The 144,179-nt window shown below is 34.3% G+C and overlaps 9 protein-coding genes, 1 long non-coding RNA gene, 1 other non-coding gene and 1 pseudogene across 18 annotated transcripts; 5 read left to right on the top strand and 7 right to left on the bottom strand.

Moving 5' to 3' along the window:
- The first annotated feature begins 45,761 nt into the window (after positions 1–45,761).
- LOC116128732 (probable galacturonosyltransferase 12) lies at positions 45,762–48,669 on the top strand. The gene is made up of 6 exons (XM_031414484.1): positions 45,762–46,174; positions 46,723–46,781; positions 46,898–47,053; positions 47,146–47,736; positions 47,820–48,122; positions 48,227–48,669. The coding sequence occupies exons 1-6, from the start codon at positions 45,964–45,966 to the stop codon at positions 48,509–48,511; spliced, it is 1,605 nt and encodes a 534-aa protein (XP_031270344.1). The 5' UTR covers positions 45,762–45,963; the 3' UTR covers positions 48,512–48,669.
- A 115-nt stretch (positions 48,670–48,784) lies between these two features.
- Positions 48,785–51,043, bottom strand: LOC116128733. Of its 3 annotated transcripts, none has more exons than XM_031414485.1 (2): positions 50,002–51,043; positions 48,785–48,949 (listed from the first exon to the last, which is right to left on the bottom strand). In XM_031414485.1, exons 1-2 carry the CDS (start codon positions 51,009–51,011, stop codon positions 48,943–48,945), a joined length of 1,017 nt encoding a protein of 338 aa, XP_031270345.1. In that variant the 5' UTR covers positions 51,012–51,043; the 3' UTR covers positions 48,785–48,942. The 3 variants fall into 3 exon arrangements, with proteins under 3 accessions (XP_031270345.1, XP_031270347.1, XP_031270346.1); XM_031414487.1 differs by having other exon boundaries at positions 48,785–48,946; XM_031414486.1 differs by lacking the exon at positions 48,785–48,949 and having other exon boundaries at positions 49,973–51,043.
- Positions 51,044–51,392: 349 nt separating this feature from the next.
- On the bottom strand, positions 51,393–53,912 carry LOC116128739 (transcription factor ILR3). The gene is made up of 5 exons (XM_031414493.1): positions 53,672–53,912; positions 52,701–52,769; positions 52,244–52,324; positions 51,983–52,145; positions 51,393–51,882 (listed from the first exon to the last, which is right to left on the bottom strand). Exons 1-5 carry the CDS (start codon positions 53,809–53,811, stop codon positions 51,619–51,621), a joined length of 717 nt encoding a protein of 238 aa, XP_031270353.1. The 5' UTR covers positions 53,812–53,912; the 3' UTR covers positions 51,393–51,618.
- Positions 53,913–54,979: 1,067 nt separating this feature from the next.
- On the bottom strand, positions 54,980–56,300 carry LOC116128740 (annotated as a pseudogene).
- A 991-nt stretch (positions 56,301–57,291) lies between these two features.
- Positions 57,292–58,448, top strand: LOC116128737 (photosynthetic NDH subunit of lumenal location 3, chloroplastic). Its single transcript, XM_031414491.1, has 3 exons — positions 57,292–57,687; positions 57,754–58,040; positions 58,138–58,448. The coding sequence occupies exons 1-3, from the start codon at positions 57,408–57,410 to the stop codon at positions 58,234–58,236; spliced, it is 666 nt and encodes a 221-aa protein (XP_031270351.1). The 5' UTR covers positions 57,292–57,407; the 3' UTR covers positions 58,237–58,448.
- Positions 58,449–58,516: 68 nt separating this feature from the next.
- On the bottom strand, positions 58,517–64,203 carry LOC116128736 (kinesin-like protein KIN-14N). Its single transcript, XM_031414489.1, has 17 exons — positions 63,982–64,203; positions 63,467–63,724; positions 63,221–63,365; positions 63,016–63,125; positions 62,790–62,909; positions 62,462–62,665; positions 62,082–62,258; positions 61,912–61,986; positions 61,659–61,805; positions 61,448–61,586; positions 61,227–61,336; positions 60,616–60,768; positions 60,322–60,524; positions 59,883–59,964; positions 59,650–59,754; positions 59,440–59,544; positions 58,517–58,896 (listed from the first exon to the last, which is right to left on the bottom strand). The coding sequence occupies exons 1-17, from the start codon at positions 64,048–64,050 to the stop codon at positions 58,717–58,719; spliced, it is 2,382 nt and encodes a 793-aa protein (XP_031270349.1). The 5' UTR covers positions 64,051–64,203; the 3' UTR covers positions 58,517–58,716.
- Positions 64,204–67,801: 3,598 nt separating this feature from the next.
- Positions 67,802–67,874, bottom strand: TRNAA-AGC. The gene has a single exon. It is a non-coding gene; the product is annotated as a tRNA-Ala (tRNA).
- Positions 67,875–69,963: 2,089 nt separating this feature from the next.
- On the bottom strand, positions 69,964–71,034 carry LOC116128735 (21.7 kDa class VI heat shock protein). Its single transcript, XM_031414488.1, has 2 exons — positions 70,468–71,034; positions 69,964–70,302 (listed from the first exon to the last, which is right to left on the bottom strand). Exons 1-2 carry the CDS (start codon positions 70,772–70,774, stop codon positions 70,016–70,018), a joined length of 594 nt encoding a protein of 197 aa, XP_031270348.1. The 5' UTR covers positions 70,775–71,034; the 3' UTR covers positions 69,964–70,015.
- Positions 71,035–74,446: 3,412 nt separating this feature from the next.
- Positions 74,447–82,193, top strand: LOC116128728 (formin-like protein 5). Of its 4 annotated transcripts, none has more exons than XM_031414478.1 (7): positions 74,447–74,999; positions 75,096–75,299; positions 76,127–76,868; positions 76,966–77,671; positions 77,816–78,018; positions 80,515–80,750; positions 80,896–82,193. In XM_031414478.1, exons 2-7 carry the CDS (start codon positions 75,123–75,125, stop codon positions 81,745–81,747), a joined length of 2,916 nt encoding a protein of 971 aa, XP_031270338.1. In that variant the 5' UTR covers positions 74,447–74,999; positions 75,096–75,122; the 3' UTR covers positions 81,748–82,193. The 4 variants fall into 4 exon arrangements, with proteins under 4 accessions (XP_031270338.1, XP_031270341.1, XP_031270340.1 ...); XM_031414481.1 differs by having other exon boundaries at positions 74,447–75,299; positions 76,966–77,322; positions 77,368–77,671; XM_031414480.1 differs by having other exon boundaries at positions 74,447–75,299; positions 80,896–81,761; positions 81,911–82,193.
- Positions 82,194–93,676: 11,483 nt separating this feature from the next.
- Positions 93,677–101,347, top strand: LOC116128703. 3 transcript variants are annotated; one of them, XR_004127803.1, is made up of 4 exons: positions 93,677–93,868; positions 93,949–93,997; positions 94,958–95,115; positions 95,353–96,635. It is a non-coding gene; the product is annotated as an uncharacterized LOC116128703 (long non-coding RNA). The 3 variants fall into 3 exon arrangements; XR_004127802.1 differs by lacking the exon at positions 95,353–96,635 and adding an exon at positions 100,978–101,347 and having other exon boundaries at positions 93,678–93,868; XR_004127801.1 differs by lacking the exon at positions 95,353–96,635 and having other exon boundaries at positions 93,678–93,868; positions 94,958–95,251.
- A 4,512-nt stretch (positions 101,348–105,859) lies between these two features.
- On the bottom strand, positions 105,860–106,540 carry LOC116128725. The gene has a single exon (XM_031414476.1). It carries the CDS (start codon positions 106,538–106,540, stop codon positions 105,860–105,862), a length of 681 nt encoding a protein of 226 aa, XP_031270336.1.
- Positions 106,541–140,500: 33,960 nt separating this feature from the next.
- Positions 140,501–141,461, top strand: LOC116128724. Its single transcript, XM_031414474.1, has 3 exons — positions 140,501–140,585; positions 140,752–141,149; positions 141,300–141,461. The coding sequence occupies exons 1-3, from the start codon at positions 140,501–140,503 to the stop codon at positions 141,459–141,461; spliced, it is 645 nt and encodes a 214-aa protein (XP_031270334.1).
- The last annotated feature ends 2,718 nt before the right edge of the window (positions 141,462–144,179 follow it).

Here is a 144,179-nt window from a genome sequence, read left to right as displayed (position 1 = left end):
TTCCTTTTGTTTACATTTGAACATTGAGGACAATGTTGATTTTAAGGTTGGGGGTAGAAATTCACACCTTTGTGCAAGTTATAGACATATGGATTTAGGGAGCAGATTTTTTTTCTTTTATAGTTTTTTTTTGTTTGTTTTATTGTGTGAGTTTTTTTCTCTTGGATTAATTTATATGTCTATGATAGGAATATGATTCCAATAACATGTAATAAGTAGAGGACATTAATTTTTGCCTTTAATTATGGATGATTGTGAATGTTAATGACATTTAGTTTGAGACTCTAGCGATTTGTGGATTGGAAGTGGTTAAGTTTACCTACTTAGAGACGTTTTATGTGTGAATTTTCCATGAACATTTTTGCGATCTCAACAAACTCTAGAACTCATTTGACAACCACTCGAGGCGAAATCCTAGAGTTCACATCACGTAGGAAATGACTTAGGCTGTTTTTTGGACCGATTGAGTCTTTCAAGCCGGCCTTTTTTATCATCATCGTTAGTTAACCCTTTGAGCCTTTTAAACACAATTTAGCCTTGTTTTTCTTTCTTTGAACTTAATTTTTACCCTACCCTGATTATGAGCCTAAAACACAATCCTACCCATTTTATCCTTAAGAGACTTAATTGTTATTAATTGTTATTCAAGCTTAGTACAAGTATTGGTGAGCAAGTGTAGTTTTGCCACAACCCAGGTTTATGCGAAGAAATTAGTTGGGGGTTGTGGAGGGCTTGTAAGATCAGTGGGGCTGTGTGTGTGTTTTCTACTTTCTTCTTATTATTGTTGTAAAAAAATGAAGAAAAAAAATCTGAAAAAAAAAATGAGGAAAAAAATAAATTAAAAAAAAAAAGAGAAAGAAAAGAAAAGTGGGCATTGAAAAGCATTGTGAAGATTTGGAATTATGCAAATGGGTTTATATTACTATCGAAAAGAAAGAGTTCGATAAAGGTTGGGAAGCTACTGAGTGAAAAAGGGAAGTGTTTTTGTATGATAGTAATAAGAATAAATGAAAATTAATTCTCTTAATTTGATTTTTGTTAATTTTCCTTTTCGTTCCTTCATGAACTCATACCCTAGCCTAACGTTACAACCTTTACAAAGACCTATTGATCCAAGGTAATGTGAAATTTTACATTAATGGAGAGTGGTTTGAAAGGTGAGCCTATGGAGTTTGATTCCATGATTCACATATAAGTCATAACCCGAATACTGAGATAAAAAATTTATTCATGAATGTTATGCATAAAACGATCTGGGTTTGTAGACTAATGGTTTGTGGTTGTATTGATGTTTTAGGGTTGATAACGAAAATGGAATTGATGTTTGCATTGTCTGTGAGTTTCGTCAATTTTTAATTATTCTATTTGTTTTGTGTATATGTGATTTTTGAGACAACTTTATGAATTGATCTAAGAATTTTTGTTAGTTTTAGTTCTTTTTATATTTATTTTTATTTTTGGAGTTTAGGTTAAGTTTAGTGTGGATGTTTGTGGGTATCATCGCTGGAAACCCTCACGAGACTACAACTCATCCAACTAGAGCCGCCTAGGGGTTTAAAGGCTTGTTGCATACGCTAAATGCAATCGTGTCAATCTACGAAAGTGATTTATGATAGTTTAGATATAGGTTTTAATTGGTTGTTTTATTTTCAAGCTTAGAGACTTATTTTATCACCTAGTTTGCTAGGAACTAGCAAAAAGCTAGTTGGGGGTTGTGATAAGAGCTTGAAAGTTTATATTTTGTTAGTGATTTAATTGGACTATTTATGGAAAAATGTGTTTAAAGTGTGGAATTTGAATTAATTCTTTTATAAATAACTTTTATGGGATCACGGATGTATTTTGAGTGTTTTCAGGCTTAATCAGATATTTTAAGGGAAAAGAATGATGTCGATGGAATTCATAACGCGTAGGAACAAACGGTACAAGAATCGGAGTTGAAACGAGAAAGTTGTGACGCGTCGAAGATATAACGTAAAATCTGAAAATCCTTTAAGATGAGCATGCTTCGATGTTTCTGTCATAACTTGAGCTGTAGAATCTGAATTCGGCGATTCTGGTGGCGTTGGAAATCGTATTTAGAGAGCTACAAAGTTCATGTTGATGACTTTACCAAATTCTGAAGATCACGAACTCCTTGGACAGAAAGAAAGATTGCCGCAGCGACTGTTCTTACCGCCGCGGCGATGGGTCACGAGCTTGTTAGGTTAATGCATTATCCTAATCCGAATCTGAATGGGCTAAGGCATTTAATCTTTTTCTAAGTAAGATAAAAAACCCTAAGACTATAAATAAGGGTCTTTAAGAAGTTTTAAAGGAGTTTTTGGAGGAGAGAAAAAAAGGAAAAGGACGACTACTATTTTGGAAATCGGAATTCTTGAAGATCCCGTTCACTAATTAGAGAAGTGTTTATATTTTTCTTTCTTGAACTCATGTTATTGAATACAATGATGGTTTTTATTATTGCAACTATGAACTAAATCTCTTTTCTAGGGCTAAAGATGTAGCCCAATTTATAAATATGTGTTGATATTATCTTTAGTGATTCCTTATTGAGCATTAATTCTAAGTTTTATTATTGTGTGTAATGTTTTCAATTCTTAAGGATCCGAGGGTTGAATGATATCATGGGTTGGGTTGAGATCGAGAGATGAAACCTGATTTGTCTAAGGTAATAAAACCATAGATTCAGCGAATGATAGAGATAGATTACCGCGATCTATGAGGCTCTAATAAATTCCATATAACTTAATAATCTCTTAGCTTCTAAATCCAACTTAGAGATATTTTGGGCTGTTGTTTAAGGGTTAATTCACTAATTGTTTGAGAGAAAATTAGGGGAATATTAGGGAGTTTGACCTTTAGAATAAGCTTAATTAGGTTAGCAATAACTGTCAATGCATAGGATTAAATTGGTGTAAAATCTGTGCGCTAGGTTTAGTCATATTGATTTCTTTACCAAGGTATTAATAAAATTCAGTTTTTAGTTTGTTTTTAGTTTGTTATCTTTTTCATTAAATTCATTTTTAAAATTCTGTTTCGTCAAATAGTAACAAAATAGACTAGTTTGGTACTTGGTAGGTAGTTCCATTGGGATTCGACACTCGTTTACTCGAGCTTTATTACTTGCACGATTTCGTATACTTGCAAATAGCCTGTCAAGTTTTTTATTTTATTAGTTTTTATTTATTTAGTCTTAATTTAGTGATTTTAGTTGGTTTATGACTCGATCTAATCCTACATGAGAGTTGCAATTTGATCCAGAAATCAAACGTAGTTTACAGAAGTTGCGAAAAGAGGCACGTGCACGTCAAACAAGTTCTTCAGCATCCCACAGTGCACCCAGTGATCCAGATTCAGAAATAGGAGAAGAGATGGCCGCTGGCAGAACATTAAAGGAGTTGGCTACCCCTGATTTTAATCAGCAGCCTTTGTGTATTCAATACCCTACTTTAGATGTTGCTTTTGAACTTAAGTCTAGTCTAATTCACTTGTTGCCTACATTTCGTGGTCATGCAGGTGAAGATCTGAATAAACATCTAAAAGAGTTCCACGTAGTTTGTTCAAGCATGAAACCAACAAGGGTGACAAAGGAGCACATGAAGTTGCGAGCTTTCCCTTTTTCATTGGGGATAATGCAAAGGATTGGCTCTATTATCTACCATCGGGGACAGTCACAACATGGAATGAGATGAAAATGATGTTTTTAGAAAGATATTTCCCAGCATCCAGAGCTGCCACCATCAGGAAAGAGATATGTGGTATAAGGCAATATAATGGAGAGACATTGTATGAATATTGGGAGCGATTCAAGAAGCTATGTGTAAGCTGTCCTCAATACCAGATAAGTGATCAATTGTTACTTCAGTATCTCTATGAAGGATTGCTGCCTATGGAAAGAAACATGATAGATGCAGCAAGTGGAGGTGCGTTGGTGGATAAGACTCCTGAAGCTACCAAATTTTGGACGCAATTAACAAAGACAATTTGTCAACACGTATCTTCCAATCAACCAACTTCACAATAAACACAACAATAGTAGAAATGACATTAAATCCAAACACAACTCAATTACAATCGATACGAAGTAATGAAAAGCAATATTCATCATTTAATTATCTCAAACCAACGTTTATCATTCAGTAAGTTCCATGAAAACATTTAATCACAATGGACAACTATATTCATCACAAATTATGCTCAAACCATATTAAAGTATCAAAATCAAACATGAAACACAATACTACCAAATGTCCTACAATCGGGCTCATCCAACTAGTCAAGAGCTGATGAGGAGAGCAGTGGAGTCAATCTTGATCTTGCCTATGCTGTAACAAACAACCAAGAACTCAGCCGCTCATGGTGGTGTCGACGGAGGCTGAAGCGGTGGAAACAAAGCTGGTCATGGCAGAGAGGAAGTAACCGACAGCGAGATGATGTGAAGAAGGCGCAAAAACAACCAATGGACAGCCCAGAATACGAACAGTCGCACTTGCCGGAATATGTTAGTTTTCCGGTGGGTCTCCTGGCAAATGGTTGCGGAAATGGGATTCGAAGGTACCAATGGAAAGCTCATGTGATGGGAGTTCAAATCAGGTCTTGGGGAGATAAAAGGTCACCGGAAAGTGGGCGAAATCACGGCTGGAAGGTGAAGAGGCGCGGCGGCGGCGATGGTAGATTACGACATTTTTTGTGACAGCTGAAGCTTGGAATGGATAGACTTAAGTGTGGGGAAGGTAGATCGACCACCAGGGAAGTGAAACGTCATCGGAGGTTGCCGAAAAATGGCCTAACAATGACTGGAATGCAAAACGTTGTCGGAAAATGGCTTGAATCGTGGTGGTAAGTGAGAGATGATGATAATCGGTGCAAGGGAAAGCCGAACCGTCGCTGGAGGTCGCCAAAAATGGGAGATGAAGAGTCACCAAAAAATACTATAAATTGGAGAACGAAGCTCTCGTTTTGCGACCCTTCGCTTTCTTTTTATACGCAAAGTGGAAACTATTGCTTTGGTCCCTATACGATTGAAAAGTGACAAAATTAACCCCTACAAATATGACAGTTTACCCCCTAAACAGCATAAATGAGACAAAATCACCCCTAATCCATAAACCACAACCTAATTTCAACTCATACCTTTTCCAAAATCATTCCAAACATGTTAAATTCATAAGAAAAATATTAGTATGTGATTTTCGTGAATAAATTCATAAATTCTTTAATTATCTCAACATGATTTCTTTTTAATCACACATAGGGTCTTTTTATCACCAAAATAGAGTCACTTTCATGACTCTAATTGAGAATGATTAAAAATGGGTGCAGACTTTGGTAATAGGAAGTGGTAGTTGGGTTGATGCATTGTGTTGGCCATAACCTTGTTTATTTATCGTGGGGCACTTTATACATATATATTAGTTTATAACTTTATGTCATAATAAAGTTACCATATGAAAATTAGTGTGTTGACTGCTGGAAAGATTGTTGATAAATTAGTGAAATTGTGATGCTGAATTAGTGATATGTTCTTGACTTATATGTTACTTGAAATTATCATGAGATGCATGATTTTTGCATTTTAATTTTCAACGCATTAAATTGGGTAATTATCTTTCCAAACCATGTTAATTAAATGAATATTTCATTTATATTAAAAACATGCTATTGATCATTCTTTTGCCGGAAATTTGAGAAGAGTGGAAATACATTGAGAAATGTTATGAGACTATGTTTGAATTAATGTGACCATTTGTTAAATGTTGATGAATTCACATTAGAAGAAGTTTTATTGTTACTAAATGTGGGAAGTGTTGTTTGCAATGGGTGGAGATGAATTCTGATGTGGATGACAAGTAGTTGAAATGAAAAATGAAAAATGAAAAATGTGTTGAAATTGTTGGTTTTTGAGAAACATTATGAAATTACATGTTTACCCAATTTCATTGTATAGACTATTATGATTTTTTTAAGTATGCCTTCTGTAAAGAAAAGCTTAAGTTTTATGAAGTTACATACTTACCCATTTAATTTGCATCAAGTATTATGATTTTTAAGCATGCCTTTTATAAAGAAGAAAAGCATAAGTTTTATGAGACAAGAGAGGATTGAAAAAGTAGAGATAACAGTGATTTTCAAACCACCCTACGTAGTACCCATCCCCCTCTTCATATTATGTGATGACTTTGCACATGCATATGATTGGTCATTTGTTGGCCCAAGTGAGGCAGATATCACTATACATGATTTAATTTTGTCGACCCAAGTGGGTTGAAGGCCTAAGCGAGGTAGATATCGCTACACATGATTTGATTTTGCCGACCCAAGGGGGTTGAAGGCCCGAACGAGTCAAATATTGTTACATATGATTTGATTTTGCTATCCAAGTGAGTCGAAGGCCCGAGCGAGGTAGATATCGCTAGACAAGATTTGATTGTGCCAACCCGAGCGATGCATGGTCTTGCTAGGTCGAAGGCTTAAGCGGTGACTGATTCCGCCTAGCAGGATGGATCTAGTGGTTCAACTCGTGTGATGTTAGATCTTGTCGGGCTAGATGGATTTACCCTTGGGTATTAGTTGGGTAATGTATGCAAAAAAATTTATACAAAGTAGTACTGGTTAATTCAATTTCATAACAAATTAAGATTTGTTTTTATAGATTTACTGGATCATCTTAAACACGATATTCTTGATAATCTTGACTAATATTTTTTTAGCATTTCTTATCCACGTATATTGAAGAAAAATTCTGCAATCTGCAAAGAAGAAGAAACAAGGGCAAGGTAATGGTACCATGCTTAAGATGATGACGAGTAAGGTGACAATCGATCTCAATGTGCTTAGTTCGTTCATGAAAAACCAAGTTGTGAGCAATCTGAATAGAACTCTGGTTGTCACAATACATAGGAGTGGGATGAGAAAGAGAAACTCCCATATCTGCAAGTAACCAACGTAACCAAACAATCTCTTTGGTAGTACACGTCATAGCACGATATTCTGCTTCGATTAAAGATTGAGAAACAATGGATAGTTTCTTGCTCTTCCAAGAAATAAGAGAATCACCCAAAAAGATACAAAAACCAGTAACAGACTTGCGATCTGTGGGATCACTGCCATGATCAGCATCAGAGTATGCACGCAGCTCTAAGGAAGAGGTGGATGGAAGTAAAAGACTCTGAAAGACTATACCCTGAAGATACCGCAAAATACGAAGAACAGCTGCCCAATGAATTGTAGTAAGAGAAGCAACAAACTGATTAACAACATGAACAGCATATGCAATATCTAGATGAGTAATAGTGAGATATACCAAGCTCCCAACAATAGTACGGTATAAAGTAGGATCTGACAAAAGTAAACCATCAAAAGAAGAATACTTTGCGTTAACCTCAATCGGAGTATCTACAGTCTTATTATCAGCAAGTCTAGCCCGTTCAAGAATATCTGCAACATATCTCGACTTAGAAAGAAGATAACCTCTAGGGGAAAGTAGGCTACCTCAATACCCAAGAAATATCATAGAGAACCCAAATCCTTCATTTCAAACTGTCTAGCTAACTCTGTCTCCAAAATTGAAATACCATCAATATCATCACCAGTAATAATCATGTCATCAACATATAAAGACAGAATGATACGACATGCATCAGTGCATTTAACAAAAATAGCATAATCATGACTATTAGAATCAAATCCAAGGGAAGAGATCACAACATAAAATTTCTCAAACCAAGCACGAGGTGCTTGTTTAAGGCCATATAACGATTTCTTGAGCTTGCAAACATACCCAGAATCATGTGAAACACTAGGAGGGGGCGCTATATAAACTTCTTCTTGAAGATCTCCATTCAAGAAGGCATTTTTAACATCAAGTTGAGAGATATGCCACTGACGAACTGAAGCTACTGCAATAAGAGTATGAATAGTAGTCATTTTTGCAACAGGAGCAAATGTCTCCTCATAATCCATACCATACTGTTAAGAGTACCCTTTGCGCAACCAACCTAGCTTTGTATCGCTCAATAGATCCATCAAATTAGTCTTGATCTTATACACCCACGAACACCAACAACAGTCTTACCAAGAGTAGAGGAACCAAATCCCAAGAACCTGTCTATGCAAAGCAGAAAGTTCCTCATCCATAGCTTGCTGCCAAAGAGGATCAGAATTGCCTCTTTATAGGAGGAGGGCTCGAGAGAGACAATGATGGAGGCTAAAAATGAGCAAGATGAAGAAACAAGAATAACAAAATCTGGTAACTTTGTGGACTTACGAATGCGTATAGATTGACGTAGAGGTGATCCACAATCTTAGACTGAGCTTGGAGACTATAGAAAAGGGAGCTTTAGGTGTGCCGGAGAGTAAAGTGTCAGTACTTCAGAATGATCAGTACGAATTGGTCGAGTATAATGTAAGGTAACGGGGGAAGAACATGAGAAGGGGTATTTGAAGTACTAGGAACTTGAGATGACAAACTATCAGAATCCTCAGAAAAGGATCTATACAAATAGATCAGATCTAGTCAAGTTATGACTAGTGGATGGAATAGAAAAGAAAGGTAATGCTTAAAGAACAACAGGATGAACACATAAGTTTCTGAGTTATTGGATCAAAACACATACCCCTTTTTACCTTCACCATAACCAAGAAAGACACAAATAGCAGATTGAGAGACAACTGCTACGTTCTACATGAGGCCAAAGAACGAAACAGTACAAGCAAAAACCCTAAAGAAAGAATAATCAGGGGCATACCCATACAACTTTTTGAAAGGAGAAAAACCTGAAATATGAGAAGATGGAATTGTATTAATCAAACCTACAGCAGTAAGAACAGCTTCAACCCAAACACACACTAGGAATAAAGACATAAAGAGAACGAGCAGTTTCAACAATGTGCTATGTTTTCTTCCAGCAACACCATTTTGCTCAAGAGTATCTATACACAGGTTTGGTGAACAGTTCCACTAATGCAAGCAACTCACAAAATTTATTAAATGTATTCCCCACCCAAATCACACCTAAAACATTTGATAACAGCAGAATATTGAGTTTTGACAAGAGCTCAAAAGGCTATATATATCTCAAAGAATTCAGAACGATGTTTCATTAAATAAACCCAACAATAACGAGTAGATCATCAATAAAAGAAACATAATATCGAACCCTCCTTTTGTGGCAATAGGAGAAGGTCCTCATACATCGAATGAATCAATCAAATGAGAAGAAGAAACAGAATTACTTCGATTAAAAGGTAAGCTAAAAATTTTGCCAGTTTACATCCCTACAATCAGAAATATCACAAGTTTGCAAATTTCTTAAAGCTCCTGTGGAGGCCAAAAATCTCAAACGAGAAGACGAAACATGACCTAAATGAGAATGCCATAAATAAAAACTAGAAAAAAAGGACTCTAACAAAAGAAGACAAATCAACACTATTAGCACAGCATCAACACTAGTACAGTAGCAACTGGCACTTTTAACTCATCCAAAATATATGTCCCCCCTTCCTACCCTGTCCCATCAGCTTTCGAGACTACAGATCCTACACTAATAAGAAGAAGAGGAAATGTGACTAAATTACCAGAATCACATAACTGACCAATAGAAGCAAGATTTAATGTAAGTTTCGTGATATGATAAACATTAGAGAGAGACAAGTGAGGTGTGACAACAACCAACACCTACTAAAGGCATAGGAGTGCCATCACAGTCATTAGGAATAGAAGACAAAGAGACACAGAAGCAAAAGATGAAGAATCTGGAGACATATGATGTGAAGCACCGAATCCAAGACCCATACAAAGTGCACATACCTGAAGAACTATGAGGAAACTGACCTACGAAAGAAGAAGTAGACATAGCTTGTGGTTGTAAGAGAGAAACTTCTGAAATTGCTCAGCCAGTACTAGGATCGGTGAAAAGACATGATGACACACTACTACAGTATTAGACTGTGGGGTTTTGTAACCCTGAGGTGGTCTATGAGCATTAGATTGTGACTGGTTGCCAGGCTTCCAAGCTTAAGATTGTTGATGCATTGATTATGCTGTCTCAACTTAGACACTGAGCCTTCCAATGACCTTTTTGCTTACAGAAATTACACTCATCGAAGGCAACCCTTGTGTAAGGCTTATTCTGATTATTAAAGAGTGGCTATAGTACGGCTAACACAGAAGGATTAAGTAGAAAGAATTCCCGTTTCAGATAAGACTTGAGGCGTATTTCTTCAGCCAATAACTCACTGACAATTGAGTCAAAAAAAGGAAGTGGAGAACAATGCAAAATTGAACCTCTAAGTCCTTCAAAATCACTACAGTGTCGTTAAAAACTGTACCAACCGTTGCTGCTCTCTACCAGCAATATAGGCACCACATGCCTTTAATTCTACAGATTCTGTAAGAGCTAATTGATCCCAAGATCTGTCATAGCAAATAAACTCATGAACACTCATATTCTTCTGCTGAAGAGCTCGTATGTCATTCTCCAATTGACTTGCTTTGCAAAATTTGATTGAGTAAATAACTTTTGCAAATGATCCCAAACCTCCTTTGTTGTCTCATACTTTGCCACAGTGTACCTATGGAATGCTCAACAGAATTGTTAATCCAGTAATATTTTTTTTGCATTGTTTGCTTCCCATGCATCTATCAAAGCAGCATAACCCTCATCATTATCCCTAGGTTTCACAGAAGTTCCACTAACTATCCCCACATCTTTTTACCCTTAAGAAAATTTCTCATCACATAACTCCAATACGATAATTCTTGTCATCTAACCTCACACTCACACTGAGCGAATCATCTCTTTCAATAGCCATAATAAAAAACAAAGAAGACGAGTATGCAAAGAAAGGAAAACGAAATACCATTGCAGAAATTGAACGAATACCACGAAATACTAGATTGCAGAAACTGAACGAATACCATCTCCAAAAATTAAGCCTCGTCCCATGAAACCTTGCTCTGATACCATGTTAACAATCCAAAGAAATATAAAAAGAGGAGCTAGGGTTTCATTGATACACACAATGTAATTGAATACAAAAGAATTTAACCTAAATACAAAGAGACTATATATAGGCTAAACAAAGGAAATATGAAAAGACAAATCTACCCTTATAAACAATAAAACAAAATACCTATATTACATTTTATTTCATCATGAAATTTGTGTTAAACTTTTCTATTCCAATGACTGATGATTGGTTTCAATAGGGAAATTCATCATCAAAAATTGGAAATTGCCATCTAGAGTTTGTGAGAGAGAGTTTGTAAGATTGATTGTAAGTATAGTATTGTCCTTTATTTTATAATACAAGTTGTTTTTATCTAATCTACATCATACTTTACTATCGATTATAAATAAATAAACAATATTTTTTATTCTTACCGTTTTGAATGCAATGTTAGTGATTGTTTCAAGGAAGTACAAATAATATCAAGAAATTTAAAAGCATCAAACTACTTATATCGTTAAAGAGCTTTAGATGAATAAAAGAAAAACCACTCAGAGAGTAATCGAAACCAACAAGTGAACAACCATACACAATACCTAATAGTAGAGAGAAGCACATGCGCAGTTCACCTTAGTTCACACCCAAAAAGGGGTTAGGTCCAATAGGTCAATATTTTGAAATATCTCTTTACCTCTCTCGTTACAATGAACGTATTGTCTATGATTTGTTTGTTTATATCTCATATAAGAGAATATATGTTTTAAGACTAGGTTATGAGAAAACTAATATTATTAGGATCTCTATTCCTAAGCACAAACCCATTACGAATTTAATTACTTGGAGAAATCCTATAGCAGTCTCTTCATGGATAGGCCCAAATGCCCTACAAGCTTGGGGGTGCTGCCGCCTACCCCCCACCCGCTCATCGGGAAGCGAGACCCTTGTGTGCAGACACGTAGCCACATACACATTGTGGGTTCATTGACCCCCTCAACTTTTGAAAAAATAAACAGTCCTTATATATTAGGAATTCACAATTTGACCCACAAAAATTTGAATTTTGCCTTTTCTCTCCTTTTTTTCATTTCCTCTCCTCTCTCTCATACTTTCTTCTTCTCTTTGATTGAATTACTCGAGAAATACATTCCTTTGGAGGTTACAAGGTAAGATGCTCTTTTTTTTTTTTTTTTTTTTTTTTTTTGCTTAAAAATCTTTCTTTTAGCTTTCTTAATTGATGAAAGATCATGAGCTATAAATTTTTTGTTGAGTTTAATAAATGTGTGAAATTGAAAGATTAAATTCCTAAATATTGATGTGGGTTTTGATTTAATCTTGTTTATATTGAGGTATATGTATAATTATTGTTTTAAATTAGGTTTGATAAATTTTGGTTATTAAGTTAATTTTGAATGGTTTTAAAGAATTGATAAAACCCTAAGTAGTAGAGTTTGGAGTTTGATTTAATTTTAATATATTGGTTAATTGCTTGATATTTAAGTTAGATATGAGTTTTCATTGTTTATGAGTTGAATTTTATTGGGTTAGGAAATTTTTTTTAAAACCTAATTGATATTTGCGGCTTTTTTATTTTTTGCTTTCTTATTGTGAAAAATCAATAATAGGTTTTTGTTGATTGTTAATTTATCAACTTAGATATTTTGACCCACTCACTAAAAATCTTGCTACGTCCTTGCCCTGAGCATTGGCAACGAGCTACGACCTTGAACTAACTAGCTTGCGTTAACGAACTATGACCTCAAGCTGCGCCCTCAATTGTTAAGTGGTCCCCAACCCCAAAAAAGTTAAGAATTTTTTTTTGATGAAATTCTTTTTGTTTCATAAATTCGTCTCCTTTGTTTGACTATAGAATTAATTAGGGTTTATAATTGAAAGAAAATAAAATTAGATTAATAGCACAGGGTTTATCATAGGTGGAGTGCAGGTATAACTCTTTTATTTCTTTTTAGTAATTTATATATGGGATCAAATGGCATTGAGAAAAATAAAGAAAAATAAAAAACATTAGATTTAAAGAGATAAATATGAGAGGTAATATCATTACTCCAAAAAATACAAAGTATGAGTACAACGATAATTTTTATTATTTATGTCCATCGGGCGCGTCATCTAGTATGTCTTTTTGATAGCAAAAATATTTGATACATACGAATTAGCATCTTTAACATCATTAATCAAGGATGCGTGAACCTTTCTTCACCATTTTAACTTTTCAATTACATCTGCTTAATTACGAATAAAAAAAAAAAAAAAGGCTAAAGCAAGTTTTAATTAGACATATTTATATATATATTTATTATTTTAATGCATATTAATTCTAGTAATTTAATTTATTTGCTTAAAAAGTAAATTTCGTAATTTAAGAAATTTGATAGAAAACTAAATTTATATTAATACATGGAATCATTCAGCAAACAAGTTATTACGTACATTCTGTTTAGTAATAGAGATCATATTATATTATTCAATACCATCCAATATTGTGGCATACAAATTAGTGACGGATCCAGGATTTTTGCCAAGGGAGGGCCTCCCCAGCTCTGCCATTGATTGTCAAACAACTAATAAAAACTTTAAAAAATCATTAAACCTTAAGTAAAAAAAATAATGCAATATCAAGAACTTGAGAGAAAAGAATGCAATAACACAATACTTTCCTACTTAAATAAATCTATGAGAAGCAAAATTTTGATAAATATGTTGACTAAACCTTGAGCAAAACCTTCTTTAATTTTTTTTTTTTTTTTAATTTTTAGCTTTAAATATTATAATATAAATTTTCATGACTTTGATCAGACCTAACCTAAGCTAAAGTCAACCAAAACTTAAATCAAGTCAACTTGCGTTGACTTTTAATATGAATCAATAAAAAAATGAGGAATTTTCTTGATATAAACATAGATAGTAACTCAAAATTTTTTAATAATTTTGAGCAGTTGGACGGTGATGTTTGAAATGTAAGAAAGTTGTGGGTGAAGGGTAAAGAATGATATCCTTTAAAATATAGTTAAGGTTTTAATTTGGGAAAACATATTCATTCTTAGAGACAAAATAAACTCACAAAATCCATATCTTTTTCTCTCAAATTAGAATAAAATATCTCCAAAAAAAAAAAAAAGCATAATTCAACCATAAAATAAACTAAATTGAAATGAGCAATACACATACCTAAAATTGATAAAACAGAAAACGAAACTAATTGTAGCACTTTAAGTAGTGAAAGCTTCAACTATTTCAGTCTTCAAAAGTTTTAAGAGCGAATAGCATGAGACAAAGAATGAGTGAATGTGAGAGTAAAGAATTTTGCAGATAAAATCATAAAAAGTGTATGGAGCTGTAGAGAAAAAGAATATAGAAAGTTTTAAACTTTTGTTGATGCTTGATTTTGACACCAACTACTCGCACGTGTAAAAAGCTAAAATGACTTAGAAGTCACACGTGATATGAGGGGATTGAATCAAATAAAAGGTGAAGAGCAATATATAAAGTGGTTCGGATGGTCTAAAGCAAATTAATCCTACATCCACTGCTATTGTATTAATAGGAAAGAGTGATCAGGTCGCGTTCGGCAAGCTGAGTTACAGTTTAAAGAGAGAGAGCTATTTCAGCGTAAAATTAGCTAATCCCCCCAATTGAGAGGGAAGCCCTCTATTTATAGTGGGAAAGTTCAAGGTAATAATTATAAAAGCTGCAAGTGGGTAGGTGTCGTGCAAATCCTTTCTTTTCGTCTCATTGATCACCTACCCAAGGGATTTCCTCGATTGAAGTAGGGCTTTGACACATGGGTGATCTTCAGCCGCTTGCTAGCCTGGCACTCACCTGCTACACTGAAAAGAGCCATGCCACTTACGCTAGGTGTGACGTGGCCGCACCTGGACAACGCAGAACCCTTCTGAACTCTGACCATCATTTACTGACGAGGCTCCACGTCAGCCCTACTTTTTCCAGCATAACAAAAGTCCCCTAGTTTTTAAGGTTTACGGATTGAACCTTGAGAACTTCATAATTATGCCATGATTTGACATATCCAAATGACGCATGGTCAAGCCGACCTGGCTACAAGGAGGTCACAGAACTTTTTTTTTTTTTTTTTTACGTGCGACCTGAGATGGTCTTCTTTCATGAAGCCGACGACCTGGATTAGACCCTATTTAGTGTCGTATCGATGCACCTGGCATATTTTTGCTGGAGGCAAGGAATCACATTGCTTTATAACCGACATGCGACAAAGAGTGTTCTTTTCCAACGACCTCTTCAGATGTCATCTGTTGCGCTTGACAGCCACTCCATTAATGAAGTGCCCTTTATTCTGACAAACGTGTCCTGTGTACAATAAGTGTCACCCATGCGTATTAAATGCAAGCCATGCTGAAACGTCATTCCTTATCAGGGCATTAAATACGGATGAGATTGTATTTAATGTGGAGGAGAGAATCGAGCCGTCGCTCGATTATTTCAACAGAGAGACGCGACGATTGAATTTCTCAAAGCATGGCGGTTACTCTTTCTCACTGATTGACAACATGTGGTCGTGATCAACGGCGAGAGGCGCATTCTGCCCAAACGTCGCTTGGCTTCGGGAAGACCAATCGTCGTTTCCTCCACTATAGAACCCCAGGCTCGCCTTAAGAAATGTCACAACACTCATACTTTCAGAAAAAGCAAAAAGCTCTCACGAGACCAGATTTTCAATCCTTCAAGTTGGTGTGCATTTTTCGTTAATAGTAAGAAGTTCGACCCCCATAGCCAAAAAGGTAAGGAAGATCCTTCCATTGCTCTCTTTTTTCTGTTTAGTGGACAGCCTAACCAAGCAATAAGGGTGGGTGTTTGTGGCTAGACTTCTGTAAGGAATAGGTTTTCAGGGTACGAACCATTAAGGGTGGTCCCCAAGGGTTTTTTAGGATTTTTGGAAGATACATTAGGGTTTTGTTCTTCCACATCAGAAAGATCAACATGCATGAAGAGTGGTGGAGATGAAGAGTGAAAGCATAAAAGGATGGATTTCAAAAACCATTTTCAAACAAAGCTTGGAAAAAATGATTATACCTACTCATTTGCTTTGGATTGATGAAGATTAGACTCAAAGTAATGAGACCTCCACACTTTAACACCACCGTGAGAGATTTAGAGAGTGGCCATGGCTTTGAGAGAGAGTTTTTAGTGTGCTTTGAGTGAACAATGTGTGTTATGAACTAAAATGCAACCTTTTGCATTTATATATACTTGGGCAATTTTGTAATTATTTGTTTTTCACTTCCAAGCCCAATAAAATCTTATTTTAAAAAGGGAGCCTAAGTATTTATTATGTCACCCTTTGAATAATCAATATTATTCAAGGGTCCATGTAAACTAAACTAGTTTACATTAACAACCCATAAATTTACCCTTTTACCCTTTAACTATTAAAAGGTAATTTTTGTTCATCTCATTAATTTTAACGCTTTAAGATATAATAATTAAATATAATTAATTATTGGTTGACCATTTTAACCCTTAAAATGTCACAAACAATTTTCTATGTAACTATTACCATAGAAATCCTGTTATTACCCTCGAAAGGGGATAGCCCTCTTCAGATAATCATTTCTCTCTCTCATCATTCTCTAACTTCTCAAGGCTATTGGTGTGACCATGTAGGTCCACCGTGGATTAGCCATGAGCTGGTTCTGGATAAATCTGGAAACCTATCCAGAGGCCCAACGACTATGGTAAACATCTAGCAATGTGTCATAGTCCGTAAACCACGATGAAGAAATACTTCATCAAACCCATTTCAGACCATACGTACCATGCAGGTAAAGTCCCTCCATTGAAATATCCTGATCGAGCACGGATTCATGGAACGTCAAAATCCTAAACTCGATCTTCTACCAAATCATCGATCAATATGTCCAGAATTCGTCATCACAAACTTGCTTTTGTATGACTAATAATAGACTCTGGCCAGAGATTCTGATTTCTGACATTTATCAACGTTCGTCTAAGAACTCGAATCCGAATGGAGTCAACGATACTCCTGATCCTATATTTTCGAGTCAATAGATTCCCTCTTGACCATCGTTCGTTTCCGCATATGAACAACGCATGACCAAATAGGCTTTATTATACAAAACATGATTAGTCTCGTAATTATACACCGTATGAACCATACGCATCCGTATCGGATCCGACTACAATGTCTCAGGTCAAAGGACTACATCGTGCAGTGATATAACCAAACGATAAATCATTGACTACATGCTTTTCCAAGTGATTTGTCGTTATTCGGTCACATTCGAAAAATAGTTCACCAACTGCTAATCCATACCAATACCCCAATGACAGGACTATCATCATCATCCATACTTATATCAACTCATGATATCTTTCGAAAGCATCCGATATGCCTACTGTGTAATATAGTTGCCCAAATTATATTGCTTCCGTAGGGAACCCTTTTCGATAATTCATTTACCGATTAAATGAATCATCTGGACAATTCATATACATACTTTATTTTAAATGCATGACTAAATAAAGGAAGCAATTTATATATATGAATTGAAGAACTCTTTCTTCTATTATTTATGATATATAGATACAAGACAAAATGCTCTGAAACCAACAACAGAATGGTTTCTAGAGCATACACTAATATACGCTAACAACGTCATCGTAAAAAATTTTGTACATAGACTAAGTGATCTATACGTGTCCCCCTTTTTCAGACCGTAGAAGAGATGGACCCTACAGCGACCAGAACAAATGAGGGGACGAGCTCACAAGCGCAGGATGCCCTAGTGGGTCCTGTGCAAGAGATTCTGTCAGTGGTTACCCGAGAAGAAGTACAGAAGGCAATAGACCAATACACACTTAGCATAGACATCTGTCGGTACAGGTCGCGTACAGCTCGAAATCTGCCAAAAGGAATAGCTACGATCTCTGAAGCTATATTCAAATGTGGAGCACTAATTCCCTTCCATCCCTTTATTAGGTCGATCCTTGATCACTTCAGGGTCGCACCTTTATAGTTGACACCTAACACATATATGATAGTTGTGGCTATGTATATCGCTTGCGCTGAGTAAGGCCTTGGCCAACTGACTGGACTAGAGCTCGCTTGCTTGTACTATTTAAAAAAGAGCAAGGACGAAGATTCTTACTACCTCTCGAAGCAATCCACAATCGAGAGAGTCATATTTAATTACCCCAGTAATGTTGGGGCATACGAGACCAGGTTTTTCTTTTTCCATTACAATGGCATCTGCCACTTTAGGGAGCCGAGTAGGTCTTCCCTTTTTGTACTTTAGCGAATTTTTGCTTTTCTTTTTAGGATTTACTTTTTAATGATCTTTCTTGTCTCTTCGTAGGAAACAAGTCGACCAGGTTGACAGATCTCTTTGATTTCAGCCGAATAGTTGCATTCGGTGACTTGCCAGATAACTGTCAAGACATGAAACTGCTTGTGACAACCGCCAATTTGAGGAAGTACGGCTTCTTCAATTCTAAAGCGACTGTGGAACCCTTACTTCATAAGTGTCTATAGTCTTTTTCAAATTTTTGCTTTTACATGTAGCGAACTCTTTTACTAACAATTCCTGCATACAGCAAATATGTCGCCCAAAGTACCAAGGTAGTTGAGAGAGAGGGGGGTTGCTTTCCCTCGGGTCGGTGCCACGGAACCAGCCGAGGCGGGCCCTAGCAACACCCCTGTAGAAGGAGCGCAGGTGGGGGTGCAGCCGCCCACCGAACAACTGGCAGAACCTTCTCAACCCGCGGTCGCATGCCCAAAGCAGAAGACCATAGGTCAAAAGTCCAAGAAAAGAAGAGTGTTGTAGCCCAAGGAATCAAAGTCCGAGACGGAGGGCTTAGGGGTGCAGCTTGGGAGGTCATAGCCTTATCAAGCTTTTTGCTCAGGACGGAGCTCGAGGCGTGCGATCGGGGTTACACTGGTCAGTTCGCGCAGGGGACAAAGAGAGGCCACAGTTTTCGGGAGGAGAGAAGGCAAAAGGCTGGCTAGCGAGGTGGTCTCTACTTCGGGAGCTAACACACTAGTGTTGGACTCTATAGGTCAACTTCTAGAGTACCTGCAGCCAGTGGTGTTCACCCTTTTAGAGTGCCAACTTGCCAAAGTCTTTAAAGAGCTCGTGGCCTCCAACCCTATGGACCTAATGATTAGGGTGACTCAAATGCAAAGCCAGGTAAGACGGTTTTTTCTCGTCAAGGACTTTCCAATACTTTACTCTTTTCAAGGAGACAATCTAATGCTTGCTTATTTCACTATGTTGTCTTTGCTCGCCATGCACCTAGCCCAATAAAAGGTCAAATTGGAAGCTGCCGGGGGACTCTCCAAGCTGAAGGAAGAGAACACACAACTGAGGCGCAACTTAGCAGCTGCGAAAGAAGAGTTGACCCTGCACATTGTTCAGAAAAACCAGTACATGTCGAAGAGGAACTCTACTCTCTACACGGTGGACTTCCAAAAGACCGAGCTGGAGAAGAAAGGAGAAGAGCTTAAACAGCTTCAAAGGACAATGGCCAGGCTTACCAAAGAGGCTGGCGAGAAAGAGCTTGAGCTGCGAGCGAACTTGGAGCGGGCTTTGTGGGCGGAGGAAGAAAGAGCTCGGTTGTGGGAAACTTCTGAGAAGCAGAAGAATGCACTCGAAGTGGACCTCGAATTATCCCAAGGGCGAGTCACTTCATTAACTTAAGAGATGAAGCGACAAGAATTGGAAATTGAGAGGAAAGCTGCTGATTGGTCGATTCAGTCCATTTATGCCCTTCGGCCAAAGAACCCGACCATGGACCTCACCGACCTTCTGGATGACTACCAAAGGATCCTTGCCTCCATGGTGAGAGCCGATGAGGAGAAGGAAGGTCTAGGGCCTCACCTGGAAGAGGATCAACCGGAGGAGTACGTCCCGGAGGACCCGACAGCTAACCAGGTGGTTGGCGACCAACCTGGAGATACCAAGGTCACACCTTTAGGGCCTAAGGACGAAGACCAGTGATCACTTCTGCCTTTATTTTTCCAACAACCTTGCTTTTGACGGCCCTTGCATGCTTTCTTGTACTCAGAAATTTATGAATAAAATGACCATTTTTTAAATTATTTGTGAGCACTTATAATCTTTCGTACTTTACAAACATTACATATACGAACATGGAGACGTCTTCTAGCTATTTGCGATATTAAATTATTTGTGAGCACTTATAATTTTTCATACTTCACAAACATTACATATGCGAACAGAAAGATAAAAACAATGCGAGGAACAAAATCATTAAATTACTTGTGAGCACTTATAATTTTTCGTACTTCACAAACATTACATATGAGAACAAAAAGATAAAAACAATGCAAGGAACAAAATCATACAAGAGTGGTCTTATTTATAAAGCTCAAAAGAGGTCTTTACAAGGAAATTAAAAAGAAAGTATGGAATTACTGATAATAGGGGTAAAGATGTTCAGTATTCCAAGCTCGCGGTACTTTGGATCCATTGAGCCTTTTGAGGTGATAAGTCCCCGGTCGTATTACCTTAGTGATGTGATATGGGCCTTCCCAGTTTGGCCCCAATACTCCCGCACTAGGTTCCCTTGTATTAGGAAGGACTTCTTTCAGAACTAGGTCGCCCACCTGAAAGTCTCTTCTCCTGACTTTAGAGTCGAATAATCTTTTCGCGTGCTGCTGGTAGGCTATTATCCTTAGTTGAGCCTTGCCGCGATGTTCTTTAACTAAGTCCAAACTTGCACGCATAAGTGCTTCATTGTCTGTTTCATTGAACAGGTCCCTCCGAAGTGAACCAGTCCCTACTTCCACTAAGATCATTGCCTTGCAACCATACGCTAGCGAGAAGGGTGTTTCTAAAGTAGAGGTTCTCGAAGTTGTCCTGTATGCCCAAAGGACTTCTAGGAGGTCATCGACCCAATTACTCTTGGCAGCACCAAGCTTAGCTTTTAGAGTATGCTTGATGGTTTTGTTGACAGCTTCAACCTGACAATTGGTTTACGGTCTTGCGACTGAGGCAAATTTTTTATGGATCCCCAGTTCATCGTAAAACTGCTTGAATTCCTCGTTGTCAAACTATTTCCCATTATCGGAGATGAGGGTATAAGGAATTCAGTAGCGGCACACTATATTTTTTAAGACGAAGTCCTTGAGCTTCTTGGTAGTGATCGCGGCCAATGGTTCAGCTTCAGCCCACTTGGTGAAATAATCCACCACGACCACTACATACTTGACTCCTCCCTTTCCAGCTGGCATAGGTCCAATAAGATCAATTCCACATATGAAGAATGGCCAAGGGCTGGTCATTGTTATCAACTGGTGGGAAGGAGCTCGCGGTATGTTCGTGAACTGTTGGCACTCGTCACATTTTTTTAAAAAGTTGAAGGTATCCCCTTGAAGTAGGGGTCAATAGTACCCTTGACAAACAACTTTGTTAGTGAGGGATCGTGCGATAGTGTGATTACCGTAGATTCCTTCATGTATCTCCCTCATGGTATACTACGCTTCCTCTTCGGTTACACATTGGAGAAGAGGGGCGCTCAATCCTCGCCTGTACAACTTATCTCCTATGAGTGTATAACGAGTAGCTCTGGTTCACAGGGTTCTTACCTCAACCTTGTCATTGGGCAAAGTCTCATCTCGGAGATACTGAATGACTGAGGTCATCTAGGAAACTGATTCGGTTGTGACCACAGTCTGTTCAGGCGAGCTGATACTAGGGATTTTTATGTACTGAACAGGAATACTTTCTGGGGCATCTGAGTCCAGCAATAAGGCTATTCTTGCCAGGGCATCCGTGACAGAACTATTGTCTCTAGGAATCTACGTGATCGTGAAGTACTTGAAAGACTCGAGTGCGGCCTTAGCTTCCTTCTGATAACTGATCATGTTTTCTTCCTTAGCCTGATACTCTCCCAAAATCTAATTAACAACCAGCATGGAGTCATTGTGAATACTGATCGTGGTTGACCCTGTTTCTTTTGCCAATCGCAGACCAACGAGCAATGCTTCATACTCGGCCTCGTTGTTGGTAGCTTTGAACCCAAACCGAAGAATACCGTGGATGCGAGTCCCCTCAAGACTAAGAAGGAGAAGACCTGCATCGGCTCTTTTCCTGTTTGAGGATCTATCGACAAAGAGGCTCTAGGTCGATTGATTTTGAATAGTTTCTTGGGTGACTTTGCTGGACTATTGGTCAGATTCCTGTATCGGTTGGTGTGAAAACTTTGAAATGGAATCGACAACAGCCTACCTTTTAATGGTTGCTTTCGGTCTGTACTGCAGATCAAACTGACTTAATTCCATCGCCCACTTGAGCAACTTACTCGAAGCCTTTGGCTTTTGGAGGACTTGCCTGAGCAGGTAGTTGGTCAATACATGGATAGTGTAGGCATGGAAATAAGGTCGCAATTTTCTAAAGGTGACCAGCAGGGCATAAGCTAATCGCTCAATTTTTGGATACCGCATTTCGGCATCCAATAGACGCCTGCTCGCGTAATATATTGGTCATTGGACTCTATTTTCTTCCCGAATCAGAGCTGCACTGACCACATGCTGAGAGATGGATAGATATAGGAGAAGAATTTCTTAAGGGAGTGGCTTAGACAGAAAAGATGGCTTTCCGAGGTGCTCTTTTATGCTCTGGAAAGCCTGTTCGTAGTCTGGAGTCCACTCAAACTTCTTGTTGGCCTTAAGTATATTGAAAAATGGCAAGCAACGATCTATTGCTCTTGATATGAAGCGACTAAGAGCTGCTATTCGCCCATTAAGACTCTGAACCTGTTTTCGATTGTTCGTGTTCCTCATATCAAGGAGAGCTTGGATCTTTTCAGGGTTAATTTCTATTCCCATCTGGTTAACCAAATACCCCAAGAATTTTCCCAAGGATACTCTGAACAAACACTTCAGGGGATTGAGCTTTATTCTGTACCTTCGGAGTATACCGAACATCTCAGCGAGATGTGCTATGTGACATGAAGTGACATGTGATTTGACCAGCATGTCATCAACATAGACTTCCACTGATTTTCTGATCCGCTCGAAAAACATTTGGTTAACCAGCCACTAGTAAGTCGCCCCCGCGTTTTTTAGGTTGAAAGGCATAACCTTATAGCAATACAGCCCTCGATCTGTAACAAATGAGGTATGCTCTTTGTCTAGTGCGTACATCAGAATCTAGTTGTATCCCAAGTAAGCATCCATAAAACTCAACAGCTCGTGTCCAGAGGTGGCATCGACGAGCTGGTCGATTCTCGATAAGGGAAAGTTGTCCTTCGGACAGGCCTTGTTAAGGTCGGTGAAGTCAACACAGGTTCGTCATTTGCCGGTAGGCTTCTTTACTAAGACTAGGTTGGCAACTCAGCTCGGGTAAAGTGTCTCCCAGATGGACCTGTTCAAGAGGAGGTTATCTACCTCGACTTTTAAGGCGACATACCGCTCGAGGTCTATAGCTTTCCTCTTTTGGCGAACCGGTCTGACTGTACTATCAATATTCAAGGCATGGCATATAACATTCGAGCTGATCCTGACCATGTTAACGTGAGTCCATGCGAATACGTCGACATTTTCCCTCAGGAAGCTTGTCAGGTCGTTGGCAAGCTGAGGGTTGAGATTACTCCCGATCCGCAACACTCGGGTCAGCTTGGTTTGATTGATCGGTACCTTGGACAGGTCCTCGATCGACCCACTATGAGGGCATTCCTAGATGTGAGGATCCATGTCATCCTCAACCGGACCAGGCTGTGGCTTGATCCTCCTGATTGATATTGCTTGCTCAGGGATGCCAACTGGTGCTCCCTTTCCCTTGCATGCCATCTGTACTGCCCTTACATAGCAGTTGCGAAATGTGCATTAAGATCCACTTACTTACCTTATCCCTGTTAGAGTGGGAAACTTCATCTTCAGATGGTATATTGAAGTGATTGCCTTGAAGTTTCGTAGTAGAGGTCGTCCCAAGATTCCATTGAAAGCAGAAGGACAATCTACTACTAAAAACTCAGTCAGTTTGGTCAGCTTGTTGGTTTCTCCCAATGTGACTTGGAGCGAGATCATCCCCTTGGGAATCAAATGATCGCCAGTGAAACCGTACAGAGGGATAGAGGCACGCTTTACATCAACCTCGTCCAGTTTCATCTTCTCAAAGGCTTGTTGAAATAAGATATTCACAGTGCTTCCATTGTCCACCAGCATCCTGTGGACTTCGCACTAACCTATTTTAAGTGTGATGACGAGAGCATCCTCATGGGGATGATGCAATCGCATTGTGTCTTTCTCGAAGAAGGTGATTTCCTCCTAAAGGTGGAACAAATGGGTCGGGTTAGGTGGGTCAACCCTAACTCGGCCTGCATTAGAGAGGGTTCAACCCAGACCGCCTTATAGGCGGGACGGGTTGAACCCAACCCGCATGCAACCCCCAGACAGGCCAGGTTGCTATATGGCAACCCGCCAACCCGACGGGTTGCTATTTTGTTTGCATTAGCCAACCCGCTGGGTTGGCCCAAAAAAAATTAAAAAAATTAAAAATTAATTATTTTTTTCAAGTTTCCCCTATTTTTTTAATTCTTTTAATTAAACTATTATGATTGAACTCTTACAAATAATTTTACACAATAATATTAAACTATACTTGTAAATCATAAATATTAAAATGTATAAAACTTCGTAATATTTGACATATTGTTATTATTATTTTTTATGGTACGTAAAATATAAAAAAAATAAATACTAAAGTCTTATTCTCAAATTTCCATGTCTTGTATAAAATATAATTCATTCTTCTGCTAAAATTTCATCAATTGAATGAATAAATCTAATTTTTCTTATACTACAATTTTATTGTATTAAAATTGAATTAATATTTGAAATGTTAACAAAAAAAAAAATTAATTTAATTGAATTATTGATATTTGAAAAGTTAACTAAAAACAATTACATTTATTCATTTATAAATTGTTAGTTATTTATTTGAAAAGTTAAATAAATAAAACAAAATAAAATAAAAAAATAGGGCTAACCCGGCCCGGCCCCGGCCCGCAACCGAACCCGGTGGGTTAGGGTTGGCAGGCCGGGCTGGGCCAGCCATTTTCCCAAAAATGGCGGGCCTAACTCGGCCTACCTTTGTTGGCGGGCGGGTTAGGACCAACCCGCCTAATTAAGTAACTCGCCATAGGTCGGGTCGGGTCGGGCCAGGCGGGTTACTTTTCCACCTCTATTCCTCCTCTCTACAAACCTTGGCAGGTTGCGGCGTTGTGCTAATGACACTTATGGGGTCATGACGGGCTTCCAGAGCATACCTTTCCTCAGGGTGTGGTCCTCCAAATATGATCCCCACACTATAGAGACCTTTACGACCACAACGCCTCTTCTCTAATTCCTCTTGATTTTTCTCCCGAATAGGAGCTGAGTCATCTACATACTCTTTGAAGTGCCCCTGTTTAATAAGGTCCTCAATTGCTTGATTGAGGGCCCAACACTCATCAGTGTGGTGCCCGTTATCCCGATGATAACGGCAGTACTTTTTATTGTTTCTGGCTGAGAGTGGATTCTTCATAGGCTTGAGCTCTCCGAGTAAACCGGCCTCCTCTGATTTATCCAGAATAGTCGATACCAAGGCATTCAAAGCAGTGTATTGACTCTTGTCGCAATCACAATGAGGAACTAAGGCATTAGATTTCTTGGGCTCATACCGCTACTTCTTTTCTTTTCACTGATCATCATTAGCCCATCTGCGATCAGCCCTCCTATTCTCCCCCCGGTTGGGAGCATTGGCCGACGGATCGGGGTCATGGCGACTGAGAACTGCCATGGAACTTTCGATCCAGAGGTACTTTTCAGTAAGGTTGTAGAAGCGAGTGAGGGAAACATCATCCTCAGATTGCAGTTCCTTCCATAAGTCTGTTTCTAGACAAACTCCTACAACGATGAGAGTCCGAACAGACTCTTTGGGAGTATGAGCCACTTTGTAGAGCTCCCTGTGGAACTTGTCTATATAAGATTAGAGAGGTTCATCCGTCTCTTGCCGTATATTGCTCAGGTAGCTTAGCGGCATTGAGAACTTTCTATTCGCCCGGAAGTGTCTCAGAAATGTCGAGCTCATTTGAGGCCATGAGTTGACTGATCCTGCTGGAAGTGACCTAAACCATCACTTGGCGTGGACAGTAAGGGTTACCGCTAAGCAACGACATTTTGCTAAGTCAGAGGCTTGGTGGAGTTCCATGAGGTTGTTGAACTCGTATAAATGATCCTGCAAATGGGAATTCCCATCGAATGCTCGCATGTCGGGCATTCTGAATCTCGATGGGAGAGGGGCAGCTAACACTATCGGAGAAAAGGGGAACGCCTCTACGACCTGCCCTTGCTCATGCTGCTGAGCCTTAAGCTGATCTAGAGCTCGCTGTAGTTCCTCAATCTGAGACAGCGGAGCTACCTGGGGATCACTTTCCGCAACGTGGGTTCGACCCTCACGGTTGTGGTTAAGGAAAGACCGCAAATCAGACTCTTCCTCACCTCAGCCTAAAGCTCTGGCCAATCTCAACACACGCTGGCTAGAGCCGTGTGATTGCTTTGAGTGATTTAGGGAGTCTTCCAAACCTCTGCGGTGGTACGAACTGACCCGCGGACGATGGGAATCCCTTGCACGATGATGATCGAAGTCGTCATTTTGACGATATTGGGAATATCCCGACCTTACACTTTTGTGGGAGTGCCCGTGCGACGTGGCGCGGGACGGCTCATGCTGCGACATGTCGCTAAGTCGTAATGCCGTGGGTATTCTAGTCGGGGCGCGATCGGTGTTCTCTAGTCCCTTGGAGCCTTTGGGTCCGTTGTGCGCCACTTGCTTTCCCTTTCTCTGCAACACAATATGGGTTTTTGCCCTTTTCCATGCTTTCACGCGACCTGCAGGCGTTTTTGGCGGTGGCACCGTCTCATTGGATTCGGGTGGCATGACCCGATCCAATCGATCTAGCCTTTGACAGATTGTTTGAAGAGTATTATTGAACCTCTTCAGGTAACTCATGACGGCTGGGTCGAGCCGCGAGCTTGAAGGATTATCCCCCATGATATTCTGCTGGACTGGCGGCATTTCGGGAGAAGTGTCCTCCTGGATCTGGGGGATTTCTTCATTGTCATTGTTGGTTCGCTCATATTCGAAACCGCGAGCCATTTGCTGTTGTGGGACCGATTAGTCAGAGATTTTTCTAATAAAGAGTAGGTACTAAATCAGGCCCTCCTTCTAGTGCCAAACTATTGATGCTTGATTTTGACACCAACTACTCACACGTGTAAAATGCTAAAATGACTTAGAAGTCACACGTGATATGAGGGGATTGAATCAAATAAAAGGTGAAGAGCAATATTTAAAGTGGTTCGGATGCTTTAAAACGAATCCTACGTCTACTGATATTGTATTAATAGGAGAGAGTGATCAGGTCGAGTTCAGCGAGCTGAGTTATAGTTTAGAGAGAGAGAGAGCTATTTCAACGTAAAATTAGCTAATCCCTCCGAATGAGAGGGAAGTCCTCTATTTATAGTGGGAAAGTTCAAGGTAATGATTATGAAAGCTGCAAGTGGGTAGGTGTCGTGCAAATCCTTTCTTTGCGTCCCATTGATCACCTACCCTAGGGATTTCCTCGATTGAAGCAGGGCTTTGACACATGGGCAATCTTCAGCCGCTTGCTGGTCTAGCACTCACCTACTGCACTGACAGGAGCCATACCACTTGCGCTAGGCGCGACGTGGCCGCACCTGGATGGCGCAGAACCCTTCTGAACTTTGACCATCCTCTACTGACGAGGCTCCACGTCAGCCCTACTTTTTTCTGGCATAACAGTTTTAATATGACATGGGCTTAGAATATTATACATTAATAACAAATTTTTGGTGGACCTATATATATATGTGCTTATACGTTTCTTTACCTTAAATTCAGAATCATCTTTGAGGAATTGGTCTCCTCATATCGTGGGATGGAAATTAGCAATGGGACGAATAGGTTTCGGTGGTGAACTGAAACCTGAGTAGAAGACATATTTTTATTTCAATTAATCACAATTATTATCTGTAAATGTGAGTTTTTCCTAACGCGATCATACTCTTATATAGGAAAGCTACGTACATCTGCACACCGCACAACCGTTTTAAATTTAATAACTATAAAAAATGAATAGATTAGCACTTTTCTAAGTAGGAAGTGTCAAGTGGCAACTATACAGAGTCATTAATTAGTTTTTAATCACTTTTCTGACACTCAACGTGTCCAATGTTTTTTTCTCTCAAATTCAAAGCGAGCTTCTACATTTTTATGGGATAATAACTAAGAACGCCCTGTACTTTGTCCTTTTTAGTTAGTTTTAGCGGATATTTCTTTTTGGGCTGTCAAAACCAAACCTCTCTTTCTCTACTTCTCATGCCTGATATTTCTTTAGCGCCAATAATTGATTCAACAACTTAGGTTCCAATTATTTTTTTTTTTTTTTCAAATTCTTTATCGACACAAAGACAGCTTTCTCCCACCTATCAAGTCAACAAGACCTTTTTTTTCTTTGCTTTGTCAAATAATACTACTACATTTTATATTTGTACTTTTTATTTTAAAAGTTTAAGATTAAATTATGTATCAAGATTTAGGAGAATGTAATTGTTATTGGGACCACAAATTATACCCATTTTTTTATTTTTTTTAATTTGTGATAATATATATATTGAAGCTAGAGGAAATAAAAAGATATTTTTTGTAGTTATTTGGAGTTGGCTTGAGACCACTAACATGTATTGGTCCATTTTGTGTATATTGTGGTTTTTTTTTTTTTTTTATTGGAGAATAGGGTTCTTAGGACTACATTGTTTTACCTATTTTTATATTTATTATAAAAAAATAGTTTAATTGTACAAATGTTTGGTTATTTGAATAGATATTTTACAATATCAATTCAATTTTAGCCAATGTATATAATGTAATATCTATTTAAAAAAAAAAAATACATTAAGATCTATTTCAATTCAATTCTATTACTTTATAAATTATAACTGCATTAGGTAATGAAAATTTATTATAAATACAAAACTTGTGCTTGTGATTATTTTAATTTAAAATTGAATTTTCCTTCAAACTTTGACCTCTCTATGTTTCATTTCTACCTATGTCCCTGCCCAGAACCCTCCTTCCCGCATAACCCAAGCAACATTCTCTCTCTCTCTCTCTCTCTCCATGGCATTACAGCCATTAAAACTGACAACAACCGAGAAGAAAAGGGGGTTCTTGGTTATTAGCCAAACCTCACGGGGTTTAAAAATTTATCCCATATGTTTATTATTAAAATGATTTTTTTATTGAGACATATATGTGAAAGAAGGTAATCTCTTACGTCAATATTCACTCTAGAGAGGCATAAAATCCCTTAAAACGTTTTCTAATATCCTATACTAGTGCACTAAGTAAGAAATATGTATCGATAAATTCTCTCAATCTAAAATATTTTGTGTCATTATACTTTGAATTATAAAAGTTTTAGTTCAATTAATTAAGGTGAATCCAAAATATTCTAAACAATATACATGTTTTAGCCTCTAGGAATAAAGAAGAAGTGCATTTGGTTTGTTATTTCCTACCCTATTCCTAATGCTATTCTCAAAATAACTGTTTGTTTCATTATTTAGGAAATACTATTATATTTTATTCAATTTTTTAGACCCCTTAAATTTATTAATTTAATTAAACACCCCCAGAAAAAAGTTTAAAAATTAACAAAAACACCCCCATCCACCCATAGTTTCCAGATTCCGGTAACCACCGTCAGTGGTAGCCGAAATCTGTTATAACGGCATACAAACGAACGGAACGGGTCGGTAATTCACCGATCTAGCCTTTTCCGGCCAAATCCACAGTGGATCTAGCCTTTTGCGGCCGTTGACGGCCAGATCTAGCGGTAGATTTTTTCCGACCAAATTCATGGTGGATCTGGTTGGAAAAGGCCAGATCGATGCACGATCAACCAGATCCAACCTGTCTGCATCATAATGTCATATTCTGACCAGATTCTGACAGTGGTGGTCGGAATCTGGCATTGTGGGTGGATGGGGGTGTTTTTGTCATTTTATAAAAAATTTATATATTGGTGTGTTTAGTTAAATTAGCTAACCTATGGGGGTTTTTTGTTAATTTTTAAATTTTACCTCGTAATAATCACCCTACTCAACTACCCGATATTATTTCCAAAATCATATCCAAAATAACAAACCAAACGGACCCAAATCTTGTTCTTGAACCAGAATGATAAAAAATTTTAATGAACAAAAATTGAACACGAATCCAAGAACTAAATAAATGCTAGCCAATTGTTTCTAGATAAATTTAAAGGTACAGTTGAGTGACAGTTGGTCGCAATATTATAATTATGTAGATAAATATAACAATAACACTACGGACACCGAAATATGTCTACCGAATTTCTGTACCGGCCTACGTGGAACGCGTCTCTCAGTTTTTTTATAATTTTTTTCTAGTGAACAGCCGTCCATCAAATTTGGACGGCCGTTCACTCACATGGACGCCCGTCCATGTTATATGGACGGGCGTCCATATGCGAGAGACGGCCGTCTATATAATATGGACGTCTGTCCCTATTAAAATAAAATAAAAAAATTTGTAAAAGCTTAGGGACGGCCGTCCATCTATTATGGACGGCCGTCCATTAATTTTGGACGGGCATNAAGGCATAAAATCCCTTAAAACGTTTTCTAATATACTATACTAGTGCACTAAGTAAGAAATATGTATCGATAAATTCTCTCAATCTAAAATATTTTGTGTCATTATACTTTGAATTATAAATGTTTTAGTTCAATTAATTAAGGTGAATCCAAAATATTCTAAACAATATACATGTTTTAGCCTTTAGGAATAAAGAAGAAGTGCGTTTGATTGGTCCTTAGTTGCTCAACCAGACTATCAAGTCCGCTTGGTTTGTTATTTTGGATAGGATTTTGGAAATAGTATTGGATAGTTGAGTAGGGTGATTATTACGAAGTAAAATTTAAAAATTAATAAAAAACCCCCCTAAATTAATAAAAAACCCCCTAGGTTTGCTAATTTAACTAAACACCCCAATATATAATTTTTTGTAAAATGACAAAAACACCCCCACCCACCCACAGTGCTAGATTCCGGCCACCACCGTCGGAATCTGGTCGAAATCTGGCTTTACGACGCAGAGCGATCGGATCTGGTCGGTTGTGCGTCAATCTGGCCTTTTCCGGCCAGATCCACCACATATCTGGCCAGAAAATGTTAGATCTACGGCCAGATTTGGTTGTCGACGGCCGCAAAAGGCTAGATCTGGCCGTCAACGACGGCCAAAGAAATGGCAGTTGTTGACCGTGAACGACGGCTAGATCAACAAATTACCGGCCACTTTTAGTTGTTTGTACACCGTTGTGACAAATTCCGGCTATCACGTAGGGTCCGTTTGGTTTGTTATTTCCTACCATATTCTCAAAATAACTGCTTGTTTCATTATTTAGGAAATACTATTATATTTTATTCAATTAATTCTAGACCCCTTAAGTTTATTAATTTAATTAAACACCCCCAGAAAAAAGTTTAAAAATTAACAAAAAAACCCCATCCACCCACAGTTGCCAGATTCCGGCAACCACCATCGGTGGTAGCCGGAATCTGTCATAACGGCGTACAAACAAACGGAACGGGCCGGTAATTCACCGATCTAGCCTTTTTCGGCAAGATCCACAATGGATTTGGCCTTTTGCGGCCGTTGACGGCCAGATCTAGCGGTAGATTTTTTCCGGCCAAATTCGTGGTAGATCTGGTCGAAAAATGCCAGATCGACGTACGACCGACCAGATCCAACCGATCTATATCATAACGTCATATGCCGACCAGATTCTGGCAGTGGTGGTCGGAATCTGGCATTGTGGGTGGATGGGGGTGTTTTTGTCATTTTATAAAAATTTTATATATTTGTGTGTTTAGTTAAATTAGCAAACTTATGGGGTTTTTTTTGTTAATTTTTAAATTTTACCTCGTAATAATCACCCTACTCAACTATCCGATATTATTTCTAAAATCATATCTAAAATAATAAACCAAACGGACCCTAATCTTGTTCTTGAACCAGAATGATAAAAAATTTTAATGAACAAAAATTAAACACGAATCCAAGAACTAGATAAATGCTAGCCAATTGTTTCTAGATAAATTTAAAGGTACAGTTGAGTGACAGTTGGTCGCAATATTATAATTATGTAGATAAATATAAATGTAAAAATTATTATGGACAAGTCATGGTATTCAAACTCTTCTCCTTTTAATAAATAGAAATTTTCCAATTTAAGTACGTATAATTGGTTTACAGCTTTCTTTCACTAGACATGTTAGTATTTTTTTTTTTTTTTTCTTCTAGACATGTATTCTTGAAAGGGAACCCCTCCTTAAAGCTATGATACTTTTCGAATTTTAATTTCAAAATATGTATTTATAATAAATACAATCAGTAAAAGATAAAGCAGAAAAAATAAATTAAATCAACTTAGATAAAACCTATTAATATCTTAATGCAATTCTAACTTAACAAACTTCAGTAAAGCTTTAGTTTGTGAATCATCTGTTGAATAAATAGACATGAAAAAAGAAAAACCTTTCTTTGAGATAGTTGAGAGCACAATTTATTTGTTTTTATAAGGTGAAGGCATACTAAAGATCTATTAAACTATAATACCCTTCATTAAGATTTGTTACCTAACAGGAGCAAAGCTATGAAAAGATTATAAAATCCTTTATTATTTGACTTTCGAATTTTTAATGAGGCTGAGCAACATTTTCTCACCTAAACTTTATTAAATGTATTTTTCACTCCTAGTTTGGTTTATATTAATTTTAGGCTTAATAAATTTAAAAAATAAAATCAATTATTAAAATAAAAAAGTTATAATAAAACTTTTTTTAAATGTTTGAAAATTAAAAAAAGATATAAGTGGTGGCGGACTCGTCCGCCATGGTTGCATGCGACAAAGCCAGTGCCGACACCGTTAGGTAGATTACCAAACAAGCCACCCAATGGTGGTAATCGTGAGTCTTTGGCGGAGCTGTTTTGTTAAAAAAGATTGGAAAAGTTTAGCCAATATTTTTCGTCCTTTTTCGACGAAAGGGCTTCACCTAGGAACTTCTTGTTTACACTATTGATATATCATCGGCTGATCTATTGAATAGCACCAACGATGTGGTCGGACTCACCGCCAAAGACTAAACCTAGATCCTATCGACAGTAGTTGGCCGACGTACACATCAACCAGTTTTTATTCTTCATGGATCCTTGTTTACACCGTTGGATAGATCATCGACTAATATATCCAACAACATCAATGGTGTGGTCAGACTCATCGCCAGCAGCTGAACCCAGATCCTGCCAAAGGTGGTTGGCCAACGTACACACCGACCAGTTTTTATTATTCACAGATTTTTTTTTTAAAGTTAAATAAAAAAATTTATTTAAGATAGAGGTTTAAATAGCTAATTCTCAAGTTGGTGAAGGTAATTGTTATGTGTTTGTAATTTACGGGTGTAAGTAATATTAACCCTATAATATATATTGTGGAAATACGCGAGAATGCCTTTTTGCCGATAAAAATAACATCTGAATTTTGACGATGAGTGAGCAACTATTTTTTTTCAAACTTTTTCGGTGGGAAAACTTACTTACGCCAAACTTTAGGTGGAAAATTGTAATTCTCCCTAACTAGGGTGCTTTGTATAAAATTATTTTGATAGAGACTTTTATTTTAATTCAACTAATTATTAAATATTGTTAAAATTGTTAAAAGTACACATGTAAGATGATATAGGTTTAGCACATGATTAAATCAAACATCACTGAATACAGTATATTGGTGGCAGTTGAAAAAGGAGTACTCCATGTTCATCACATTTATTTTTAACATTTTATTTCGTCCTGAAATTTATTGGTATGGTGTTTTAGTGTATATGAGGTTATGAGTTTTTTAATTGGTTGACCTAATAAAGAGGTGTAGGTTGGGTTTCCTCTCATCTTCGTATATATACAATTAGATCAATTGACAATTGTGTTTTCTTGGGTTGGAAGTAAGCTAAGGAAGACTTTTCTGACATATGATAATTTTCATCACGTATCGCTCAATCGTAAAAATGGCTTCAAGAGAGGTATGAAAGTTTATCATCAATTCTTTATGTCTCCATGTAACAATGGAATCAAGAGGTATGAAATTTGAGATGTGAAACTTGAGATAAATGTTAGGATAATTTTGAAATTTGATAATAGATTTTATTTGGGAATTTGTTAAAAAAAAAAAAAAAAAAAATTTTTATTAACATTATTACTTTAAACATAAGAGTTAAAATATATTTTATTTAGAATTAGTAAAAAATAAATAAATATTTTTATAATAATATACAAATTTCTAAATAAAAACTATTATCAACTTCACTCCAATCAAACCAACAGGTGCAAAAATAAATTTGTTACTTTTGGAGTCCTTTGAGTATATTTATCACTTTACTCAAACCTAATGAGTGAATATTTTAATCTCGTTCTTGAATTGAAATGATTGAAAACTTTAATAACAAAAATTGTACACGAATCCAAGAACTACATGAACTGTTAGCCAAATGTTTCTAGATAAATTTAAAGGTACAATCGAGTGATAGTTTGGTCGCAATATTATAATCATGTAAATAAATATAAATGTAAAAATTATTGTGGATAATTCGCGGTATTCAAACTCTTCTGTTTTTTATAAATAGAATTTTCCAATCTAAGTACGTAATAATTGGCTTACAACTTTCTTCACTAGACATTTTAGTATTTTTTTTTTTTTTTTTCTTCTACAGATGTATTCTTAAAAGGAAACCCCTCCTTTAAACTATGATAGTTTTCGAAAACATGTATATGTTAAAGTTTAACTTAAGCCTTGTTCGAGGTTGGGGAACTAGTCGAAGCGTGTGTAAATTGGCCTCGACAACCCCGGTAACCGAAAAAAAAAAAAAATTAACTTAACAAAATTCAGTAAAGCTTTGTTCAATGAATTATCTGTTGAATAGATAGACATGAAAAGTCTTTCTCTAAGACAGTTGAGAGCACGATTTATTTGTTTTTATAAGGTGAATGATTACTAAAGATACCATTGGCTTAATATGAATGGTTGTGAAAGTGATTAGGGACCATTGACTTAAGATGAGTTGTCATTGACTTAAGATGAATTGTTGTAAAAGTAAGGGATGAGATTTAAATTTATCACTTTGACATAAAAACTTAAGGTTGTAATTAAGGTCCCAATAGAGATGGGCATGGGGTGAGGAGGGGGCCGGAGACCCCATTCTTTGCCCCTGCTATGAGGATGATAGGAAATCCCCATCCCCGCCTCGTAGGGAATGAGTGACCCTCGTCCTTGTCCCATAATACGGGAATTTTTCAGGGAAAATTCCCGTGGGGATTTTTCCCACCTCATTCCTCATTCTAAAACCTATAAATGGGGGTGGGGAACGATGAGGGGGCTTCAATGGTGGTCGGGGCGGTTGATGGCAGGGTGTGACAGTTTGCTGGAGGTTGTGCAGCACGAAGGAAACGAGATATGTGTGTGGAGAGGATACTTCTGTCCTAAGATTTAACATATGCAACGTTATTTACCAGGGCATGGTGGGCTCTATCCCCAACCCTTATTTTTTCAGGGAATCCCCTCCTCGTTCGGGCAAGGCGAGGTAGGTCAAAGACCCATCCCTTGGTCCCAACATTAATAATTAATTTAATAGACCCTCATAAGAAACTTAGATTTATTTTTTATCCATTTGACTAGTAGCAGACCCAGGATTTTTGCCTAGGANTTACGGACGCCCGTCCACAATAAAAGGACGGCCGTCCACAAATTGTGGACGGCCGTCCATCGCTTTTTTTAAGATTTGTAAAAGATTAATTTTGGATGGGCGTCCAAAAATTACGGACGCCCGTCCAAAATTAAGGGACGGCCGTCCACAATTGGCGGACGGGCATCCCCAAAGAAATTTTTTTTTTTTTTATATTTTTGGTGAAGGACGAGCGTCCATTATTTGTGGATGCCCGTCCAAAATTAATGGACGGCCGTCCCTAAGCTTTTACAAATTTTTATTTTTATTTTAATAGGGACGGCCGTCCATATTACATGGACTGCCGTCCCTCGAATATGGACACCCGTCCATATAACATGGACGCCCATCCAAAATTAATGGACGGCCGTCCATAATAGATGGACGGCCGTCCCTAAGCTTTTACAAATTTTTTTATTTTATTTTAATAGGGAGGGCCATCCATATTATATGGACGGACGTCTCTCGCATATGGATGCCCGTCCATATAACATGGACGAGCGTCCATGTGAGTGAACGGCCGTCCAAATTTGATGGACGGCCGTTCTCTAGAAAAAAAATTATAAAAAAACTGAGAGATGCGTTCAACGTAGGTTGGTACAGAAATTCGGTAGACATATTTCGGTGTCCGTAGTGTTATTGTAAATATAAATGTAAAAATTATCAATAAAGCTAGGGACACCGAAAAACCTGCACCGAAATTGTGTACCGGCCTACGTGTAACACACTTCTGATTTTTTTAACAATTTTTTTCTAGTGAACGGTCGTCCATCAAATTTGGACGGCCGTGCACTCACATGGACCCCCGTCCATATTATATGGACGGGGTCCATATACCAGGGACGGGAGTCCCCATTTAAAGGACGCCCAATATGGACGGGGTCCATATACCAGGGACGGGAGTCCCCATTTAAAGGACGCCCGTCCATAAGTAAAATAAAATAAAATAAATTTATAAAAATTAGGGACACCCATCCTTAACCAAAATATGAAAATAAAAAAAATAAAAAATTTGGGAACGGCCATCCATAAATTTTGGAAGGCCGTCCATACTATTAAAAAAAAAAAAATCTACACAGAACTATTCTCTTGAGTTTCATTACCCATCTCCTGTTTCAGTAATAGTTTTCAAGTGCTGTAAGTTACAAAAGAAAAATAATATGTATAGGAAAAAAAAAAAGGTGTTATGTTTACCTTGATTAAAACTGCTCGATGCCTGCACAATCCGTAGTAGACTGCCAATAGGTACACTATACACTTACGGTATCTTCTCAATCTCCTGCTAAATAATTTCCAGCGCTTGTGGAGATCACCTTGCTCCAACAGGAAAGTTCCTCTAAAAATTAAACAATTCGATACCCTAAATATCCAACGATAAAAAACAAAGATTCAAACATGAAGCAAATTAAGAAGGATTTCCAAAATACCCCATGCAGATAGCAACAAGTTGGCAAGTTCTCCACCAAGACCAAGGTGTTTTCAGAAGCACAACATAATTCCTGAGCTCTGTCTTCAAGCTCTTGAGGCGGGGGTCACCATGGCTATCAATAAGAACCACTCCATGGTGGTTTCAGTATGTCGATTTCTTTAAGCGACACCAAAGATGGCAGCCGCTTTCCTTCCTCCGAACATTGCACATCACCCACAGATACGGGTTCATCCCAAAATGTTGTAAAATCCATCGGTTCTTGTCACTGTATGACAAGCAACCACTTACCTAAGAAGCAAAATGGTAGTGACTTACTAAGTAAAACTTAGAAAACCACGGATTTAGTTCATTATACCACACAGAGGAATAGCAGCAATAAAAGATAATCAAAAACAGGGTTTTTGTCAATAATAAAAAATAGCGCACTTTCAAGACCTCAGCATCACAAAAACTTTCAGGGCTGAGCTTATATAACGCTAAAAATAAATGGTGAGTTCTTTTTTCCTTTTTGTATCTAAGGTTATTAATATCTCAGGGAAGGAGAGTATTTATGGTACAGGGGTACTAATTACCCATATCAGGTTGCTGCCTTAATTTTTAAGGGATCATCCAGTGGTTAGCGAACTTCCAAGAGTAATTTGGTTCCTATGGATGAACTAAAATATTAATGTTAATCTTACCCAACCAAGGTGACCTTCCAAGAGGAGATGGGGAATGAAGACGAGAAAAAGAGAGGAGATGAGGAATGAAGACGAAGAAGAAGAGTTCTGTGTAGAGTTTTTTTTTTTTAATAGTAGGACGGAATGGACGCCCATCCAAACGTAAGGGACGGCTGTCCAAAATTTATGGACATGGACGGTGTTCCAAATTTTTATTTTTTTTATTCATATTTGGTTAAGGACGGGCGTCCCTTATGGGCGGACGCCCGTCCAAAATGAAGGGACGGCCGTCCATAACGGATGAACGGCCGTCCCTAATTTTTATAAAAAAAATTTATTCTATTTTACTTATGGACGGGCATCCTTTAAAGGGATGTCCGTTCCTGGTATATGGACCCGCCATATATATGGACGGGTGTCCATGTGAGTGAACGGCCGTCCAAATATTTGGACGGCCGTTCACTAGAAAAAAATTGTTAAAAAAATCAGAAGCGTGTTACATGTAGGGTGGTACACAATTTCGGTGCAGGTTTTTCGGTGTCCCTAGCTTTATTGAAAAAATTTGGACAAGTCATCGTATTCAAATCTCTCCTTTTATAAATAGAAATTTTCCAATTAGTACGTATAATTGGTTTACAACTTTCTTTCACTAGACATGTTAGTATTTTTTTTTTTTTTTTTCTTCTAGACATGTATTCTTGAAAGGGAAACCCTCCTTAAAGCTATGATCTTTTCGAATTTTAATTTCAAAATATGTATTTATAATAAATACAATCAGTAAAAGATAAAGCAGAAAAATAAATTAAATCAACTTAGATAAAACCTATTAATATCTTAATGCAATTCTAACTTACAAACTTCAGTAAAGCTTAGTTTGTGAATCATCTGTTGAATAAATGACATGAAAAAGAAAAACCTTTCTTTGAGATAGTTGAGAGCACAATTTATTTGTTTATAAGGTGAAGGCATACTAAAGATCTATTAAACTATAATACCCTTCATTAAGATTGCACAACAGGAGCAAAGCTATGAAAAGATTATAAAATCCTTATTATTGACTTTCGAATTTTTAATGAGGGTGAGCAACATTTTCTACACTAAACTTTATTAAATGTATTTTTCAATCCTAGTTTGGTTTATATTAATTTTAGGCTTAATAAATTTACAAAAATAAAGTCAATATTAAAATAAAAAAGTTATATAAAACTTTTTTTAAATGTTTGAAAATTAAAAAAGATATAAGGGTGGCGGACTCGTCCGCCATGGTTGCAGCGACACAGCCAGGCACACCGTTAGGTAGATTACCAGAAATCAACCAATGGTGGTAATTGTGAGTCTTCGAGGAAGCTATTTGTTTAAAAGATTGGAAAAGTTTGGCCAATATTTTTCGTCCTTTTTCGACGAAAGGGCTTCACCTAGGAACTTCTTGTTTACACTATTGAATATCATCGGCTGATCTATTCAATAGCACCACGATGTGGTCAGACTCACCGCCAGAGACTAAACCTAGATCCTATCGACAGTAGTTGGCCCGATACACATCAACCAGTTTTATTCTTCATGGATCCTTGTTTACACCGTTGGATAGATCATCGACTAATCTATCCAACAACATCCGGTGTGGTTTAGACTCATCGCCATAGCTGAACCCAGATCTGCCAAAGGTGGTTGGCCAACGTACACACCGGCCAGTTTTTATGTTCACAGATTTTTTTAAAAGTTAAATAAAAAATTTATTTAAGATAGAGGTTAAATAGCTAATTCTCAAGTTGGTGAAGGTAATTGTTATGTGTTTGTAATTTACGGGTGTAAGTATATTAACCCTATAATATATATTGTGGAAATAGCGAGAATGCCTTTTTGCCAATAAAAACTAACATTGAATTTTGACGATGAGTGAGCAACTGTTTTTTTCAAACTTTTTCGGTGGGAAAACTTACTTACGCCAAACTTTAGGTGGAAAATTTAATTCTCCCTAACTAGGGGGCTTTGTATAAAATTATTTGATAGAGACTTTTATTTTAATTCAACTAATTATTAAATATTGTTAAAATTGTAAAAGTACACATGTAAGATGATATAGTTAGCACATGATTAAATCAAACATCACTGAATACAGTACATTGGTGGCAGTTGAAAAAGGAGTACTCCATGTTCATCACATTTATTTTTACATTTTATTTCGTCAGAAATTTATGGTATGGTGTTTAGTGGTATATGAGGGTATGAGTTTTGTAATTGGTTAACCTAATAAAGAGGTGTAGGTGGGTTCCCTCTCATCTTCGTATATATACAATTAGATCAATTGACAATTGTGTTTTCTTGGGTGGAAGTAAGCTAAGGAAGACTTTTCTCACATATGATAATTTTCATCAGATCTAATCCGCACAATCGTAAAAATGGCTTCAAGAGAGGTATGAAAGTTTATCATCAATTCTTTATGTCTCCATGTAACAATGGAATCAAGAGGTATGAAATTTGAGATGTGAAACTTGAGATAATGTTAGGATAATTTTGAAATTTGATAATAGATTTTATTTGGGAATTGTTAAAAAAAAAAAAAAAAAAAATTTATTAACATTATTACTTAAACATAAGAGTTAAAATATATTTTATTTAGAATTAGTAAAAAAAAAATAAATATTTTATAATAATATCAAATTCTAAATAAAAACTATCAACTCACTCCAATCAAACCAAAGCAGTGCAAAAAAATTTGTTACTTTTGGAGTCCTTTGAGTATATTTATCACTTACTCAACTAATGAGTGAAATTTTAATCTCGTTTGAATTGAAATGATTGAAAACTTTAATAACAAAAATTGTACCGAACCAAGAACTACATGAACTGTTAGCCAAATGTTTCTAGAAATTAAAGGGACAATCGAGTGAAGTTTGGTCGCAATATATAATCATGTAATAAATATAAATGTAAAAATTATTGTGGATAATTCGCGGTATTCAACTCTTCTGTTTTTATAAATAGAATTTTCCAATCTAAGTACGTAATAATTGGTTTACAACTTTCTCACTAGACATTTGTATTTTTTTTTTTTTTCTTTAGAGATGTATTCTTAAAAGGAAACCCTTCTTATAACTATGATACTTTTCGAAAACATGTATAGTTAAAGTTTAACTTAAGCCTTGTTCGAGGTCGGAGAACTAGTCGAAGCGTGTGGAATGGCCTTGACACCCCGGTAACCAAAAAAAAAAAAAATTAACTTAACAAAATTCAGTAAAGCTTTGTTCAATGAATTATCTGTTGAATAGATAGACATGAAAAGTCTTTCTCTAAGACAGTTGAGAGCACGATTTATTTGTTTTTATAAGGTGAATGATTACTAAAGATACCATTGACTTAATATGAATGGTTGTGAAAGTGATTAAGGACCATTGACTTAGATGAGTTGTCATGATTAAGATGATTGTTGTAAAAGTAAGGGATGGATTTAAATTTATCACTTTGACATAAAAACTTAAGGTTGTAATTAAGGTCCCAATAGAGATGGGCATGGGGTGAGGAGGGGCCGGAGACCCATTCTCTGCCCGCTATGGGGATGATAGGAAATCCCCATCCCCGCTATAGGGAACAAGTGACCCTCGTCCCTGTCCCATAATACGGGAATTTTTCAGGGAAAATTCCCGTGGGGATTTTTCCCACCTCATTCCTCATTCTAAAACCTATAAATGGGGGTGGGGAACGATGAGGGGGCTTCAATGGTGGTCGGGGCGGTTGATGGCAGGGTGTGACGGTTTGCTGGAGGTTGTGCGGCACGAAGGAAACGAGATATGTGTGTGGAGAGGATACTTCTATGCTAAGATTTAACATATGCAACGTTATTTACCAAGGCATGGTGGGCTCTATCCCCAACCCTGATTTTTTCAGGGAATCCCCTCCTCGTTCGGGCGAGGCGAGGTAGGTCAAAGGCCCATCCCTTGGTCCCAACATTAATAATTAATTTAATAGACCCTCATATGAAACTTAGATTTATTTTTTATCCATTTGACCAGTAGCAGACCCAGGATTTTTGCCTAGGAGGCCTTCGCGGCTTGGCCATTATTTGTCAAACAACTAGTGAAAACTTTAAAAAAATCACCAAACCTTAAGCAAAGGAAATAATACAATATTAATAATCTGAAAGAAAATAATGCAATAACACAATACTTTATTACTTGAATAAATCTATGAGAAACAAAACCTTAAGCAAATTATGTTAAAAATAACATCCAATTCACGAGGAAACACAAGAAAATTTTTATGTGGAAAAATATCTTCAATTAAAGCGAGTAAAAGACTACGGGAATCTAACGATCCACTTAAACCCAATATAATTAAAAAAGTTTACAACAATCACAATCCATCAAAAATATTCTACACATTTCTTATTTCTCCTCTTTTTTTTTTTTTTTTTTGGCTTTCAAATATTATAATATAAATTTTCATAACTTTGATCACGCCTAGCCTAAGCTAAAGTCAACAAAAACTTAAATTAAGTTAACATTACCTTGACTTTTAATATGAATTAATAAAAAAATAGAAAATTTTCTTAGTATAAACATAGATAATAACTCAAAATTCTTTAATAATGTTGAGCAGCTAAATAGTGACGTTTAAAATGTAGAAAAGTAGTGGGTGAAGAGTGAAGAATAACGTTCAGTAAAATATAGTTAATGTTTAATTTGGGAAAGCATAAACATTCTTAGACACAAAACATAAAACAAACTCACAAGATCCATGCATTTTTCCATCAAATTAGAATAAAAAACCTCCAAAAAATAAGCATGATTTAACCCTAAAATAAACTAAAATGAAATGAGCAATACACATATCTAAAACTAATAAAACATAAAACGAAGCTAATTGTGGCACCTTAATCAATGAAAGCTTCAACAATTTCAGTCTTCAAAAGTTTTAAGAATAAATAACATAGAGAAAGTAAATGAGAGAATGAAAGAGTAAAGAATTTTGGAGATAAAATCATAAAAAAACAGATGGACGTAGAATAGAGTGGAGAGAGTTTTAAACTTTTAATATGATGTAGGCTTAGAATATATATATTAATAGCAAGTTTTTTATGGCCTTGATATATTTGATATATGTATAATATTTCTTATTTTTTTAAAATCTAAGGATAGACTTGGATATATATATTAATAGAATTTTTTTATGGCCTTTATAAACAATTTTTTTTTTTGTAAATGTGAGGGTAGGCCCAGGCCCACCTTCCAAGGGGCTGGTCCGCCCCTGCATTTGACATATGGGTAAATTTGAGATCTTTAGCTTTAATATACCATGTTGATTAAGTTAAGTTTTGAGATAATTGCAACATTAATATTTAAGTCCAATAAGAGCATCATCTAGTATATCTTCATGGATGCTCACACAAATTTGGCATTCTTTTAAAATCCTTTAATCAAAGATGCCTTGATTTCCTTTTATTATCTTTAAATTTTAGAAACACATCTGCTTAATTACGATTAAAAAAGGAAAAACACAGGCAAGCTTCAATTAGACATGTTTATATTCATTAATTTTACTAAATGGATTAAAATCCAATTTTTAATCTCAGAAATTGTAGAATGCACCAAATATACTAACTATTACGTGCTAATTGTTAGTGGATCATTTCTCCATTTATAGCATTTGCAATCTGTGTTAACTATTGTGCATTGAAAATAGGGTTAGTGACTTAATCCCCTGAGGTATGGTCAAATAATAAATATCTTTCTAAGATTTTGGAAATAACATAAATTCTTCTATCATTAAGTTTTAAATATTAAAATAAACGGTAGCAAGGCAAATTGGTCATATTTACTAATTCATAATAGAGTTAATTTTAACAACTCATTAATAATTTATTAACGACAATAGAATTTTTGTTATTTAAGAAATCTGAAAATATTTGATTATATTTATCACTTAACTCTAATGAGTGAAAATATTTTAATCTCATTCTTAGAACACGAATCCAAGAACTAAATGAATTGTTAGCCAATTGTTTCTAGATAAATTTGACGGTAAAATCGAGTAACTGGTCGCAATAATATTATAATCATGCAGATAAATATAAATGTAACAAATATTATGGACAATTCCTGGTATTCAAACTGTTATCTCCTTGCTATAAATATAAACTTGCCAGTTTAAGTACGTAATGATTGGTTCACAAATTTCTTCACTCTACATTTTTAGTATTTATTTTTATTTTTTTCTTCTAAACCTGTATTCTTAAAAGGAAACCCCTCCTTTAAACTATGATATTTTTCGACAATATGTATATGTTAAAGTTTAACTTAACAAACTTCAGTAAAGCTTTATTCTGTGAATCATGTGTTGAATAGATAAACATGAAAAATCTTTTTCTGAAACAATTGAGAACACGATTTATTTGTTTTAATAAGGTGAAGGATTACTAATATGAGTGGTTGTAAAAGTGATTAGGGACCATTGACTTAAGATGAGTTGTCGTAAAATTTGGATTTATTACGTCGATCTCAATGATTTACAACAAGACGTTTCAACTACAAAATTCATATATTCCTCAAATGTAGGAATGTAACATTAATTCAACCATTTGGCTTCAACAAAGAATCCTATAACAGTTTTTTTTGCATCTAAGGAGCATGCATAATCCAACTCAATTAATCATGCTCAACTGAAAAAAAAAAATAATAATAATAAAATAAATAAATAAATTATACATAAATCAACAGAAATCTGTGTAAAATATTTTAACTTCATGAATGGTTATAAATAATATTATAAGTTTGAATAATTACTCAAAATCATTCTGGGTTATCTGTTTCAAAAGTGGACTCATTTAATAAGGCCCATTTGTTTGTTGATATACAATCCAGTCCAACAAATTTGGATAATCGGTTCTTGGTCCAGGTAATGGGCTTAATTTTTTTTTATCTCATGATTTTCTTACTCACCAAATGAATTTTTTTACATTATTAAAAAAAAAAATTTATTAAAGCCATGTTCAGTTAGAGTTTAATTTAATAACTTTCAATAAACAGTAATTAAAATTATAAATTAAACTTCTTTAATTTAATATACCCTGAGCTTGATAATCACTAAGATGTTATTCAAATAATAAGCCATTGATGTAGAATACTTGACCAGAACATTGAAGAAAATGAACATCAGTTGATTTTTTTTTCCTTTTAAAGATTGTCAAACTTGAATTCTCAATCTCACTAACCGTCATCTTCCTTTTCTTTTTTTTATATACTTTTCATGTGCAAATTGAAATACCAAATCTAAATCCTGACAAAAATTAAAAAAATGGCAAATGAAATAAAATAAGTAAATATAAATGTCGCCACTAAAGCTAAGCCTGAGCCTGCTTCACGTTCTATCAATTTATTTGTTATTAAAATGATAGTAGATGTTCCTGTGTTTTCACTCCAACAACCAAAGGCCAAACCCCACTTCTGAAAGAAAGAGAGAAAGTCATTTTCCATTTAGAAACTCTGTATTGTCAAACTTATTATATAACTCTCTTCCAATTTTCTAAATTGTATGCTACAATTCTAAGACTTCATCTGCAGGCAAAGCTAAGTAATACCAAACAATGCCGTTTCATCTTTTTATGTTTAATTTACTTATTTATTTATTTTTTTGTTTTCTACTCTCTCTCAACTCTCAACTTCCCTCCTTCTAAACTAAGCCAAATACCCAAGACTTGAAAACAAACACATCCTCTTCTAAGTCCCCAGTCTCTTTCTCTTTAACAACCCTCTTTGTTTCTCGAATTTTATAAGCTGCATGTGTTCATAATATAGACTTGGTGTGTCTTTTATTTCTAGCCCATTTGCTAAGCAAGGTTAGGTAACTGACAGCTACCTTAAACATACACCATCAATATCCTTCCTTTTACAGCATTTCTCAAACTGGGATTCCTCCAAACTTGCGCAGCTCGCTCTTCTTTGGCAAAAGAACTAAATAAACCAGAAAGAAGAAGAACTCTAGCTAGCCGGGTGGGTTTCGTTTTATTGGTGCTTGTTTTGGTTTCTGAGAGAAAATGCAGCTTCATATATCGCCGAGTTTGAGGCATGTAACAGTGCTTCAAGGCAAAGGTGTTAGAGAGTTTATGAAAGTGAAGGTTGGATCCAGAAGGGTGTCATATCGAATGCTTTTCTATTCTCTTTTGTTCTTCACATTTCTTCTCCGGTTTGTGTTTGTATTGACCACTGTAGATACCATTGATGGAGACGCCAAATGCTCTACTATAGGTAACGTAACATGCTTTAATTTTTAAGCCATTTTGCTTTATCCCAAGTCCTTCATTTTCAGAAAAACATTAGTACATATAATCATCATTGATATATAGATATTGGAGTTCAAGAACAAGAAGAATGTGTTCGCAGAATAATATTATCAACCTTTCGTTAAACTTCAATGTTCATCATTTGTGATTGAGTTAGATACTAGGAATTTATTTTATTTTGGTTTTTTGATAAGAGATTCAATGAAGAATGAAAATCCTCCATAGCCTCTTAGATTATTGTGAAGAAACCAGTCATAGTTGTAGTTGTACACATGTAGGAAAATCGTAGGTGCATTTATGTATCTATGTGAGTAATTTTTTTCTGAAAGAAGTTCACTGCGAATATCATGTGATTTCATGGGAAACATAAAACAATTAAATATTATATTAGGTATGGTCGGTTCATAAGCTACATTCATTGGTGCCACCTAACAGACAGTAAGAAGAAAGAGACTGCATAACAAGTGTGATTATTCTGCAAACTAATATTTTTTCTTTTTTCTTGTGATTTAGGTTGCCTGGGAAAGAAACTAGGACCAAGGATCCTTGGAAGAAGGACTGATTCTAATAATGTAACCTCCTAGCCCCTAGTTTTAACAGGAAAAAAAAAATTCTTATATTCAAATTTAAATGTTGGAAATTGGTGCTAATTTTATATGACTTAATTAGAACTTTTTGTGGTTTGTAGGTCCAAGAAGTGATATACCAAATACTAGAAGAACCCATTAGCAAAGATGCATTACAAGAAAGATCTGATATTCCTCAGACATTAGAAGAATTCATGGCCGAAATTAAGGAAAGCAAATCAGATGCAAAGACCTTTGCTGTCAAGCTTAGAGATATGGTATGTTAAAAATCCAGCATTTTGCAATTCCAATTTATTTTAAAGCAAGGCAAATACACAATTTAGACTAATCAATATTGGCTTTGTTCCAGGTTACACTTATGGAACAAAGGACTAGAACAGCCAAAATCCAAGAATATTTATACCGCCATGTAGCCTCAAGCAGCATACCAAAGCAGCTCCATTGCCTAGCTCTAAGGTTAGCCAATGAACACTCCACCAATGCAGCTGCTCGCCTCCAGCTCCCCTCGGCAGAACTTGTCCCAGCCCTCGTCGACAACTCCTACTTTCACTATGTCCTCGCCTCTGACAATGTGCTTGCTACATCTGTCGTTGCAACATCACTTGTGAAGAACTCGTTACGCCCCCAGAAAATTGTGCTGCACATAATAACAGATAGGAAAACTTACTATCCAATGCAGGCTTGGTTCTCATTGCACTCATTGTCGCCGGCTGTAATTGAGGTTAAGGCATTGAACCATTTTGACTGGTTTTCAAAGGGTAAGGTGCCGGTTTTAGAAGCAATGGAAAAAGATCAACGGGTGCGGTCACAGTTTAGAGGGGGATCATCAGCAATTGTGGCAAATAATACTGAGAAGCCTGTTGTCATCGCTTCAAAGCTACAAGCACTTAGTCCTAAATACAACTCTTTGATGAATCACATTCGTATTCATCTACCAGAGGTAAGAAACATATGCTCATTTCTTTCCCTCCAGAAGCCGACAACGATCTTACTAATTTTGCGCTGAATGCATTTTGTTTACAGTTGTTTCCAAGCCTCAACAAGGTAGTGTTCCTTGACGATGACATTGTGGTTCAAACTGATCTTTCTCCTCTCTGGGACATTGATATGAATGGAAAAGTTAATGGTGCAGTAGAGACATGTAGAGGGGAAGATAAGTTTGTTATGTCAAAGAAGTTAAAAAGCTATCTGAATTTCTCCCATCCTTTAATATCAAGCAATTTTGACCCTAATGAATGTGCATGGGCTTATGGCATGAACATATTTGATCTAGAGGCTTGGAGGAAAACCAACATAAGCCAGACATACCATCACTGGCTAGAAGAGGTAAGCACCCAAACATGTTTGAATCATCTCATTACAGTTAATAGCATTCAATTCATTCGTTCAAAATGTTGAACTCTTACATCATTCTGTTTCTCGCGATACAGAACCTGAAATCAGACCTGAGTTTGTGGCAGCTGGGAACATTACCCCCAGGTTTAATAGCATTTCATGGTCATGTCCACGTTATTGATCCTTTCTGGCACATGCTGGGGCTGGGTTACCAGGAAAATACTAGTTTTGCCGATGCAGAGAGCGCTGGTGTCATCCATTTCAATGGCAGAGCGAAGCCCTGGCTAGACATAGCCTTCCCTCAACTTCGGCCTTTGTGGTCTAAGTATATAAACTTTTCTGATAAGTTCATAAAAAGCTGTCATATCAGGGCATATTAAGTTGAATTTTGAGAGAATTTGTTGACCATATTAATGATGAAAAATGTATTTGTATATGAGATAAAAGGGTAAAGAGATAAAAGGAGAGAATTCTTCCCTAATCGAGGCCGCCAATACAGAATGTAAAATCAAAACAGCACCAGGCTTTTTGTTTTCTGGATCTCTTCTTCCTTTTGTTAAATATTCCACGCAAAATAGCATTTGAAAGATTTTATACCATTAGTATTTATCTTATATGTTGTAGATTTCTATCATACATAAACATGACTGATTCTTAAGAGCTTGACTAGAATACAAGCTCAAATCAGATATCTTTACTACAAGTTTGCTCAAATACAGAACCAGTGCACTGCACATCTGTTTTGTTCACAGTTCCAGAATCAAGACTTCGGCTTCAACTCAAAACTTGTAATGGGTCAATGAAATTTGGATTACCTCCTGTTTTTTCAAAGGGAAATAATAAAAATAATAATAATGTTGCATTCTATCAAAAAATGAAATGAAGAAAGCCGAACCAAACAGGACTTCAGAGTTTGAAGGCAGAACTTTCCATAAGCAACCTATTTAGATGTGGACATTTTGGGAGAGTATTTTGTAAACATTAATTTCTTTAGTCCAGATAACAAGCAAAGATCACAATTCGAAGAAAGTGATAAGTAGGTCATATTGGTCATATATAACATCAGATTCTATGGTCAACACCAACATCCTTATCTTTATGCATCTTTTCACCAATGAAGAACAATGCATTGCTCACAATTTAAGCTGAAAGTGCAAGCTCAACCACTTGATATGTTTAAATTAACTAACACTTCAACCAGAAAATAGAAAATTATATAACCTTGTTAAATTTCTCAGTACTTTCATCAACTCATTTTAGTTAATAATCCAATTCAGCAGTCCATGTCAAAAAAGTGGTTTCTTCTCCCTCTCTCTGATTACAGCCTCACATCATCTTCTTGGTTTACATCTAATTTTGACTACTAAAATGGCTTGACAAAATCAAACGTTTCGTTAGGCATCTTCTTGGAATCACCTTTTCTGTCTATTAAGCAAGGATTATTCTCTTGAAAAATCCTAATTTCCTCGTTATTTCGAATCTAACTTACATTATTTCCCATCAACAAATATGAAAACTGAAACCAGATTTCTCTCACAATTTCAGCAACTCAAGAAGTCTAAAACCGAATAAAATTTACATTCATCCTGTGTACCAAAAAAAAAAAAAAAAAAAAATGCAGAATTCACCCTATTGAGCCCCATCACTAATGTCACCAACAAAAATAGTGCAGCATAGAAGATAATAGGAACAGTCTAAATTTCAGATCTTACCTAACTTCTAAAAGTTTCAATGCAGCACAAGTTAAACTTACTAACTAAGCAAGAGATTAGCATTCAATCACATTCATTGACGCAACTCAAGAAATAGAATCACAAAGTCCTCATTTTTTAAGCGAAAAATTTGACCAAAAGTATACAACTAAACTTACTTTTTCCCGGTTACATTTGACACCAAATCTTTCAAAAACTTGGCAGATTTTGTGATGGGGGAGTTGATAGCCATCAAATTATACAAAACAGTCTCAACTTCACCAATCGATGGGCGCACTTTAAACTTGGAAACCACCTTCAATTCTCCTTCCTCTTCAACAAGAACATTCCACCTTTCACCACTCAAAACCCCATCTCTTACACATTTAAAAATAACTCCTTTTCTTTTACTCAAAATACCCTTAACTTCCAATCCCATAAATGAATATATCACATCAAAAGAACCCACAAAACCAGTCAAATCACCAAAATCATCCTCCTCTTCAAATGCCCATCTGGGATTGAAAATCACCACTGGCTTTGGATAAAAACTGTCAGAAACTGTCCTTATAACAGCCAGTTGTGACTCCTCTGCCGCCAAAAATATTGCCACATCAGCAGAACTCAAGACTCTGATATTCTCATTAGAAATTGAAGATAAGTCAACATGTTCAACTTGTTTTAAAGAATGTGACTCAAAGAGTTTTGCAGCAGCTTCTGTTAAGGCAACATTAGGCCAAAGAATTAAGATTTTGACTGATGAACCTTTTCTTCTAACGGGAAGGTCCTTAAACACATCCAAAGCAAGTTGAGAGAGGGAAAATGGTGAGTCATCAATGATTGGAATTTCAATACGGTATCTGGGTTGTTTCAGTTTCTTGAGTTTGCCGGCAAGCTTGGGGTTGTTGAGAGGCTTTTCTAGGGTAGTTGAGAGGCAGGTTTTGGCTTGAAGGATGGCTTCTTCTTTGGTGGTTGGTGGGGTGGAGAGAGATAAGGAGGACTGCAGAGAAAGAGCAGGGACTTGAAGTTTGCAAGAGAGAGTTGATGGGAGAGAAGAGATATGGGAATGGTAATGGTGATTTAATGCAAATGGTAGAGATGGCAAGTGGGTTTTGGTTTGTCGAACTGGGGATGAAGGACTTGAAGTTTTGAAGGTTTGTATATGAAGTTTGAGAATATTAGAAGCCATTCGAGACTTCGAGTAAACACTAAACAGAAGAGTAGAAGATAAATACAGCAAAATTCTAACAAGATAAGATATGTTGGCAGATTGGTAGCCCTTCAGCTTGACACTATTCTTTTGACTCAGATTTTACCCAAATGGGTTGACGAGAATCGAGATTTCATTCTCCAACTTTCACCCAAAAGGTATTAATTTTTATATCGACAAAATTACCACAAATTCCTGACAGGAGATATAAGCCAACAGGAAAATTAGTCGTATGTAGAAATTTGTATTACTTGATTAGTTAAATTAATCAAAACCTATCGTTGTCTCCTTGACTTATCTAAGACTGCAAGTAAAGCAGCCCTCTCCGAATGGCCCTAGGACAATCGTGAAAATTGTAAAATAGTCAAGGCCCTTATCCAAATTGAAAATATCGGCTGCCAGGTAATTTATTAAAATTTACATGTAATTCAAGCAAGGATTCATAAAGTACAGAAATTCAAGTACAGTCATCCACCAAATCCAATTAAAAGACTTCAGCAGAACTAATACAGTCGAGAGCAATGACAGAACGGATACATCTGTGTTAGGTGCAAACTGCCAATCCAAAACAGTGTACGTTGCGGAATTAAGCAACTGGAGGGCGGAGCACATGATCCTGTGAGGTATCCACTGCAGCTGGTGGCATGAATTGCCACATTGCAACTCCAGGGTAACTAATGAAAGGCACCAACTTGTTGCCAGGAGCTTGGCCTTGCGCCGCAAATGCAGCAGGAATTGCAGGGGGAGGCAAGAAACTGGGTTGTGTGTTCATAGCCTTGAGTTGCTGCTCCAACTTCTCTTTCTCCGCCTTTAGCCTTTGCTTCTCATCACGAAGCTCATTCTTCTCAGCCTACATAAGAGGACATACAAATGGAAGAAAACATTAACAGATAAAACTTTAAGAAAACATCTCATCCTCACAGTTCTAACGCAAAGGAAACCAGACTTGCCTTCAACTCTTTAATCTTCTCTTGGAGACTTGAATTTGAGTCCTTCAATTTCTGGGCTTCACCACGTAGTTGGGTAACCAACCGAACAGCATCAATCAAAATAGCTGCCTTATCTGTTTTGGGAGGCCTCCCAGGCTCCAAGATAGAGCCTAACTCCACAAACCTATAAATTATGCCAAAAGCATTGGCCATTCATGCTTCAGAATGAACGAAGACAGAAAATAGAAGATTGAGCAAGAAGGGAAGAGAAAAAATGAGTACTTGTCATTCAGCCTATCCCTACGCAACTTCTCCCTACAAGCCTTGGAGCTAGATGCAGCAGTGCACGGTTCAGATCTACCCCTGCATTACGAAAAATGAGATGAGAAGATATTTTCCAGTGATACATATATTGGCTCATGTGGCACAACAACCCCCAGTATTTTTATAGTGAGGCAGCTGACAAGAAGCAGCATACATTCAACGTGCACAAGCTCTTAAGGAAATGATAACTCAGGTGGGTCAAAATGTTATTTAAATCCTTAAGTAAGGAGTGCTTCTAAGAAAGCAGAGTATTGAAATTCTCAAATAAAAAAACTCAATTTTTCCAGTACTGGCTCATATAGTATCATTTTGGCATCATTTTCTTGGAAGTCACTGCTCAAAATTCATGAACAGCACACAGATATGTATGATGTAGGTGATAAGCAGGAAAAAGAAGATGAGGAGAATTGATTACCTCTTTTTTGAGCCACTTTCCTTTAGGCCATCTGAATCCCCAAATGAGGCATCAGCGATAGAATCCACACTAGGAAAAGATCACATCAAACACAAAACCAGTAAAGACTAAAAAAAAAGTGCAATAAATCACACAGTGAGATCTTACTGGACAATGAAAAATTGCAAAATGATTTTTCATTCTCACCAGTTCTAAACATATTGAACCTTTTATTACTCGAATTCTATAATACTCAGCATTTACTACATTTTGCAAGAAAATGGGAATCAAAATTCTGAATCAGGTTCATATTGGTAGTAATCACACATGACAATCATTCTCACAGTAATATCTTCTGCCTTAAAAACCGTGAACTGAAAAAACTCTTTAGCTACAAACAGTTACATTGTTTTTGGAGACAAAGAAAATGGAGGTCTTCTTCTGAAATATTAGCTAATGACAGGTTAAACTTAAATCCCACCAAAAGCCAGTACCTAAACTCTAATCCGACACTTAGGCTGCATTCAACATGGGTTTCAGCCATAGATCTATAATTTGATGGAATCGGTAGTCTTCTTCTTCAGGAAAATTTGTCACTAAATCTCCAATGTATTAACCCCACAATCGCTCGTGCACTTAAAGAGTATAACAATGAAAGTTATCAATAAATTCCCCAAAATCGTTACACGATTTTCATATTATCTATTTAAACATGATAATGAAAGTGAACAACAAAATTAAACTATACTATATTTCTGAAATCAGCTTTCTATATGCAACTTTAGCCTCAAATTCAATTAAAACGCTCATATCCCATACCCCAAAAAAAAAAAAAAAAAAAAAAAAGGCAAATCAGAATTCCAAGTTTTTTCTCAATTTTCGATCTTTTACAAACCCTAATTTATTAATTAAGCAAAAACATAACAGAAAAAAAATCTAATAAAAACCCTAATTAATAGACATAAAATTATTTTTTGACATATCTGAAGTACCTGACATTAGTGGACCCATTCATGGGCTGAACGGGCCAAGTAAAGCCCGAAGCAGAGACAGAGAAATTGGCATCGTGAACAGGCATGTCGTCGATCATGGTAAAATCGTACAGCCAATTCGTATTTTCCGGGGAAACCATTTTCTTTTGCCGGAAATTTCAAGGTTATTTTCCGGCGGCAAGAATTTTCCTGGAAACAAACAGGGTTGTGCAGAGAGAAGAGAGAGAGAGAAAGGAAAAAAGGGGAATCTCCGCGTGGAATTTTGAGGTATTGGTGTGGCAGGTGTGGCGTGAGAGTGAACGGTCTTCTTTGCCTGGTCTTCTGGGCTTCTTATTGGACCTGGGCCTTAAGCCCAACTCAAACTTGTAGATTGAAAACGTTTTTAATGTTCCGAAAACACGTGGGGCATGACAACACCATGTGGAAACTGAGGAGCTTTTTCAAGTTTGTGATAATGTCAAGTACAAGCAATGGATGACGTGTCTTTACAACATTGGTCGAAGTGATGCGTTTAAGACTGATGGTATGGGATAGTGCTTCAAAATTCAACTCTACCTGTTCAAGTGTGCCAAAAGTGAGGTGGTTCATAGGTCAAAACTTATTCAAAGTAATGGGCCCATGGGCCTGTAGGCCCAAGCTCTACGTCTAGCCCTTTAGTAGCTCAATTATTCTTTTTTTATTTTATTTTTTTTTCCATCCACAAACCCTAACTTATACAAGTATTTTGGGCAAGTAAATGAAGTGGTCATTGGGGCATCTTATTTAATGAGTTTGGCTTTAGGAAGTGGCTAATTGCTAATGCTCATATCCAACAATGCTATTCATTGGTAGATAAAATGTTGAATCATTTGCTCCTTTTGCCTTTAAAATGTTATATAAATATTAATTTTAGTCAGTTACAGTTGCAGCCCCCAACATAACATGTCATCTATTGATTGTGGCATTTTAGGTGATGTTTAGTTATTATTTATAGCTTAAATGATATTTTTCCATTCCTTCTCATCAAAGAACTCAAATTACAAAGACTACCCAATCTCTGGATGGTTGAGTGGTTCAATAGAGATTCTTGTGTGTATTACTCATACTAGAGGTCTGAGTTCGATCATTCCTCAATTGTAATAAGGTGGTCATTAGAGCTCTTACCGACTGATATGTTTAAGGTCCATTGCGGTGTACGTAAACTACCTAAAACCCTCGATCATCAAAAAGAAATCAAAGCCTAGGCAAACAGGTTGAAGTAATAAAAGAAATTAAAATCTTATTTATACTACCCATTAGAACAATTAACGCACAAAAATAAAAAAAAAAACACCCCATATCCTTTTTAGAAAATCTAACAAATATTGAACACATATTTATCCACATTTTAACTCATGGAGTTGATGAAACCATTGATTCTTTTCTTAATTTCTTCTGGATTAGCTCCCACAAGCTTGTCAATTTGAGCTCCTCCCTTCATCAACAAAAAGGTGGGCATGGCCTTGATCTCCATCTTGGTTGCCACCTCCTAATATTAAAATAAGATTAATTAGCAAAAATATGTTTGGTGTAGTCAAATATCAAAATCTAATCGTAAAAATTAACTTAAACATGTTCAACGTGGGGTTTGTTTTATTGGACTAAATTTAATTCATGGGAAGCATCAGTATATAAAATTTTATGTTGACCCATTAATTATTTAGCCTCCTATTTAGCTTTTTTAATCAAATAAAGCGGGAATATATAATTTATTTTATTTTATAAAAGGTTAGGTGGTGAAGTGACTTTTCTTTGTTTTTTTTTTAAATTTAAGGTTATTGTATTTTTTAATTGACAGGATCTATAATAAGTTTTGGCCTTGGCTTCAATGAAAATATTGTAAAAAAAACAAAATAATATATATATATATATATATATATATATATATATATATATATATATATATATATATAAAAAGAATAAAATCACATGCAGTATCATGTTTGACATGTTATGAATAAAAGTTTTTTATGCAGTTTTTTATTAAATTGTTGTCCTCTTCAATCAACAGAGATCAATCCAATTGCCTTCTTTTTTATTTTTAAGTAAAATAACCTACTGAAACTGTTAAACCATAAGGAAAACCTGTTAGTTTACTGGGGAAATTGAAGAAATCAAATTATCAATATGAAGCTTGTAATTTAAGATTCTAAATATAATGGGATTATACATTTACTAACCTTCACCTCATCAACATCCACACAAAAGAGGATATTTTGGAATGATAAGGCAAGTTGTTCAAAGAAAGGGTTCATGCCACTGAAGGCATGCACCATGCAGCAGTAAAATGTATTAAAACCTGCAATTTGCGAAAGGAGAAATATATTGAAACTGATATATAAATATGCAGCTTATGCATGATATAATGAGAAACTTATCCGATTAATTTGCACTAAGTGCATAAACATAGAGCAACAAATTAAAATCACTCACAGGGCAGCCTTGATTAGTAGCTTGACTGATAAAGAAATCCCATGATTCCTTTGAGTCTACTTTCACAACTCTGGACTTCTTTAACTGTCCATTCTCTTCCATTTTTGTTCTTTCCTTTTTTTTTTGTTTCTTCTTCTAGCACTTCTTTTTCTGAGGAAGAAGGAGATATTTTTAGAGATTTTTTCTGCTAAGGATACAGGAAACGTTTGCTTGTTTTATTATTTTTTTAGTAGATAAGATGGAATAAATTGACGAAATTAAGTAGCAAAGGACCCACTTGCGGTACCTACTAATCTATCATGAGTAAAAGATGTTATGCATTATCCAATTCTGTGGTCACCATGATCATGAACTGATTTGGTTCATATTTGATATCTTAATAAATATCTATACTGTTATTTGTTTCTACCAAACATGTATTTGTATTCGTCTTCTGCAGATTTTCTTTCTCTAATAAATATATGGCATATTTTTTCCGTGGATTATGAGCTAAAATGTGTCAAAATCCAGGCGTTAGAGGGTAGAGTTTTTAAGGAAACTGCTGACTTGGGGATTGAGCCAACCATATCCATTAGAAGTTTAGTCTAGCACAACAAAGGATCCTTTTTCATTGGCACAAATGTCAATGAAATTGTGCTTCTGTAGACTCATTCCTTTTGTCTGTAACTAGGTCGACATCAACGATTAAGCATAAATAATCCTTATCACCATCCTGTTTGCAGCTTGTGATCAGCATATTGAGGTGAAATGTATGACTCTGTGATATGTCTTTGAACTTATTAGCAGGTTGTTTTCCTTTTTCATTAAACATTATAACTGAATATGCGGTTGGAAGAAAAGCATAATGAGTACCAATTGTAAGTGGGAGCTCATTAGAGTTTAGCCAAAATGATTAGGCTTGTCGTTCGCTCCAACAAAGTTTGGGGTTTGAGCACTCTCGTGAGCACTTTAATGATCAAATGTCATTGTTTCTCATTTCCTAAATATTGTAGCTTTCAATCGGGGCTCCAACTTCGAACTCGAGCTGTAGCTTGGGCTTGCAAAGCAAACTAAGAAAAATCATACTTTGAAAGAAATATAAGGAAACAAAGGGGCATATTAGAGAAGTTTTGGAACTCGAGTTGGCTCTGAGTTTCTGACCAAATGACAAGACTATCCTCAATAAGGATATACTTCTGGTGGTCAGTAGTAACCAACACTTTCCAAATGGATATCACTGAAACTAAGCAAATTCTCACTCTATTAAAAGCTCAACACTCTCACTCTCACTCAAAAGGCTTCTGCAATGGCTCATTTAGCAAACTTAAATGGTATTTCTGAGACCCTACCAGCCATTCCAAAGCTTCCCAGATTTCAAAAACCCCAAAAGGGAGCTAAAATAATTAGTTTTTCAGGCAACAAAACAGAAAACTTGCAAGAACAACCAGTACAAACTACAAGAAGAGTGGCATTAGGCCTTGCTTCTATAGCACTTACTGCAACTTCTACTAGCAGTGGAGTCTCTCTTGCTGAAGACAATGGTTTCTGGATCACTGGCCCTTTACCTATTCCTCCAATATACAACAGTAAGCAATTTTTCTCACATTGTTGATTGATTAGAAATTGCTTATAATTGTGTGCTTTAAATACAGATATTGCTAATGAGAAAACTGGCACACGTTCTTTTCTAAAGAAAGGAATCTATATGGCAAATATTGGAGTCAAAGGTAGCATGTATAGGCTAAAGAAATATGCATTTGATCTCCTGGCAATGGCGGATTTGGTTACACCTGATACACTTAACTATGTGAGGAAGTATTTGAGACTCAAATCCACTTTCATGTACTATGATTTTGACAAAGTTATCTCGGCAGCGTCAGTGAGTGATAAGCAGCCTCTTACTGATTTGGCCAACAGATTGTTTGACAATTTTGAGAAGGTAAATGAACTCATGTATGTAAAACTTCAGTACCCTTTTAAAGATTGAAACTTTAAGTAGCTAATTTGTAATTGTTAAATTCTCAATGTGTTAACAGCTTGAAGATGCTGCGAGGACGAAGAACTTCCCGCAGACAGAATCTTATTATGCATCCACAACTGCTATTCTTCAAGAGGTTATGGATCGTATGGGATAAATCAGCAGAATCTACTGTTCGTATGTGGACAAAAATCAGTCTGGTTCAGGTGATAGCAATGAATCTGATCATTGCGGGATCAACTTAGATTTTGTTCCCAAATATTTTTCTTTGTTTGCTGTGCTTCTTAATTTGTGCTGTGATTTTGATTACAATTTACAGTTAAAGATATGAAGTTATGAACCATTTTGATAAGGCAAGATAGAAGAAACAATCCTATAAATTAACATAGAAAGTATTGTTCAATGATACAATGAATTTTGTGAACGAAATGTTAGAATGGATCAATATCAGTAGTAATACACTGAGAGGATAGTCTCTTTAATGATATAAAATAAAAGATTTCTTTTCTATACAAATTACAAGCAGCTCATGTTAGAATCACAATAAACTCTTGGTTCATTGTTACTAGAGACATAGATATACATATAGCCACAAATAGAAAGAAGATAATCCTTCAGGATTGTGTTATATCAGAGATTAGCCGTAGCTCAAGCGAGACTCTGAAGACCGCGTGTTAGTTTGGCGTCGAGGAGTTCCAATCTCACAAGCATTAACCCTGGAAGCAAACCGGAGTGAACATAGTGACTCACCCACTGAGGAAGGCTCGGGAGAGATATTTACAAACATCAATGTCTTCGAGTCCCCTCCCAGACAAGGCTGTCAATTCAAAGAAAGTTAGAAAAATCATTTATAATTAAGAATGAACCAGAGCCAACTAAAAGATACAAGTAATTCAATAAGTAGGTATATATTTTATTCTGCATATTTTTGCTAGTCAAAGTTGAAATTCATTTACTAATACAAAGGAGAAAAATTAGAAAAGAGAAAGGATCTTCATTGTTTCAGGCCATAGTCTATTGAATCTTTCATGCACAGCCAAGTTATACGCACTGGTAGTTGAAAGATCAAATTACAAATTTTACAAGGTTCTTTTATATATATTTTTACTTGTTTAATAGTAAGGTGATAGAGAGTAGTTAAAAGTAGAGCTTTGTTCTTTTTTCCAGTCTTCCTTTGGCAATGGTGATTGCATGCCTCAGAAAGTGAAGTTTTTAACTAAATTATCCTCGAAGGTTTACTAAGGATATCACTATGACATAAAAATTCTTGTTGGGAAAGATAAGAAATCAGACACTGTTATAGAACGAAAATTCTAACACAACCATCATTTATCCTTCGGTAAACCGTTAAAACAATTACCTGAAGCAGATAAGTGAGCTTTGAGTTCCTAAATGGTACATGGTCCTCCTTTTTTGCCAAGGAAAATATCACATCGCTTAATGATGACAAGCTTCTATTAATTGCCTGAATACAATTGTCAAAGATTTAAAAGAAAAATTCATTAGCCTAAAAACGGATAACTATTAACAAAAATAGAAAAAGTGAATTTATAGCAATATGTTCAATTACTTGAGTTTCTTTCAGTCGATCCCCAGTCGATCCACTCTTAGAAAGACGTTCACTCCCAGCAAGATCGATTAGATTCAACACACCTTGTACTTGTTGTTCAGTACTCTAGTGGACAATAAATAAACAGCTAATTAATAGGACATATTAAAAGTTATGATGACAGCAGCACATGAGAGAGAGCAAATCAGCATCTATACATATTAGTGGATGTAACTAGCATAAGGGTGTTATACCTCATTAACACCAGATATCCGCAATGTGAAAACAAAATGGCTTCTTGAAGATTGCTCATTCATCTGGGTCTTGCCTACAGACCTGATAAAACAAATACAATGTTTTTAAATTGAAGTAAATGAATTAAGAAAACTAGGATGATGCAACTTAAAAAAAAAAAAAAAAATCACGTTGTAAGCTATTTCCCTTATTATAAAAATCATTATATTTTTTCTCATCCAACAACATAAATCATGCCAAACGTTTCATCATGTGTAACAAACATCAGTGACATTAAGAAGATTAGTTATTAAAAAAACAATTAGAAGCACACATTAAAAAAAGCAAAACATAGAACTCAATAAAAGGCAATAGGAAACAGCCATCCTAGTATGCTTTGAGACTTTTCTCTTAATATATGGATATCACTAATCATACTACATATTCTAAACTAGTTACCTGCTATGTGCAGCCCGATCTAAAAGATATGAAACCTCCTTAGCACTGCAGACATCCACAACGGTAAGGTCAGAAACATGTGTGTTTCCGTTTGCGTCATGCTTAATGGCATATTGTTTTCCAGCAGCACCATTTTCTGTCCGTGTTACATCTCGATTTAACAGGTCACGGATTGTTTCATTGTATATTTCTAACATTGAAACCTATTGATGTTTGCAAAAAGTGAAAATGTTTTGGTCAACCACTCAAACAAAAGAGCAAAACCACCAACAACAGTCAGATATTGCTGCTTACTTGCATCTCATATTTCCAGCCTTGAGGTTGAAGAGATTGCCTAGTTTGAAATATTTGTTCAAGTGAGCGTGGTATTAGACCTTTTTGTCCAGGTTTGCCCATCATGGTGTAGGTTTTACCTGAACCTGTTTGGCCATATGCAAAAATGCAAACCTGAAAAGAAAAACTAACATCTCTTAAATCTGTGGGATACAGCCGTATGCAGGGTAAAAAAAGCATAACAAAGTGAAGTTTATGCAACATGAATATTTATGAATTTCCCTTCTAATAAAAAGACTGCATCAACTAATCAAAGATTGCTCAGTATAGAGTCAAGTTTAACATGCATCAAGTAATCAAATATTGCTCACTATAGAGTCAAGTTTAACAGAAATTACAGTTCATAAACAAGATGTAACATGTATACAGAACACAGGGAACATATCAAGCCTTGGGAGAAAATAGAGGAATAACATCAAAAGTTTCCTATAAAGATTGCAAGAAATGACTTTGAAAACAAAACTTGATATCCAATGTAACACAGAGGTACGAATGACGAAATTGCTTTGCACAAACATATTTATAGATTGACTAAAGGGTAAGAGTAAATCTTGGAGCCAGATAAAAATCACCTTATAACCATCAAGAGCACTTTGAACAAGTTGAGAAATCTCAACAAAGACATCTTCTTGAGGTGCATCAGGCATAAATACTCTATCAAAGGTGAAAGCATGTTTTTGTCCTGATAAAAATATAACAATGAGATGAGGTTTATTTTTAAAAATCCAGTTTGAATAATTAAAAGAGCAGTATAGCAATCAAAAACTCAGTGGTTATTCCATTAGAGACGTACCATTTTGCATAATATCAATGCCCCTTCCAAGGACTTCAGTAGATGTAGGATATGATATTACTCTGCCCTCAATGCTGCAACTATCATCAGGCAAAAAAGGTCGCACTCTACAAAATACACGGATGTTCCCTTTAAGTTCCTGTAACATAAGAGAATCCTTTTCAGTAAATGCTTTGCATTGACAAAGGAAAATATTGCAAACGATCATTACCAAGATGGTATTATGTAATTTTTTGCGTAGCTTCTCTCCTTCAATAAGTTTACATTCGGCATCTTCCAACCGATTTTGTAACTCACTTATGAGCTTTCGTTGCCCTTCAAATTCAGTTTTCGTCTCCAATGCAGATAAGTCAGACATCTAGAGGGCAATAAATGTAATTAGATAATAATTTCAACCAATAGAATAAGACATGACATATTATATTAACTACATGGAAAATAGTCCAAAGACTTGATGAAAAAACCTGCAATTTATTCTCTGCAGCAGCTAGCTGATCCGACAATATCCTTATCTGGTTACTTTGTGAAAGACATCTTGTCTGTAAAAGAAGTCCAACATCTCAAAGCATTATTAAAGGGAAATGCGTAAGACGCTCCCACCGGAGTTCAAATCAAATGGCAAGGTAAAACAAACCTCTAATTCGCTTGAATTTGTTGCCAACTCCTTATATCTATCTACTTCAGCTGTTAAAGCTTGCACTTGTGAAAGTTGGCGATCACGATCATCTCTGACCTGTTGGAGCTCCACCTTAAGACAAGCAACTTCATGCACCAGAGCATCTTTTTGTTTCATAGCCTCATCTTGAGAAACCTAAAAGATTTTAAAAGATGTCAAGATGGAATATGAGTACTAAAAGAAAATGAAGATAAAACAATCCAATTTTCAGCTCAAAGGTAAAGGCAGAAATAACCTAGATGTATATACACTTCGCAATATATGGTAAAAACAATTCTATATATCACCATGCCTAAACTAAGCAGCAGAATATGGTTCATCCAGGAATAGAAACTCACTTTACATGAAGAAAGTTGCTCTTGCAATGATTTATATTGACCCCTTAAGGTGCTGAGGTTCTCCACTATAGCAGCTTTCTCTTTCTCTCCACGCTTAATATTTTCATGAGCTGCATCAATATCTTTTTGGAGTTTAGTATTGTAATGCTGCAAGCTTGAGTTATACTCCTGTAATAGCTTGTACATATCACTAACTGACAATATCTGCAGTGTTCAACAAATCCAAATTAACACATTAACCGGAACAAATTTGTACCAAAATCAAGAGGAAAGGGAAAATATTGGACATGAGAACTTCAAAGAGTACAAATTAGATTCGTTGCAGTACCCTCTGATTAGCACTCTGAAGCTCCTCTTGAACTTTCCCGAGGTCTTCTGAGAGAGAGGCATGTGATCTCTCGATATTAGCTCTAGTCTCTTTCTCTCTTGCAAGGGAATCCACTGCAGCCTATTTGTTAATATCCCAAAAAAAAAAAAATGAATCGCTTTTTTTAACAGAAATCAGCTAGACAAAATTTCACAACTCATAATAGATTTAATACTAGTAGTCTTACCAACTTGTCTGATTCTTCTTTTGCAAGTTTCTCTTCTAAAGAAGCAAAATTCTTTCTCAACTCCACAATTATCAAATTCAATTCCTCCTCTTTGTTTGTCTTTGCCAGCTCTACAATCAAGCACATCAACTTGCTTTACAAACAGCATAAACAAAAATGTACAAAGAATGAAAAAAAAAAAACAAAAATAATCAATCAATCATACCCAACTCTGCGCATTTTTGTTCATTCAATTCCAATTCATTCCTTAACCTCTCAAGCTCAAATGCATAGTCTCCCTCCAGCTCTTGAAACCATCTAATGCAAAGCCTAAGCCTCTTAATATACTCCATCATATTCTCACATCTCTCCTGAAATTCCCAAACCAAGCAATCCAAGTGAAAAAAAAATAATAAATAAAAAATCCAATCATAAACAGCAAAAGGGATCATTTCAAGTATCAGCTACTCACCTTGTAATTATACTTGTTCTTGTATTTCATTTTCTCATTCAACAAAGCTTGAACATCCTCTCTTGTAAACTCAATAGCACCACATTCAGACCCCGCAATGCTAGCCGGGTTGCTATTCGGACCAAGATCTTGGACCCCATTTACCACTGAAAACGCTTGCCGGAGCCTCCCGTTATTTGCCGTCCCAACCATTTTTTCTCCAAAATTCTCTTCTTTATCCCAACTCAAGTTACTCACCTCATCACCATTGCACTTCTTCTTAACACATTCACAACAAAAACAAAGATTTAGAGGGAAGAAAAAGAACACTTCAGAAACAACCAATCAGTCTTGAACAAAAACACATTTTTTTTTTTTTTTTTTTAAAGAAAAAAACCCAAGAATGCACAAGAGAAAGAACTGATCTTTGACCCCAATCTAAAAACAAACAAAGAGAACCCACTAACTATGAGACCATAAAGAAGCAAACCCAGTGGATAAAATTAATTAAAAAAGAAAAGGACAAGAAAGCTTACATTGGAGGAAGCGCTGGGTTTTGTTATGTTATTGTATAATGGAGGCCTGTTCTGGTTATTAGAAGCCATTTTGAAGAAAGAGAGATATGAAGAATTTAGTTCCTCAGAGAAGTGGGGCCATAGATTGCACTCAAAGCTACCGATGTAAATCACAGCCGTTACTTTTACGATGAGGAAGATGAACGAATGATGGATGAAGTGATCAAGCGCCCCCCCTTCTCTGTACTGCTACTGAGACAGACAGTGAAATAATAATCTTTTAGATATTAAATTGACTCAAAGGTCGTAGGGTCAGTTTGGTAAAATAATATTAATTTATTACCGTTGATTTTGAATTTTAAATTCTGTTTTTGAAATGAGAGCAGGCGGAGTACTATATTGGAAAAATCTGTTTATTGATGTAATGACTATATTGCCCTTACAGTGTTTATATCGTTTCTTGTTTGATGTGTTTAGGATCATACTTAAGGAAGAAAAACTCTTTATAAGGAATGTATGTGTAACCAACCAATCCGAGAATATATTTCTTATAATATGTTATACACTCATGTCACAATTGATTAGTTCTATCGTAAATTTATTAAATAAAAGATCATTTTTGTTTGATAAGTGTGGTTCATAAGTTATTATAGTAAACAAATTCAATCACGTATGTTAATTATAACAATAACGTTATCACAACAGTAATTATTGCTAAATTAAAATACTGAGATCATACAATTCAAGTAATCTTTAGATCTTGATCTAACAATTTTAATGGAGGTAAAAATAACTCTTAAAAAGATTAATACGTATATTTACCTGATTCATTTAAATTATATAAAATCGAAGATATTTTATTGAATTATAAAAATTACGTTGGGTTTAGATTGAATAACGGAATATATTATTATTTAACTATATTAAAGGCTCAAAATGATAATACAACTAGATTTACCTTACAATAATAAATAAATTTCACATGAAGGCATGTGGCCCTAAACAAATCTATTAGGGTATCCAAGATGTGTGGACTTTTGAAAGTATGGTTTACTAATATTGCGATGATATTTTCTCCCAAATAGAAAAAAAGATAAATATTAATGTGGGAACTTTGATTTAAAATAAGAAGAGATCTTGTCTTGTGAGACAAGTTAAGAATTGAAATAATTTAATTGAAATAAAAGTATTTTCATATATTTAGAAACATTAAAAAATCGAAAAGAAAGAGAAGATTTGGTCATTGCTGCCCTTTCACTAGAACTCCCCAAGTGTCTCATTCACAAACTTAGTTACGCCTCAAAATAAAATTTTAATTTTATTAGGGTTACAACTTACATGCTTAGAATTTGGATAACCTAATTTTAAAATAAATTAAAATTTAATTGGACATTGGCCGGCTCCAAATTGTATCAAGTATCAACCACAAACCTAACTTCAACGACCACAACACCACTTAACATTTTTTTTTTCTCTCTTTTTTTGTGTTAGCCACCCACAAAAAAAAAAAAAAAAAAAAAAAAAAAAAAAAAAAGGATACTATCAATCTTACAACTAATTAAGAATAATTAACAAAAAAAAATATAAAAAAATGACTTATTGACTTGACAATTTCAAGCTAAAAGAAAAAAAATGTCATAAATATTTTTGATAAAAATTAATTAATATAATTGTTAGGTAAATAACACAGAGACTTGGATTCTCAGTCTGCAAAAGCCTTAAATAACAAGATTGTTGAGCTTAAACAAAAGAAAAAGTGAAAATTTATTTATTTTATTGGTTTTGTCTTTGTTGTTAGTTGTTACTATACCAAATAAAGGGTGCCACGAACTTTATCACTTCCACTAGTGAAGAAATAAACAAGTATTTTAATCTTGCGTCAAATGGGTGTCAAGAATTTTCCCTTTTACTTTCCGGGAAAACTTTTTCTTCACACTTTCTTTAATGGCTAAGGGTAAAACAAGTACAGAAAGAGTTAAAAGTAACCATGTCAGTAGTTGGCATATCTATTTGGGTTCTGGTACTCAGTCATTTTTCTCAATTAAATGATAAATCCCTTTCACCACCCTTCCTCTTTATTGACCTCTATATACATTTACCCATGAAACTTCTCATATGTATGTATACAGCCAATCTCCAGTGTAGAAGTTTTGAAAGTTTTAACATGGAATCGCTAATTTCACAAATCCTAAAATCTACCATTATAAAAAAGAAAGGGTTAGAGTGAGTGAGATGCTAAGAGAGAATGTGGTCACTTTCCAGCTTAAATGCAGATATAGTTCTGCTTTACCTAATGGAACAGAGACCTGACATCTTTCTTTGAAAGAGGATTCTTGATGTCCATGGCTTGCCCTTTTCTAGGTAATTGGCAATTAGTGAGAGCAAACGTTTTGTCGGTAGAGTTATGAATGATCAATCAAAGATTATATATGTGTAAAATCAGTGGTTACATATTGAGAAATTGCCTCTTTTCAAGCAATCTTGTACTCTTCATATATGATATATCTATCATTTGGTTCAGCGTAAAGATGATGAAAGCTACTGTTTTGATGATCTTGGATGCAAAGTGAAAAAGTAATACTACACTTACAAATAAATTTTATAAGAATCTCCATATAAAGTGATGTGGCAAAAAATGAATAGAAGAGTGAATTTAATGAGTTTGACTTTTTTGTTTCACTCTTCCATTTATTTTTTCCACCTCACTTTGTATGGAAATCTTTGTAAGTATAGTATTATTGAAAGTGAAACAGTTTGCCACAATTTGGGAAACATAAAATTGGATTAATATGGCATATCAATTGTTCTATCATAAAGTTAGTAAACATATAATTGTTTATATTTAAGATGTTCCTATATATATATATATATAGTATCATCGAGGGTGTTCCGACCAGTTTGTATGCACCTCAACTAATCTTTCCAGATCCTAGAATTATCATTCTAGTAACGCAGTAAGAGCGAAAATGATCACCCCTATTAGTATAGCAAAGGACTCGAACTTAGAAGTTTATGAAAATTTTTTTGTTTTTTTTATCATCATGTCACTCAATGGTGGTTGGTCACCCATATTCACGTAGCATGTAAAGTAATAAAATAAATGTGATGGATTTGTCCTTAAGTAGTGTGTAAACTAATGTAATTATTCTTTAATCCTTTTTCTTAATTAATGATTAATCTCGCTATTAAAATGAGACGTTGAGAAAATGTTCAGTTGGGAATCACATAATCAGTCAAACAAAGTGGCTTTGAATGAGGAGCTCAGTCAGTGTCATTACCTTGGGTTAATGAGGAAGATTAATAATAAAGTCCTAGATCCTAATCTTGTCTGCTGCACTTGGGCAATTCCCAAGCTGAGAAAGCACATGGCGAAGTGTTATTAGTTTGGAATCTTGTGGTTTGGCGTGGTGGCCGGTTGAGCTTAATTAATAATGTCCTTGATGTATGATCACAAATGTATACTAGTAGCTCCAAAGATTTTGGGCCCCAATGTTTTTGGAGCAATTGGGTTGGCCTGAAAAACAATGGAATGTTGTCAAGACAATTGTGTATGTGTTGGATGGAAAATGGAATAACCATTGGATCCAAGATTTTATTATATGATTAAGCTAGTGGGCCTACTCATAATGCGATGGAATCACCCAAGATTTACTTGTATGATTAAGATGCCACTAATTATGCGTTTAATTAATTAAATTCTAATTAAAATTATGTGGCAGAATCCTACCATCACTCAATGTTTACATTTATGATTGATCTATCTTATTAATCATGAGCTTTACCTAAACTCTTAATGGGCCTAATGCAATAGATTGCAAAATTTACAAAAATTGAACAAAAATGGAGATGCGGGGTATCGTTCCCGGTACCTCTCGCATGCTAAGCGAGCGCTCTACCATCTGAGCTACATCCCCATCGTGATGCTATCTTTACTCTTTGTTATATATTATCTTTATTAAATGTAAATTTTTATGAAAAATATGTCTCCACTAGATATCCTTAATTTAGATTAAGTCCATTAGTTAGAAGTCATATAAACTATGTTGTTTTTACATAGATTTTATTATATTATACATAATGATCAAATGTTGTTATCAACAAATACAATTGGCAGAATTCCCTTTCATGCATATTCAATAATTTTAACAAAGCTTCAGATATGATCAACATGGCGAGTTCATGTCAGCTGAATCATGATTTAATAGATGACATGTAATATTCATTTGAGACGTGGTAAAAATAGGATCTTTTAAAAAGTTTGATTGAGTCTATACTCTATATTTCAGTTTTGGAAAATAATAGAGACACTAGAAATAGTGCACCGAATCTGTGCACCGAATGACGTGGCTCAATCCTGACCGTTGATTAATATTATGTTATAATTAATAGACGGTCAGGATTGAGCCACATCATTCGATGCACTACTCTCGGTGACTGCAGCATTACTCTTCAGTTTTAATTAGCATTCATGTATATTTTTTCTTATCAGTTCTTGACTGTATTTTAAGAGGCTAGCAACAAATTGAATTATTGATATTAGGGACGTGCAAAAGAACTAGCCGAAACCGAAACCGTGGGTACCCAGGGTTTCGGTCTTGATTCTGGTTCTTACAGGAACCAACCCTTATAAGGTAGGTTTCAGTTTTAGAAATCAGGAACTGGTTGGTTTTAGTTCCCCTTGCAAGAACTAGGAATCAGAACCGGAACCGAGATCCGATTCCAGTTCTAATTCCCTTGTAGGAACCGAGAACCAAAATTGGAATTGAGATTCAAATACCCGGGTAGGAATTGAGATTGAATTGTAATTTTGTAAATGATTTGGGGTGTATTTGCAATTTTTTGAGGGTTTATTTATCTTTTTTTTTTAAGTAAGGCGGTAATTAAAATTAATTGTACCTATGCTTTAGGTTCTAGTTCTAAATCCAAGGAACCAACTGGTTCTCATTCCTTTGAATTTGGGCGAGTACTCAGACCTGCCCACCCTTAATTCATATTAATTAGCTACAATTCAGTGTGACTTTGTCTAATTTTCTTTGACTATGATTGATATTAGGGGTGTGCAAAAGAACATGTTGGAATCGGAACCGATAGGTACTCAGGGTTCTGGTTTTGGTTCCTACCCAGAACCGATCCTTACAAGATAGGTTCTGATTTTAGAAATTAGGAACCGGTTGATTCTGGTTCCAATTCTGATTCTTGTAGAACTAAAACCGGAACCGAGATACAGGTACCCAGACAGGATTGAGACTGAATTGCAATTTTTGTAAATGGTTGGGGGTGTATTTGTAAGTTTTGAGGGTTTATTTATAATTTTTTTTAAATAAGGGGGTAATTAAAATTAATCCGGATACTAGGAACATAGGTTTCAGTTCCAAGGAACTGGCCGATTCCAGTTCCTTTGAATTTGGGCGAGTCCGGGTAATTTGATATTAGTTAGCTACAATTCAGTGCGACTCAGTCTAATTTTCTTTGACTATCATTACAACTTGAAGGGAGTTGTTTAATTTATCTTTAGATGACTGTAGCAGAATATTTGCTTTCCAGGCACGTTATGACTAAGGCTGAAAGTAGTCCACAGTAAGGTGGAAGAGCATCTATTCTCTTCTATTTCTGTTCATTCAACATAACTAATCTCCACCCAATTGATTACACAAGCAAAAAAGAAAAATTGGAGCTGGAGGCAATTGATGCCATCTAACTTGGAATAATGTAAATTCTTTCAGGATTTCCAGTTTCATTACATGCCTCGAATAAATGCTTTCTTTTCCATCATGATCCCTTCAGAATCAAGTTTCCATGACCAGCTGCTAGAGTTTGATCAACTAGATTTTCCGTATGAAATATGTAAAGATTGAGAAATTTTTCAGGTGCGAACCTAAGATCCATACTATATGCAAGAGCAGATAGAAGTTCGTATAATCAGGATGTTTAAAAAGAAGATGAAATAATGTAAATATAGATGCATATTATTTTCCTATACTAATCAAATAAAAGATTCCATTGTGTAAAACTTGAAAATTTCTTAATTAGAAGTATTGTATTACCCATCTGATAATTACATGGATTCAGAATTTTTGGCTTGTCCAGTATTTCCTTGGGAAGCGTCACAACCTGAAGGGTTCCTGGGGATTCTAATCTCTAGAAGTATGTCGTTACTCACATATGCTTCTAATTTTCTCCAATCTGAATCTTCTGGCAGCTCAAGCCTCCTCACATGTCCATATTCCCACCAATTCTCACTTCTCCAATCCTTCGTCTTCGACTCTCTTTGCTGCTTATATTGCCCACTTATCTCCACAATCTTCCCACTTTCCACAAACACTTGATGATTTTTCCCAACTCCTGCTTAAACAATCAAATGAAGGGCGTTTAGAAACCATGCTACCAATGCTATATATGTATATTTTCTATTTACAAGTTAGGGAAAAAGGCTTCAACTCCTTAATCTTAGATTGTTATGTGAAACATAGTAAGAAAGTTATTTAAAGATTACAAAAGAAAAAATACCTGGTAGTTCTGCTTTGAGTACATAAGCTTGGTCAGTTTGAAACCAATCAACGGTAGTCTGGCCGGTGCTCCGGAGATGAGCTAACAAGATATCTGACTCAAATTCCCAGAGAGGAAAGGCGTCAGAAGGGTCAAAGAATTTTCCGAACAACAATGGACTGAACAGAGAGCCATCACCGAATACCTTATGCACAGTTGGATTTCCCTGTGACAGGAAATTGTTGAACACACCTTCACGTAATGCAACACACCATTTATGTGGAGTATGATCTTCTGTATGAACTTCAAGCTTAATGCAACTAGTCATTCCAGGCTAGACACACCACAAAACTAAAAAAAAAAAAAAAAAAAAGGAGAAACACCTTGACTTTCCTGGAAAGAATTCTGTGGCTGTGTTGGTTCTTATAGTGCTGAAGAAAAAGCCTTTAGTTAAAAGCATTAGACAAATTCTCTTGGAATATTTAGAGGGCTATAAAGTAAAAAAAGAATATTTTTCTTCTAGGCCTTTCTCATAGCCAAAATGAATTATGGCATGCAGATTAGCAATACTTCCATGCCATCTGGCTACCACTAAATTAATCTATCTAATTCAAGGGTCCTTCTATGATGCTTTTATACTGTAACTGTTAATCCTTATCCAATAGTTTAAGATTTCTTGATATTTATACCATTTGGTTTCATAGAATTTTCCCTACATGTGATTGTATAAGCTTTGCAGATGAAAGTTCTATGAGAATTCCTATGTGTAAAACCAGGAAACATTTTACCTGGACTTTATCCATATGATTTTCATTTCTTAACGCAACTGTAATCTAAGGAATAAGGAAACTTTATCATGCAATGTGAAAGGAATATTTTGAGGATGGGTTCCTGTTGCATGTTGTAGCTTCTCCATCTTAACATGTAATATAAAATATCTACATATATATGTACTTTTCCATGTCTAGTGGCTCTAAGCTTTTGACTTCTAAAAATGAAACTTTGTGCAGTGCATTGCATCTGTAGAGTTCTTTTTTCAAAAGCATGGGCAGTATCAGCCTTATGGCCATGTGGATTTTCGGCTATAGCAAAAGCTGGAGCCATTTTGTAATAGTTTAGTGCTCAACTTTGAATTGTGTGCTCCCCATTAAAAGATAAGATGCAGAGAGATCAGGGCTAATTATCTAGAGACATATCAGGGTCAGTTTGTTTTAATATTTTGGATNCAATGGACTGAACAGAGAGCCATCACCGAATACCTTATGCACAGTTGGATTTCCCTGTGACAGGAAATTGTTGAACACACCTTCACGTAATGCAACACACCATTTATGTGGAGTATGATCTTCTGTATGAACTTCAAGCTTAATGCAACTAGTCATTCCAGGCTAGACACACCACAAAACTAAAAAAAAAAAAAAAAAAAAGGAGAAACACCTTGACTTTCCTGGAAAGAATTCTGTGGCTGTGTTGGTTCTTATAGTGCTGAAGAAAAAGCCTTTAGTTAAAAGCATTAGACAAATTCTCTTGGAATATTTAGAGGGCTATAAAGTAAAAAAAGAATATTTTTCTTCTAGGCCTTTCTCATAGCCAAAATGAATTATGGCATGCAGATTAGCAATACTTCCATGCCATCTGGCTACCACTAAATTAATCTATCTAATTCAAGGGTCCTTCTATGATGCTTTTATACTGTAACTGTTAATCCTTATCCAATAGTTTAAGATTTCTTGATATTTATACCATTTGGTTTCATAGAATTTTCCCTACATGTGATTGTATAAGCTTTGCAGATGAAAGTTCTATGAGAATTCCTATGTGTAAAACCAGGAAACATTTTACCTGGACTTTATCCATATGATTTTCATTTCTTAACGCAACTGTAATCTAAGGAATAAGGAAACTTTATCATGCAATGTGAAAGGAATATTTTGAGGATGGGTTCCTGTTGCATGTTGTAGCTTCTCCATCTTAACATGTAATATAAAATATCTACATATATATGTACTTTTCCATGTCTAGTGGCTCTAAGCTTTTGACTTCTAAAAATGAAACTTTGTGCAGTGCATTGCATCTGTAGAGTTCTTTTTTCAAAAGCATGGGCAGTATCAGCCTTATGGCCATGTGGATTTTCGGCTATAGCAAAAGCTGGAGCCATTTTGTAATAGTTTAGTGCTCAACTTTAAATTGTGTGCTCCCCATTTAAAGATAAGATGCAGAGAGATCAGGGCTAATTATCTAGAGACATATCAGGGTCAGTTTGTTTTAATATTTTGGGTAGAATTTTTGATATTTTTAGAGTTAAGTGAGAATAATGAAGTAAGATTTAAAAATTAACAAAAACACTCATTTAGGTTTGCTAATTTATGAAACACCCCAATATGTAAAATTTTTGTAAAATGACAAAAACACCCACACCCTTAGTTGCTAGATTCTGGCCACCACTGCCGGAATCTGGCGTTACGATACACGATCGGCCGGATCTGGCCGTTTGTGTGTCAATATGACATTTTTGGTGGATCTGGCCGGAAAAGGCCAGATCTATGGTCGTTTCTGGCCGTCGATGGTTAGATCTGACGTCAGCAATAGCCAAAGATATAATTGTCATTGATGACCAGCTACGGCCAAAGATGGCCAGATCCACGGTGTTTTTGTTAATTTTTAAATTTTTTTTTTAGGGTGTTTAGTTAAATTAATAAACTTAAGAGATTTAAAATATAGTTGAAAAAAATATAATAGTATTTTGAAGATAATGAAACAAATAGTTATTTTGAAAATAGGATTAGGAATAGGAAATGGAATATTAAAACAAACGGACCTGAAATGCTGAACAAATAGGATAAGGCAATCTTCACTATGAAAAGTATTGATACCAACAAATAGTCTCTTCATTAATCTTAGTTGGGAATAAAATTGTCTATTCTATTTAGTACGATGGACATATGTGTACGTATATTTAATACATCAACATAAGTGATTTATACGTGTCAAATAATTAAATAAATGTAGACGCGTCCATTCCATCCAAAATTATATTCTTAAGCAAATTAATCAATTAAGCCATATGAGGAAACAGCCTGGAAGTTTCTCTTGGCAAAATAACTAAAAAGGATTTATGGGCAGGGCCTGTGGTTCAACATCATAGGAGAAGAAACATTGGGCTCCAATTTTATCTCAGTATTTCTTGCAAGTTAAAGTGAGTCTTCAATAGAAGAAGTTAATAGAGGCATATTCTTCATCCTTTATTATTTTTTTTTAAACAAAAACCAATATTTTGTTTAAAGATTTAAAAATGAATATCAAAAGTATTTTGCAATTTAAAAAAATATAAATTTTATATAAAATAAGTCTTGAAAAATAATTGTACAACTCAATATCTATTAAAAATGCTGTGCATCTTCAAAATTATATTTGGAATTTGGAAAACATACAACACTCAATCTTTTTTTTTTTTTTTTTTTTTATGATCTGAGGCGTCTAAACCAGTTTATGCACATTTCAATTAATTCTCCAAGACATTAAAACTATTGTCTATGTAAGAGTTTAAGTGACTACTCATATTAATGCCCGAAAAAGTACTCGAACTCAGAACATTTAACGTAATTCACTTAAGAATCTTTATGAACAACTCAGCTATCCAAAGGTAATTAAACACTCATCTTTTATTTTATTTTAGGAAACCATTTTGAAATATTTTTATCAGATATTTTCAAACTCTCTAAAAAAAAAAAAAAATCCTAAAATTTATTACCCTTATTTTTTCATAATAATTTCTTAAAAACGATCTCCCCAATCCCTTTGCTCCAATATTTAACTCATTAATCTCACCATTATTACAGTGTAATTAATAAAAAGTTTCAAAACGTTTTATTATTTGAGTCTAATAAATATTAATAAACTAGTATGATATTTTCATTTATGGATCACCACCTAAGACCTAAGATAAAATTGGTCTCTCTATTCTGATATGGTAAAAGTCCAAAAAATTCAAATAGTTCAAATTGAAAACAGAAACACAAAGCACGCCTAGATTTCTTTCTTTATTATTGTGAGCGTGTCTGGAAAACTTTTCTGTGAAGAAAAATTCTTTGTAACTTTTCCAAGTCAACATCTCTACATCCATTCACAGCTAATGTAATTTGATTGGATCTGGTCAAAATTTACCCGTTTCATTATTTTATTCATACAGAGGAGAGGGCATTCCTTTTCATCCCTTTTTTGTGCATTTACATCTAGGTTTTTCAGGACATTTTTTCAGTAAAGTTTGATTTATTATTTGATTTGGGGTTGTGGTGATTTGAGTAGCTTCTTTTGAATAATTATTTGCTTGGTTCTTTTTGTGGGTTTATCTTTACAAGTAATTTGATTCCCTGTATTGGCCTATTTGGGCAAAGTAAATTCTGGGTTTTGTTTGGTTTGGTTTGATTTGGTTGTTGAGTTTGATTGCAGTTTCAACTTTTCATTGATTTTATTGTGGGTGATATCTGAAATATTGTACATACCTGTGGTCAGTTGGTATATTTCAAGGGTTTGTTGATTGAAAATTGAATTAGGTTGGTGCCAGATGTTCTAAAGTTGAAGCTTTTATTATGGGTTTTTGGTGTTATGAAGGAAGTTTATGAGGGTTTTGCTTGCTTTGTGGGGTTTAGGTCTCGATGAAATGAAAAGGACTGTGTATGATTGTAAAGATGATTCAAGAACAAATGGGTGTGATGAGAGCAGGTTGTTACATTTTTTTGGTAGTTCTACTGTGTGGATCATTAATGGTCACCTCAGAATACATGACGACCAGTGAGGAAATGTTTCTCAGCAGATTAGTTAATCCGGAGACTGGAGAGGTGGACAATGTCATGGTAAGGGACTAAATTTTGTTTTTGTTTTTGTTTTTTCTTGTCATATTTGTATTCTTGCGCAGTTAGGTTTGTTTATTTCAAGTTACGAGTTCTGGAGATAAATAGATAGTACAAGTTTATAAAAGTAGATAACAAATGTTGTAGCAATGATCATATGTTGTCATGGTGGACTCAACTCCACTTGTGAAGATTACTCACAGGCCAAAGGTTGACATTTGGTCGTATAACATAATTTTTGCGTACTAGATAGTTGTCGCACCAAATAATTTAAAGTTAATTAGTAAGGTGTCACAGTTTGCAGTCCTCGTGTAACTGGCATCTCCAGTAAATAATTTGAATTCATGGAAAACAGTAGAGGTAATGGTGCAATGGCATATGATCTGTCAATGTATAGAAATATCTTTGTGCTGCAACTTCTGCCTAAAAGCTTGCTAACTATTCCGAAGGTCTGTATTTATGGGATTGTAGTGCATGTAAAACCTTAAACAATGAGAATAGGGCTTGAAAATTTCATTTAATGAAATTTATGATTTGCAATGTTATGCAGATTGCCATTTCAAGTTTCTGTTATGATACATCACTGGGCACTGGGTCAGTTTATAACAGTGCATGATGAAAGTTTCTTTTAGCATATTACATACGACACATTGTCATGATGCATTAATGCAATGGCTGTGAAACATAGTTGCAGAAAACATGCTTTAGAATCATGGATAATTGTGCTTCCTGTGTTTTTATGCTTACATACAATCACACCCAGTGTAAGTTACAATGAATGACAATCTTATTACTTTAGTTATCATGGTTCTAAAATTGTCCGATTTCAGGCAGAGCTACTATGGATCAGTTGCAGAGAGCACTTGATCCACTTGGAGGAAGTTGTTGAAGATCTTAACTTATGCCTTCCAGAAGAAACGCCTGGTAGCACCAATGAAATGAAGTCAACGAGTCAGCCATTGACAAAAGGGAACATTCAGAAATGGAAAACTGTGCTGCATCCCTGCTTGAAGCAAACTCTTTTACAATGTATAAGAAAGGACAATCTTTTGTTTCATGTTAGTAGAGAAGGTGGCTCTTGGTACACCAGGTATCTTGAGTTCCTACTTCCGAGGCCTGGTGCTCCTAGGCAGAAACTGGGCCCTCAATCACGTCGGAGAATTGCTGAAACCATTGCCGATGCCCCAGGCCCATCCCTTGCCCTTGCCCTTGCCCCTGCCCCTGCCCCTGCCCTTGCCCTTGCCCCTGCCCCTGCCCCTGGCTCCATGCCATCACTAGTTTCTAAACCTTCGCCTCCTCCTCCGTCTTCATCAACGGCATTTTTCCCAGTTGATTCTAGTCCACCACCGGTAGTTGATGGATCCACAAATTCTAGTTCTGGAGGCAACATAAATGCAGATAAAAATATTAATAGCCGTAAAACTATTATTGTTGCTGTAGTCGTGACAGCAGCAGTGACGTTTTTTCTTGCAGCATTGCTCTTTTTCTGCTGTCGTAGGTTAAGGAATGGTGGAGATAGACGGAATGATGAGAGGCCCCTTCTCAGTGTAAGCATGAGCGACTACTCTGTGGGTATGTATTGTATACTTTTGATACATTTTTTTGGTGTAATCTACTAGTTTTAAATACTATCTGTTGCTAATTAAAATTTTTGATCTTTTGAGTCCAGGAAATTCAATTAAAGGAGAGAAGCTCGGTCATCAATCACTGGATGGAAAATTTGCAGCATTAGAAGCCATTGGTGGTACTACCAAATCCTCTGCTGATTCTCTAGACACATCTAGCAATATAAATGGACAGGTGTTACCACCTTTGAAGCCTCCCCCTGGAAGGCCTGGTGCCACACCTCTCGGGATGCCTGCCCTAAAGCCGCCTCCTGGCAGGGCAGAACCTCTCCCTCCTGAACCACCTGCTTCTCTGAGGCCTCCTGCTCCTCCCCGTCCTCCACCTCCTATAAAATCTTCTGAGTCCACTGGCCCTCCTGCCCCTAAACCAGCACCACCTCCTCCACCACCTATGGCTCCTGGTGTGAGACCAGGTCCACCACCTCCTCCACCACCTATGGCTCCTGGTGTGAGACCAGGTCCACCACCTCCTCCACCACCTATGGCTTCTGGTATGAAACCAGGTGCACCACCACCTCCAATTCCAAAGGGTGGTCCTGCTCCTCCTCGACCACCGCCACCAATGCCAATGGGTTTAAAGGCCCCTCGGCCACCTCTTGGATCAAAACATCCATCTTCCAGTGAAGGAGCTGGCACAGAGGGTGATGGTGATGCTCCTAAAACCAAGTTGAAGCCATTTTTCTGGGATAAAGTTCTAGCCAATCCAGACAATTCAATGGTTTGGCATCAGATTAAATCAGGATCATTCCAGTAAGTCGCAAATTCTCTCTCTTCTCCTCCCTCCCTCCCTCTCTTGCTCTCTATCTCCTGCCGTTGAATATATTTTGCCTTTGGGTCAGCCCAGAAAATGTCTGAGTATTATTAGCTGCTGAAGGTAGTATACTGTTTACACAGGTTCAATGAGGAGATGATAGAAAGTTTGTTCGGGTATGCACCCAATGATAAAAAGAAAAATGAAGGCAAGAGAGAGTCTTCTTTCTTAGATCAGGGGCCCCAGTATATTCAGATCATTGATCCCAAAAAGGCGCAAAACCTAGCAATTATGCTTCGGGCATTAAATGTGACAATGGAAGAAGTACGTGATGCACTTCTTGAAGGTTGGTTTCTCTCCACATTTTTTTTTTTTTTTTTTCTCTTTTCTTCAGCAAATTTGTGTCGAGTTGTTTGTGTCAGAGAATGCAAGAGAGATCCGAAATCGTGGCTGCAGATGTTTGTGTTTTACACAGAAATGAAAAGGAAGAAAGAAAATAAAATGCCAATATAAAACTTACAAGTGAATTAGATGTAGTAAATGATTATTTGTTAAACCTATGGTTTGTTTTCTCCATTGACTGAATACTACAAGGCAACATCATTAAATACAAGTGAAACCGATGGAGGTTCTGATACATAAGTTCTTTTAGTAAATGCTTGCTATTTTGGAATTTCAAAGTATCATATTATACTGAGCTGGTTTGTGTTAGTGATGCTGTCTGGAAGCACTTTTTGTGAATATTAAAGACAGCCCGATTGTAACTCTTAACAATGATTTGGGTTGGTTCCTCTTAATAAATTGCACATTATTTGGGAAAAAGAATTGGCTGAAAACACTTCATACATCTAATACTTTGCTGATGGCTAGTAATTGAGATGCTGAAAATTATCATTACATTCAACAAAAGGATTTAAATTGATATGCCACTGGCCTCCATTTTAACTCTCAAAACCTAATCGATTATCGTAGCATTTTTATAAATATGAAGATATTGCCATTACTGGGGCATTGTGAGTTCGAATCCTGATTACCCCCAAGTGTACCCGGCATTGTATCCACATGAGGAATCTCTTAATTAGATTCAACCTTGTATGTTCTGGGAGTGTGTTACAACTTAATTTTTATTCTTTATCCTTTACCTTAGGCCCAAATTGTTGGGATCAGTGATTCAACATAATGAGGCTCAAATATGCTCAATATGTCTAAAAGATTATTTTATTTTTATATTTTTTGTAGCTTTTAGCAGTGAACCACTCATTTTCCCCTATTACTGCTAAGTTACTGCTACTATTCTGTCAGGGTTTTCTATGGGTCATGGTAATCTAACCTATTTTAATTAAATTAGGCAATGAACTCCCCGTGGAACTTCTTCAAACTTTGTTAAAGNTGATGCTCCTAAAACCAAGTTGAAGCCATTTTTCTGGGATAAAGTTCTAGCCAATCCAGACAATTCAATGGTTTGGCATCAGATTAAATCAGGATCATTCCAGTGAGTCGCAAATTCTCTCTCTTCTCCTCCCTCCCTCCCTCTCTTGCTCTCTATCTCCTGCCGTTGAATATATTTTGCCTTTGGGTCAGCCCAGAAAATGTCTTGAGTATTATTATCAGCTGAAGGTAGTATACTGTTTACACAGGTTCAATGAGGAGATGATAGAAAGTTTGTTCGGGTATGCACCCAATGATAAAAAGAAAAATGAAGGCAAGAGAGAGTCTTCTTTCTTAGATCAGGGGCCCCAGTATATTCAGATCATTGATCCCAAAAAGGCACAAAACTTAGCAATTATGCTTCGGGCATTAAATGTGACAATGGAAGAAGTACGTGATGCACTTCTTGAAGGTTGGTTTCTCTCCACATTTTTTTTTTTTTTTTTTCTCTTTTCTTCAGCAAATTTGTGTCGAGTTGTTTGTGTCAGAGAATGCAAGAGAGATCCGAAATCGTGGCTGCAGATGTTTGTGTTTTACACAGAAATGAAAAGGAAGAAAGAAAATAAAATGCCAATATAAAACTTACAAGTGAATTAGATGTAGTAAATGATTATTTGTTAAACCTATGGTTTGTTTTCTCCATTGACTGAATACTACAAGGCAACATCATTAAATACAAGTGAAACCGATGGAGGTTCTGATACATAAGTTCTTTTAGTAAATGCTTGCTATTTTGGAATTTCAAAGTATCATATTATACTGAGCTGGTTTGTGTTAGTGATGCTGTCTGGAAGCACTTTTTGTGAATATTAAAGACAGCCCGATTGTAACTCTTAACAATGATTTGGGTTGGTTCCTCTTAATAAATTGCACATTATTTGGGAAAAAGAATTGGCTGAAAACACTTCATACATCTAATACTTTGCTGATGGCTAGTAATTGAGATGCTGAAAATTATCATTACATTCAACAAAAGGATTTAAATTGATATGCCACTGGCCTCCATTTTAACTCTCAAAACCTAATCGATTATCGTAGCATTTTTATAAATATGAAGATATTGCCATTACTGGGGCATTGTGAGTTTGAATCCTGATTACCCCCAAGTGTACCCAGCATTGTATCCACATGAGGAATCTCGTAATTAGATTCAACCTTGTATGTTCTGGGAGTGTGTTACAACTTAATTTTTATTCTTTATCCTTTACCTTAAGCCCAAATTGTTGGGATCAGTGATTCAACATAATGATGCTCAAATATGCTCAATATGTCTAAAAGATTATTTTATTTTTATATTTTTCGCAGCTTTTAGCAGTGAACCACTCATTTTTCCCTATTACTGCTAAGTTACTGCTACTATTCTGTCAGGGTTTTCTATGGGTCATGGTAATCTAACCTATTTTAATTAAATTAGGCAATGAACTCCCTGTGGAACTTCTTCAAACTTTGTTAAAGATGGCACCAACAGCAGATGAAGAGCTGAAGCTTAGGTTGTTCAATGGTGAACTTTCTCAACTTGGGCCAGCTGAGCGGTTTCTTAAAGCCTTGGTTGACATTCCATATGCTTTTAAACGAATGGAAGCACTGCTTTTCATGTGTTCTCTTCAGGAGGAAGTTACTACCACGAAGGAGTCCTTTGAAACTCTGGAGGTAAGCTATTAGTCTTTTAACTTGCATCTCTTGTATTATTCCGTTTTACTACTTACAGCTGTGTCTATAACTTCTTATGGTTCTTGGCATCTATGCTCTTACAACGAACTATCTATTTTGAATGTCATCTTGACGTCATACATAGGTTGCTTGTAAGGAACTCCGAAATAGCCGACTATTCCTGAAGCTTCTAGAAGCTGTTCTTAAAACTGGCAATCGCATGAATGATGGCACTTTCCGTGGTGGTGCACAAGCATTCAAACTAGATACACTTTTGAAATTATCAGACGTAAAAGGAGTAGATGGCAAGACCACACTATTGCATTTTGTTGTTCAGGAGATAATCCGTTCTGAAGGTATCAAAGCTGCTCGTGCAGCAAGAGAGAGCAAGAGCTCCAACAGTTTCAAAACCGATGATCTTCAGGAAATTTCGTGTGATGATGAAGTGCGCTACCGCAGCCTTGGTCTTCAGGTGGTTTCAAATTTGAGCAGTGAACTTGAAAATGTGAAGAAAGCAGCATCTATAGATGCTGACAACTTAACAGGAACTGTAGCTAAACTTGGCCATTCACTATTGAAATCCCGAGATTTCCTGAACTCAGATATGAAGAATTCAGAGGAAATTAGTGGATTCCATGAAACATTAAAAAGCTTTGTTCAGAATGCTGAGGTCGATGTCATGTGGTTGTTGGAGGAAGAAAAGAGAATCATTAACCTGGTGAAGAGCACTGCTGATTATTTCCATGGGAAAGCAGGGAAGGATGAGGGTATACGTTTGTTTATCATAGTAAGGGACTTTTTGATCATTTTAGACAAGGCATGCAAAGAGGTGAGTGAGGCACAAAAGAGATCTGCGAAAACACCAAAAAAAGAGGGATCTACTGGATCATCTTCCTCTGATCCCGGCCAACAACCCTCTCCCGATCTTCGCCAGTGGCTATTCCCAGCTATTGCAGAGCGACGGATGAATGATTCTAGTTCAGATGAAGAGAAATAATTTTCTTTGGGGAGGTATTGCCATTTTCACATTGTCAAGCAAATTTGTTCCTCAAAAATCTAATTTTGGATTATCAACTACAATGGCCAGGGTCTTCTGATACTGCCCCATAGTTTCTACTTCTGCCAAAGTCTAAAAAGTATTTCTTGGTCTAATGATCCAGGCCACTGTTACGATGAAGTTCGACAAGTGATAAATGTTGCCCCAGGGCCTTCTGGAAATGTCATCTGCTTTGGTAGGAAACAATTCATGTAAAAGGATCAGTTGAAAGGGGATCAAGCCTTTGGCAAATTCTTGCCGTCCTCACTGCGTTGAAATGTCATCACGGCAAAAACCAGCGAGAAGAATTCATTGAGTGTAGAGTCATGGTTTTACCCTGAATAGTGGTTACATACAGTCTTAACTTGTGCATTAGTAGTTAGATATAGTGATATTCTTGTTTTTGTTCTTGTTCTTGTAATTCTTTTTGTAGAAGAATTATGTTAATATTAGGAAGATAGTTCTTAAATTAGGTTTGCCTTGCAATGAAATTTAGATGAAAAGATTTTTTCCATTTCTGAATAACTTGTATGCAAGACTCTTTCCATTTCATTTTCTATTTTAAAGAGAGATTACGTGAACTTCTGGTTCTGGCTATCAAAAATTAAATAAAGAAGTACAAAAGAGTTCCAAAATCGAAATTCTAATTAAACATTCCTATTGCTCTGAAGATCAATCTCACATATTATAATAATTAATTAAATTAATTATTTGAACTATTTAATTTATTTTATTATCTTGTTAATGTGGTTTAACATTAAAATGACCAAATATTTAATACTACTTTTTTAACATTTTGGTGGTTGATCACTTAATTGTAGTTATTTTAGGCAAATGATCAACTGTCATCTTCATGGGACTTTGACATGGATAAACAATTTGTACGGAAGAATTTTGTTAGGTAAATTTGGAGAGGCAACATATTGAACCTTATACTTCCAGACACGCGGAATTTTGGGGAGCTAATTGAATGTAATGTGACATAAAAATTCCCAATAAATCTCCAAAAGTTGTGTACAATTCATTATATTTTAAAATAAGAAACTTTTCACATTCTTTGATTTTCCCGAGAAACAAACAACATGAATTACCATGAGTACAACCACTGGGTTATTCTGATGAAGAAGGCCTTGAAGATTACTACAATGTAGAAGAGGAATACATGGCAGTGGATGGCTATGCAGACAACAAAGAAATCATAGTTCTGAGAAGGGATGCATTACATTTCATGAAAAATGTAAGTGATCCTCTTCTTCTTCTGTTGTTTCTGTTTGGTACACAAGAAAGGTCTGAAAAGAAAATGATAAAAGGAAAAATGTATGTGTTGATGAGTTCTTGCTTTCTTGGTTCTGTTTGGTACACAAGAAAAAAAAAATGTGTTTTCCTTCGTGTGCGTAAAGTTGTTTAATGAAAAGAAAATGGTAAAAAGATTTGTCTTTGTTTTGTTTCTTGAACTATAATCAACCGAGTATTTGCCTATAGAGAAAATGCTAAAAGGTCCAAGAAAATGAAAAAAAAAAAAAAAGTTAATGTGAATTATTGATATTCCTTGTCTAATTTTCTGTTTGTTATATTTTTTTCTTTGCATATTTATCCTATTTATGCCAAAATCTTAAGTCTAGCCATAAATCTTTAGTCAATTCTTGAAACTTAAAGAATTGACTAAAGATTTATATTCCAGATTCCCACCTTTAGATTAACATAAAATTATTTTATGTAACGGTCAAGGGTAAAGTGATCATTTGCACTCACCAAAACGCCTTTAATCCCCACCCAATTGCACCACCATTCTTTGGCCACCGCCCACTGTCTTGACTCACGGGTTTCAAGCTTTTCCGGTCAAATTTGTCGACAACAATCGCCCCCAACCCCACCCTTGGCCTCAGTGGAGTGCCCCCACCAAAACCCCTAACATCCCTCACCACAATTGCATGTCGACGCCACCAACAACCCCTTAGGGTTTTGCGTAATCATCGCGCCTTCCCAGCAAAATTTCGATTGCTCCCATCATTGAAAATTCCAACCCCCCCCCCCCCCCCCCCCCCCCAAAAAAAAAAAAAAACAACTTTTACACCACCAGCATTCCCTCTCCAAAACCCCTAACAACCTCGACCCTAATCACCTGTTATTTGCCGGCTATCTATTCCCTTAAGGTTTCATGATTTTGTTGAATTTTGGGTTTGATTGGTGTTTGTTTAAGAGGTTTCTAAAAGGAGATTGAGATTTGTGGTTGTTTGGAAGTTGGTTGCGATTGATTTCGAAGTGTTTGTGTTGATTTTTCTGGGTTTTGGGGTTGATCCTGTCTTTGGTGATTGAAGTTTTAGTAACTAGCCCACTACCTGCTCGACAGAAGGCCCAAACCAGCTCTCCCTAGAGCACACCCACAACACCCAACAACAAGGGTGCGGAAGACGGTTGGTTGTGGCATGAAGAAATCGATAAATGACAAGGATGATGGCTGGGAGGTGAACCGGAACAAAGGAGCTTTGAATTAACACTGGAGATGGCATCGGTGATAGTTGATAGAGTTTCTGGCAGTAGAGACTAGGTGGTGGTGGCAATGGCAGTAGCAATGGCTAGGTGGTTGGAGATGGGGATGGTGTGAAGGTTGAAAAAATGATGTTACTGAAATAAATTTAAAAGTAAGATGGTTAGTTTTCTAATTTTATTAATTTGGGGGTTAAAAAGTAATTTATTAATTTATTTGTCAATGGCAGTATGGTAATAACACTCTTTGTATCTACGCCAGAAACTAAAAATTGTTAAATGGTGTCACTTTAAGAGTGAGAATTTGAAATCTATGAAACCAACGATGAAAACTTGTCATTTCGCTAATATTTGGGTGAGAACATGTAATTTGCTCTTCATTATATTTCAAAGTTGTATACATAATTACTCAATTTTAGAGCTCTCATAGATGAGTTGTTTCCTGGATTTACTGAGAATACTTTGAAATTTGAGTTAATTATTTTATATCAATGGTGTAATTTTAAGTGAAGAACAAGTGGGTTGCTAATTCATTTACATACTTTTGAAAAAAAATTGTTGATTAATACTCTATTATTTTTATTTTCTTAATATCCTGAAGAGTAGTCCAAATGTCAAGAAACACTCTAAAAACTTTAAGATAAAAAGATATCGCATACAAAAACAGTTTAAAGCACTCTTCTAATAAAATCGGTATATTAATTTCCAATATCCAAAAGTTTGTATTGATTAGTTTTCTTAATGCAATTGCATTTTAACCGTCTAATTGTAACAGAAGAGAATGAAGTCAACCGTAGACAATCATTGAGCTGAAAAATAGTTACGGCTTCGTTTGATTCAAAATTTGGGCGTTTTGGAAAAAGTTTTTTGAAAAAAGTTAAAAAAAAGTTGAATTGGGTGGGTATTACGATGTAGAATTTATAAATTAATAAAATACCTTTTATGTTTGTTTTTTTACAAAATACCCCCTATAATAAAATATTAAAAGTTAACAAAAATACCCCTAACCCACCCTCAAACACCCCCAGCCGGCGACCACCACCGGAGGTGGCCGGAGTCGCCTTATGGGCGCATGACCGGTTGGATCTTGCCGGTCATGCGTCGTTATGGCCTTTTCCGGCCAGATCCACCGGAAAAGACCAGATCTACGGTCAGATCTGGCCGTATTTGCTCTCAACGACGGCCAACAAATGGTCGTCGTTGATGGTCAACGACGACCGTTTGTTGGCCGTCGTGACCGAGTGTTACGGCCAAAGATCTGGCCGTCAACGGCGAGATCTTTGGCCTTAGATCTGGCCTTTTCTGGCCAGATCCACGGTGGATCTGGTCGGAAAAGGCTAGATCGGCGCACTACCTGTCAGATTCAGCCGGTAGTGCGCCATCCTACCAGATTCCGGCCATAGTGATGGCCGGAATCTGGTAAATGTGGATTGTTGGGGTGTTTTTGTAATTTTAAAAAAAATATTTAGGGGTATTTAATTAAATTAACAAATTTAGAAGGTTTAAAAAAAATTAAATAATANAGGAGACTTTGAAGTGGGAGTCTCTGATTCTTGTGATACAAACCTATCAGTTTGCCTTTGAAATACTTCTGCGGCGTTAACATTATCTGTAAATTTTTCAATATCCTTAAGTATAGGCCACACATGATCATTCCAAAACTTGCACCAATTTGGTACAATGGGTTGGAGATGGTCTAAGGGCATCTCCAACTCACGCCATTTTGGTGTAAAAAACACCAAAATGGCATGAAGTGCTGCTCCAATACAGCGCCATTTGCTACACCAATTTGGTGCAGATGAACAGTGCCACGCCAAATTGGTGTGGTATTGTTCATTCAACCAAATTTTTTTTTTTATAATAATAAATTCATAATAATGATATAATTAAAAAAATAATGAAAAATTAAAAATAAAACTTTACTCAATACAAATATTAAACTACAATAACTCAAAATAAAAATTAACACTAATTTCAAAACACTAAATCTAAAAAGCTTGAATGGATAAAAATGTATTACATGATATAGTGACTGCGTGTATTATTATGCACAACATGATAATCGAGGATGATTGTAATGCTGATGCATCGATTGAGAATCAGATGGAAGCACCAACTCCCGAAGTTGAAATTGTCATAGATGAAAATGTCCGATTTTAAAATTTTCTTGCTCGACATAGACAAATTAAGGATACAGAGGCTCACCAAGCTCTTTGAAATGCATTAATTGATCATTTGTGGGAAAAACTTACTAATTCAGAAAATTAAATTACTATCAATATGGAATTTTACTTTTGTGTTTTTTTTTGGTATCATTTTATATTAGATGTAATGTTTTTCTATATTAAATATAATGTTTATTTGATTAAATAAATGCTTAATTTTATTAAATTAGTATAATTTTCAAAGTAATTATTATTTAATAAAAATATCATTCCCAATATTTAATTAATATATACAAAAATAATGAGTGAAATAGATTAATTGTTGATTATTACAATAAAAGAAAAAGAAAGAGAATATTCTAAGAAATCTTTCAAGAAATATTATTCTTTGTGTAATATTTGGTGAAGTGTGTTGGAGATGCAATAGTGTTTTACACAAAAAATCACACCATTTGGTGTAAAACTTACACTAATTTGGTGCAATGGGTTGGAGATAGTCTAATATCCAAAAGTTTGTATTGATTAGTTTTCTTAATGCAATTGGATTTTAACCGTCTAATTGTAACAGTAGAGAATGAAGTCAACCATAGACGATCAGTGAGCTGAAAAATAGTTATAGCGCCTGTCAAAAAGAAATCTAAGTTGAATGGTCTAAGAGCATCTCCAAATGACTCTTTAAATGACCAAAACTCTTTATTATAAGTAGTTTATCCATAGAAACAAGAGTCTAACAGACTCTTTATTCTTTAAATATAAATTAGATAATGAATTTGACTCTCCACATTTAGAGAGTTAAATTTCACTTTCTATCTTAATTTTAAATAATAAATTACAAGTTTCTATGCATTTTATTTATGATTTATCTCTCCTATTAAGTTTTTTTCTGGAAAAAATATATTATCTCTCCTAAAATTTAAAGAGTCTATTGGATTTGAATAAAAAATTTATTCTTTATATTTAAAAATCAATGAAGATGCTTTTTATTTATATGAAAGATGCTCTTTAAAATAAAGAACACCATTATGACTCTTTATATGACCCAAACTCTTTATTATAAAGAGTTTATCCATAAAAACAAGAATCTAACAGAATCTTTATTTTTTAAATATAAATTAAAGAGTGAGTTTGACTCTCTACATCTAGAGAGTCAAATTTCACTCTCCATCATAATTTTAATTAATAAATTACAAGTTTCTATACATTTTATTTATTAATTCTCTCTCTTATTAAGTATTTTTCTTGAAAATGAAGAATATCTTCATTAAATTTAAAGAGTCTATTAGATTTGAATAAAAATTTTGTTCTTTATATTTAGAAATTAATGAAGATGCTCTTTATTTATATGAAATATGCTCTTTAAAATAAAGAGCACCATTGGAGATGCTTAAACAAGAAACTTTTCACCGTAGAAAGAAAAAACTTGTGCAAATTCTTTGATTTTTCCTAGAAACAAACAAGATGGAGTACAATGAGTACAATCCACTAGGTTATACTTAGGGGTGAGCGGTTGCGAGTACCTTACATTTTTCAGGAGAATTGGAACCGCACAGTGTAGGTTCCCAAATTTAAGGAACCGAAACCTAAAATGCAGGTTCCTTTCCCGGGTACCCTATAAAAAATTATTACCCCCTAGTAGTTTAAAAAATGACAAAAATACCTTAAAAGTTTACAAATACACCCCTAACAAATTTTAATTACTCATTCATTTGTGTCCAATGTGACTCATAAATCTTCTAATCTCTATGCAACACTTGAATTCATTCAATTCATTACAATTCACATAAAATTCCTCAATCAAAACCAAAACACAAACAATTAATTAAACAATCATATTATAAATCTATAATTTAATATTATAATTAATTAAATTTCTAATCATTTAATTAAGTATTGTACTAATATTTATAATGAAATTTTATAATTAATTAAGTAATCATACTATAAATCTATAATGTAATGTTATAATTAATTAAATTTTTAATCATTTAATTAAGTAATGTATTAATGTAGTAAATTCCTAATGTTTATAATATAATGTTATAAATGTATAATTAATTAAGTAATCATTTAACTATGTAATGTTACAATTAATTAAGCGATTATAATATAATATAATGTTATTATTAATTAAGTAATTATTTAATTATAATGTAATGTTTTAGTTAATTAAATTTCTAATCATTTAATTAAGTATTGTACTAATATTTATAATAGAATATTATAATTAATTAAGTAATCATACTATAAATTTATAATGTAATGCTATAATTAATTAAATTTCTAATCATTTAATTAGGTATTGTGCTAATGTAGTAAATTACTAATATTTATAACATAATGTCACAATTAATTAAGTAATCATTTCATTATGTAATTTTATAATTAATTATGTAATCATATTATAATGTAATGATATAATAAATTAAGTAATCATACTATAAATCTTTAATATAATGTTATAATTAATTAAATTTCTAATCATTTAATTAAGTATTGCACTAATGTTTATAATGAAATGTTATAATTAATTAAGTAATTATTTAATTAAATAATCATTTGTTTATAACGTAATGTTATAATTAATTAAGTAATCATACTATAAATTTATAATGTAATGTTATAATTAATTAAATTTCTAATCATCTAATTAAGTATTGTCCTATTAGAGTAAATTATTAATGTTTATAATATAATGTCATAATTAGTTAAGTAATCATTTCATTATGTAATATTATAATTAATTAAATTTTTTATTGTTTAATTAAGTATTGTACTAATATTTATAATGAAATGTTATTATTAATTAAGTAATCATTTGTACATAATGTAATGTTATAATTAATAAGTAATTATACTATAAATCTATAATGTAATGTTATAATTAATTAAATTTTTAATTATTTAATTAAGTAATGTACTAAATTACTAATGTAATGTTATAAACTTATAATTAATTAATCATTTAACTATAATGTAATGCTATAATTGATTAAGTAATCATTTAACTAGTAATGTATTAATGTTTATCAATTTATTTTATATAATTAATTAATTACAGATATACTTAGTACTTGATAATTGAAGTAAATAACTAAATATTATATTATTATTCAATCAAATATACTATTATATTAAAAAATAATTCTTTTAGTAACATTAAAATACTTTATTGGTTTTATTCTAATTATCACTAATTAATCAAAACTTTAATATTCATATATTATAATATATTAAAGTTTTTTATATGGTATAGTTTATATGTAATAAATATAATTGTATATTTATTTAATTAGGTTATTGTAAAGAATTAACTTTTTCCATTTAATTTTTTTTATAGTAAAATTACAAGAGACTCCCCTTCTTCACAATATTTCATTTCAGCCCAGTTCAAAACAGGTACTCTCTGTAGGTTCCAAGCTAGGTACCCGCTGCAAGTTCTTTCTTTAAACCTCCAACACCACCCCCCCCCCCCCCCCCACCCTCCCCCTCCCCTAAACCTCCATTTTCTTCACAACTCAACTCTCAATCTCTCTACTCTAATTATCAAATTCTAGTCAATTCAATTTATATTTATATTTATTCATATTATTCAATTTTTTTTCCATTTTTCAAATTCATCTGTTATTCATATTATTATTCAATTTCTTTCATTTTAATTATTTATTATTTTATTATAAATTCATAATGGATTCCCGAAATTATGCATTCGGAGGATTATTCCCCAATGAGTTTTACGTTTCATCCACTGAAGAAATTGAAGGGTTCAATCCATTTTCACCATTTCCAGAGGCAACAACTCCAATTTCACAACCACAAACGATCAGGACTAGGTCCAACCAATTACAAGCTACAACTCCACGATCCGATCGTCAAAGAGGGATGCGTCCAGGGTATTGCAATTCTTCGCCAAATCAAACACCCAAAGCCAAATGGGCCGAGGGAAGAGATGCGCGGGGAATGTAATTTTTGTCCAACCGTTATTGGTGATGGGAATGGGACTTCGACGATGCGACGACACTTGGAGAAGAAGCACCCCCAATATATGCAATAGTCTTGCCAGTCCGGTTCAAGTTCAACTGCACCAAGTTGGCAAATTTAAACTCAACTTAATTTTAATCTACAATCTTCAACTCTCTCAACATGACAATACACTACAGTCAGAGCATGAGAGTGCATAGCAAAATTCATATATGCTACAGACTCTCCTATTTCTTTATCTGAAAATCTTTATTTTGTTGAAATGATTAAATATTTTTTTTGTCCAACATTTACCTATTTTAGTAGAGGTACAATTAGAAGGGACATAATAAAACTTTATGATAAAATAAAAGATCAACTTAAAAAAAAAAATTAAAATTTTTAGGAATATATCTATTGCACTTACTTTAGATATATAGATTGCTAGATTAAAAACAATATTTTTTAGTGTTACAATACATTACCTAGATCATTGTTGGCATTTACAACAAAAATCGATAGGTTTTAAAGCATTATATGAAAAACATAATGCTGACACTATTTATTTTACAATTATTGAAGTTTTGCAAAAATATTTATTATTTAAGAGAGTTGTGGCGCTAACGCTTGATAATGCAACTGTTAACACCTTAGCAAGTTCTTTATTTGAAAAGAGATTGGATCCGTTTGGTGAAGACAAATTTTTTCGCCAGAGATGTACTTGCCACATCATCAATTTGATTGTTAAATTAGGTTTGACGATTGAAAGGGTGCGCCCAACTATCGGATTCAACACCGGTAACAATTTAAGATGGATTGAATTTCATAAATATTGTCGCCAAGAGGATCTGTCGATTGAACCAAAGAAGTTATGTACGAACATGCATGTTCATTGGAACTCCACGCACCTAATGTTGCAAAAAGCTATACCAACCATAAGACAAATTACAGAGTTCATCAATCAAAAGAACTATACAGAGAAAGTCGTCAATGAATCTGATTGGACGGTTTGAGAACTTTTTTTTTTTTTCATTTCTTAAAGTTTGTTACGATTCCACAACTACATTAAGTGGTATTTATTATCCTACTACTAATGTAACATTAGATATAATGAAGATTTGTGTGACATTGTTTTTCCAATGGAAAAAATATATTAGAAATATTGGTTAGATATTTTATTCTTATATGGATTAGGTTTTATTGTAGATCCTAGATTTAAATTAAGCGTATTTAATTGTACGGTTGCTGAGATAAGCCATAATTTACAATATGACCATAGTTTTTATTTGACAGACTTTAACAGAAAATTAGAAAACTTTTTTTTCTTTGAATCAGACTAGGCACATTGGAGTGCCCAATGCCAGTAGAGACGAGTAGCAGGACCCTAATGAAGACCAAGGAACGAGCATCTGGAGGTTTGTGGATCGCGGCAATGGTGGTGGTGGAATTAGCAACTCGTACAGACAACTTGGACCAAGGAGTTGCATCGGTACCTACGATGGACATGTCCTACATGACCATGAAGGAGAAACGTGAGATGGACGTGCTTCAATGGTGGAATCACAATGCAAGTCGATTCCATATAGTAGCCTAAATGGCACGTGACATTTTATCTGTATCAGTTTCGACAATTGCATCTGAGTTAACATTCTCAATTAGTGACCGTATTGTTAAAGAGAGAAGATGCTCTTTAACCAATGAGAAGGTTGAAGTCATAACATGTTTACGAGAATGGACTCATGTAGACAGAAGAGATCAGCAGCACCCTGAAGATCCCGACCTAATCAACCTCTTCAGAAACACAGATTTAGAGGATGTAAATATTGTTGATGATATAAATTAATAATTTAATAAAATCAAATTTATTTAATTGTTTATTTGTAAAGTGTGAATATTATATTTATATTAAAATTAAATTATTATTATCTCCTTAGGGGGCGTTTGGTTAGGGGTTATATATGATTACTGAGATTATGTCATCTTCTATTACTTGATTACCACGTTTGGTTGTCAAGTAATATAAGATTTTAATAATTTTCAATACCAATAGTAGTTACTGTTGGTAATATTGGAGGTAATCTCATAACCTCCATTTTCTTAGGTATTGTAAGATTACTTGATAATCTTATTTTTGTTACAATTTTACCCTTTATTAATAAAATTTTTGGACAATAATACCCTTGTTTTAAAATCAATTTACATTAATCTACCATTACAATTTTACCCTTGTTTAATTAAGTTTTTGGACAATAATGCCCTTATGTTTAAAAAAAATTGTAGACCACCACTACCACCCAACCACCACCATCGGTCACCGTCGAGATCTGGTCAGAAACAGCCATATCGTCGACTCCCAATGATTTCCGGCAACTCCAAGCAGCAAAAGGCGACGACCGACAATGGTGGCTGGCGGCTGGTAGTGGCTTGGGGTAGGTGGCGGTAATTTTGTTATAAATTAAAGTTTTATATGAGGTGGGGTGTTTTAACTAAATCTAAAATGTTGGGGGTTAAAAAAATTATTCAAAAATTAAAATTAATAATAAAAATAATATTATATTAATATTTACAAATGAGGGCAATTTAGTAATTTAAATAACATACCCACCAATTTATTCCTCCTAACCAAATATATTAATATAACATACCCACCAATTTATTCTAACTAACCAAACACATTTCTCTAAAAATTCTTAGTAATTTTCAAGGTTATCTAACTTTTCATTAATATAACATTCCCAGTAATCCAATATTCCCTGAACCAAATGCACCCTTAAAGTTTAAATTAAAAACATCTGAAATTTATAGCCAATTAAGAATTAAGTCATTATTCATTAACATTTAATCATTAATTTATATTTAATCATTAATTTACTAATTAATTAAAGAATTTACAAATTACCCTAAAAAATTACATAAATCACCCTACATAATTTTGATTAAGTCCCATTTGGACCGGTCCCAACCGGACCAGACACGAGCCTGGTTGGGTTCAATCCTTGCCCACCTCTAACTAAATTATGGCATACACATCTTATGCATATGTTGTGCTAAAACAGATTCTGACCTAAAATTTCATAATGGTTTGTTGGACCACTCAAACTTTGAAAAAAAAAAAAAATTATATTTCATAGTATTGACAATTTTGATCCCACAAATTTTTTTATTAATTAACAATTTTTTATTTTTTCTTTCTTCTTTATTTCCTCTTATTTTCTCTTCGTACTTTATTCTTCTTTTGATTGAATTACTAAAGAAATACTATTCCTTTGAAGGTTAGAGCCATGTTTTAAAACCCGGGTCAAATTAAAAACCCACCCTTTTATATTCCTAAACCCAATTTCCATCAGTTTTCACCCATTTGCAATTCCTTCGACATCGAGCCCTAAAATCTTCCACCAGTGACTCCCATTTGCGATTTCCTCTCTTCACTGTCGATCATCTCCTTTTCGTCGTCAACTTATCTTCGTCATTAGGTACCGTCGATCTCTTCCTTTCAATGCTTTCATCTCTCTTTAACTGCTTCATTTCATCTCTCATTTCCAATTTTCATCAGAGGTGGAGGCTTGCTTTCATCTTCGGCAGCAGCTCATCTTCGTCGTCAGGTACTATCGATCTCTTCCTTTCTTTTGAGAAATTGCATGCCATTAATTGATGTGGTTTAAGCTATTTGAAGAAACTAGAATCTCTTGGATCTGTGCCTTTGCGACTTTCTTTATTGATTGAGAAACTATTTTGCTTTTAATTGGACGTTAAGGGTTTGTTTTTATGGAATTGAGGTATGTTGGCTACTTTTTGGGTTACTTGGTTCGAGAGGCTGGTTTAGCTTCATTTTGAGTTTTTTATACTTTTTTTTTATCTGTTGATTATTGTATTTTGGTGTTTCTTTAAGCGGGTTGCTGGTTCACTTTTCTTGTATTACCTCTTTTCTAGCATGAGAGTGTCCGCTGTTTTTGGGGAGCTGCGGGGATGGAGGTGTGGTGGTGGTTTGGATGTCTGTTGTCACTGTTTGGCTTGGGAGTTTTGGTTGCGGGGTTGTTTTTTATTGGGGTGGCTTGTTCATCCTATGGTGTAGGAAGTAGGGTGTTGTCTGCTATGTTTGTTGTTGTCTCGTTGGTGAGTTTTTCTGCTAATTTTTGGGTCCTTGAGGTTGTCTTGTATGAGAGTTTTGAGGTTAGGTGGGGGTCCTGGGGGATGCTTTTTCTTTTTTCTGCATTTTGTTTATTGTGGGGCAGTGGTGCTTTCTTGTGGGGTTGGCTGGGGCTGTTCTCTCCTCTTAGTGGATTTTTTTTTTTTCCTGGTCTGAAGGGTTTTCCCTGGGTGCTTCTCTTTTTTTTTAGGCTGATTTTGTTTTCTCTTTTGTCAAATGGTGTGTGAAGTTCAATTGAGGATGGATTGAAGACCATTGAGTGAAGAAGATCATTTTTTGCCAAAATGTTTATAAATTATTATGTGATTTTTTTTTTTCATGAATTTTGTTATTTTGATTTGTAATTAGTTGTAACGAGGATTTGTGTTGATGTTTGAATGTTTGATATGCTTTGTTAAGGATTTTTTTTTTTCAGGAATCTGTGATCTGGAAGTTTGGATTTTGAAATTTTTTTGGCTGACATCATCATGCTGATGTCACCAAGATGACATCACCAGTTGAATCGGTCAACCCAAGACTCGACCAGTTTGCCATGTTTCGCCCCGAGTTGGTTTTTAAGACATTGGTTACAAGGTAAGATGATGCCCATTTTTATTTTTATTTTTTGCTTAAATTTTTTTTTTTTTAGCCTTCTTAATTGATGAAAAATCATGAGCTATGAGTTTTTGTTGAGTTTAATAAATAGGTTTGAAATTGGAAGATTAAATTCCTAAATTTTGATTTAATATTGTTTATGTTGAGGTATGGGTTAATTAGTCATTATTTTAAGTTGTGTTTTAAAACCCGACTCGGCCCGAACGGTTTAACCAGGACCTAGGGCCTTCGCTAGGCCAGGTCACCAATTCAACTATTCACAAAAACCCTAAAAATCAAAGGCGGCGATTGGCGAGTAGATGTTGGGGGTTTTGGAGAGGAAGTGTCGGCGAGTTGAAAGGTGGCTACGGAGGTGATTTTGGGCGAGTGAAACGACTGGAAAATGCAAAAGTCATGCAACACAACTACGTGTTGTCGACGATTAGCGGAGCTAGGGGGGTGAGATGGGTTTTGGTCAGGAGGTTGAGGGGAGTGTTTTTGTGGTGATGAGGAGTGTTGTTGACACTCGAAAAAGACCCTATCTGCCCTTGGTTGTTGATGCCGATTGTGATTTTTTTTGCTGCAAAATGGTTCAATTTCGGTCAGATCTTGGGCATATTTGTTGGGGAATGGCTCAAAGGATGAGTAAGATTTGCATTCGGTGTGTCGCCACCACCAACTAGTTGACTACCGATTTGCATTTGGAGTGTGTTTGCTAGATTTTAAACCTATAAGATTGCTATGTGATTTTTTTAAGGGTGTGTTTGCTGGATTTCAAAACTTCTAGACATGTTATGTCACGGATTTGACTCGCCAGTCAAACCGGTTCAACTGATCAACCTGGGACCCAACTACTTTGTCTGGTTTCACCTCGAGTTCGGTATTAAAACGCTAGTTAAATCAAAGCAAATATATATAACTTTGAAAAAGAGGCTTTGAGAAAAAATAATAACAATAATGTATACCATGATAGAGACTTCACGTAGGGTTAAAGTCATAGCACAAACAAGCCGCCTCGTGAATTTACTAAGAAAGTGACCAATCCTGCCATTGTAGCGTAGAGAAAATAAGTCTATATGCACATCATTCAAATGGGGGAAAATTTTCGCTAAAATATAGTCATCTGCTATTAAATCTTGTAACGTACGCAAGGGAGAACTTATAATGTCAACTCCACAATATTCTAAGAGCAGATATTCAAAATTTGGCCATTTGGGCATGTGCATATTAGATGGAAAAAGTTATAAGGCAAAATTATTCTGGATGGATTCATCCTCTTCAACTTTGGGAAACAAAAGAATTTTTGGATTTCCATTTATTTTAGTATTTTGTTTTATGTTATTTTCGTTTTATTTTAGGTTTTCTATCCGCATAAAATAGTCAATTTCTTATGTTATAAGGATTATGATTTCAAGCCTGCCTGTATATAGGCATTAGATTTCTTATTTTATTAGGAATAAATACTTCATGGATGCTGCACAAAAATATTGTTGCGAAGAATCATCACAGTTTTCGTGGCTATCAACCAATTGTTATTTTCAAGTTTCTGAGTAGATTCATTTGTTCTCTTATATTCTTTGTTTTCATTACTTAGACCGTCATCATTCAGTGGACATGTCAATTTTGTATTGACTTTGTTTTTTACTTTCAAGTATTTGGCCAGAATGAATATAAATTGTTTTTTATTTATTTATTTATTTATTTGAATGATAAAATTCATCTCTTACAGAACAGAAGCGGTTTCATAAATATTAGTGACCTATTAGTGCAGTAGTAATTTGTTATTGTGCAACTTTAAAATTCTTGAACATAATTGGCAATAAAGCATTCAAATTATCACATCCATTAATCCCAGAAAATTAACATAAAGGTTTATCAAAAGAAGCATTGTTCCAGATCAAAATAAAATCTTGGAACCATATAAACAATTTTAACAATTCCAAGAATTCCAATCTCCATTATCTTCCTTTCTTTTCTTGAGAATGAAAATCCTCTTTATCAGAGGTCTCCAATGGTCGTTTTCCCTTTCACTGAGGATGGAAAATCTGTGTCCATTCTTTCCGGTCTTCATCTTGTTTTAGACTGTTATTGAGAGAATGGTTCCTCCATTTGGACAATATTTTCATTGAAGGAAGAGAGGTTCAATTTGGTTAGATTTTCTTGCATCATGCATGCTTTGAGGAATCTCGAGATTCAGTTATTCAGAGTTAGTTAAATTGACCTATCATTGCATAGAAATCTACAAGTCTATCGCTAACCCAATAATTGAAGATACCACATGACTGTAACAACAGAAAAATAAATGAAGTTATGGTCAATTTAATACATGGAAAAGAGGGTTGCATTAACACTGAAATTGTGTTTTATAAAGAAAGCTAATTAAATACAATGTGGTATTTAAAGTTTCTTATTGCTTAATTAATAATATTAATCTGAACTGCTTGTAACTTATTAATTCCAACTAGAGCATAATGGGTGATCAGACTTATCCTTAATCTCTTCGCACGAAGTATTTTGATAAATTAACAACGCATCACTCTCAATCGGAATATTCATAAAGAAGTGGGTAGGAGAGAAGGATGAAATTTGAAAAAGATTAGGAGAAGGATTTCTTTATGACAATAGATTTAAACTAGAGTACTATTTTGATCTTAGAAATTAACCTTTCATTCAACTTTGAACAACACCTTTGAAATATAGATTTAAGAGATTATTGCCTCCTTTTATGACCAACATAACTTTGTGACTTTAGGAATAACTTTTTATTATTTCTTCTCTGCAACAATGTTACTTCCTAGCTCATTATTTCTTTCTCTGTAGTAATAGGGTTAGTCCCTAAGTTACGAATTTGTTACATTATGCATGATTGATCCTCAATATTTTAGTGGGTCTTCCTTTAGCACTGGAGCTGTATTGTTACTGGTACTTGGGCTACACTAGAATTCCTTTGACATTGAACATAGAATAGATTAAAAAACACTGAAAACAATTAAAATAGAACTTAACAACTTGTCAGGACGGCTGAGTGGACTAAGCGCCAGACTCAAGTTCGGGTCTTTGAAAGAGGGCACAGTTTAAATCCACTTTTGACAATATAAAACAAATCATATCAGTATTTTATTTGCATGGACTAATTTTGTTTTATACAATGTACTTAATGTAAACAAATCATATAGGTCTAATTTTGTTCTTTTTGAGTTTGGATAACTTCATTATAATATACTATAATGCAAAACTTAAGATTGATGCAGGGCTTTCCCCATAATACTATCAAATGTAATATGTAAATCATCAAACTGTCTATCCCACATCGAACTGGACTCTGTAACATCAAAGATCTCACAGAGATTCGGGCCCCTCCTCCCATGTGTTCTTAACATATCGGCAACAAACCATTCAAATCATCACATCCATTAATCCCAGAAAAGAAACTTTTTTCAACTTTAGGATCCTCACTTCATCTTCCATTTCATCTCTGATTCACAAAATATCATCAGTACTCCAAACAATGTCCGCCAAATCACAACTTCACATTATGTGGATCCTCCAGAGCCAAATCATTATCCATCTTCCCACCTGCTCCCTGTAAGTCTTCTTCAATCTTTTGATTATTCCAATATTTGGGTCACGGGAAGGTCCATTTCAACCTTTTGTTGATGAAATCTTCTAATTCATGGTCGTAAGGGCTCCTCCCTTTACTGAAGATTATAATCGACAATGCCATCCAAGATAACGATATCTGTATTCTCATTGCTCGAAGGCTTGTTTGCATTCATCTCCATGAAATCTATTGAACGGAAAGCTTAGAGAAACAGTGATAATATTTATTGAAGGTTTTGATGATATGAAAGTATTTATATTTAATTTGATCTGTTAGAGAATCAAACTCCAATGAATAGGCTCATTATAGCTAGGCATTTGAACCTCCATTACCCGATCAAAGGTCCAAATTCACAGACCTCATATGTAGGCCAAAACTTCTCTTTTCTAATAGTGTACTGCCATTAATTGCTAACAAGGTTGGCTAATAAAAATCTTTATAAAGGAAATCTCGTTTGGAGGTTTTTAATCAAGACTAATTTTATTCTTTCTTACTTTAGATAAAGTCATTATAAATTTTTGTTTTTGGTTAAATTTTTTATTATTTGTTTTTTTTTTTTTTATTATTTGATTACTTTCTCAGTGGAGATCCAATCATTATAAGTTTAGGCCAAAACATTAATTTTAAAATTGATTCATATATAAAAAATCTAATGTTATAAGTAACCAATTTCTTTTAGAAAAAAAAAAAAAACCCTGATGAGTGGTTCTTCTCTCTGCGAACCTTATTATTATTTTTAAACAGCATTTTAACTCTTGGCCTAATCTGATAACAATAGTTCAGCAAAATAAATGGTTTTTTTCAGTGTACTCATCCTATAAGACTTGAAGTCCAAATTCAAAAGAATAAAGTGAATGTTCGTACCAAGACATTTTTTTATTTTCGATATTACTACTTGATTCAATCCACAAATTAAACGAAGTCTCAACTAATTAGTCTATCTTTTCATTACTGTGGATATAGATATCTTTATATCCTATTCCTTAGTTAAAGAGTCATCTATTACAAATTCATAATCATCCCAAGGGTTATTATATATATATTAATTATATAATTAAAACCAATTTATATATAGAAAAATTTGGGTTTTTTTCAGTTGTAAATTGACTATATACTATATGAATTTGATCAAGTCCAGTCGCCTCAAAACAGATTCCTTAAGACGCTTTCGAAGTTTTGTGTTATATACTTTAAGGAAAATCTACATTCAAGAAGCAGTGAAAAGGTACTCTCTGGTTTGCTTTTATTAAGATTATATTTTCACTTAAGGTACGTAGCCAGTCTTTTGTATCTCGTTCAAATAACTTTCATTGTTTAATTTGCAATTCTGATTGAATTTAGTAAAAAGATGGGAGTCCAAAAGTTTGTGCATGAAGAAGCCGAATGAGAATTGCGACAGATTAAGCTCTCTGTATGATTCAATTCTACACTATATCTTGTCATTTCTGCCCACCAAATATGTATCGCGGACGAGAATTCTCTCAAAGAGGTGGAACAAATTATATATATATATGTCTCATCCCTATTTAGACTTTGAAGAATTAAGAGAGAATCATAAGGAAGGTATTATGGATTTTGTTGAGAAGTTTATGCTTGATCATAACAAGTCACTCAAGATAACCAAATTTCGACTTTCATGTAAACATGCATGTGATAATTCTCATATCATTTCATGGATTACAGCAGCCCTAAAGGCTGGAGTTGAAGAGCTCGATATCTACCTTCGACATCGCAAAAGTAAATTTAATATTGATAGGGATGACGTATCCTTGTGCTTATTCGATAATTGCAATTCCTTGGTGGCATTGAAATTCGATTGTTTTCTATTAATTCGCTTACTTCCCAAAGATGAAGATGATGCATCTAAGAAACATGATTTTGCCACAGAACTTTAGCCATTCGATGTCCAACAGCCCAAATCTTGAAAATTTGATCTTACGAAATTGTGGTCTTCACAAACAAATTCTCCTCCGTACTCTCGAGATCTAATCACAAATGACAATACTTCATGATTTTTTCCCAATTTGAATGTTGTGCATTTAGAAGTGGTTTCTTATGACAGCATCAGTGAGACGGTCAATTTTCTTATTAAACTCATCCGAAAGCGTTTTAATGATAAGGCTCAAACACTGGGATCGCTTTATTTGGGTATTTTTTTTTTAAAATTATACATGGTGGAGAAATGTCCATTTTTCTATAAAGTCCTGTAAAGTTTTAACCTTTCTGGGTGAATTCTGATTAATGCTGTTACTTGTATGCAGCTTTTGGGATATGAAAGCTATTTATTGGATTATCTACCAACTTTTTGCAGTCTGAAGCATCTGGAGATCAAGATTAATGAAATAAAGAATAAAATTAAGTCCTAGCTTGTCTACTTCGATGCTCTCCCATACTCAATCTCTTCACATCAAAATTTATAGTAGATATGGGATAGAACTAAAGCCAGAAGAATTCCATCCTCTTAGTGTGCCTACAAGTTTAAAATGGACCAGAATGTATTATTTTTGGGACACAAAAATCAACCTGAGCTTGTAAATCTCTTATTAGCAAGTGACAAATTCTTGGAGAATTCTTATTCAATCTCTTGATTATTTCCAAATATTGGCTCCTCCCTTTACTGAAGAAGATTATATCAACATTTTGAAATATAGATTAAGGAATTATTGCCTCGTTTTATGACCAATATAACTTTGTTTTAGTTTCTTTGTGGTTCAATTGGAGGTTTTTAATCAAGGACTAATTTATTCTTTCTTACTTTAGATAAAGTCATTATAAATTTGTGTTTGGTTAAATTTTTTATTATTGTTTTTTTTTTTTTTATATTGATTACTTTCTCAGTGGAGATCCAATCATTATAAGTTTAGGCCAAAACATTAATTTATAAAATTGTTCAATATAAAAATCTAATGTTATAATAGTAACCAATTTCTTTTAGAAAAAAAAAAAAAAACCCTGATGAGTGGTTTCTCTTGCGAACCTTATTATTATTTTTAAACAGCATTTTAACTCTTGGCTAAAATCTGATAACAATAAGTTTCAGCAAAATAAAATTGTTTTTTCAGTGTACTATCACCATATAAGACTTGAAGTCCAAATTCAAAAAAGAAATAAATGTGAATGTTCGTACCAAGACATTTTTTTATATTTTCGATTTACTACTTGATTCAATCACAAATTTAAACGAAGGAATCAACTAATTAGTCTATCTTTTCATTAGTGGATATAGATATCTTTATATCCTATTCCTTAGTTAAAGAGTATCTATTACAAATTCATAATCATCCCAAGGGTTTATTATATAATATATAATTATATATAATTAAAACCAATTTATAATAGAAAAATGGGGTTTTTCAGTGTAAATGACTATATACTATATGTAATTTGATCAAGTCCAGTCGCTCAAAATATAAAACAAATCATATCAGTATTTTATTTGCATGAGACTAATTTTGTTTTATACAATGTACTTAATGTAAAACAAATCATATAGGTCTAATTTTGTTCTTTTTTGAGTTTGGATAACTTCATTATAATTATACTATAATGCAAAACTTAAGATTGATGCAGGGCCTTCCCTCATAATACTATCAAATGTAATATGTAAATCATCAAACTGTCTATCCCACATCGGAACTGGACTCTGTAACATCAAAGATCTCATCAGAGAATCAGGCCCCTCCTCCACTGTGTTCTTGAACATAATCGGCAACAAACCATTCAAATCATCACATCCATTAATCCCAGAAAAAGAAAGCTCTTGTTCAACTTTAGGATCCTCACTTTCTTCTTCCATTTCATCTTCTGATTCACAAAAATCATCAGCACTCCAAACAATGTCCGCCAAATCAAACAACTTCACATTATGTGGATCCTGTAGAGCCAAATCATTACCCATCTTTCCCACCTGCTCCCTGTAAGTCTTCTTCAATCTTTTGATTATTTCCAAATATTGGGTCACGGGAAGGTCCATTTCAAGCCTGTTGTTGATGAAATCTTCTAATTCATGGTCGTAAGGGCTCCTCCCTTTACTGAAGATGTAATCGACAATGCCATCCAAGATAACGATATCTGTATTCTCATTGCTCGAAGGCTTGTTTGCATTCATCTCCATGAAATCTATTGAACGGAAAGCTTAAAGAAACAGTGGTAATATTTATTGAAGGTTTTGAATGATGAATGAAAGTACTTATATTTAATTTGATCTGGTTAGAGAATCAAACTCCAATGAATAAGGCTCATTATAGCTAGGCATTTGAACCTCCATTACCCGATCAAAGGTCCAAAATTCAACAGACCTCGTATGTAGGCCAAAACTTCTCTTTTCTAATTTGTGTACTGCCATTAATTGCTACACAAGGATTGGCTAATGAAAATCTTGGTGAAGGAAATCTCGTTAGAAGGTTATGTTGAATTAATAAATTAATAATTTTCAATTAATAGTTTCAATTATTTATGGAGTTGCCAATATATTCCAGCATAACAGTAATATAAACTTCTGAACCATGCGACACTTGTTAAATTGTTGTCAATAATCACATTTACATTCTCAGTGGACATTCATGTGGCTAAACCATTCATTTACAAAATTGATTAAACAATCTAGTGCAATAATAGTAACCAAATTTTTTTATATTTTCGAATTAATACCGGGTTCAATCGATAAATTTGGAACGAATTAAACCAATTAGTCTATCTTTTTATGAATATGGATAATAGATATCTTTTTACCATATTTATCTTGAACTTTGAATTTCAATTCCAGAAGAATTCTATTTTTTCTTTTCCTATTTTTGATCGGCCGGTATACAATAATCCCTTCAACCATAAATCTACTACAAATTCATAAATCATCCCAAGGATTTAATTATAATATATATAATTAAAACAAATTTATATACTAGTAAAATTTTAGGGTTTTTAGTTTATTATACAAAGTACTGTAATAGTATATGTAAATTTCATCAAATCTAGTTGCCTCAAAACACAACCCTAAAACGCTTTTTAAGAGCATCTCCAATGGTGTTCTTTATTTTAAAAAACATCTTTCATATAAATAAATAGCATCTTCATTGATTTTTAAATATAAAGAACATAATATTTATTTAAATCCAATAGACTCTTTAAATTTTAGGAAAGAGAATATGTTTTTTCAAGAAATAACTTAATAGGAAAGATAAATCGTAAATAAAATGTATTGAAACTTGTAATTTATTATTTAAAATTAGGCTAGAAAATGAAATTTGACTTTCTAGATGTGGAGAGTTAAACTCACTATTTAATTTATATTTAAAGAATAAAAAGTCTGTTGGACTCTTATTTTTATGGATAAACTCTTTATAATAAAGAGTTTGAGTCATATAAAGAGTCATTTAGAGCATCTTCAAATGACTATTTATATGATTCAAACTTTTTATTATAAAGAGTTTATCCATAAAAATAAGAGTCTAATAAACTTTTTATTCTTTAAATATAAATTAAATAGTGAGTTTGACTCTCCATATTTAGAGAGTTAAATTTCACTCTCTATCCTAATTTTAAATAATAAATTGTAAGTTTCAATACATTTTATTTATGATTTATCTCTTATATTAAGTTTCTTTCTTGAAAAAACATATTCTCTTTCATAAAATTTAAAGATTATATTGGATTTGAATGAAAAATTTGTTCTTTATATTTAAAAATCAATAAAAATGCTCTTTATTTATATAAAAAATACTCTTTAAAATAAAGAGTACCATTGGAGATGCTCTGTCAAACCCACTCTTTAATTTATATTTAAAAAATAAATGGTATATTAGACTCTTATTTTTATGAATAAACTATTTATAATAAAGAGTTTGTGTCATATAAAGAGTTATTTGAGAATGCTATAAGTTTTGTGGTTTTTATTCTTCGAGGAAAAATCTATTTTCAAGAAGCAGTTGCATTCTGCTGCTTTCCTCTGCAACATAACGTACGTGCAGTCAAAGGATTAGTGAAAAAAGTGCTCTTTGGTTTGCTTCTATGAAGATTATTTTTCACTTAAGCTAATTATCACTGTTTGATTTACAACTCTGATTGATTATTTACCATGAAAAATTACAAAAATAATTAGGGAAACTATGTAACTAATAAAGATTGAAATATGTAATTAAATGAGTTTAAATTAGTCATTTATTAATTAAAACAAAAAGTATGAATAAATAAAACATTATTCACTCATTTGTTAAATACAATGGATTATAAAATAACGAGATTGACTAAGAATAAGAAAATATCATTTTAAAAATAGAGTTATTTTTGTGATTAACGTATTTATTTTTCTTCTTTTAGTTTCTGTTGACAAACCTGTAAGCTTATGATACATCTGTAACGAGGGATGACATTATTGTGAGCTAAAATTTTAAACATCCCCAAAACTTTTAATGAAATTGAATTACAAAACTTTCACATCAAAACTGTATTGAACCCCTTGTTCGAACTTTATTGAATAAGGCAGTGACATTATTTAATATAATTGAATTACAAAACTTTCACATCAAGAGGCAAACCATCCAAATAATGTCCGATTGGATTGATCCTAAACTCGTTTTTCTTTAAACTTGGACTCGATTACTTGGTTACAATGTTACTTCATAGCTCATTATTGCCCGATCTCAATTCATAAGTTATGAAATTTGTAGGCCTTCCTTTAGTATTACTCCTGGGATTGCTCCTGGGACTGTATTGTTACGGGTACTTGGGCCAGACTAACTAGGATACCTTTGACATTGAACGTAGAATGTAAGATTAAAAAATTATTGAAAAATATTAAACATAAAACTTGTTAACTTTTCAGGATGGTCGAGTGGTTTAAGCCTTAAGGCACCGGACTCAAGTTTCCTTTGAAAGAGGACGTTGGTTAGCATACCTAATTTTATTTGCATAGGACTAATGCAAAATGTAAAACAAAATCATAGAAGAAAATTAATGTACAGAAAATAAAACACAAAAACCGTTGAAATAATCATAATATTTTCTTCAGAATCAACCAAAACTTGTCACTTAAAAGACATAATTTACAAATATGCAAAGCTAGACCTTCAGATTGAACAAGATCTAACCCTGCGGCATCATCCTATAACTTCTAAAAAGGTACAATATTGACTTAGAACATAAGACTCACAGGTTTTCCCTGGGTATATTTTCTTTATCGGATGACAAAGCAGTGTTGAAATCCTCTTTATATGGTCGTAATGGCGGCAATATTGCTAGAGGAATTGCATCTTCCACCATCACAGATCTTAAGATTGATGCAGGGCCTTCTCTCATAATACTCTCAACTGTATTATGTAAACCATCAAACTGTCTGTCCCACGTCGGAACTGGACTCTGTAACATCAAAGATCTCATCAGAGATTCAGGCCCCTCCTCCACTGTGCTCTTGAACATAATCGGCAACAAACCATTCAAATCATCACATCCATTAATCCCAGAAAAAGAAAGCTCTTGTTCAACTTTAGGATCCTCACTTTCTTCTTCCATTTCATCTTCTGATTCACAAAAATCATCAGCACTCCAAACAATGTCCGCCAGATCAAACAACTTCACATTATGTGGATCCTGTAGAGCCAAATCATTACCCATCTTTCCCACCTGCTCCCTGTAAGTCTTCTTCAATCTCTTGATTATTTCCAAATATTGGCTCACGGGAAGGTCCATTTCAAGCCTGTTGTTGATGAAATCTTCTAATTCATGGTCGTAAGGGCTCCTCCCTTTACTGAAGATGTAATCTACAATGCCATCCAAGATAACGATATCTGTATTCTCGTTGCTCGAAGCCTTGTTTGCATTCATCTCCATGAAATCTATTGAACGGAAAGCTTAAAGAAACAGTGGTAATATTTATTGAAGGTTTTGAATGATGAATGAAAGTACTTATATTTAATTTGATCTGGTTAGAGAATCAAACTCCAATGAATAAGGCTCATTATAGCTAGGCATTTGAACCTCCATTACCCGATCAAAGGTCCAAAATTCAACAGACCTCGTATGTAGGCCAAAACTTCTCTTTTCTAATTTGTGTACTGCCATTAATTGCTACACAAGGATTGGCTAATGAAAATCTTGGTGAAGGAAATCTCGTTAGAAGGTTATGTTGAATTAATAAATTAATAATTTTCAATTAATAGTTTCAATTATTTATGGAGTTGCCAATATATTCCAGCATAACAGTAATATAAACTTCTGAACCATGCGACACTTGTTAAATTGTTGTCAATAATCACATTTACATTCTCAGTGGACATTCATGTGGCTAAACCATTCATTTACAAAATTGATTAAACAATCTAGTGCAATAATAGTAACCAAATTTTTTTATATTTTCGAATTAATACCGGGTTCAATCGATAAATTTGGAACGAATTAAACCAATTAGTCTATCTTTTTATGAATATGGATAATAGATATCTTTTTACCATATTTATCTTGAACTTTGAATTTCAATTCCAGAAGAATTCTATTTTTTCTTTTCCTATTTTTGATCGGCCGGTATACAATAATCCCTTCAACCATAAATCTACTACAAATTCATAAATCATCCCAAGGATTTAATTATAATATATATAATTAAAACAAATTTATATACTAGTAAAATTTTAGGGTTTTTAGTTTATTATACAAAGTACTGTAATAGTATATGTAAATTTCATCAAATCTAGTTGCCTCAAAACACAACCCTAAAACGCTTTTTAAGAGCATCTCCAATGGTGTTCTTTATTTTAAAAAACATCTTTCATATAAATAAATAGCATCTTCATTGATTTTTAAATATAAAGAACATAATATTTATTTAAATCCAATAGACTCTTTAAATTTTAGGAAAGAGAATATGTTTTTTCAAGAAATAACTTAATAGGAAAGATAAATCGTAAATAAAATGTATTGAAACTTGTAATTTATTATTTAAAATTAGGCTAGAAAATGAAATTTGACTTTCTAGATGTGGAGAGTTAAACTCACTATTTAATTTATATTTAAAGAATAAAAAGTCTGTTGGACTCTTATTTTTATGGATAAACTCTTTATAATAAAGAGTTTGAGTCATATAAAGAGTCATTTAGAGCATCTTCAAATGACTATTTATATGATTCAAACTTTTTATTATAAAGAGTTTATCCATAAAAATAAGAGTCTAATAAACTTTTTATTCTTTAAATATAAATTAAATAGTGAGTTTGACTCTCCATATTTAGAGAGTTAAATTTCACTCTCTATCCTAATTTTAAATAATAAATTGTAAGTTTCAATACATTTTATTTATGATTTATCTCTTATATTAAGTTTCTTTCTTGAAAAAACATATTCTCTTTCATAAAATTTAAAGATTATATTGGATTTGAATGAAAAATTTGTTCTTTATATTTAAAAATCAATAAAAATGCTCTTTATTTATATAAAAAATACTCTTTAAAATAAAGAGTACCATTGGAGATGCTCTGTCAAACCCACTCTTTAATTTATATTTAAAAAATAAATGGTATATTAGACTCTTATTTTTATGAATAAACTATTTATAATAAAGAGTTTGTGTCATATAAAGAGTTATTTGAGAATGCTATAAGTTTTGTGGTTTTTATTCTTCGAGGAAAAATCTATTTTCAAGAAGCAGTTGCATTCTGCTGCTTTCCTCTGCAACATAACGTACGTGCAGTCAAAGGATTAGTGAAAAAAGTGCTCTTTGGTTTGCTTCTATGAAGATTATTTTTCACTTAAGCTAATTATCACTGTTTGATTTACAACTCTGATTGATTATTTACCATGAAAAATTACAAAAATAATTAGGGAAACTATGTAACTAATAAAGATTGAAATATGTAATTAAATGAGTTTAAATTAGTCATTTATTAATTAAAACAAAAAGTATGAATAAATAAAACATTATTCACTCATTTGTTAAATACAATGGATTATAAAATAACGAGATTGACTAAGAATAAGAAAATATCATTTTAAAAATAGAGTTATTTTTGTGATTAACGTATTTATTTTTCTTCTTTTAGTTTCTGTTGACAAACCTGTAAGCTTATGATACATCTGTAACGAGGGATGACATTATTGTGAGCTAAAATTTTAAACATCCCCAAAACTTTTAATGAAATTGAATTACAAAACTTTCACATCAAAACTGTATTGAACCCCTTGTTCGAACTTTATTGAATAAGGCAGTGACATTATTTAATATAATTGAATTACAAAACTTTCACATCAAGAGGCAAACCATCCAAATAATGTCCGATTGGATTGATCCTAAACTCGTTTTTCTTTAAACTTGGACTCGATTTGGAAATGTTATAATTAATTAAGTAATATTTAATTAAGTAATCATTGTGTGTATAATGTAATGTATAATTAAAAAGTAATTATATTATAAATCTATAATGTAATGTTATAATTAATTAAATTTTTAATTATTAAGTAGTAATGTACTAAATCCTATGTAAGTATAAACTTATAATTAATAATCATTTAACTATAATGTAATGTATAATTGATTAAGTAATCATTTAACTAGAATATTAATGGTTATCAATTTATTTTATATATTAATAATATAATTTATTACAGATTTACTTAGAACTGATAATTGAAGTAAATAACAAATATTATATTATTATTCAATCAATCTATTATATTAAAAAATAATTTTTTAGTAACATTAAATACTTGTAATTGGTTTTATTTCAATTATACACTAATTAATCAAAACTTTAATATTCATATTATATATATTTAAGTTTTTATATGGTATAGTTTATGTAATAAGTATAATTGTATTTATTTAATTAGGTATTGTAAAAAATTAACTTTTTCCATTTTAATTTTTATATGGACAATACAATAGACTCCATTCTTCACAGGTATTTCATTTCAGTCCAGGTTTCAAAACAAGGTACTCGCTGTAGGTTCAAGCAAGTTCCAAGTTGGGTATCCGCTGTGAGGTTCTTTTTTCTAGGTTCGGTTCCTGTCCTCACATGTAGAAACCGGAATCGGAACGCACAATGTGGTTAAAAAAAAAGGGAAACTGGAACCTACCCTCATAGTTTCGGTTCCGAGTAGGTTCGGTTGCGGTTTCAATTTCGGTTTGGTTCGCATTCTATTCGCTGCCCGTGCTCACCCACTTATTCTGATGAAAAAGGTCCTAAAGAATACTTCAAGTAGAAAAGGAATACATGGCTGTGGATGGCTATGCAGACAATAGAGAAGCAATAGTGTGAGAAGGATGCAATAAATTTCATGGAAATGTAATGTCATGATTCTGTTTTCTTGTTTTGTGTTGGTACACAAGAAAGATGTGTTTAAATATTCCTGTTTCAGTCTGAAAAGAAAACTGATAAAAGAATGTGGATTAGTCTTTGTTTTGTCACTATGATTAAGAAATTTCTTGAAATATATAAACCTATTGTGTACCAACCTAATTTGTGTATCGAGAAAATGTTGGAAAGGCCAAGAAAATGTATGTGTTTATTACTTCTCATACAATTGTGCTTGTCAACATAGAATGGTCAAATGGGTCATTATCACTTTTTTGTTTAATAAATAAAACAACTAAATATAGAGGTGGGAATTTGGAGAGGACCCAAAAACCCACCCAAAAACTCGGGTTTAGGATCGATCCTATAGGTCGGTCCTAAAACTGGACTAGGATGTGGAGGAGGGCCCAGGCCTTGGTTCTGTCCCTCCTCCAAGGTTGGGCCAAGCCTTTTTTCCTTTTCAAATGACCCTTGGAAAAAAAGAAAAAAAAAAAATATATATATATATATATATAACAATAAAAATGCCCACCCCCCCCCCCCCCCCCCCCCCCCCCCCCCCCCCGGTTTAGGGTTTTAATAATAAAAACACTAATGTAGAGGTGGATTTGGGACGGGACCCAAAAAACCCACCAAAAACCCGGGTTTAGGATCGATCTACAAGGTTCGGTCTAAAACTGGACTAGGATTGTGGAGGAGGGCCCAGGCCTTGGTTCTATCCCCCTCCAGGCTTGGGGCCAAGCCCTTTTTTCCTTTTCAAAATGACCCTTGGAAATATATATATAAAAACAAAAAATGGGGTTCCCCCCACCCCCCCCAAAAAAAAACCTCCATTTTCTTCACAACTCAACTCTCAATCTCTCTACTCCAATTATCAAATTCTAGTCAATTCATTTATTACATTATTCGTATTATTATTTATATTATTCAATCTTTTTCCATTTTCAAATTCATCTGTTATCATATATTATTCAATTCTAATTTAATTATTTATTATTTTATTATAATTCATAATGGATTCCCGAAATTATACATCGGAGGATTCATCCCCAATGAGTTTTACGTTTCATCCACCGAAGAAATGAGGGTTCAATCCATTCACCTTTCCAGAGGCAACAAATCCAATTCCAACCATAAATGGTTAGGACTAGGTCCAACCATACAAGCTGCAACTCCACGGTCTGATCGTCAAAGAGGGATGGTCCAGGTATTGCAATTCTTCACCAAATCAAACACCCCAAAGCCAAATGGGTTGGGGAAGAGATGCGCGGGGAATGTAAGTTTTTGTCCAAACGTTACGGTGTGGGAACGGGACTTCGACGATGCGAGATACTGGAGAAGAAGCACCCCAATATATGCAATAGTCCACAGTCGGTTCAAGTTCAACTGCACAAGTTGGCAATTTAAACTCAACTTAATTGAATCACAATCCTCAACTCTCTCAACATGATAGAATACAATGAGTCAGAGCAGAGAGTGGCATGAACCAAATAAATTCTATGTGCTACGAACTCTCCTATTTCTTTATCTGAATCTTATTTTGTTGAAATGATTATATTGTTTTTTTGTCCAACATTTATCCATTTTAGTAGAGGTACAATAGAAGGGACATAATAAAACTTATGATAAATAAAGATCAACTTAATTTTTTTTTTTTTAAATTTAGGAATATACTCTATTACTTACTGCAGTATATAGATTGCTAGATTAAAAAAAAAATTTTTTAGTGTCACAGCATTACCTAGATCATTGTTGGCATTTACAACAAAAATTGATAGGTTTAAAGCATTATATGAAAAACATAGTACGACACTATTTATTTTACAATTATTGAAGTTTGCAAAAATATTATTATTTGAGAGAGTTGTGGCGTTAATGCTTGATAATGCAAATGCTAACACCTAGCAATTTCTTTATTTGAAAAAGATTGGATGTTTGGTGAAGACAAATTTTTCGCCAGAGATGTGTGTCACATCCAATTGATTGTTAAAGCAGGTTTAAAAGATACATTCGCGATGAAAGGTGCTCCCAGCTACGGATTCATACGGTAACAATTCAAGAGGATGAATTTCGTAAATATGTCGCCAAGAGGATCCGTCGATTGAACCAAAGAAGTTATGTACGAACATGCGTGTCCATTGGAACTCCACGCACCTGATGTTGCACAAAAGCTATACCAACCATAAGACAAATTACAGAGTCATCAATCGGAAGAAACTATCCAAGAAAGTCGTCAATGAATCGATTGGACGGTTTGAGAACTTTTTTTTTTTCATTTTAAAGTTTGTTACGATTCCACTACTACATTAAATGGTATTTATTATGCTACTACTAATGTAGCATTAGATATAATGAACATTTGTGCGACTTATTGTTCCAACGGAAAAAAAATACTAGAAATATTGGTTAGATATTTTATTATATGGATTAGGTTTTATTGTAGATCCTAGATTTAAATTAAGCGTATTTAATTATACGGTGCTGAGATAGGCCATAATTTACAATATGACCATAGTTTTTATTTGACAGACTTAAAAGAAAATTGGAAAGCCTTTTTTCTTTGTACAGACTAGGCACACTTGGGTGTCCCAACCTAGTAGAGAAGAGTAGAGCCTAATGAAGACACAAGGAACGAGACATCTGGAGGTTTGTGGATTCGGCAATGGTGGGGTGGTGGAATTAGCAGCTCGTACAGACAACTTGGACCAAGGAGTTGCATCGGTACCACAATGGACATGTCCTACATGACCATGAAGGAGAAACGTGAGATGGACGTGCTTCAATGGTGAAATCACAATGCAAGTCGATTCCAATAGTAGCCTAAATGGCATGTGACATTTATCTGTGCAGTTTCGACAATGCATCCGAGTTAACATTCTCAATTAGTGACACATTGTTGAGAGAGAGAGATGCTTCTTAAACCAATGAGAAGGGTGAAGTCATAACAGTTTACGAGATTGAACTCATGTAGACAGAAGAGATCAGCAAACACCTGAAGACCCAAGCTAATTAACCTTAGAAACACAGATTTGAGGATGTTAAATTGGTTGACGATGTAAATTAATAATTTAATAAAATCAATTTATTTAATTGTTTATTTGGGAAGTGTGATGTGTGATATTATATTTATATTAAATTAAATTATTATTACCTCCTTAGAGGCGTTTGTTTAGGGGTTATATGGATTACTGAGATTATGTCATCTTTATTACTTGATACACACTTGGTTGTCAAGTAATATAAGATTATAGTAATTTTAATACCAATAGTAGTTACTGTTAGTAATATTGAAGGTAATCTATAACCTCCATTTTCTTAGGTATTGTAAGACTACTTGGTAATCTTATTGTTGTACATTTTAACCTTATTAATAAAATTTATGGACAATAATGCCCTTGTTTTAAATCAATTTACATTAATCTACCATTATAATTTACCCTTGTTTTATTAAGTTTTTGGACATAACTTAGTTTAAAAATGCAACTGCCACTGCCACCCACCACCACCATAGTCACTGAAAGATCTGGGATTTTCGGTAGATCAAGATTGGCTGTTTTGGCTGTCAATATGGCCAAAAGCCATATCGTCAACTCCCCGCATTTCACCGAATCAAGCGGCGAAAGGCTGTGGCTGACAATGGTGGCTGGTTGTGGCTTGGGGGGTGGGGTAATTTTGTTACAAATTAAAGTTTTATATGAGCTGGGGTGTTTTAGCTAATCTAAAATGTTGGGGGGTAAAAAAATTATTCAAAATTAAAACTAATAATTATATATTTACAAATGAGGGCAATTTGTAATTTAAATACACATGACCACCATGTATATCAAACTAACCAAACACATTTCTCAAAGATCATAGTAATTTTCAAGGTTATCTAACTTTTCATTAATAAACATTTCCAATAATCAAATCCTTGAACCAAATACACCCTTAAAGTTAAATTAAAAACATCTGAAATTTATAAACCAATTAAGAATAAGTCATTTCATTAACATTTATCATTAATTTATATTTAATATTATTAACTAATTAAAAATTTACAAATTACCTTAAAAAAATTACTAAACCACACTACAATTTTGATAAGGTCCACATTTGGATCGGTCCCACCCAGACCCAGACGAGCCGGTTGGGTTCAATCGTGCCCACCTAACAAAATTATGGCGTGCACATCCTATGCATTGTTGTGCTAAAACAGATTCTAACATAAATTTCATAATGGTTTGTTAGACACTGGAAAAAAAAAAAAAAAAAATTATATTTCATAGTATGAACAATTTTGAACCACAAATGTTTGTATTAATTACAATTTTTACTTTTTCTCTAGTTTCTCTCCTCTTATTTCTCTCGTACTTCGTTCTTCTTTTGATTGAATTACTCAAAAAAAGTTATTCCTCGAGGTTACAAGCAACGTTGTGAAACGGGTCAAATAAAAACCCCCCTTTTATTCCTACACCCAACTTTCCACCGGTTTTCACCCATTTTTTCAATTTCCCTCGACATCGAGCCTAAAATCTTCCACCAGTGACTCCCATTGCAATTTCCTCTCTTCACTGTCGATCATCTCCTTTTCGTCGTCAACTTATCTTCGTCATTAGGTACGTCGATCTCTTCCTTTCAATGTTTCATCTCTCTTAACTGCTTCATTCATCTCTCATTCAATTTTCATCAGAGGTGGAGGCTTGCTTTCATCTTCGGCAGCAGCCATCTTTGTCGTCAGCTCCAGCTATCTGTCAGTACCATCGATCTCTTCCTTTCTTTGAGAAATTGCATGTATAATTGATGTGGTTTAGCTATTTGAAGAAACTAGAATTCTTGGATCTGTGCCTTTGCGACTTCTTTATTGATTGAGAAAACTATTTGCTTTTAATTGGATGTTAAGGGTTTGTTTTTATGGAATTGAGGTATGTTGGTACTTTTGGGTTACTTGGTTCGAGAGGCTGGTTTAGCTTCATTTTGAGTTTTTATTACTTTTTTTATCTGTTGATAATTGTATTTTGGGTTTCTTTAAGTGGGTTGTGGTCACTTTTCTTGTATTACCTCTTTCTAGCATGAGAGAATTCCGCTGTTTTGGGGAGCTGGCGGAGGATGGAGGTGTGGTGGTGCTTGCGTTTGGCTGGGAGTTTGGTTGCGGGGTTGTTTCTGTTATGGGGTGTCTGTCCCGTTGTTGTGGTAGTATGTGTGATTGTGATATGTTGGTGTGTTGTGCTCTTTTTCTGCAATTTTGTCGGGCTGAGTGTTGTCGTTCGTATAGAGTTTTGCTGTACGTTTTGGTCCTTGGTTCGTTCTAGTATGTGCGTTTTGCAGGTTTCTTATGAGACTTGGGCACGCAGTTAGAAGACATTTTTCTCGTTTTCGAGCAATTTGGTATTCATACATGCTCCGTGGTTTTAGTGATGATTTGTGATCTGCGGGCGGTGTGGCTGCGGATGTACCTCGTCCCCCCTCTTGTGTGATTATTTATGTTATGATTTTTTTTTGTTTTTTTCCTGGTGAGAGATGGAGTTTGTCCCTGGAGTGCTCGTGTCTTTTTTTTTTGAGGCGATTTATGTTTTCTCTCGAGGTCACAATGGTGTGACGTTCAATTGACGCGTGTGGATTGAAGGGTCTAGCTGTTGCAGTGCATAGAGTTAGATAATTCTGAGGTTGATTGCTTCGCGGAATTGGGGATATAGATCTTCTATATTAGTGCAGCGAAGCTTCTTTATCGATGAAGTGGTCGTGAATGTTAGAGATTGCTGATCGTCTGTACGAGGAATTTGTGTGATGGTTTGGACTGTTTGTACTGCTGGGGACAGGAATGTTTATTTTGGCATCAGGGAGATCTGTGAGTAATGGACAGATCTAGTGACTATTTAGCCGCATGCTATTTTTGCGCGTGCTCGAACGAATACAATCGTGTGATCGCGCCATGAGAGGAACACTGACTGCTCACTAGATTGACAATCGGTCGTACAACCACCAGAGACTCGATAGCAGCAAAATTTGACACTGGTTCCGCCTCGAGCCTTGGTTTGTTATACACTTCACATTTGGGCTATCCAAGGTAGCAAGATCTGCGTGCCGTTATTTCTTCTCTTGCCAATTTTGTTCTTGGTCGGTAGTTAGCTTTCTTACAGTTAATGAACTTAAATCCCTGCATGCTGTTCAGTCAGTTTTTTGTCTGAGTCTTACATCTACACAATCGCGTTTGTTAACATCTGGAATGGATGCACCAATTCCTAAATTTTGTTATTTAATTTGGTGATGTCTGTTGATGCCGTATTGGTTCGCGCTTAATCAGTAATTTGTCTTTACTGATGGGTTTTACACACCCAGAAGCCCCGAACGGTGTACACTAGTGATCAATAGTCGCACTGCACAGGCCATGGTCCATCCAATTCATTTAATCACAAAAACCATAAAAATCAAGGCTTTCCATTAGCCGCTGAGCATTGCATGACTGGGGGTTTTCGGATTGTTATGTTGACTAGTTGTCAGGGACGTTGAACAGTCCGTGGCTCACGGAGGTGATTTTGGGCGCAGTGAACACCCCACGATATGCACATAATGCACCAATATTTAGGTCATGCAGCAACAACGCACGGGTTGTTGCCCTGCGATTGGCGGAGCTAAGGGCGTGACCGACCTGAGGTTTTGGTCACGTGAGGCCTTGAGTGCCCGGCCAGTTGCGTTTTTGTTCTGGTGATCGGTGTGAGTGCTTGTAACACCCGAAAATGCCCTATTTTGTACCCTGGGTGTGTATGACCTGCACGGTGATTTTTTTTGCTGCCCCCAAACATGGTTCGGATTTCAGGCCAGCCATTACTTGGGCCATATTTGTAGGCGACTGCCCTCCACCAACCCCCGGATAACCCGTACCCAGACTCTTCTTGTCATGCTGGGTCGTCGCCATCACCACTAGTCCCCCGACATACCGATTGTTTGCAATTTGGCGCGCGCGTGTTTGCTAGATTTCACAACCTTAAGACGATACGTCGCCTATTTTAAGTGGTGTGCTTGTCGGCGGTTATTCACAAACGGACCTAGACACGTGTGATGTTCACCGCTTGACGCCGAAGTCAACCTTTTTCGTACAACTCCTGCTTCTACAGCAGGAACCCTACGCCTACTGCTTCTAGCTTTCCACCTCAGTCGCCGCCGCCACTCGGTCTTCACCGTTACAATTACCCACTCAGCAGAATACACACATAGTCATATATGTATATTTTTCAACTCTGTACGCAACACATAGAAGTGCGTTTGATACCACCACCATATTTGTACCCTACTCCTTACACTGCTAATATGCCACCTATTTTCCCCCATCTCGATAGCCACGTCCTTCACGTAGGGCCTTGTTCTGTGACCTAACCGTCAACTCGCACCCTACCTACCTAAGTCCCGCCTCGTGACATGTACCCAGGAAAGTTAGAACACCCTCAAAACCATGACGCACTCCTGCCAATGGTGAGCTGTACGAACACATAAGTCTATGCCCAATCATTACAAACGGGGGAATCACAATGTTCGCTAAAAAACGTCATCTGCTATTTCAACCTTGCTAACGTACGTAAGGTGTAGCACAACCTCTTCTATAATGGTCACAACTCCCCAATTATTCAAGAGCAGTTATTTCAAGCTTTGGCCATCTTGCGCCATGTGCTATATTGATTCGTTGCAAAGGTAAGTGATGGCACAAATTATTATGGATGGTATGATGCACTAGCTCCCGTTCTATTCTACTTTGCGGTCAAACAAACGAATCTGTTATCGCTGTTCCATCAGTATCGTGTTCCTCGCTTTACCCCATTTAGTTGGCTCCCCCGTGATTGTTGATGTTTGTATGGTTTTGTTATTGCTTCAGGCTTGATGGTATGCGTTGTCTATCACCGCAATAACATATCTACGGTCAATTTTCTCTGTTTTTTCCTTTTTTTTGTTGGGATTGTTAGTGGGTCTGTTTCTTCTCCCCCCCCTTGCCCCATCTCCCTCTTTTTCTTTATTTTATGATTCATCCCCCTGACACGATGATTAGTGCTGCGTCCTACCCGGCCCATGATTTATTTTTAGGACCCAACCACCGTCACATACCGGTGCGAACAAATATGTTGAGCGCTGCTTTATTGATCCTTCACGGGTTCAGTGGCTATAAATGTTAGTTCAAGTTTTGCTAGTAGTTCACATCTCCCGTTATGATACCGTTTATTAGCATCGTGTTCACTCTTCAACGACCGACGAGGACCCCAGTCCCACATCATTCAGTGGCCAGTATTTTTGTATTGATTTGTTTTTACTTACGTACAAGATCACTCTTGGCCCACGAATGAACCTACAAGTTGTTTTTTATTTATTTATTTATTTATTTGAATGATAAAATTCATCTCTTACAGAAACAGAGCCGTTTAAATATTAGTGACCTATTAGTGCAGTAGTAATTGTGTTATTGTGCAACTTTAAATTCTTGAACATAATAGGCAAATAAAGCATTCAAATTATCAATCCATTAATCCAGAAAATTAACATAAGGTTTATCAAAAGAAGCATTGTTCCAGATCAAAATAAAATCTTGGAACCATATAAACAATTAACAATTCCAAGAATTCCATCTCCATTATCTTCCTTCTTTTCTGGAATGAAAATCCTCTTTATCAGAGGTCTCCAATGGTCGTTTTCCCTTTCACTGAGGATGGAAAATCCGTGCATTCTTTTGGTCTTCATCTTGTTTAGACTGTCTTGAGAGAATGGTTCCTCCATTTGGACAATTTTTTCGTTGAAGGAAGAAAGGTTCAATTTGGTTAGATTGTCTTGCATCATGCATGCTTTGAGGAATCTCAAAATTCACTTATTCAGAGTTAGTTAAATTGACCTATCATTGCATAGAAATCTATAAGTCTATCGCTAACCCAATAATTGAAGATTAACACGACTGTAACAGCAGAAACAAATAAATGAAGTTAAGGTCAATTTTAATTACATGCAAAAGAGGTTGCATTAACACTGACATTATGTTATCGAAGAAAGCTAATAAAAAACAATGTTTGTATTTAAAGTTTCTTAATTGCTTAATTTATAAATATAATATGAACGGCTTCTAAGACAGTCGAGTGGACTAAGGGCGCCAGACTCAAGTTCTGGTCTTTGAAAGAGGGCATGAGTTTAAATCCCACTTTGTACTTAAGTAAAACTAATCATATCAGTATTTAAGACTAATTTTTTTACAATGTACTCGATGTAAAATAAATCATATAGGACTATTTGTTCTTTTTTGAATTTGGATAACTTCATTATAATTGTATAATGCAAAACTTAAGATTGAGCAGGGCCTTCCTCATAATACCTCAAATGTATTATGTAAATCATCGAACTGTCTATCCCACATCGGAACTGGACTCTGTAAACATCAAAGTTCATCAGAGAATCAGGCCCTCCTCCACTGTGTTCTTGAACATAATCGGCAACAAACCATTCAATCATCACATCCATTAATCCCAGAAAAAGAAAGAGCTTGTTCAACTTTAGGATCCTCACTTTCTTCTTCCATTTCATTTCTGATTCACAAAAATCATCAGTACCCCAAACAATGCCGCCAAATCAAACAACTTCATATATGTGGATCCTGTGAGCCAAATCATTATCCATCTTTCCACCTGCTCCTGTAAGTCTTCTTCAATCTCTTAATTATTTCAAATATGGGTCAGGGAAGGTCCATTTCAAGCCTGTTGTTGATGAAATCTTTAATTCATGGTCGTAAGGGCTCCTCCCTTTACTGAAGATGTAATCGACAATGCCATCCAAGATAACGATATCTGTATATCATTGCTCGAAGGCTTGTTTGGATCATCTCCACGAAATCTATTGAACGGAAAGCTTACAGAAATAGTGGTGATATTTTGAAGGTTTTGAATGATGAACGAAAGTATTATTTTAATTTGATCTGGTTAGAGAATCAAACTCCAATGAATAAGGCTCATTTAGCAAGCATTTCAACCTCCATTAACCGATCAAAGGTCCAAATTCAACAGACTCATATGTAGGCCAAAACTTCTCTTTTCTAATTAGTGTACTGCCATTAATTGCTACACAAGGGTTGGCTAATAAAAACTTTATGAAGGAAATCTCGTTTGGGGTTTTAATAAAGGACAATTTTTTTCTTTCTACTTTAGATAAATTCATTATAAATTTGTTTTTGGTTAAATTTTTATTATTTGTAAATTTTTTTATATTTGATACTTTCTCAGTGGAAATCCAAAATTATAAGTTTAGGCCAAAACATTATTTATTAAAATTGATTCAAATATAAAAATCTAATGTTATAATAGTAACCAATTTCTTTAGAAAAAAAAAAAAACCCTGAGAGTGGTTTTCTCTCTTGCGAACCTTATTATTATTTTTTAAACAGCATTTTAACTCTTGGCCTAAAATCTGATAACAGTAAGTTTCAGCAAAATAAAATTGTTTTTTTAGTGTACTCATCCATTAAGACTTGAAGTCCAAATTCAAAAAAGAAATAATGGAATGTTCGTACCAAGACATTTTTTATATTTTCCGATTACTACTTGATTCAACAACAAATTTAAACGAAGGAATAAACTAATTAGTCTATCTTTCATTATTGTGGATATAGATATCTTTATATATTCCTTAGTTAAAGAGTAATCTATTTCAATTCAATCATCACCAAGGGTATTTATATTAATATATTAAGTATTATAATTAAAACCAATTATATTAGAAAAAATTGGGGGTTGTACATAGACTATACACTATATGTAATTTGATCGAGTCCAGTCGCCTCAAAACAGATTCCTTAAGCGCTTTCGAAGTTTTGTGTTATATACTTTAAGGAAAATTACATTCAAGAAGCAGTGAAAAGGTACTCTCTGGTTTGCTTTTGAATTATAGATTAAGAAATATTGCCTCGTTTTATGACCAATATAACTTTGTTTTAGTTTCTTTGTGGTTCAATTTAGGAATAATTTTATTATTTCTTCTCTGTAACAATGTTACTTCATAGCTCATTATGCCGATCTCAATTCATAAGTTATGAAATTTGTAGGCTTCCTTTATATAATCTGGATTGCTCCTGGGGACTGATGTTACGGGTACTGGGCCAGATAACTAGGATACTTTGACATTGAACGTAGAATATAAGATTAAAAAATTATTGAAAAATATTAAACATAAAACTTGTTAACTTTTCAGGTTTAAGCCTTAAGGCACCGGACTCAAGTTTCCTTTGAGGACGTTGGTTAGCTACTAATTTTTATTGCATAGGACTAATGCAAACTAATGTAAAACAAAATCATAGAAGAAAAATTAATGTACAGAAAAGAAACACAAAAAACCGTTGAAATAATCATAATATTTTCTTCAGAATCAACCAAAACTTGTCACTTAAAAGACATAATTTACAAATATGCAAAGTTAGACCTTCAGAGGTGAACAAGATCTAACCCTGCGGCATCATCCTATAACTTCAAAAAGTTACAATATTGACTTAGAACATAAGACTCACAAGGTTTTCCTGGGTATATTTTCTTTATCGGATGACAAAGCAGTGTTGAAATCCTCTTTATATGGTCGTAATGGCGGCAATATTGCTAGAGGAATTGCATCTTCCACCATCACAGATCTTAAGATTGATGCAGGGCCTTCTCTCAGATCCTCTCAACTGTATTATGTAAACCATCAAACTGTCTGTCCCACGTCGGAACGGACTCTGTAACATCAAAGATCTCATCAGAGATTCAGGCCTCCTCTCCACTGTGCTTTGAACATAATCGGCAACAAACCATTCAAATCATCACTCCTTAATCCCAGAAAAAGAAAGCTCTGTTCAACTTTAGGATCCTCACTTTCTTCTTCCATTTCATCTTCTGATTCACAAAAATCATCAGCACTCCAAACAATGTCCGCCAAATCAAACAACTTCACAATTATGTGGATCCTCAGAGCCAAATCATTACCATCTTTCCACCTGCCCTGTAAGTCTTCTTCAATCTTTGATTATTCCAATTGGGTCACGGGGAAGGTCCATTTCAAGCCTGTTGTTGATGAAATCTTCTAATTCATGGTCGTAAGGGCTCCTCCCTTTACTGAAGATGTAATCGACAATACATCCAAGATAACGATATCTGTATTTCATGCTCGAAGGCTTGTTTCAGATCCACGGTGGATCTGGTCGGAAAAGGCTAGATCGGCGCACTACCTGTCAGATTCAGCCGGTAGTGCGCCATCCTACCAGATTCCGGCCATAGTGATGGCCGGAATCTGGTAAATGTGGATTGTTGGGGTGTTTTTGTAATTTTAAAAAAAATATTTAGGGGTATTTAATTAAATTAACAAATTTAGAAGGTTTAAAAAAAATTAAATAATAATGAAAATAGTATTCCCAAAAATGAGAGATTTTGGGTATTTTACTGTTTAACTTTTTTTGGGAATACCAAGAGTAATATTCCCAATCTTGAACCAAACGGAGCCTATAGCTCCTATTTAAAAGAAATCTAAGTTGAATGGTATAAGAATATCTCCAAATGACTTTTTAAATGACCAAAACTCTTTATTATACAGAGTTTATCTATAGAAATAAGAGTCCAACTGACTCTTTATTCTTCAAATATAAATTAAAGAGTAAATTTGACTCTCCATATTTAGAGAGTCAAATTTCACTTTCTATTATAATTTTAAATAATAAATTGTAAGTTTCTATGCATTTTATTTATGACTTATCTCTCCTATTAAGTTTTTTTTTTTAAAACCATATTCTCTCTCCTAAAATTTAAAGAGTCTATTGGATTTGAATAAAAAATTTATTTTTTATAGTTAAAAATCAATGAAAATACTTTTTATTTATATGAAAGATGCTCTTTAAAATAAAGAGCACAATTATGATTCTTTATATAACTCTAACTCTTTATTACAAAAAGTTTATCCATAAAAATAAGAATATAACAAACTCTTTATCCTTAAAATATAAATTAAAGAGTCAAATTTCACTCTCTATCATAATTTTAATTAATAAATTACAAGTTTCTATGTATTTTATTTATTAATTCTCTCTCTATTAAGTATTTTTCTTGAAAATGAAGAGCATCTTCATTAAATTTAAAAAGTCCATTGGACTTGAATAAAAATTTTGTTCTTTATATTTAGAAATTAATTAAGATGCTCTTTATTTATATGAAAGATGTTCTTTAAAATAAAAAGCACCACTGGAGATGCTTAAACAAGAACCTTTTCACCGTAGAAAGAAAAAACTTGTGCAAATTCTTTGGTTTTCCCTAGAAACAAACAAGATGGAGTACGATGAGTACAATCCACTAGCTTATTCTTAGGGGTGAGCGGTTCCGAGTACCCTACATTTTTTGAGAGAATTGGAACCGGAACCGCACAGTGTAGGTTCCAAAAAAAAGGAACCGAAATCGGAACCACACAGTGCAGGTTCTTAAATTCAAGGAACCGGAACCTAAAATGCAGGTTCCTTTCCTAGATACCCTGTAAAAAATTATTACCCCCTATTAGTTTAAAAAATGATAAAAATACCTTAAAAGTTTACAAATACACCCCTAACAAATTTTGATTACTCATTCATTTGTGTCCAATGTGACTCATAAATCTTTTAATCTCTATGTAACACTTGAATTCAATCAATTCATCACAATTCACATAAAATTCCTCAATCAAAACCAAAACACAAACAATTAATTAAACAATTATACTATAAATCTATAATTTAATATTATAATTAATTAAATTTCTAATCATTTAATTAAGTATTGTACTAATGTTTATAATGAAATTTTATAATTAATTAAGTAATAATACTATAAATCTATAATGTAATGTTATAATTAATTAAATTTTTAATCATTTAATTAAGTAATGTATTAATGTAGTAAATTACTAATGTTTATAATATAATGTTATAAATTTATAATTAATTAAGTAATCATTTAACTATGTAATGTTACAATTAATTAAATGATTATATTATAATATAATGTAATGTTATTATTAATTAAATAATTATTGTACTAATATTTATAATAGAATGTTATAATTAATTAAGTAATCATACTATAAATTTATAATGTAATGCTATAATTAATTAAATTTCTAATCATTTAATTAAGTATTGTGCTAATGTAGTAAATTACTAATGTTTATAACATAATATCACAATTAATTAAGTAATCATTTCATTATATAATGTTATAATTAATTATGTGATCATACTATAATATAATGGTATAATAAATTAAGTAATAATACTATAAATCTTTAATATAATATTATAATTAATTAAATTTCTAATAATTTAATTAAGTATTGTACTAATGTTTATAATGAAATGTTATAATTAATTAAATAATCATTTGTTTATAACGTAATATTATAATTAATTAAGTAATCATACTATAAATTTATAATGTAATATTATAATTAATTAAATTTCTAATCATTTAATTAAGTATTATATTAATGTAGTAAATTACTAATATTTATAATATAATGTCATAATTAGTTAAGTAATCATTTCATTATGTAATGTTATAATTAATTAAGTAATCATACTATAAATATTTAATGTAATATTATAATTAATTAAATTTTTTATCGTTTAATTAAGTATTGTACTAATGTTTATAATGAAATGTTATAATTAATTAAGTAATTATTTAATTAAGTAATCATTTGTGTATAATGTAATGTTATAATTAAAAAGTAATTATATTATAAATCTATAATGTAATGTTATAATTAATTAAATTTTTAATTATTTAATTAAGTAATGTACTAAATCACTAATGTAATGTTATAAACTTATAATTAATTAATCATTTAACTATAATGTAATGTTATAATTGATTAAGTAATCATTTAACTAGTAATATATTAATGTTTATCAATTTATTTTATATAATTAATTAATTACTAATTTATTACAGATATACTTAGAACTTGATAATTGAAGTAAATAACTAAATATTATATTATTATTCAATCAAATATACTATTATATTAAAAAATAATTCTTTTAGTAACATTAAAATACTTTTAATTGGTTTTAATTCCAATTATACACTTAATTAATCAAAACTTTAATATTCATATATTATAATATATTAAAGTTTTTATATGGTATAGTTTATATGTAATAAGTATAATTGTATATTTATTTAATTAGGTTATTGTAAAAAATTAACTTTTTCCATTTTAATTTTTTTATATGTAAAATTACAATAGACTCTCCATTCTTCACAGGTATTTCATTTCAGTCCAGGTTTCAAAACAAGGTACTCGCTGTAGGTTTCAAGCAAGTTCCAAGTTGGGTATCCGCTGCAGGTTCTTTTTTCTAGGTTCCGGTTCCTGTTCCTCCACATGTAGAAACCGGAATCGGAACCGCACAATGTTGGTTTAAAAAAAAAAGGGAACTGGAACCTACCCTCATAGTTTCGGTTCCGAGTAGGTTTCGGTTTCGGTTTCAATTTCGGTTTCGGTTCCGATTCTATTCGCTGCCCGTGCTCACCCCCACTTATTCTGATGAAAAAGGTCCTAAAGAATACTTCAAAGTAGAAAAGGAATACATGGCTGTGGATGGCTATGCAGACAATAGAGAAGCAATAGTGGTGAGAAGGAATGCAATAAATTTCATGGAAAATGTAATTGCTCATGACTTCTTGTTTTCTTGTTTTTGTTTGGTACACAAGAAAGAATGTGTTTAAATTATTCCTTGTTCAGTCTGAAAAGAAAATGATAAAAAGAATGTGGATTAGTCTTTGTTTTGTCACTATGATTAAAGAAATTTCTTGAACTATAATAAACCTTATTGTGTACCAACCTAATTTGTGTATCGAGAAAATGTTGGAACGGCCAAGAAAATGTATGTGTTTATTACCTTCTCATACAATTGTGTCTTGTCCAACATAGAAATGTCAAATGGGTCATTTTATCACTTTTTTGTTTTAATAAATAAAACAACTAAATATAGAGGTGGGAATTTGGGACGGGACCCAAAAACCCCACCCAAAAACTCGGGTTTAGGATCGATCCTATAAGGGTCGGTCCTAAAACTGGACTAGGATTGTGGAGGAGGGCCCAGGCCTTGGTTCTATCCCTCCTCCAAGGCTTGGGGCCAAGCCCTTTTTTCCTTTTTCAAAATGACCCTTGGAAAATATATATATATATAAAACAATAAAAATGGGGGTTCCCCCCACCCCCCCCAAAAAAAAAACCTCCATTTTCTTCACAACTCAACTCTCAATCTCTCTACTCCAATTATCAAATTCTAGTCAATTCAATTTATATTTACATTTATTCGTATTATTATTTATATTATTCAATCTTTTTCCATTTTTCAAATTCATCTGTTATTCATATTATTATTCAATTTCTTTCATTTTAATTATTTATTATTTTATTATAAGTTCATAATGGATTCCCGAAATTATACATTCGGAGGATCATCCCCAAATGAGTTTTACGTTTCATCCACCGAAGAAATGGAAGGGTTCAATCCATTTTCACCCTTTCCAGAGGCAACAACTCCAATTTCACAACCATAAATGGTTAGGACTAGGTCCAACCAATTACAAGCTGCAACTCCACGGTCTGATCGTCAAAGAGGGATGTGTCCATGGTATTGCAATTCTTCACCAAATCAAACACCCAAAGCCAAATGGGTTGGGGGAAGAGATGCGCGGGGAATGTAATTTTTGTCCAACCGTTATCGGTGTTGGGAACGGGACTTCGACGATGCGACGATACTTGGAGAAGAAGCACCCCCAATATATGCAATAGTCCCACCAGTCTGGTTCAAGTTCAACTGCACCAAGTTGGCAAATTTAAACTCAACTTAATTTTAATCCACAATCCTCAACTCTCTCAACATGGCAATACAATGCAGTCAGAGCACGAGAGTGCATAACAAAATTCATATGTGCTACGAACTCTCCTATTTCTTTATCTGAAAATCTTTATTTTGTTGAAATGATTAAAAATGTTTTTTGTCCAACATTTATCCATTTTAGTAGAGGTACAATTAGAAGGGACATAATAAAACTTTATGATAAAATAAAAGATCAACTTAATTTTTTTTTTTTTTAAATTTTAGGAATATATCTATTGTACTTACTTCAGTTATATAGATTGCTAGATTAAAAACAAATTTTTTTAGTGTCACAATGCATTACCTAGATCATTGTTGGCATTTACAACAAAAATTGATAGGTTTTAAAGCATTATATGAAAAACATAGTACTGACACTATTTATTTTACAATTATTGAAGTTTTGCAAAAATATTTATTATTTGAGAGAGTTGTGGCGTTAATGCTTGATAATGCAACTGCTAACACCTTAGCAATTTCTTTATTTGAAAAAAGATTGGATCCGTTTGGTGAAGACAAATTTTTCGCCAGAGATGTGCTTGTCACATCATCAATTTGATTGTTAAAGCAGGTTTAAAAGATATACATTCGACGATTGAAAGGGTGCTCCCAGCTATCGGATTCATTATCGGTAACAATTCAAGATGGATTGAATTTCGTAAATATTGTCGCCAAGAGGATCCGTCGATTGAACCAAAGAAGTTATGTACGAACATGCCTGTCCATTGGAACTCCACGCACCTGATGTTGCAAAAAGCTATACCAACCATAAGACAAATTACAGAGTTCATCAATCGGAAGAACTATCCAAAGAAAGTCGTCAATGAATCCGATTGGACGGTTTGAGAACTTTTTTTTTTCATTTCTTAAAGTTTGTTACGATTCCACTACTACATTAAATGGTATTTATTATGCTACTACTAATGTAGCATTAGATATAATGAACATTTGTGCGACATTATTGTTCCAACGGAAAAAAAATACTAGAAATATTGGTTAGATATTTTATTCTTATATGGATTAGGTTTTATTGTAGATCCTAGATTTAAATTAAGCGTATTTAATTATACGGTTGCTGAGATAGGCCATAATTTACAATATGACCATAGTTTTTATTTGACAGACTTTAAAAGAAAATTGGAAAGCCTTTTTTCTTTGTATCAGACTAGGCACATTGGAGTGTCCAACGCTAGTAGAGAAGAGTAGCAGACCCTAATGAAGACCAAGGAACGAGCATCTGGAGGTTTGTGGATTGCGGCAATGGTGGTGGTGGAATTAGCAGCTCGTACAGACAACTTGGACCAAGGAGTTGCATCGGTACCTACAATGGACATGTCCTACATGACCATGAAGGAGAAACGTGAGATGGACGTGCTTCAATGGTGAAATCACAATGCAAGTCGATTCCATATAGTAGCCTAAATGGCATGTGACATTTTATCTGTGTCAGTTTCGACAATTGCATCCGAGTTAACATTCTCAATTAGTGACAACATTGTTGAAGAGAGAAGATGTTCTTTAACCAATGAGAAGGTTGAAGTCATAACATGTTTACGAGATTGAACTCATGTAGACAGAAGAGATCAGCAACACCTTGAAGATCCCAAGCTAATTAACCTCTTTAGAAACACAGATTTAGAGGATGTAAATATTGTTGACGATGTAAATTAATAATTTAATAAAATCAAATTTATTTAATTGTTTATTTGTGAAGTGTGATTGTGTGAATATTATATTTATATTAAAATTAAATTATTATTACCTCCTTAGAGGGCGTTTGTTTAGGGGTTATATAGGATTACTGAGATTATGTCATCTTTTATTACTTGATTACCACTTTTGGTTGTCAAGTAATATAAGATTATAGTAATTTCTAATACCAATAGTAGTTACTGTTAGTAATATTGAAGGTAATCTCATAACCTCCATTTTCTTAGGTATTGTAAGACTACTTGGTAATCTTATTTTTGTTACAATTTTAACCCTTATTAATAAAATTTATGGACAATAATGCCCTTGTTTTAAAATCAATTTACATTAATCTACCATTATAATTTTACCCTTGTTTAATTAAGTTTTTGGACAATAATGCCCTTATGTTTAAAAAAATTGCAAACTGCCACTGCCACCCAGCCACCACCATTAGTCACTGAAGAGATCTGGCCATTTTCGGCTAGATCAATGGATCTGGCTGTTTTTGGCTGTCAATATGGCCAGAAACGGCCATATCGTCAACTCCCAGCGATTTCCACCGACTCCAAGCGGCGAAAGGCTGTGGCTGACAATGGTGGCTGGTTGTGGCTTGGGGTGGGTGGGGTAATTTTGTTACAAATTAAAGTTTTATATAAGCTGGGGTGTTTTAGCTAAATCTAAAATGTTGGGGGTTAAAAAAATTATTCAAAAATTAAAACTAATAATATATTAATATTTACAAATGAGGGCAATTTAGTAATTTAAATAACATACCCACCAATTTATTCTAACTAACCAAACACATTTCTCTAAAGATTCATAGTAATTTTCAAGGTTATCTAACTTTTCATTAATATAACATTTCCAATAATCCAACATTCCTTGAACCAAATACACCCTTAAAGTTTAAATTAAAAACATCTGAAATTTATAACCAATTAAGAATTAAGTCATTATTCATTAACATTTAATCATTAATTTATATTTAATTATTTATTAACTAATTAAAAAATTTACAAATTATCCTTAAAAAATTACGTAAACCACCCTACTTAATTTTGATTAAGTCCCATTTGGATCGGTCCCAACCAGACCCAGACCCGAGCCTGGTTGGGTTCAATCCTTGCCCACCTCTAACAAAATTATGGCGTGCACATCCTATGCATGTGTTGTGCTAAAACAGATTCTAACATAAAATTTCATAATGGTTTGTTAGATCACTGGAAAAAAAAAAAAAAAAAAATTATATTTCATAGTATTAACAATTTTGACCCCACAAATTTTTGTATTAATTAACAATTTTTTACTTTTTCTCTCTTATTTTCTCTCCTCTTATTTTCTCTCGTACTTCGTTCTTCTTTGATTGAATTACTCAAAAAAGATTATTCCTTCGAGGTTACAAGCAACGTTGTGAAACCCGGGTCAAATTAAAAACCCACCCTTTTATATTCCTACACCCAATTTCCACCGGTTTTCACCCATTTTTTCAATTTCCTTCGACATCGAGCCCTAAAATCTTCCACCAGTGACTCCCATTTGCAATTTCCTCTCTTCACTGTCGATCATCTCCTTTTCGTCGTCAACTTATCTTCGTCATTAGGTACCGTCGATCTCTTCCTTTCAATGCTTTCATCTCTCTTTAACTGCTTCATTTCATCTCTCATTTCCAATTTTCATCAGAGGTGGAGGCTTGCTTTCATCTTCGGCAGCAGCTCATCTTTGTCGTCAGCTCCAGCTCATCTTCGTCAGGTACCATCGATCTCTTCCTTTCTTTTGAGAAATTGCATGTCATTAATTGATGTGGTTTAAGCTATTTGAAGAAACTAGAATCTCTTGGATCTGTGCCTTTGCGACTTTCTTTATTGATTGAGAAACTATTTTGCTTTTAATTGGATGTTAAGGGTTTGTTTTTATGGAATTGAGGTATGTTGGCTACTTTTTGGGTTACTTGGTTCGAGAGGCTGGTTTAGCTTCATTTTGAGTTTTTTATACTTTTTTTTTATCTGTTGATAATTGTATTTTGGTGTTTCTTTAAGTGGGTTGCTGGTTCACTTTTCTTGTATTACCTCTTTTCTAGCATGAGAATTTCCGCTGTTTTTGGGGAGCTGCGGGGATGGAGGTGTGGTGGTGGTACTGTTTGGCTTGGGAGTTTTGGTTGCGGGGTTGTTTTTTATTGGGGTGGCTTGTTCATCCTATGGTGTAGGAAGTAGGGTGTTGTCTGCTATGTTTGTTGTTGTCTCGTTGGTGAGTTTTTCTGCTAATTTTTGGGTCCTTGAGGTTGTCTTGTATGAGAGTTTTGAGGTTAGGTGGGGGTCCTGGGGGATGCTTTTTCTTTTTTCTGCATTTTGTTTATTGTGGGGCAGTGGTGCTTTCTTGTGGGGTTGGCTGGGGCTGTTCTCTCCTCTTAGTGGATTTTTTTTTTTTCCTGGTCTGAAGGGTTTTCCCTGGGTGCTTTTCTTTTTTTTTAGGCTGATTTTGTTTTCTCTTTTGTCAAATGGTGTGTGAAGTTCAATTGAGGATGGATTGAAGACCATTGAGTGAAGAAGATCATTTTTTGCCAAAATGTTTATAAATTATTATGTGATTTTTACATGAATTTTGTTATTTTGATTTGTAATTAGTTGTAACGAGGATTTGTGTTGATGTTTGAATGTTTGATATGCTTTGTTAAGGATTTTTTTTTTTCAGGAATCTGTGATCTGGAAGTCTGGATTTTGAAATTTTTTTGTCTAACATCATCGTGCTGATGTCAACAAGATGACGTCACTAGTTGAATCGGTCAACCCAAGACTCGATCAGTTTACCAGGTTTCGCCCTGAGTTGGTTTTTAAAACATTGGTTACAAGGTAAGATGATGCCCATTTTTATTTTTTGCTTAATTTTTTTTTTTTTTTTTAGCTTTCTTAATTAATGAAAAATCATGAGCTGTGAGTTTTTGTTGAGTTTAATAAATATGTTTGAAATTGGAAGATTAAATTCCTAAATTTTGATTTAATATTGTTTATATTGAGGTATGGGTTAATTAGTCATTGTTTTAAGCTGTGTTTTAACACCCGACTCGACCCGAACGGTTTAACCAGGACCCAGGGCCTTTGCCAGGCCAGGTCACCAATTCAACTATTCACAAAAACCCTAAAAATCAAAGGCTGCCATCGGCGAGCAGATGTTGGGGGTTTTGGAGAGGAAGTGTCAGGGAGTTGAAAGGTGGCCACGGAGGTGATTTTGGGTGAGTGAAACGACTAGAAAATGCAAAAGTCATGCAGCACAACTACGGGTTGTTGCCTGCGATTGGCGGAGCTAGGGGGTGAGATGAGTTTTGGTCAGGAGGTTGAGGGGAGTGTTTTTGTGGTGATGAGGAGTGTTGTCAACACCCGAAAAAGACCCTATTTGCCCTTGGTTGTTGATGCCGACGGTGATTTTTTTGCTGCAAAATGGTTTGATTTCAGTCAGATCTTGGGCATATTTGTTAGGGAATGGCTCAAAGGATGAGTAAGATTTGCATTCGGTGTGTCGCCATCACCAACTAGTCGACTACCGATTTGCATTTGGGGTGTGTTTGCTAGATTTCAAACCTATAAGACTGCTACGTGATATTTTAAGGGTGTGCTTGTTGGATTTCAAAACTTCTAGACACGTTATGTCACCGATTTGACTCGCCAGTCAAACCGGTCAACTGATCAACCCGAGACCTAGCTACTTTGTCTAGTTTCACCTCGAGTTCGGTATTAAAACACTAGTTAAATCAAAGCAAATATATATAACTTAGAAAAAAAGGTTTTGATAAAAAATAATAACAATAATGCATACCATGATAGAGACTTCACGTAGGGTTAAAGTCATAGCACAAATAAGCCGCCTCGTGAATTTACAAAGAAAGTGACCAATCCTGCCATTGTAGCGTACAGAAAATAAGTCTATATGCACATCATTCAAATGGGGGAAAATTTTCGCTAAAATATAGTCATCTGCTATTAAATCTTGTAACGTACGCAAGGGAGAACTTATAATGTCAACTCCACAATATTCTAAGAGCAGATATTCAAGATTTGGCCATTTGGGCATGTGCATATTAGATGGAAAAGGTAATAAGGCAAAATTATTCTGGATGGATTCATCCTCTTCAACTTTGGGAAACAAAAGAATTTTTGGATTTCCATTTATTTTAGTATTTTGTTTTATGTTATTTTCGTTTTATTTTAGGTTTTCTATCCGCATAAAATAGTCAATTTCTTATGTTATAAGGATTATGATTTCAAGCCTGCCTGTATATAGGCATTAGATTTCTTATTTTATTAGGAATAAATACTTCATGGATGCTGCACAAAAATATTGTTGCGAAGAATCATCACAGTTTTCGTGGCTATCAACCAATTGTTATTTTCAAGTTTCTGAGTAGATTCATTTGTTCTCTTATATTCTTTGTTTTCATTACTTAGACCGTCATCATTCAGTGGACATGTCAATTTTGTATTGACTTTGTTTTTTACTTTCAAGTATTTGGCCAGAATGAATATAAATTGTTTTTTATTTATTTATTTATTTATTTGAATGATAAAATTCATCTCTTACAGAACAGAAGCGGTTTCATAAATATTAGTGACCTATTAGTGCAGTAGTAATTTGTTATTGTGCAACTTTAAAATTCTTGAACATAATTGGCAATAAAGCATTCAAATTATCACATCCATTAATCCCAGAAAATTAACATAAAGGTTTATCAAAAGAAGCATTGTTCCAGATCAAAATAAAATCTTGGAACCATATAAACAATTTTAACAATTCCAAGAATTCCAATCTCCATTATCTTCCTTTCTTTTCTTGAGAATGAAAATCCTCTTTATCAGAGGTCTCCAATGGTCGTTTTCCCTTTCACTGAGGATGGAAAATCTGTGTCCATTCTTTCCGGTCTTCATCTTGTTTTAGACTGTTATTGAGAGAATGGTTCCTCCATTTGGACAATATTTTCATTGAAGGAAGAGAGGTTCAATTTGGTTAGATTTTCTTGCATCATGCATGCTTTGAGGAATCTCGAGATTCAGTTATTCAGAGTTAGTTAAATTGACCTATCATTGCATAGAAATCTATAGTTCTATCGCTAACCCAATAATTGAAGATTAACACGACTGTAACAGCAGAAACAAATAATGAATTAATGTCAATTTTAATTACATGCAAAAGAGGGTGCATTAACACTGACATTATGTTTATCGAAGAAAGCTAATTAAAAAACAATGTTTGTATTTAAGTTTCTTAATTGCTTAATTTTAAATATTAATATGAACGGCTTCTAAGACGTCGAGTGGACTAAGGGCGCCAACTCAAGTTCTGGTCTTTGAAAGAGGGCATGAGTTTAAAATCCCACTTTTGTACTTAATGTAAAACTATCATATCAGTATTTTAAGACTAATTTTGTTTATACAATGTACTCGATGTAAAATAAATCAATAGGACTAATTTTGTTCTTTTTTGAATTTGGATAACTTCATTATAATTGTACTATAATGCAAAACTTAAGATTGATGCAGGGCCTTCCCTCATATACTCTCAAATGTATTATGTAAATCATCGAACTGTCTATCCCACATCGGAACTGGACTCTGTAACATCAAAGATCTCATCAGAGAATCAGGCCCTCCTCCCTGTGTCTTGAACATAATCGGCAACAAACCCTTCAAATCATCACATCCATTAATCCCAGAAAAAGAAAGCTCTTGTTCAACTTTAGGATCCTCACTTTCTTCTTCCATTTCATCTTCTGATTCACAAAAATCATCAGTACTCCAAACAATGTCCGCCAAATCAAACAACTTCACTTATGTGGATCCTGTTAGCCAAATCATTATCCATCTTCCCACCTGCTCCCTGTAAGTCTTCTTCAATCTCTAATTATTTTCAAATATTGGGTCACGGGAAGGTCCATTTCAAGCCTGTTGTTGATGAATCTTCTAATTCATGGGTCTAAGGGCTCCTCCCTTTACTGAAGATGTAATCGACAATGCCATCCAAGATAACGATATCTGTATTCTCATTGCTCGAAGGCTTGTTTGCTTCATCTCCACGAAATCTTTGAACGGAAAGCTTACAGAAATAGTGGTGATATTTATTGAGGTTTTGAATGATGAACGAAAGTATTTATATTTATTTGATCTGGTTAGAGAATCAAACTCCAATGAATAGGCTCATTATAGCAAGGCATTTCAACCTCCATTACCCGATCAAAGGTCCAATTCAACAGACCTCATATGGTAGGCCAAAACTTCTCTTTTCTAATTAGTGTACTGCCATTAATTGCTACACAAGGGTTGGCATAAAAATCTTTATGAAGGAAATCTCGTTTGGAGGTTTTTAATAAAGGACTAATTTTATTCTTTCTTACTTTAGATAAATTCATTATAAATTTTTGTTTTTGGTTAATTTTTTATTATTTGTTAAATTTTTTTATTTTGATTACTTTCTCAGTGGAAATCCAATCATTATAAGTTTAGGCCAAAACATAATTTATAAAATTGATTCAAATATAAAATCTAATGTTATAATAGTAACAATTTCTTTTAGAAAAAAAAAAAAACCCTGATGAGTGGTTCTTCTCTCTTGCGAACCTTATTATTATTTTTTAAACAGCATTTTAACTCTTGCCTAAATCTGATAACAGTAATTTCAGCAAAATAAAATGTTTTTTTTTAGTGTACTCTCCATATAAACTTGAGATCCAATTCAAAAAAGAAATAATTGGAATGTTCGTACCAAGACATTTTTTTATTTTCGATATTACTACTTGATTCAATCAACAAATTAACGAAGGAATCAACTAATTAGTCTATCTTTTCATTATTGTGGATAGATATCTTTATATCATATTCCTTAGTTAAAAGTAATCTATTTCAAATTCATAATCATCCCAAGGGTTATTTAATTATATATTAAGTATATATTAATTAAACCAATTTATATATAGAAAATTTGGGGGTTGTACATAGACTATACACTATATGTAATTTGATCGAGTCCAGTCGCCTCAAACAGATTCCTTAAGACGCTTTCGAAGTTTTGTGTTATATACTTTAAGGAAAATCTACATTCAAGAAGCAGTGAAAAGGTACTCTCTGGTTTGCTTTTGAATTATAGATTAAGAAATTATGCCTCGTTTTATGACCAATATAACTTTGTTTAGTTTCTTTGTGGTTCAATTTAGGAATAACTTTTTATTATTTCTTCCTGTAAAACATGTTACTTCATAGCTCATTATTGCCCGATCTCAATTCATGTTATGAAATTTTAGGCCTTCCTTTAGTATTACTCCTGGGATTGCTCCTGGACTGTATGTTACGGGTACTGGGCCAGACTAACTAGGATACCTTTGACATTGAACGTAGAATATAAGATTAAAAAATTATTGAAAAATATTAAACATAAAACTTTTTAACTTTTCAGGTTTAAGCCTTAAGCACCGGACTCAATTTCCTTTGAAAGAGGACGTTGGTTAGCATACCTAATTTTATTTGCATAGGACTATGCAAAACTTAATGTAAAACAAAATCATAGAAAATTAATGTACAGAAAATGAAACACAAACAACCGTTGAATAATATTATTTTTCTTCAGAATCAACCAAAACTTGTCACTTAAAAGACATATTTACAAATATGCAAAGTTAGACCTTCAGAGTGAACAGATCTAACCCTGCGGCATCATCCTATAACTTCTAAAAGTTACAATATTGACTTAGAACATAAGACTCACAGGTTTTCCCTGGGTATATTTTCTTATCGGATGACAAAGCAGTGTTGAAATCCTCTTTATATGGTCGTAATGGCGGCAATATTGCTAGAGAATTGCATCTTCCACCATCACAGATCTTAAGATTGATGCAGGGCCTTCTCTCATGATCCTCTCAACTGTATTATGTAAACCATCAAACTGTCTGTCCCCCGGAAACTGGACTCTGTAACATCAAAGATCTCATCAGAGATTCAGGCCCCTCCTCCACTGTGCTCTTGAACATAATCGGCAACAAACCATTCAAATCATCACATCCATAATCCCAGAAAAGAAAGCTCTTGTTCAACTTAGGATCCTCACTTTCTCTTCCATTTCATCTTCTGATTCACAAAAATCATCAGCACTCCAAACAATGTCCGCCAAATCAAACAACTTCACATTATGTGGATCCTCCAGAGCCAAATCATTATCCATCTTTCCCACCTGCTCCGTAAGTCTTCTTCAATCTTTGATTTTTCCAATATTGGGTCACGGGAAGGTCCATTTCAAGCCTGTTGTTGATGAAATCTTCTAATTCATGGTCGTAAGGGCTCCTCCCTTTACTGAAGATGTAATCGACAATACCATCCAAGATAACGATATCTGTATTCTCATTGCTCGAAGGCTTTTTGCATTCATCTCCATGAAATCTATTGAACGGAAAGCTTAGAGAAATAGTGGTAAATTTATTGAAGGTTTTGACTGATGAACGAAAGTATTTATATTTAATTTGATCTGGTTAGAGAATCAAACTCCAATGAATAAGGCTCATTATAGCTAGGCATTTCACACTCCATACCCGATCAAAGGTCCAAAATTCAACAGACCTCATATGTAGGCCAAAACTTCTCTTTCTAATTTGTGTACTGCCATTAATTGCTACACAAGGATTGGCTAATGAAAATCTTGGTGAAGAAATCTCGTTAGAAGGTTATGTTGAATTAATAAATTAATAATTTTCAATTAATAGTTTCAATTATTTATGGAGTTGCCAATATATCCAGCATAACAGTAATATAAACTTCTGACCATGCGACACTTGTAAATTGTTGTAATAATCACATTTACATTCTCAGTGGACATTCATGTAGCTAAACCATTCATTTACAAATTGATTAAACATCTAGTGCATAATAGTAACCAAATTTTTTATATTTTCGAATTAATACCGGGTTCAATCGATAAATTTGGAACGAATTAAACCAATTAGTCTATTCTTTTATGAATTGGATAATAATATCTTTTTACCATATTTATCTTGAACTTTGAATTTCAATTCCAGAAGAATTCTTTTTTTTCCTTTTCCTATTTTTGATCGGCCGTATAAATAATCCCTTCAACCATAATCTTACTACAAATTCATAAATCATCCACGGATTTAATTATAATATTATAATTAAAACAAATTTATATACTTATAAATTTTAGGGTTTTTATTTTATTTATTATCAAATACTGTAAAATATATGTAACTTTCATCGAATCTAGTTGCCTAAAAACACAACCCTAAAACGCTTTCTAGAGCATATCATAGTGCTTTTTATTTTAAAAAACATATTTCTATAAATAAGAGCATCTTCATTAATTTTTAAATATAAAGACACATATTTATTTAAACCCAATAGACTCTTTAAATTTTAGGAAAGAGAATATGTTTTTTCAAGAAATAAACTTAATAGGAAAGATAAATCGTAAATAAATGCATAGAAATTTATAATTTATTATTTAAAATTTGGATAGAGAGTGAAATTTGACTTAAGCATCTTCAATAAACTTTTTAAAATAAAGAGTACTTTCATAAAATAAAATCTCTTTGTTAATTTTTAAATAAAGAACAATTTTATTCAAATCTAATAGACTCTTTAAATTTTAGGAGAGAGAAACGTTTTTTTCAAGAAATAACTTAATGAGAGATAATCGTAAATAAAGTATAGAACTTGTAATTTATTATTTAAAATTAGGATAGAGAGTGAAATTTGATTTTCTAGATGTGGAGAGTCAACTCACTCTTTAATTTATATTTAAAGAATAAAGAGTCTGTTGTACTTATTTTTATAGATAAACTCTTTATAATAAGAGTTTGAATCATATAAGAGTCATTTAGAGAGCTCTAAATGACTCTTATATGATTCAAACTCTTTATTATAAAGAGTTTTCCATAAAAATAGAGTCTAATAGACTCTTTATTCTTTAAATAAAATTAAGAGTGAGTTTGACTTTTCATATTTAGATAATCAAATTCACTCTCTATCCTAATTTAAATAATAATTGCAAGTTTATATCATTTTATTTGATTTATCTCTCCTATTAAGTTTTTCTTGAAAAAACATATTTTTTTCATAAAATTTTAAGAGTATATTGGATTTGAATAAAAATTTTGTTCTTTATATTTAAAAATCAATAAAGATGCTCTTTATTTATAAAAAGATACTCTTAAAAATAAAGAGTACTATTGGAGATGTTCAAATGTGGAGAGTCAAATTCACTCTTTAATTTATATTTAAAAAATAAAAAATCTATTGAACTCTCATTTTGTGTCATATAAAGAGTAATTGTGTCGTATAAAAGCCCTCTGAGAATGCTCTCGTTTTGTGTTTTTTATACTTTAAAGAGGAAAATCTATTTCAAGAAGCAGTTGCATTCTGCTGCTTTCCTCTGCAACATAACGTACGTGCAGTCAAAGGATTAGTGAAAAAAGTGCTCTTTGGTTTGCTTCTATGAAGATTATTTTCACTTAAGCTAATTATCACTGTTTGATTTACAACTCTGATTGATTATTTACCATGAAAAATTACAAAAATAATTAGGGAAACTATGTACTAATAAAGATTGAAATATGTATTAAATGAGTTTAATTAGTCATTTATTAATTAAAAACAGAAGGTATGAATAAATAAACATATTCACTCTTTGTTAAATCAATGGATTAAAATAACGAGATTGACAAGAATAAGAAAATATCATTTTAAAAATAGAGTTTTTTTGTGATTAACGTATTTTATTTTTTTCTTTTGTTTCTGTTGACAAACCTGTAAGCTATGATACATCTGTAACGAGGGATGACATTATTGTGAGCTAAATTTTAAACACCCCAAAACTTTTAATGAAATTGAATTACAAAACTTTCACATCAAAACTGTATTGACCCTTGTTCGAACTTTATGAATAAGGCAGTGCATTATTTAATATAATTGAATTAACAAACTTTCACTCAAGAGGCAAACCATCCAAATAATGTCCGATTGGATTGATCCTAACTCGTTTTCTTTAAACTTGGACTCGATTACATTTCTGTTTGCTATAATTCAAAAGATTCTAGAAAGAAAAAATTAATATCATCATTCATCACATTATGGAATCATACTCAACATCATCGCAATTCCACCAGTTAACGACATACATTATTACAAATTTTTTTGAAACAAAGAATACCTGGTTAAACCAACTCGTGAGCCGACAAGCGTCACATAGGTTGCCAATATCAAGCAGAGACTAAGATTTCGAAGATGATCAAGAATTGAAAGGAACGTATAGTAAATTACGATCGAATCGTCCAAAGACGAAGGGTTTTGTAGATTAGATTCGAAAGCAGACGAAGTGAAATGAAATGAGATGGGTACTCGTCGGACGACGACTACAGTGCTGCCGGCAGCGGCCGAAGAAAGCGACACTGGAAAGAGGGGATTCAATCCCGATTGAAAAAATAACTCCTTTGGTTATTAATCATATTTAAATACAATATTGTAATTAATTAACAGCATTGAGCAAAAGTAATATTAATTAACAGTAACGGTGGTTAATTTTAAGGAAGGTTAACACAAGCAATCAGCAGATAGGTAGTCGCCATAATCCAAACGGTTGTGTCCCTGATTACCTACTAATCAGCAGGTGGTTACTCTTAATCACCTTTTTTCTCTCCGCGAAAACCCTAAGACTCATCCCCCCACTTTCTTTTCTAATTCGTTAGTTATTTTATAAATATATATTTTGATATTCAATTCGATAGGCAAAAGGACAATATCTTCAAATTAATCTTCTACAATATCTCTCTCTCCTCTTTCTTGTGTCTTCTTCATTCGTTTGACTTCATTCAAGTTTTCTTTGTCTCTATTCGTGCAGTAAATTTACGTATGGCTTTGAGTTTTATGGGATCAGTATTCTGATCTTCAGCATTATTTCAACCCGGAAATGTTCAGCTTCCAGCACCCGCCAGTTGGAGAATTTGAGGACGACTTCGATTACTACTTCAACTTGTTCAGTTTCAGCAACAATGGTTTGGTTTCGATTACGATACGTTTCGGATAGTTTATCTGATCACAATTACAACCAGTTTTCATCTTTGTTAAACGATGATAATCATTCTTTAACACCTCTGATCATCAATACTTCTCTTCTTCTCTCTCTCGGATAATTCAGATAATTTCATCTTCCTCTTGAAGACTTGAGTGTTTCATACCTATCCGAAGCGCCAGAAGAGCTATATGGAGATGAGTTGACGTTGATCATCATTCGGTTACTTTCGCCTGAATTCTATTCCGGGTGTGTCTCAAACGTGATTAATCCTCCAGCGCCACCACCTCTTCCTGAATTCCTGCCAGAGATTCCAACTCCTCCGCTGGCAGTTTTCAGTTTTGAGAAGAGTAGTAGTACTGATCACGAGAGTAGTCACAAAGAAACCAACTGGGGTGAGCTTGTCGACGCAAGCGATCGGCCCTGGGGCTCGACAGAGAGAAGAGGAAAGAATTACGGAGAAGACTCAAGAGCTCGGAAAGCTGATTCCGGGCGGCCACAGAATGAACACGGCTCAAATGTTCCAAGCTGCTTCAAAATATGTCAAGTTTTTGCAGGCTCAAGTCAAAGTTCTTCAACTCATGGAACCACTAATGCAGGTGAAAAAAAAAAAAGTTGTTTTCCAAAAACGTTTTCTATATTTTTGAAAACACTAAAAACAAAATTATGATCTATGTTTCAATATTTATGCACGCAGGAAAGAGAAGAATTGCTTCCATCTCAAGAGCTTCAAACTATTCTTGAATCTCCAATAATTCAAGAAAAATTGTACTCAGAAGAGAAGTGTTTGGTTCCAGGAGAAATTCTTCAAACCCTGAAAAATGATCCTGAAATTCAATCAAAATCATCCATTTTTTAGAGGATTGACGAGTTGCTGGAAACAAATAATGGCTGATTATTATTAATGACCATGTTAATTTTATTTTTATATAATTTTTTCCCTGTTGTAGATATTGACCTAGATAGTAGTTAATTAACCCTTGATTTGTATTGTATTTGTAGGTATTAAACGAACCATTATCTTGTAAAATTTTCTTTTCCAGGAAATGGAATATTAATGTTTTTGTTTTTTGTCAATTTTAGTTTGATTATTGCCGTACTTTAGACATTAATATGTAATTATTTAATGACAAGGAGATTAGATAATTAATTTCTTGGTGGCCACTCCAAGATTAAGTTGTAAACAAGATGAATATGTTTCCTAATTTTATGGGTTTAGTTTTGTAATTATTTTATTGGTAGTTAAATATAAATTAATGAATTAAAATTTTAAATAAATTCCTAATATATAATATATATTTGGACAGATAATGTTAATAGAGTAGTGTACTAATAATTCATATATAGAAATTTTGAATCAACGGAAATGATTCCATGTCTAAATTATGCTAATCTATTATGATAAAATTTAAAGATGTTATGAAATATTATATGCAATGTGGAAAATGTAATAATTAAAAATTTAAGTAAGGATAAATATTATGCAAGCAACAGGTAGGTAGTCGCCATAATCCAAAACGGTTTCTTCTCTAATTCGTTAGTTAATTTTATAAATATATATCTTGATATTAAGTTCTCCTTCCATTCAACAAACAAAAAGACAATATCTGCAAATTTATCTTCTACAGTTTCAAGTATTTTCTAAATGTCTCTCTTTCTTGTGTCTTCTTCATTTGTTTGACTTCATTCAAGTTTTTTTTGTCTTTGTTCGTGTAGTTAATTTACGTAATGGCTTTGAGGTTATGGGATCAGTATTCTGATCTTCAAAATTATTTTAACCCTGAAATGTTCAGTTTCCATCACCCGGTAGCTGGAGAATTCGAGGACGGCTTCGATTACTACTTCAATTTGTTCAGTTTCAGGGTCTAACGTGAAAAAAAAAATGGTTTTCTAGTAGAAAAGGAAGAATGAAATTGGAGAAGGATCCGTTTCCTTGTAATAACGGGATTTATTTATAAGTTAAAAGAGTTTGATTAGGACCTAATAACATACTCTATACTTATATAAACTCGGAGACACGTTCATTAACGCTAAGCCTAGTCATGGTATTTCAATTAATACATGGACAAATTTAAAAGAAATTTTCTAAATGAATGTATCTAAAACCACTCTTTTTTTTCCAAGTGGAATACATTGTGAGAAAATTTCATAAATATAATAGAATATATCAAGCAGAAAAGTGAATTGCAATTGAAGAAGGATACGTTTATAATAATTTGGTTATTTTTGTATTTAGTTTAACTAAACTAAAAAAATATAGTTAACAAGAAACTAACAAAAACATTCCTGGTATGAAAGAAAGAAAGAAACAGGCAACAGGCAAGTTCACAACGTGATGAGTTCCAAATAAAGCACAACAAACACTTGAACTGTAAGTCTGTAATCCCAAAAGAAACTTATTATATGTACTGTAGGAATTAATGTAAAGAAAGATCTTGAAAAAAACAATAAAAGAATTATCAAACACTAACCAGAAGACCGTCATATCAACGAACAGTATCTGCACTGCATCGATCTTTCTAATTCACTTTTTAGTACATGCAAATCTTGTATTATCGCTCAACGCTTTTTCAATGGCACTTATTTGTAAGTCTTTCACATTGGGCCACACCATCCTTATTGCTTTGTTGAAGTCCTCTATCTGAAAACCGACCACTCCAAGAGTGTCCATTAGAAAATCTATCCTGTTCCCCCTCTTCAATGGATGTTCTCCAATTTCCTCGAAGAATCCAAGAATTGCCTCAAGAAATAGCCTCTGAGTGCCACTATCAGTCACCAAGTTATTAAGATAATCGTTGCTTCTAACGTTATCAAAGTGCATTTCACCAAGAATTATCTCTTTAACGTTTTTCCGTGGCTTGATTTTTTCTTCCTCAGTTGAGGCCTCGAGTAGTGGTCGCTTCCGTTTCTTGTCAACATCTTGCTTGTTGTGTGCCTGTTCTTCAACTTGTACGTGGTCTACCATCATATCATTAGTGCTGTTCCCAGATAAAACCAATCTCGTGATCGGCTTCTGGTCAAGATCATTCATCTCTTGTTCTTCTTCATCATCAAAGTCCAATACTAAATCAGCCAAACAAAACAATGCTTCAAGTTCTTGGGAATTATGTGAAATCGAATTCCTATTAGCCATTTTTTTATTACATATGGATTTGTATGAAAAGACCATTATACCCTTGGTTACCGTTTACGCCATTTAACCATATCAATCAAATTTATGACCATTCTACCCTCATTTCTCTTCAATGACATCACCCCTTACACTTAATAATGGCCACATCTCGAAATACATGTAAATTGACCATTTTACCCTTCCATTCAAAAAAAGAAAATTACTTGAAAAGTAAATTTCATACCTTAAGGCATTGGAATAATAATGCGGGGTTTACAGAGACTCTAGTTTTGATCAAATGCCTACTCAAGGACTCGCGTCCGTCTTCAGGACTCTAGTTTTCACATTTGCTTGTCTTGTGACCGATAAGGATAGATAATTTAGCATCCATCTCTTCAAACCCATTTATGGTTGTTTCCTCAGATGCTACCTGTTTTGGGCGCATTAGCTTGGAAACTACTAACC

Source organism: Pistacia vera, unplaced genomic scaffold, assembly GCF_008641045.1.
Source record: "Pistacia vera cultivar Batoury unplaced genomic scaffold, PisVer_v2 Contig202, whole genome shotgun sequence".
Lineage (NCBI taxonomy): Eukaryota > Viridiplantae > Streptophyta > Magnoliopsida > Sapindales > Anacardiaceae > Pistacia > Pistacia vera.
Note: the sequence above shows the minus strand (reverse complement) of the source record. Positions and strands in the feature narration are given on the sequence as shown.

What these genes read in the sequence shown, in the direction of transcription:
- LOC116128732 (XM_031414484.1), top strand. Translation starts at nt 45,964, where the DNA reads ATGCAGCTTCATATATCGCCGAGTTTGAGGCATGTAACAGTGCTTCAA. An exon ending in CGCCAAATGCTCTACTATAG is followed by an intron (nt 46,175 to 46,722) that starts GTAACGTAACAT and finishes CTTGTGATTTAG; the next exon opens with GTTGCCTGGGAAAGAAACTA. An exon ending in CTGTCAAGCTTAGAGATATG is followed by an intron (nt 47,054 to 47,145) that starts GTATGTTAAAAA and finishes GCTTTGTTCCAG; the next exon opens with GTTACACTTATGGAACAAAG.
- LOC116128733 (XM_031414485.1), bottom strand. Translation starts at nt 51,011, where the DNA reads ATGGCTTCTAATATTCTCAAACTTCATATACAAACCTTCAAAACTTCA.
- LOC116128739 (XM_031414493.1), bottom strand. Translation starts at nt 53,811, where the DNA reads ATGGTTTCCCCGGAAAATACGAATTGGCTGTACGATTTTACCATGATC. An exon ending in AATGGGTCCACTAATGTCAG is followed by an intron (nt 52,770 to 53,671) that starts GTACTTCAGATA and finishes ATCTTTTCCTAG; the next exon opens with TGTGGATTCTATCGCTGATG. An exon ending in GAAAGTGGCTCAAAAAAGAG is followed by an intron (nt 52,325 to 52,700) that starts GTAATCAATTCT and finishes TTCGTAATGCAG; the next exon opens with GGGTAGATCTGAACCGTGCA.
- LOC116128737 (XM_031414491.1), top strand. Translation starts at nt 57,408, where the DNA reads ATGGCTCATTTAGCAAACTTAAATGGTATTTCTGAGACCCTACCAGCC. An exon ending in TATTCCTCCAATATACAACA is followed by an intron (nt 57,688 to 57,753) that starts GTAAGCAATTTT and finishes CTTTAAATACAG; the next exon opens with ATATTGCTAATGAGAAAACT. An exon ending in TGTTTGACAATTTTGAGAAG is followed by an intron (nt 58,041 to 58,137) that starts GTAAATGAACTC and finishes ATGTGTTAACAG; the next exon opens with CTTGAAGATGCTGCGAGGAC.
- LOC116128736 (XM_031414489.1), bottom strand. Translation starts at nt 64,050, where the DNA reads ATGGCTTCTAATAACCAGAACAGGCCTCCATTATACAATAACATAACA. An exon ending in GCTGGAAATATGAGATGCAA is followed by an intron (nt 60,525 to 60,615) that starts GTAAGCAGCAAT and finishes AAACATCAATAG; the next exon opens with GTTTCAATGTTAGAAATATA. An exon ending in AGCTCACTTATCTGCTTCAG is followed by an intron (nt 58,897 to 59,439) that starts GTAATTGTTTTA and finishes TTGAATTGACAG; the next exon opens with CCTTGTCTGGGAGGGGACTC.
- LOC116128735 (XM_031414488.1), bottom strand. Translation starts at nt 70,774, where the DNA reads ATGACTAGTTGCATTAAGCTTGAAGTTCATACAGAAGATCATACTCCA. An exon ending in ACTCAAAGCAGAACTACCAG is followed by an intron (nt 70,303 to 70,467) that starts GTATTTTTTCTT and finishes TTGTTTAAGCAG; the next exon opens with GAGTTGGGAAAAATCATCAA.
- LOC116128728 (XM_031414478.1), top strand. Translation starts at nt 75,123, where the DNA reads ATGATTGTAAAGATGATTCAAGAACAAATGGGTGTGATGAGAGCAGGT. An exon ending in ATTAAATCAGGATCATTCCA is followed by an intron (nt 77,672 to 77,815) that starts GTAAGTCGCAAA and finishes CTGTTTACACAG; the next exon opens with GTTCAATGAGGAGATGATAG. An exon ending in AGTCCTTTGAAACTCTGGAG is followed by an intron (nt 80,751 to 80,895) that starts GTAAGCTATTAG and finishes CGTCATACATAG; the next exon opens with GTTGCTTGTAAGGAACTCCG.
- LOC116128725 (XM_031414476.1), bottom strand. Translation starts at nt 106,540, where the DNA reads ATGGAGATGAATGCAAACAAGGCTTCGAGCAACGAGAATACAGATATC.
- LOC116128724 (XM_031414474.1), top strand. Translation starts at nt 140,501, where the DNA reads ATGTTCAGCTTCCAGCACCCGCCAGTTGGAGAATTTGAGGACGACTTC. An exon ending in GTTCAGTTTCAGCAACAATG is followed by an intron (nt 140,586 to 140,751) that starts GTTTGGTTTCGA and finishes TTCCTCTTGAAG; the next exon opens with ACTTGAGTGTTTCATACCTA. An exon ending in GCTGCTTCAAAATATGTCAA is followed by an intron (nt 141,150 to 141,299) that starts GTTTTTGCAGGC and finishes TTATGCACGCAG; the next exon opens with GAAAGAGAAGAATTGCTTCC.